At 40.7% G+C, this 143,296-nt stretch overlaps 9 protein-coding genes and 1 long non-coding RNA gene across 20 annotated transcripts in view; 5 read left to right on the top strand and 5 right to left on the bottom strand.

The window, feature by feature from the left end:
- Positions 1 to 49,393: 49,393 nt before the first annotated feature.
- On the bottom strand, positions 49,394 to 50,878 carry LOC306896038 (leucine-rich melanocyte differentiation-associated protein-like). Its single transcript, XM_079459690.1, has 3 exons — positions 50,702 to 50,878; positions 50,503 to 50,580; positions 49,394 to 50,264 (listed from the first exon to the last, which is right to left on the bottom strand). The coding sequence occupies exons 1-3, from the start codon at positions 50,794 to 50,796 to the stop codon at positions 50,120 to 50,122; spliced, it is 318 nt and encodes a 105-aa protein (XP_079315816.1). The 5' UTR covers positions 50,797 to 50,878; the 3' UTR covers positions 49,394 to 50,119.
- A 2,179-nt stretch (positions 50,879 to 53,057) lies between these two features.
- Positions 53,058 to 56,342, top strand: ppp1r15a (protein phosphatase 1, regulatory subunit 15A). 3 transcript variants are annotated; one of them, XM_079459644.1, is made up of 4 exons: positions 53,058 to 53,331; positions 53,996 to 54,854; positions 55,055 to 55,177; positions 55,957 to 56,342. In XM_079459644.1, exons 2-4 carry the CDS (start codon positions 54,012 to 54,014, stop codon positions 56,107 to 56,109), a joined length of 1,119 nt encoding a protein of 372 aa, XP_079315770.1. In that variant the 5' UTR covers positions 53,058 to 53,331; positions 53,996 to 54,011; the 3' UTR covers positions 56,110 to 56,342. The 3 variants fall into 3 exon arrangements, with proteins under 3 accessions (XP_079315770.1, XP_079315771.1, XP_079315772.1); XM_079459645.1 differs by having other exon boundaries at positions 55,055 to 55,186; positions 55,965 to 56,189; XM_079459646.1 differs by having other exon boundaries at positions 55,055 to 56,335.
- An 815-nt stretch (positions 56,343 to 57,157) lies between these two features.
- acer2 (alkaline ceramidase 2) lies at positions 57,158 to 66,719 on the bottom strand. Of its 2 annotated transcripts, none has more exons than XM_079459671.1 (7): positions 66,366 to 66,719; positions 65,661 to 65,775; positions 63,561 to 63,702; positions 63,270 to 63,407; positions 60,043 to 60,180; positions 59,011 to 59,188; positions 57,158 to 58,329 (listed from the first exon to the last, which is right to left on the bottom strand). In XM_079459671.1, exons 1-7 carry the CDS (start codon positions 66,468 to 66,470, stop codon positions 58,291 to 58,293), a joined length of 855 nt encoding a protein of 284 aa, XP_079315797.1. In that variant the 5' UTR covers positions 66,471 to 66,719; the 3' UTR covers positions 57,158 to 58,290. The 2 variants fall into 2 exon arrangements, with proteins under 2 accessions (XP_079315797.1, XP_079315796.1); XM_079459670.1 differs by having other exon boundaries at positions 57,158 to 57,306.
- A 1,650-nt stretch (positions 66,720 to 68,369) lies between these two features.
- On the bottom strand, positions 68,370 to 112,078 carry dennd4c (DENN/MADD domain containing 4C). 3 transcript variants are annotated; one of them, XM_079453021.1, is made up of 34 exons: positions 111,873 to 112,078; positions 97,010 to 97,320; positions 94,566 to 94,818; positions 93,981 to 94,050; positions 92,156 to 92,325; positions 91,460 to 91,701; positions 91,061 to 91,127; positions 90,869 to 90,927; positions 89,596 to 89,740; positions 87,794 to 87,969; positions 87,619 to 87,719; positions 87,224 to 87,442; positions 86,997 to 87,142; positions 86,655 to 86,693; positions 85,617 to 85,747; positions 84,179 to 84,311; positions 82,604 to 82,810; positions 81,594 to 81,722; positions 81,005 to 81,152; positions 80,640 to 80,780; positions 80,237 to 80,368; positions 78,830 to 78,970; positions 77,252 to 78,318; positions 76,132 to 76,327; positions 75,079 to 75,185; positions 74,789 to 74,964; positions 74,460 to 74,651; positions 73,679 to 73,859; positions 73,299 to 73,409; positions 73,063 to 73,200; positions 72,354 to 72,471; positions 71,985 to 72,138; positions 71,030 to 71,094; positions 68,370 to 70,943 (listed from the first exon to the last, which is right to left on the bottom strand). In XM_079453021.1, the coding sequence occupies exons 2-34, from the start codon at positions 97,306 to 97,308 to the stop codon at positions 70,807 to 70,809; spliced, it is 5,790 nt and encodes a 1,929-aa protein (XP_079309147.1). In that variant the 5' UTR covers positions 97,309 to 97,320; positions 111,873 to 112,078; the 3' UTR covers positions 68,370 to 70,806. The 3 variants fall into 3 exon arrangements, with proteins under 3 accessions (XP_079309147.1, XP_079309148.1, XP_079309149.1); XM_079453022.1 differs by lacking the exon at positions 111,873 to 112,078 and adding an exon at positions 111,367 to 111,497; XM_079453023.1 differs by lacking the exon at positions 111,873 to 112,078 and adding an exon at positions 110,674 to 110,702.
- A 239-nt stretch (positions 112,079 to 112,317) lies between these two features.
- LOC306896544 lies at positions 112,318 to 118,497 on the top strand. Its single transcript, XR_013786933.1, has 4 exons — positions 112,318 to 112,381; positions 116,749 to 116,913; positions 117,880 to 117,934; positions 118,216 to 118,497. It is a non-coding gene; the product is annotated as an uncharacterized lncRNA (long non-coding RNA).
- Positions 112,921 to 120,271, bottom strand: haus6 (HAUS augmin-like complex, subunit 6). Of its 2 annotated transcripts, none has more exons than XM_079460623.1 (16): positions 119,700 to 120,271; positions 119,363 to 119,458; positions 119,200 to 119,278; positions 118,492 to 118,624; positions 118,198 to 118,342; positions 117,842 to 117,904; positions 117,711 to 117,765; positions 117,419 to 117,592; positions 116,735 to 116,928; positions 115,733 to 115,862; positions 115,404 to 115,503; positions 115,232 to 115,325; positions 114,782 to 114,938; positions 114,613 to 114,711; positions 114,006 to 114,132; positions 112,921 to 113,916 (listed from the first exon to the last, which is right to left on the bottom strand). In XM_079460623.1, exons 1-16 carry the CDS (start codon positions 119,807 to 119,809, stop codon positions 113,273 to 113,275), a joined length of 2,400 nt encoding a protein of 799 aa, XP_079316749.1. In that variant the 5' UTR covers positions 119,810 to 120,271; the 3' UTR covers positions 112,921 to 113,272. The 2 variants fall into 2 exon arrangements, with proteins under 2 accessions (XP_079316749.1, XP_079316750.1); XM_079460624.1 differs by having other exon boundaries at positions 112,942 to 113,916; positions 118,796 to 119,278; positions 119,700 to 119,999.
- A 2,179-nt stretch (positions 120,272 to 122,450) lies between these two features.
- LOC306894662 (uncharacterized protein) lies at positions 122,451 to 127,697 on the top strand. 4 transcript variants are annotated; one of them, XM_079457377.1, is made up of 13 exons: positions 122,451 to 122,747; positions 123,036 to 123,311; positions 124,548 to 124,607; positions 124,723 to 124,830; positions 124,936 to 124,992; positions 125,098 to 125,154; positions 125,260 to 125,316; positions 125,422 to 125,529; positions 125,729 to 125,818; positions 126,195 to 126,272; positions 126,357 to 126,428; positions 126,505 to 126,570; positions 126,684 to 127,697. In XM_079457377.1, the coding sequence occupies exons 1-13, from the start codon at positions 122,693 to 122,695 to the stop codon at positions 126,743 to 126,745; spliced, it is 1,146 nt and encodes a 381-aa protein (XP_079313503.1). In that variant the 5' UTR covers positions 122,451 to 122,692; the 3' UTR covers positions 126,746 to 127,697. The 4 variants fall into 4 exon arrangements, 3 of the variants coding, with proteins under 3 accessions (XP_079313503.1, XP_079313504.1, XP_079313505.1); XR_013786716.1 differs by lacking the exon at positions 125,260 to 125,316 and having other exon boundaries at positions 122,473 to 122,747; positions 126,357 to 126,424; positions 126,684 to 126,752; XM_079457378.1 differs by lacking the exon at positions 125,260 to 125,316 and having other exon boundaries at positions 122,473 to 122,747; positions 126,684 to 126,874.
- Positions 127,698 to 128,137: 440 nt separating this feature from the next.
- Positions 128,138 to 129,873, top strand: LOC306902142 (uncharacterized protein). The gene is made up of 4 exons (XM_079470455.1): positions 128,138 to 128,278; positions 128,388 to 128,663; positions 128,956 to 129,063; positions 129,169 to 129,873. Exons 1-4 carry the CDS (start codon positions 128,224 to 128,226, stop codon positions 129,291 to 129,293), a joined length of 564 nt encoding a protein of 187 aa, XP_079326581.1. The 5' UTR covers positions 128,138 to 128,223; the 3' UTR covers positions 129,294 to 129,873.
- A 718-nt stretch (positions 129,874 to 130,591) lies between these two features.
- LOC306895075 (uncharacterized protein) lies at positions 130,592 to 134,380 on the bottom strand. The gene is made up of 4 exons (XM_079458000.1): positions 133,969 to 134,380; positions 132,765 to 133,040; positions 132,300 to 132,374; positions 130,592 to 131,840 (listed from the first exon to the last, which is right to left on the bottom strand). Exons 1-4 carry the CDS (start codon positions 134,027 to 134,029, stop codon positions 131,722 to 131,724), a joined length of 531 nt encoding a protein of 176 aa, XP_079314126.1. The 5' UTR covers positions 134,030 to 134,380; the 3' UTR covers positions 130,592 to 131,721.
- An 8,130-nt stretch (positions 134,381 to 142,510) lies between these two features.
- igldcp (Ig-like domain-containing protein) overlaps positions 142,511 to 143,296 on the top strand; it is a 5,794-nt gene continuing 5,008 nt past the window's right edge. The window contains exon 1 of one of the 2 annotated variants that reach the window (XM_079462628.1): positions 142,511 to 142,617. In XM_079462628.1, the coding sequence (XP_079318754.1) occupies positions 142,574 to 142,617 (44 nt within the window). In that variant the 5' untranslated portion in view covers positions 142,511 to 142,573. The remainder of the gene's footprint in view (positions 142,618 to 143,296) is intronic. The other variant, XM_079462629.1, reaches the window with a different exon arrangement.

Raw genomic sequence — 143,296 nt, 5'->3', positions numbered from 1 at the left:
CGCTGAGTTTTTTAAGAAGTTTTCTGCACAGCTTGCTCCTTTACTATTAGATGTTTTCAATGATTCATTAGAGCAGGGAGTCTTGCCGCCAACACTGAACGAGGCGCTGATATCCCTCATACTAAAAAAGGATAAGGACCCAAACCTATGTAGTAGCTACAGACCAATTAGCTTGCTAAACACTGACGTCAAGTTACTGGCAAAGGTACTGGCATGCCGACTTGAGACCTGCCTCCCTGATATTATATCAGATGACCAAACAGGTTTCATTTTGGGCCGTCAACTGTCATCCAGTGTACGTAAACTTCTAAATGTGATTCTGTCTCCCTCTGCCTCTCCAAGCCCTGAGATGGTTATTTCGCTCGACGCGGAGAAGGCATTTGACCGGGTGGAATGGCATTACTTGTTCACAACCCTCCAAAAATTCGGATTTGGCCCTAAATTTGTCTCATGGATTCGTCTTCTCTACTCTGCTCCAGTGGCAAGAGTTAAAACAAATTCCGAAACCTCGCCTCCTTTTCCTCTCTCGCGTGGCACACGCCAAGGATGCCCCCTTTCACCATTGCTTTTTGCACTCGCTATAGAGCCTCTGTCTATAGCCCTGAGAGGGTCCACATTATTTTCAGGCATAATTAGAGGAGGTATCGAACACAGAGTAGCACTATATGCTGATGATCTATTGCTATATGTTCAAGACCCAGTAAACTGTGTTGACGGAATAGTAAATCTGCTAGAGGCCTTCGGAAGATTTTCTGGTTATAAACTGAACATCACAAAGAGTGTATGTTTCCCTGTTAACCAGTCAGCAAAATTGATTCCTCCGGACGCGCTACCCTTCCATTTATCTCTTAGTGGCTTTAAATACTTGGGTGTAAACATTTCACACTCCTTTAGCTCACTTTATAAGAATAACTTTGTGGAATTGATTGAGAAGATTAAATCAGACCTCCAGAGATGGAGGGCACTACCTCTTTCACTAGTGGGTCGCATCGAAACAATTAAAATGAACATATTGTTAGGACTCTGTCCTTCCTGTCTCGAGCTTTCTAGCTCCCTGGGCAGAGTCATGACATTGCCACGTCTTTCGTGTTTCTGTTGTGTTATGTGTGGAGACATGTGGCTTTATGTTGTTACTTAATGCCACGTGTCTTCCTGTTATGTCTCTCAGCCCCACCCTCCTATCTCCTGTTAGGGTTTCATTCCCATTGTCTGTTTTGTAATTCACCTCGTTAGGGTTTCATTCCCATCAGCTGTCACCACTCTCCCCATGTAATCACTCCTCGTTAGTGTCTCCCTTTATATGGTCTCAGTTTCTCTCTGTTCAGTGTTGGTGCATTGTCTTTGTCTTATATTGGTTGTCTAATGTGGATGTCTATGTTGAGCTGTGACTGGGGATTACACGACTCCAGGCAAATAGTTTGTGGACTTATTATTTTATTATTAAGGACTTTGTTTCCTTTTGTCCCCCTCGTTGGAGGTGTTTGTTTTTTCTAGTGTTTTTGTTCATGTTTACCCCCTTGCGGGTGTTTTATTTAATAAACATTTTTTGTTATACCTTCGTCTGCCTGCATCTGGGTTCTGTCCAAAACCATTTCGTGACAGAATGCACCAACCCAGAAGAACCCAGCAGGCAGTTCTTTTCGCTGCAAGGTCTCGCCAGCCTCGTCCCCTATGCAGCATTCGCCAGGGGAACTTGGACCTGGATGTGTACCTGGACAGGTTCCTGGAGGCCGCAGGGGAGGTGCTCCTCGGGGAGGAGGAGGTGACTGCGGCGTTCAACAGCGGCCTCAGGGTTCCCCTATCGCCAGCGGAGATGAGGAGGCTGAGACCTCTGGACTTTGAGGGCGTACTCCGGTTCGCCATGAGCCGACCGGAGCCCAGGGTCTCCGTCCTACCGAGGGTCTCTTCTCCGTTGGGCCCAATCACTGAGGGTCTCGCCCTGAAGCTCGGAGTCGTGACTACCTTCTCGGACCCTGCAACCTCTCCACCAACCACCAGTCTTTGGGGCAAGCGTGGAAGGAGAGAGTCCTGGGGGTCCTCTTCGGAGGCCTCCAACGCGGAGCCAGCCCCGTCCTTCACCTCCTTCCTCCAGCCCACTACCAGGAGATTGGCTCGGCAGAAGAGGAAGAGGCAACGGAGGGGGGCACGTAACCCAGCCCAGCCGGCGCTCCTGCCGGTTCTCCAGCTGGGTTCACAGCCAGCGACTCAGCAGGCGTCAGGACCTGCCTCTCCGCAGGCGTCAGGACCTGCCTCTCCGCAGGCGTCAGGACCTGCCTCTCCGCAGGCGTCAGGACCTGCCTCTCCGCAGGCGTCAGGACCTGCCTTTCCGCAGGCGTCAGGACCTGCCCTTCCACAGGCGGCCAGACCTGCCCTTCCGCAGGCTTCAGGACCTGCCTTTCCGCAGGCTTCAGGACCTGCCTTTCCGCAGGCTTCAGGACCTGCCTTTCCGCAGGCTTCAGGACCTGCCTTTCCGCAGGCTTCAGGACCTGCCTCTCCGCAGGCGTCAGGACCTGCCTCTCCGCAGGCGTCAGGACCTGCCTCTCCGCAGGCGTCAGGACCTGCCTCTCCGCAGGCGTCAGGACCTGCCCCTCCGCAGGCGTCAGGACCTGCCCCTCCGCAGGCGTCAGGACCTGCCCTTCCGCAGGCGGCCGGACCTGCCCTTCCGCAGGCGGCCGGACCTGCCCTTCCGCAGGCGGCCGGACCTGCCCTTCCGCAGGCGGCCGGACCTGCCCTTCCGCAGGCGGCCGGACCTGCCCTTCCGCAGGCGGACTTCCAGCCGGTGCCTCAGCCAGTTCTCCGGCCGGCATCACCTCAAACTTTTTTCCCCCTTGGACACACACCTCTCCCTAGCCCCTTCAAGTCCCCGCCGGTCTCGTCCGGTTGCTTCAAGTCCCCGCCGGTCTCGTCCGGTTGCTTCAAGTCCCCGCCGGTCTCGTCCGGTTGCTTCAAGTCCCCGCCGGTCTCGTCCGGTTGCTTCAAGTCCCCGCCGGTCTCGTCCGGTTGCTTCAAGTCCCCGCCGGTCTCGTCCGGTTGCTTCAAGTCCCCGCCGGTCTCGTCCGGTTGTTTCAAGTCTCCTCAACCTGTCCCACCCTTTTCTGGTGTCCCCAAGGTTTGGCCTCCCATTCCCCCACCCCCCCTCCCATGTTTGTTGTTTTTGTTGACCCACCCGAACCCCTTCATAGCCTCCCTTATGTTCCCTTTAGTTTGTTCTGTGTTGTGCTTGTGGTGTTTGTCTTTGTGCTTTTGTGTTTTGGCCCGCTGAAGTTTCTCCCTTGAGACGCCATGGGGCGTTTCTGGGGGCGGGGGTAATGTTAGGACTCTGTCCTTCCTGTCTCGAGCTTTCTAGCTCCCTGGGCAGAGTCATGACATTGCCACGTCTTTCGTGTTTCTGTTGTGTTATGTGTGGAGACATGTGGCTTTATGTTGTTACTTAATGCCACGTGTCTTCCTGTTATGTCTCTCAGCCCCACCCTCCTATCTCCTGTTAGGGTTTCATTCCCATTGTCTGTTTTGTAATTCACCTCGTTAGGGTTTCATTCCCATCAGCTGTCACCACTCTCCCCATGTAATCACTCCTCGTTAGTGTCTCCCTTTATATGGTCTCAGTTTCTCTCTGTTCAGTGTTGGTGCATTGTCTTTGTCTTATATTGGTTGTCTAATGTGGATGTCTATGTTGAGCTGTGACTGGGGATTACACGACTCCAGGCAAATAGTTTGTGGACTTATTATTTTATTATTAAGGACTTTGTTTCCTTTTGTCCCCCTCGTTGGAGGTGTTTGTTTTTTCTAGTGTTTTTGTTCATGTTTACCCCCTTGCGGGTGTTTTATTTAATAAACATTTTTTGTTATACCTTCGTCTGCCTGCATCTGGGTTCTGTCCAAAACCATTTCGTGACACATATTACCTCGGTTTCTGTTTCTTTTTCAGACTCTCCCGATCTTTCTCCCTAAATCTTTTTTTAAATCACTTAACACCACTGTACTTTCATACATCTGGGTGGGCAAGCCCCCCAGAATTCAATTATCAATTCTCCAGAGGCCCAAACGTGATGGAGGCCTTGCACTCCCTAATATTCAGTTGTATTATTGGGCTGCTAATCTCCAAAAGCTAAAAACTTGGTATCATTCCCCTGACACTAATTGGTGCATTATAGAAGCCAGCTCTTGCACTTCATCTCTACCCGCACTGCTTTTTGCTCCACTTACAACGCGGCCTTCTCAGTATACTAATAACCCTGTTGTACTTTCTTCGCTAAAAATCTGGAAACAGTTCAGGCAACATTTTGGACTAAAATCTCCTTCTGTCCTTTCCCCTATTTGCAATAACCACCTCTTTCTACCTTCTTTGCTAGACCCAACTTTTAAATTATGGAAAAAGAGAGGTCTGGTCTCTTTTTGTGATCTCTTCCTAGACAAAATATTTGGTAGTTGGGAAAACCTTGTTACTAAATTTAGCTTATCTATTCACGGTCGATTCAGATATTTCCAACTTCGTAGTTTTGTTAAAATTAATTTTACATCTTTTCCTAACCTACCCGAGGAGACTCTTTTAGATGATATAATGTCTTCATCAGCGTCACAAAACAGTATTGGACCAATTTACAATCTTTTACTCTCTTCGCAAGTATCTTCCCTTCTATGGTTAAAGGATACATGGGAAAAAGAGCTTGGGCTGGCACTAGACGAGGACTGGTGGAGAGAGTCACTGCTTAGAATCAGTTCCACTTGCACTTGTGCTCGTTTGAGCCTCATTCAGTTTAAAGTGGTACATAGGATCCACTACACTAAGGTCAGGCTAAAGAGATTTTTCCCTGACACGGATGAATCTTGTATTAGATGTTCCCTTTCCCCTGCAGATCACACACATACGTTTTTCTCCTGCCCTAAGCTCGACTCCTTCTGGTCGTCTTTCTTCAACTCCCTCTCTGTAATTCTGGGCATCCCCCTGACCCCATGCCCTCTAATTGCTATCTTTGGTGTGCCCCCTGACCTTGTTGCGTTTTCTGCCCTCATAGCCAAGCGACGTATATTGCTGCATTGGAAGAGTCCTAATCCCCCTGGCTCAACCTCTTGGTTAAAAGATTTAATGTCTTTTCTTCATTTAGAAAAAATTAAGCATGCAGTTAGAGGATCTGTGAAACGATTTCATAGTACATGGGACCCATTTCTTTCTTATGTTAACTCCCTAACTTTGTTAGACTCTTAATTTTGTCCGAATACCTTTTCTGTTTTTGTTTTTGAATGTTTCATTACTATTGTTATTATTATTTAATATTGTTGTTGTCACTGTTTTTCTTTTCCTTTTCCCTTTTTTTTTTTTTTTTTTTTCTCATCTATGTTTTTTAAAGATTTACCCCCAGGGAAAAAAAAATGGAAAAAATGCCAGACTTCTTATTTACAGTTGACCTTTTTATTGTCTGTAACATGCTTGGAAGTTTGCACAATAAACATGTTTAAAAAAAAAAAAAAAAAATGTTTGTGAGACAACTTAAATAAATAAAGCACATTGCTTAAATGATAGAAAGTCGTCATGTGCCGTTGATTGAAAAGTTAAGGGAATTTTACTAAAAATGTTTGTGAGACAACTTAAATAAATAAAGCACATTGCTTAAATGATAGAAAGTCATCATGTGCCGTTGATTGAAAAGTTAAGGGAATTTTACTAAAAATGTTTGTGAGACAACTTAAATAAATAAAGCACATTGCTTAAATGATAGAAAGTCGTCATGTGCCGTTGATTGAAAAGTTAAGGGAATTTTACTAAAAATGTTTGTGAGACAACTTAAATAAATAAAGCACATTGCTTAAATGATAGAAAGTCATCATGTGCCGTTGATTGAAAAGTTAAGGGAATTTTACTAAAAATGTTTGTGAGACAACTTAAATAAATAAAGCACATTGCTTAAATGATAGAAAGTCGTCATGTGCCGTTGATTGAAAAGTTAAGGGAATTTTACTAAAAATGTTTGTGAGACAACTTAAATAAATAAAGCACATTGCTTAAATGATTGAAAGTCATCATGTGCCGTTGATTGAAAAGTTAAGGGAATTTTACTAAAAATGTTTGTGAGACAACTTAAATAAATAAAGCACATTGCTTAAATGATAGAAAGTCGTCATGTGCCGTTGATTGAAAAGTTAAGGGAATTTTACTAAAAATGTTTGTGAGACAACTTAAATAAATAAAGCACATTGCTTAAATGATAGAAAGTCATCATGTGCCGTTGATTGAAAAGTTAAGGGAATTTTACTAAAAATGTTTGTGAGACAACTTAAATAAATAAAGCACATTGCTTAAATGATAGAAAGTCATCATGTGCCGTTGATTGAAAAGTTAAGGGAATTTTATTAAAAATGTTTGTGAGACAACTTAAATAAATAAAGCACATTGCTTAAATGATAGAAAGTCCTCATGTGCCGTTGATTGAAAAGTTAAGGGAATTTTACTAAAAATGTTTGTGAGACAACTTAAATAAATAAAGCACATTGCTTAAATGATAGAAAGTCATCATGTGCCGTTGATTGAAAAGTTAAGGGAATTTTACTAAAAATGTTTGTGAGACAACTTAAATAAATAAAGCACATTGCTTAAATGATAGAAAGTCCTCATGTGCCGTTGATTGAAAAGTTAAGGGAATTTTATTAAAAATGTTTGTGAGACAACTTAAATAAATAAAGCACATTGCTTAAATGATAGAAAGTCGTCATGTGCCGTTGATTGAAAAGTTAAGGGAATTTTACTTTATTTATTAAGGTAAATTCCACAAAAAAAGAAATACTTAAAAAATACTTAAAATAAATAAGTGTAATAATGTTACCTAAATTTTTTTAAGTAAATAGCATGTTTTAATTTTTACAGTGTAGGAATAATTATTTGGCCAGTGCATTTAATTGCTTAAATGCTGCTTTGTGTCAGTGAAAGGATTTCTCCTCAAATATTCAATGAACTTGTGCCAATTGTAACAAAAAGTGTCCAGCCTTTTGGAAATGCACAGGGAGACAGAGTCAATCAGTTGATACAACAGTACTTGATGTCATGATGCAAAAAACCTATAAGCAAAAACTAAATAGAAGTCATTCTGTATATGAAAATATATGCAACGGTCTAATGCCTCTTACAAAATCTAATTCAAGTCAAATTAGTCTTTCCACCTATGGAGTGTTTGCTCAGGTGAATGACTTTGCTCCAGAAGTTGTTGCAAAATGTGGATTGTCTCCAGTACCAGAGAGGATACTTATTGCTGCTGAAATGGAGATGGATGAAATCATGAAAGAAAAACTTAAAATACTGAACACATCACTTGAACATCCACCAAGTTTTAGTGCGGTGGATAGATTATGTGAGGAAAACGCAGTGTCTCCTTCAGCCAGAAAGCAGAAAAAGAAGAAGAAGAAAAATCTGCAAGACATGGAGTCAAAAAAAGGGGAGCGCCAAGAACCAATGACTCCTATCGAGGAGACGAATTCAAGTGTGCAGCTCTTCAAACAACATGTTGATAATCCTCCAGCAGAAAGACGGTGGCATCCAATCAGTCGTCGCTGGAACGAACATTTTAAAAAACTTTCTAAAATTAATACTAACAAAACTTATAGAATACAAAGCTTTACTCTTGTACTTAGTGATGAATTTAAGATCGCTAAAGGAAGTGATGGAACACAAGTTTTCCTCGGTCTAAGAGATGACGGCACAGAGGTGGCTGTGAAACGAATGATTAAGTCCAACTACCAGGACCTCAAGAATGAGGAGACATTTTTGCGACTTCCAGAACTTGATGATCCGTCAATTGTGCGCTATATAGACTTTGCAGAAGATGACAACTTTGGATACCTTATTCTTCAGCTTTGTGAGTACACACTTGAGGAATACATCCAAGATCACTTACCGGTCGAAGGCTCTCAGAGGACTTGTGTTTTGAAAGAACTTGTGAGGGAAGTGCTCCGCAGTCTACAAGTCCTACACCGCCAACAAACTAAAGTGCTTCATCGGGATATCAAACCCCAGAATGTTCTAATTGGTAGGAACTACATTTGAGTTTAAGTGTAAAAACCTTTTTCAAAAACTGACTGATTTTACGGTGTTCACAGACATAAGAGGGAAAGCCAGACTGGCTGATTTTGGCATAAGTTGTAGACTGAAACAGAGTGAAACCACTTTACGAACAAGCATCGCTGGAACTAAATTCTCGAAGGCAAAAGAAGCAATCGATGAAGAAAGCAACAGTGGCTACAAAAGAAGTTCTGACATTCAGGTAAGTCAAAGATTCAATGAACTTTAAAAACAAGTTTGTCTGAAAAACCATAAAAATTCAAAATGTCCTCTAATGGTAACATTGCGGCCTGTTTTAAGGTTGCTAGGATGTTAGTGTACTACATTCTCTCGAGAGGCCATCATCCCTTCGGCAAAGGTGCCGCCTGTGGGTACAACATTCTGCAGGGAAAATATAAACTAGAACACCTGGAGGATGATGTAGCGAAGGATCTTGTGGAGTGGATGATCAATGAAGACCCAGGAAAGCTCTAAATTATTTAATTGGGTAGAAATTTTTAGGGTTTGTGAGTGGGAGGGGGGCTTTGAATATTGTTGAATATCAATTGGGAGTCAAAAAGGCTGGGAACCTCTGATAAATAGAAGTGCAGTTCTACCGTTAGAATCTGCTTTATTTAAAAATACATTTATTTTTAGAAAAAGTTTGCACAACTTCATTAAATTGACAGCTTTACAGAAAACGCATGTTTATGAGTTACCAAACAAAACCTGAGGTGATGTCAGAAAATACAGATACAAATGTATTATTTACAATTGACCATTCGCGAGCAGTTTGATTGACAGGCAAACTGAACAATCATAACGGCGATATTATGTGCCCCCTGACTGACCGCCATTGTGTCCGACAAACAAACCAGTCCGACAAACCTGGCGTAGGAGAGCTTCGGTTGATTAATATTGTTACGGTATTGTTGGAATCATTAATGTTCAAATTACAGACGGAAGCGTTCGGGAAGTGGTGTTTTAGGGCAAAACATAAAACTTAATGACATATTACTAAAATATAACATGTATGAGCAAGCTGGCAAGACATGCCCTGTGATGTGATGAGCGCACCTTCAGCCTTTAGACAGCAGCATTTGCAGTGACATTTTAAAGAAAAGACATTTCCTAAAAGCAACAGATGTACAGTGTTTTTTGTATTTAATAAGAATAAAGCTTAAGTCTGTTATTCTTTTCTGTGCAGAACTAGTATTTAAAAGTTTACTTTTGTTTTCACGAAGAAGTATCACGACCGACCAAAACTTTGCCTGAATTTGAGTTCCCTATCAAAAGCTACTCTCGATGCTGCGTTTCAACAGTGTTGCCAATTTAGCGCCTTTGTCGCTATATTTAGCGAGTATTCAGGCCCCTCTAGCGACACATTTTCAAAAAAGCGACTAGCAACAAATCTAACGACTTTTTCTGAAGTTATTGGAGACTCTCTGACGTGAAGCACATATCGTTCTTAATCTTCACAACGAGCAGCGGGTGCTACCGTGAGCCGCACGCCCGCACCAAAGCACTCACAGGCGGCTCAGTCCTCGCGAAGCAGCCTCTCCCCCGGCTGCAGTCAGAGCAGGAGATGTTCACCCCTCCGCGTCCAGACTGCAAATGATCGCGCGCATGTGCAGGAAGCCGCCGCTGGCTGGGACATAAAATGTTCTTTGTCTAAACTAATTAAATCACTTCACAAAAATACATTTCCTTTTTTTTACTCACACAACCTCAGTCACTATATTCTCGTCCACTGTGTGTGTGCATCTCTGTGACATAAGCTAAATTAGCTTGCTAGCTCATCATGTCTCAGTCTAAATTTTTTTAATCTAGATTGTGTAAGCATTTAGTTTTTAAATGTTATGGTTAAACATTTTCATGTTTTACTGTGACTTGTTGTAGGTTAAAAACCAAGCCAAAATAAAAACTACTTTCCTTACTGAGTTGGCAACACTGCTGCATCCTCCCCATATAGCGAGAAGCTGCGCAAGCCTCACAAGTTTAAGGTCCTTTCGCCCTGACTGAGTCCGAAACTTTCTTATTCGTTTTTTCAAATTCGTCACTTGGTGGCTCTCAATTCTCAAAAAACCCTCCAAATATTTGCTACGAATGCGAAAAAATGCTGAAAATCGAACGGACGGAAGTTTCAGAGGCTGCAAACGTATAAAACGTGAGGTCGTATTTAGTTTTATATATGTGTAAAAACCGAATAAACGAGTCAGAATATAAGCTACAGTTAAAGCTTTGCTTTCGTTTTCTTTGAGGACTGAGGAGGAGTCAAGTCGCAGTCGGACGCTCCTGCTTACTTCTCCGCGCTTACGCTGTCGCTTTTATACTTTTATATTTTATCTCCTTTTATCACCTAATTTTAACTTCGGCACAGTGCTCAAACGTATTACTACAAAAATCCGAATTATCTTATTTGACCAGCCTCCAACTGAAAGCTTACATTCCGGGGAAGAGAAAACACAACTGTCTACACTCATAAGGATAAGAGAAAATGCCTTCTCTGGAATCTACTTGCTGCATAAACTGCCACAAACTTTTACAAAGGATTGCAGTTCTTGAAACAAAGTTACTTGTGGGACCACCAATCCAGACGGAACACAAATCAGAGCTCCGTCATGGACGCCCTCAGCACACAGCCGGTGAGTCCCATAAATCTAGTACTCCTCGACCGGCCTTTCTGAGTGTAGAGAAACAAGCCGATCGACTTACAAATAGATGGCATAAACAGGGAGCGAGACCTAAAGGCACTCGAGATATCAGACTGTCACGAGTATCACATATTGCCGCAGCAGCATCCTCTACCCCAAATATGGCTACAAGGATTGCAAACACTGGTCTCCGAACACCGCCCATACATCTTGAGAACAGATTTGAAGTATTATTCAATGAGGAATCCCCAAATTTGATGAATGTGTCTGAACACAAACTAAATCAGCCAGCAGCTAACTCTGATTTTAACAGGCGCTCAAGGTCGAACAGACAGCGGCACTCAGCTCAAAGCGCAGCTGAGCCCAGGACTCTGATAGTGGGTGACTCCATAATCAGAAACATTAGTAGCAGGGATACAACTACATGCTGCCGTCCACAAGCAACAACTTCTGATGTAAACAGGGAACTTCAGAACATTCTGATGAAACATAAGACTGTAAATCGACTCATCATTCATGTGGGGAAAAATGATATTCATAAAGAACAGTCAGAACTTCTTAAGAAGGACTTCAATGAACTCATTGAAACACTAAAAACACTGAATGTTCAAGCATTCATCAGTGGACCACACCCAGCAAGAGGAACAAACAGGTTTTCACGTTTGCTTGGGCTTAATACATGGCTGCAAAAAACCTGCAATATAAAAGGAGTGAACTTCATTGACAACTTCAATATTTTCTGGAGTCAGAGGCAACTGTTTCAACAAAATGGCCACCAGCTAAACAAACTGGGTTCAAGAGTGCTTAAGGACAATATCTTCTTCTCCCTCAGTCATCCTTCTGCCAATCCACTCAACCAGAATTGCACACACACACCCGAACACAGTGTGAATGACCACATGTCTTCACCTCAGCACCTGGTTGGACATGCTGTTGACACGTCACACAATGATAACACCACTCAGTTCATGGACACCATCTCAGCTGAGCCCTGCCCACCGAGCTCAACACAGACAGACTGTGACATATTAGAACTGCTCCAAGATTCAGCACCCAAGGACGACTTCCTGGAAAACAGCCAGGGAAACCAGGACAGCGTATTACAGCCTCTGATAACACCAGAGATACAGCCCCTCTCACCAGACACGTTATCTCTCTCCCCAGCATCTCCACTTCTGTGCTTCTCAGAGAAAATGGAAAAACTGGTGTATGCTGGAACCAAACTTGCTGGAAGCCCCCAAATATCGACCAAAAAACGACAAGCCCCACGGCCACCAGAGCCTGCAGGCCCAGCTCGCCTTCGCCCTCCTCCTGTGAGAGCTCTTCGGCCTCTACCACAACGCCAGGGCCCACACCCTCCTCCATCTGCTCGAGGTCAACCAAAAACAACTAATACCAGCTCTAAGTGATATGTGTCGGGTCCCCGCTCTGATAGCAGTAACTTTATCAAATGTTTACAGAACAAGCGGGAATCCAGTGTGCCTGTATCTTTTTCTATTGCTGTGCTATCACACGACAGAAAGTCTAAGGCCTTCAATAGTCGTAGATCAAACCAGACTAATCTGGTGCCCATTGCACGTCAAACCAAGATTGCTATGGGGGCAAAAAGCAAGACTGTTAAGTTAGCACTTTTAAACATCTGCTCACTTAAAAACAAATCACTTCTAGTCAACGACTTAATAACCACATACAACCTGGATTTTATGTTTCTAAATGAAACCTGGCTAGAAGACAGCTGCAGTGCAACAGTCCTCAATGAAGCATCACCTCCTAACTTTACTTTTATGAGTGTCTGCAGATCAGTTAGGAGAGGTGGGGGAGTAGCTGCTCTTTTTAAAGATGTCTATCAATGTAAGCAAATATCATTTGGAAATTACACGTCTTTTGAATATCTGGGTATTGTGTTAAAAGGTGCTCCTCGCATTATACTAATCCCTATTTACAGACCTCCAAAATACTCTTCATCCTTTGCTGAGGACTTTATAGAACTGTTATCAACAATTTCCTCAGAGTTTGACTGTTTCTCTATTGCCGGAGATTTTAACATTCACATAGATAATGCAGAAACAATATGGCAAAATAAATCAAAACTGTTTTAAAAACATTTGACCTGACTCAGCATGTACATGGACCCACACACAATCGCGGACACACTCTAGATTTACTTATCAGTAAGGGTCTAAAAATTTCATCTATTGTTATTAAGGATGTAGCACTATCTGATCATTTCTGTATTTTCTTTGATATATTGATCTCTCCTGCCATTGAAGTTAGATCTGTGTCTGTCAAGAAGAGATGCTTAAATGAGAACACTAGTGTACTATTTATGAAGGCCATATCTTTAACACCAAGCATATCTGCTGACTCTGTTGATTCTCTCCTTGATTCTTTTAACTCGAAGGTTAAAAGTGTAATTGATGATATTGCCCCTGTGAAAGTCAGGAAGAGTGGTAGACAAAAAGCACCTTGGAGAAACTCAACAGCGGTGCAAAATATGAAAAGACAATGCAGAAAAGCAGAGCGCTTGTGGCGGAAGACAAAACTTGTAGTCCATTATAACATCTACAAAGACACCATCCATGCTTTCAATATGGAACTAGGCAAAGCTAGACAGACTTTCTTCTCAAATATTATAAACAGCAACTTAAACAACACCAGGACTCTTTTCGCTACTGTAGACAGACTGACAAACCCCCCAAGCCAGATTCCCAGTGAAATGCTCTCAGACAGCAAGTGCAGTGAGTTTGCATCTTTCTTCTCTGTTAAAATCAATAATATTAGAAAGGTGATCAGCACATCCTTGAGTAGCGCTGGGGTCGGGCAGATCACACCACAACCTGAGAAAGTAGTTACAATGTCTGATTTTGAAGAAATTGATGGCAAAAATTTGGAAGAAACCGTTCAACACCTTAAAACATCAACCTGCGCCCTTGACGCACTTCCCACATCTTTTTTCAAAAGTGTGTTAAACTGTTTAGAAGTAGATCTCCTTGATGTGGTAAATGCCTCACTTCTCTCTGGAAGTTTCCCAAACTCCCTGAAAACTGCTGTTGTCAAACCCCTCCTGAAAAAGAGCAATCTGGATAAGACCATATTAAACAACTATAGACCGATCTCAAATCTTCCCTTCATAGGTAAGATAATTGAAAAAGTTGTCTTCAACCAGCTGAACAAATTCTTAAGCTCAAACGGATACTTTGACAATTTTCAATCTGGGTTCCGCCCGCATCACAGCACAGAGACAGCGCTCATTAAGATAGTAAACGACAATTCGCTTAAGTACTGATTCAGGCAAATTATCCGTGCTGGTCCTACTCGACCTCAGTGCTGCATTTGACACGGTCGATCACAACATACTTATAGACAGGTTGGAAAACTGGGTGGGGCTTTCTGGGATAGTCCTAAAATGGTTCAGGTCATACCTAGAAGCAAGAGGTTATTATGTGAGTATAGGTGACCATAAGTCTGAGTGGACATCCATGACATGCAGAGTCCCTCAAGGCTCAATTCTTGTGCCTCTCCTATTCAACCTGTACATGCTCCCAATGAGCCAAATAATGAGAAATAACCAAATTGCTTACCACAGCTATGCAGACGACACACAGATATACTTAGCCCTATCGCTTAACGATCACAGCCCCATTGACTCCCTGCTCAAATGCATTGATGAAATAAATAGTTGGATGTGCCAAAACTTTCTTCAGTTAAACAAAGACAAAACTGAAGTCATTGCATTTGGAAATAAAGATGAAGTTCTCAAGGTGAACGCGTACCTTCACTCTAAAGGTCAAACAACAAAAAATCAAGTCAGGAATCTCGGTGTGTCTCTAGAGTCAGATCTTAGCTTCAGTAGTCATGTCAAAGCAATAACTAAATCAGCATACTATCATCTGAAAAATATTGCAAGAATTAGATGCTTTGTTTCCAGTCAAGACTTAGAGAAACTAGTGCATGCTTTCATCACCAGCAGGGTGGATTATTGTAATAACTCCTTACTGGCCTCCCCAAAAAGACCATAAGACAGATGCAGCTCATACAGAACGCTGCGGCAAGGATTCTGAGCAGCCAGAAAATATGATCATATCACACCAGTCCTCAGGTCTTTACACTGGCTACCAGTTACATATAGGATATATTTTAAAGTTTTATTACTGGTATATCAATCGTTCAATGGCCTAGGACCTCAATACATTGCAGATATGCTCATTGAATACAGACCCAAAAGAACACTCAGGTCATTAGGATCGTATCAGCTAGAAATACCAAGGGTTCTCTCCAAGCAAGGAGAGTCTGCATTTAGCTATTATGCGAGCCGCAGCTGGAACCTGCTTCCAGAAGAGATCAGATGTGCTCCCACAGTAGCCACATTCAAATCCAGACTCAAAACACATCTGTTTAACTTTGCATTTGATTAATGTGCCACTGTGCCTCTGACCGTCCGACTGTTTGTGCTGTACTTTATTTTATTTATTATCTGTTCTAAACTATATTTTATTTTATTTTATTCTTAACTGGTTAATTTTTATTTTTCTTATTTGTTCTAAACTTTGTAATTGTATTTTTTATTCTTAACTGGTTACTTTTATTTTTCTTATTTCTTAACTGTTTTATCAAATGGATATTTTTAATTTCTTCTATGTAAAGCACTTTGAATTGCCATTGTGTATGAAATGTGCTATACAAATAAACTTGCCTTGCCTTGCCTTGCCTTGAAATGATCACACGCAGCCACGCACACACAAACCTGTTTAAATACATTTATATGTTGTTTATAAATAAATAACAATAAATTGTTGTAACAGCAATATCTCCAAGTTTGTTTTTTCACTGTAAAAATGTCATGATTTGCCAATGCAAAGAGAGTACCGCCACCGTTCCCCTCACTTCAAGCACTGATTATAACACAAACAAATCTTCCTCCTGACGACTTTTTTTTTCTCAAAAGCGAAAAAATGTTTTAACTGCTAGGCAGTAGCTACACTTAGCTGGAACTACCCACGCGACTGAGACACACACTGACGAGGACTACAATCGTGAAGTATTAAAATAAAATCTGAATTGTCTGCAAAATTATTATTTTGTTTGTTTAATTAAAGATCGTCCCCGAACTGATTAGCCCCGGATACGTCTCTCAACATAGCCACACACACAGTTACATATTGCCTAAACTTAACATAACAAAAATGGAGACATTTCTTGTGAGGACCAACAAGCCAACCGGCACACCACCGGCTGCAAAAAAGGTTCAAAGGCACGATGAAGCATACCTGCAGTTTGGGTTTACAGTCATGGCTGATCTGAGACCTCAGTGTGTTGTGTGTGCCGAGGTGCCGGCAAACCACAGTATGAAGCCCTGCAAATTAAAAAGGCACCTCGAAACAAAGCATGATGGCATGAAAAATAAACCGGCTGAATATTTTAAAAGAAAGCTTGATGGCCTCCATCAGCAACAGGCAACCATTTCTAAACAGTGTCTAAACAGTGTTTGGAGGCATCGTATGCGAAAAGAATCAGTAAATGGGTAAACCGCGTACAATCGCCGAGACTCTCATTTTGCATGCAGCGCAAGACATTTGCAGAATAATGATAGGCGATAGTGCAGCAGCCAAACTCGGTGGTGACAGCATATGATGTAGTTTAGATATATTTTTAAGATGGAAAAACGCAATTTTACAGGTGTTGGCGACCTGGTTCTCAAATGACAGAGTACTATCGGCGCAAGTCAAAAGACCCTGCAGACCTCTCTCTCTACCAATCCCTTCTCTCTTCTTTCTCTGTAGATGTCACCTCTGCAAAAACAGATTACTACCACTCGAGGATCTGCAACTCTCGGGACTCTCGAACGCTCTTCAAAACCTTCTCTGCTCTCCTCTGTCCGCCTGCTCCCGCAACTTCATCGGAGTTAACAGCTGCTGATTTTGCATCGTTCTTCGTAAAGAAAACTACTGCCATCAGCAGCCCGTTCTCTACGCCACCATCTGTCGAACCCGCCCACATCCCTGACACGTGTGTGCCTTTTCTACTCTGTCTGAAGCTGATGTCTCAAAGGTCATTGGCTCCAACCACCCTACCACCTGCCCACTGGATCCCATTCCCACCCATCTCCTCCAGGCCATCTCTCCAACGGTTGTGCCTGCTCTGACCCACATCATCAACTCTTCGTTCACCACTGGGACATTTCCCACAGCGTTCAAAGAGGCACGCATCACACCGCTTCTAAAGAAACCACCCTGGACCCTACACTGCTAGAAAACTACAGGCCTGTCTCCCTTCTTCCCTTCATCGCCAAAGCCCTGGAGCGAGTTGTGTTCAATCAGATCTCCTCCTTTCTCATGCAAAACAACCTCCTGGACAGCAATCAGTCTGGGTTCAAGACCGGTCATTCCACAGAGACTGCACTGCTCTCAGTCATCGAAGCCCTGAGACTGGTAAAAGCATCATCCATGTCATCTGTGCTCATCCTACTGGATCTGTCTGCTGCCTTTGACACTGTCAATCATCACATCCTCCTGGCTTCTCTCAATGCTATGGGTGTCTCTGGAATGGCGTTGCAATGGTTTGAGTCCTACCTCTCGGGTAGGTCATTCAGAGTATCCTGGAGAGATGAGGTCTCCGCGTCCCAACAGCTCAACACGGGGGTGCCACAGGGCTCAGTGCTTGGACCGCTACTCTTCTCCATTTACATGACATCCCTCGGCTCGGTCAATCAGAAGCATGGCTTCTCCTATCACTGCTATGCCGACGACACACAACTCTACTTGTCATTTCAACCGGACGATCCGACGGTCGCTGCTCGCATCGCGGCATGCCTGAGTGACATCTCGCTTTGGATGAAGGATCATCACCTGCAGCTAAACCTTGCAAAAACGGAACTGCTTGTGATCCCGGCCAACCCAAAGATTCACCACAACCTTGCCATTCAACTAGGCTCATCAACGATTACACCGTCCAGCACAGCCAGAAACCTGGGAGTGGTAATCGATGATCGGCTTAACCTCACAAGTCATGTTGCCAGCACCACCCGGTCCTGTAGATTCATCCTCTACAACATTAGGAAAATTAGACCTTTCCTATCGGAGCACTCTACGCAAGTCCTAGTCCAGGCTCTTGTCCTGTCCAAACTGGATTATTGCAATGCGCTTCTGGCTGGACTTCCTGCTTGCACAATCAAACCTCTCCAGATGATCCAGAATGCGGCGGCAAGAGTGGTCTTCAATGAACCGAAGAGAGCGCATGTAACTCCGCTCTTCATCAGGTTACACTGGCTCCCTGTTGCCGCCCGCATAAAGTTCAAAGCTTTGCTCCTGGCCTACAAGACCAACACCGGATCTGCACCATCGTATCTCCACTCGCTAATGCAGATCTATGTTCCTGCCAGATCACTGCGGTCTGCAAAGGAACAACGACTAGTGGTACCATCCCAAAAAGGAAAAAAGTCACTCTCCCGTACCTTCTCTGGATCTGTTCCACATTGGTGGAATGATCTACCAGCTGCTACAAGATCAGCAGACTCGGTTGCCATCTTTTAAAAACGCCTAAAAACGCTTCTCTTCCGTCAACACGTCGCTGATTGATTTTTCCTAATTCTCTTCCCTTTCCTTCTTTATAAAAAAAAAATAATAATTACTAACCTCACTATTCTTAGCTTTTTATACTGTGCTAGGCTTTAATGGACTAGTTTGATGCACTTATGTATTTTGTTGCCTATGTTTGTTATAATTGCTTCCAATGTTTCCTCATCTGTAAGTTGCTTTGGATAAAAGCGTCTGCTAAATGACTAAATGTAAATGTAAATGAATATAAAGCCAAGATTCTTAGCTGAAGGTGAGTGTTTTATGGAACATCCATCAATAGTTAAGCAGTATTCTTAGGTGTTATGTAGGGCGTTTTTCGGTCCGATAAGTAACACTTCAGTTTTGTCCGAGTTCAGTAATAAAAAATTGCTACTCATCCACTTTTTTATATCGACGATGCATTCCACTATTCGATGGAATTGCTGTGTTTCATGAGGCTTCGAGGAAATATAAAGTTGCGTATCATCAGCATAACAGTGAAAGCTTACTCCGTGTCGCTTTATTATATCTCCTAGAGGTAGCATGTGTAATGCGCAGAGAATAGGCCCTAAGACTGAGCCCTGTGGTACACCGTACTGGACTTGCGATTTGCGTGATACCCTATTGTTTATTGCTTCATATTGAAAACGGTCGCATAAATAAGATCTAAGCCATTTCAAAGCTATTTCCTTTAATACCGACATAATTTTCGAGTCTATGTAGGAGTGTGCTGTGGTCAATGGTGTCGAATGCAGCACTAAGATCAAGCAGCACCAATAAGGAGATACAACCTCGGTCAGACGCCATAAGCAGATCATTTGTAACTCTAATCAGAGCAGTCTCTGTACTGTGATGTGCTCTAAATCCAGACTGGAAATCTTCATTAATCTCATTCCTTTGGAGGAAGGAACATATTTGAGTTGAGACTACTTTTTCCAGAACTTTAGATAAGAAAGGTAGATTCGAAATAGGTCTGTACTTAACTAGTTCTACAGGGTCGACAAGGGGCCTTATAACAGCCACCTTATATGCTTTAGTCACATGTCCAAATGTCAGAGATGAGTTAATAATGCTAAGTAGAGGATCTATCATTTCTGGGAGCATCTCTTTCAGTAGATTTGTAGGTATAGGGTCTAGCATGCATGCAGTTGATTTAGATGATCTAATGATTTTAGATAGTTCTTTGTGATCTATAGTAGAAAATAAATGTAATTTCATTTTTCGTGCCGCTTTCTTTAGAGCCTGAGTGTGTTCATTATTCCACGGTGTCGGGTCGGTCATTTTTAATCTTCTTTAAGTGCAGAGGAGCAACTATGTCTAGCATTTCTGAGATGGTGGCAGCCCCGGATTGGCTAATCGTGAGCACCGGGAGAATTCCCGGTGGGCCGGTCAGTTTTTTTGGCCGCGAGGGCCGGTATTGTCATGGCACGGTTGAAATGTGGCTTTCCCTAGGCTGCCTTCACTCACAGCAGCCCTAATCTTTTTATTTATTATTTTATCGCAGCCCCACTCTTTTTTATTTCATATTTATTCCCAGCCCAACTCAGAGCGCAGCCTGCAGGTTAATGATGACGTGATTATCTTTTGACTCCCTGGCCCCGCCCCCGACAGCGCCACTGCAAGTTGCTCAAAATAAAAAACCGTCAGAAAAAAAAATGGATGACAGAAAGCGCAAAGGCGGCGCTGAAAAGGCCAGAATAAAAAGCAAGAAAGCTCTGGAAACTGACGCGGCCAAATGTTCTAAGCCGACCACATTTTTTCTCAAAACAAATTTAGACGACGAGACGGCCGGTAAGCTAACGTTAAGGTATTTAGGAATAGGAGCAGTGCAAGACGCTAGCGGCCGTGCAAAACAAAGTTGTCTGCAAACAATTCACATGTCTCAATAGGTGCAAGGTAGCTCATTGTTAGAGCACCCGTCCCCCATTCGGACCGACGTCGGTTCGAAGACCGCGTTAATTAACGTTTTAGGGTTGTCCATGTTTCCTTGAAGCTACACTTATGCAAAGGAAAAAGAGATGAAACAATCATTCGAAATCATTGTGAAAAAAAGTCAGATAACAGTCAAATAGTTTTATTATTTAATTAATGTTCTCATATTTGAAAAAATATTTGAAGTTGTAAAGCAGACGTTTCATTAAAATAAATTATAGTGTCATTAGACAGTGCAATACATTTTATTTTAATCTTTTGTAATTTATATTTTTTCCTTATTTCAATGTTTGGATATTTATGAACACTAATTCTTAAAGAAAATAGATTCTGATACTGTCCGGCTATTTACTGTTCTAATAAATCTTCACTGTGAAGCAAAACTTAGGCTACTGTATTTTCACTGAATGACAATGAATTCAAGGCTGTAGAGAACAGTGCGCTATTGCAGACTTAGGTTTTAATTATCATTATTTTAATATAGTCAGTCGTAAACTAAAGTGGGCCGGTCTAAGGCATGAAACTCCAGGGCTGAAAATGAGTCCCCAATCCGGCCCTGGATGGTGGCATTAATATTTTCAATGGTAAAGTCAAGATCTTCAACGTTATTACTCATGCTAGAGATTTGAGACAATTCATGCATATTATCAAGAAACGCACCTTTTGTAGTCGAAGTTATTGTTCTACAATATTTGTAACTTGGAGTTTGATTTGCCACCATTCGGTAGTGAAGCAAGCATGATACCAGATAATGATCCGAAATGTTTTTTAACGTTGTCCACATTTATACCGTAAAACAGTATTAAATCTAACGTATAATTACGAAGGTGAGTGGGTCCTGAAACATGTTGTCTAACGCCCATTGAGTTAAGAATGTCTTTAAAAGCCATTCCTAAAGCATCTGTATCATTATCTTCATGAATGTTAAAGTCACCAACAACAAGGACTCTGTCTGCAGCCAGTACTAGTTCTGATAAGAACCCACCAAATTCTTTAATAAAATCTGTGTGGTGCCCTGGAGGCCTATATACAACAGCCAGAATACATTTTAAAGATGTGATGACATCATTTGGCGACTTAGGACAGCCAATAGCTACTTTCCTTACTGAGGAGTTGGCAACACTGCATTTCAAACGCTATGGGAGAACGTCTTTGTTCGACCGGTTGTGAAGCACGTGTGTCAAACACGGCAAAAATTATTTTGGCTTTAAATAACCTTGGCAGGTCATTTAGTTAATTACACCAACACCTGCAGGTTATAAATACGCTTTATATATATATACGAACGCTTCTTCAGGTTCTTTTGTCTTCAAGGACCGCTTTGTGTGCATGTGTGTTTTTTATAGCGAAAGCGTTTAGACATATCGTAATGCAAAGTAAATTCTGTTTTGAGTGTCACGGACGGCGGCCTAGTTCTCTTAACAGCGAGAAGCCGCCCGGCACCGTAAGGCCACTGGGAAGCGTCATTCCCCCCTGAGGGAACGCGCTACGGAGACCACTTCCTACCGCAGGGAGGAGCTTTAGTGGAGACTCACACACGGTCTCACCGGATAGGGGAGAGCACGTGGGAGACATGCAGACACGAGATGGTGTCGCGAGCAGGTGAAGTACACCTGGGAGAGGTCATGGGCCATCGATTGAGAGCCATTCATGAGAAGACAACAGACGGAACCGCCCTGTGGGGGGGTTACTACGTGTGGAGCACTAGGCCTTGTTTGAGTCACTGCTAGAGCTCAGAAACAGGCCAAGGGAGGCAGGGCTGCTCCGCCGAGCCCGCCGCCGAGGAGTGCTTAGTGAGGGATGGAATGCCTACTCTTCGCCCACGTGGGGAGAAGAGGGGAGGCTGGATAGCACCACGTCTCACCTATGGAGGAGTGCTACCGCAGGCGTACGCCCACCGGCTGCCGGACTTACCTGGCGGTGTCTCGTAAGACTCTGGCAGATACCGGTTCCACGCTGAGGCTGTAGAACCCCGCGAAGGTGCTGGGCGTAGTCCAACCCGCAGCTTTACATACATCTGCCAGAGGGGCGCTCTGAGCCAGTGCCCACGAGGAGGCCACACCCCTGGTGGAGTGTGCCCTCACTGCAAGCGGGCACGGGAGATCCTGTGATCGGTAAGCCATTGATGGCGTCCACGATCCAGTGCGCCAACCTCTGTTTGGAGACAGCCCTCCCCTTGTGCTGATCTCCCAAAACAGACAAAAAAGCTGCTCAGAGCTCCAGAAGCTCTGCGTGCGGTCCAGGCAGAGGCGCAGCGCGCGCACTGGACACAACACGGAAGGGGTTGGGTCTTCCTCCCCAGAAGGGAGCGCCTGCAGGTTCACCACCTGGTCCCGAAAGGGAGTGGTGGGAACTTTGGGCACGTAGCCAGGCCGGGGTCTCAGGATAACGTGAGATTGACCAGGCCCGAACTCTAGGCAATCCGTGGCCACGAAAAATGCATGTAGGTCCCCTACCCTCTTGGCGAGCGCCACTAGGAGAGCCGTCTTCATCGAGAGATGAGAAAGAGCGGCATTTCCGAGGGGCTCGACGGGGGGCCTCTGGAGGCCCGCCAGGACCACATTGAGGTCCCAAGAGGGAACGGAGCGCGGACGGGCTGAATTCAGCCTCCTCGCGCCCCTCAGGAACCTAATGACCAGGTCGTGCTGTCCCAGAGACTTCCCACTAACTGGTCCGTGATGAGCGGCAATAGCGGCTACATACACCTTCAGCGTGGAAGGGGAGAGATTGCTCTCGAGTCTCGACTGCAGGAAGGACAGCACGCTCCCGATCGAGCATATCCGTGGGTCTTCTCCACGAGAAGAACACCAGGACGAGAAGAGGCGCCACTTCAATGCGTATAACCGCCTCGTGGCCAGGGCCCTAGCCTGAGTAATGGTTTCCACCACCGCTGGGGGTAGACCACTCAGGATCTCCTCGTCCCGTCCAGGAGCCAGACATGGAGGTTCCAGAGGTCTGGTCTCGGATGCCACAACGTGCCCTTCCCCTGAGAAAGAAGGTCCTTCGTCAGGGGAATCTGCCAGGGGGGAGTTGTCGTCAGGAGCATTAGCTCCGAGAACCAAGTCCGGTTGGGCCAGTAAGGCGCAACTAGTAGCACTTGATGCTCCTCTTCCCTGACCTTGCACAGGACGTGTGCAATGAGGCTCACTGGGGGGAACTCGTACTTCCGCTTGTCCCGCGGCCAGCTGTGCGCCAAAGCATCCGTGCCGAGGGGGGCCTCGGTCAGGGAGTACCAAAGCGGGCAAGGGGTGGTGTCCAGGGAGGCGAACAGGTCCACCTGTGCCTGCCCGAACCGGACTTCGTCACCTGCTGGCTCCACAGGAGGAGGCGTCGGGCGAGTTGCGATAGCTGCCGTGACCGAATACCACCCTGTCGGTTGATATACGCCACAGCAGTCGTGCTGTCCGACCGGACCAGCACGTGCTTGTCCTGCACGAGGGGAAGGAACCTCCTCAGTGCAAGCAGCACCGCCAACAACTCTAGGCGATTGATATGCCAGCGCAGGCGGGGGCCCGTCCAGAGACCCGACACTGCGTGCCCGTTGCACACAGCACCCCAACCCTGCAGGGAGGCGTCGGTCGTCACCACGACGCACCTCGAAACCTGCCCAAGAGGGACCCCTGTCCGCAAAAAGGTCATTGAAGACCATGGGGTTAGGGTGCGCCGGCAGAAGGGCGTGATCGGGACGCGCCTGCTGCCGGTGTGCCACGCACTCCAAGAAACTCTGCTCTGTAGCCAGTGCTGTAGCGGTCTCATGTGCATCAACCCGAGGGGTCCCAGGAGCCTCTGAAAACGTTTCAGGGGGACCGCTGGCTGCTGCCTGAAGCTCCTCTGGCAGGTCAGCACCGACTGGGCACGCTCGGAAGAAAGACGTGCCATCATGGAGACAGAGTCGAGTTCCATACCGAGGAAAAGGATGCTCTGCACAGGGGAGAGCTTGCTCTTCTCTCGGTTGACCTGTAACCCCAAATGGTCTAGGTGCCGGTGCACCAGGTCCCTGTGTGTACACAACAGATCTCGCGAGTGCGCCAAGATGAGCCAGTCGTCGAGGAAGTACAAATAGGGGGTTCGTGGAAAAAGGTCCATTCATTTAGCGGGCCATTTGACGCATAGTGTGGGGATGGATCGTAGTGTGAAAAAACCTGACACAAGCCTGTTATCTAAAGGGGGAGTGGGTGATTTCAGATTACCCTGTGGTAATGCCAGTTCCTTTTTTGCTGTCCCCGGATAGGGGCTGTGGGGACACCTGTAGGGGCACCCTCGCGCCATGGCACCCCTCGAAGAGACCCCAGCCCCCTGACCACGAACATCATACGCGTACCTCACAGGTTTATCCCATGTACTTGTGCTTCCCCGCTTGTCCTCCGACATCATACGAGTACCACGGCTCATTTGTTTGCATGGGAGGCGGGTGCCGGGGTACCGCCCACCTGTGCCAGGGTCCACGAAACAACTATTCGTCCCCTGATCAACTATGGGTGCCGATTTGAACTTCGACCCTGCAGACCCTTCCGAGGCCACGCCCCCTACCACCAAACCGCTATTCGTCCGCTTCCCAACTACTTTTACCAGAACCCGCGTTCTGACACCCGGGACTGACATATGTTTCTCCGAGGGGGCTTGACAATCGAGCTGTGTGGTTTTTAAAACAAAAAAATCATATTTACACGTTTAAAACGGCCAAAATGTGCGACGTCCACCAACCATTTACTCCTGGCCCATTCGATAAACTGCAGGTGGACAGCATGGCGTTCGACCTAGCAGATACCACATGTTAGGTCAAAATCATCGTTTTACGAATACGTAAGCCTGTGGCATCGTTAAAAAGCAACAATATCAACGCAAACACACTAGAAAATGATGTGATCCATTTTGTAGTCTGTTCTAACTAGAAAATGCAATCGCTGTCCACGTGCAGTTTATATGAGTGGACCACGTGTAGTATGTTGGTGGACAGCATGCTTTTTAACAATATTTAAAGTGTATATGTCGATTTTCAGGTGTCAGAAACGACACTGTTCATTGTGAACACACACACACACACACACACAGGTTAGGAAACAACTCATAAAATGTTCGGTGTGGACTAAAATGGGATGAGTACATAGCTAAAACAGTGTCTGCCATTGAAATCAATGGGGGTTGTTCTTTTACATTAAAAAAGTTATAAAATACTTCTGGTGGACCAGGACTTTTGCCTTTTCGGTATGTCTCTCGGGGGACCGTGACGCAAGTGCCTGTGATGTTTCGGGCCCGTCGGACCCTCCGGAGGCCCTGCGGGAAAGTTCCTCGAGCAATTTATATGTATGAGCCACGTGTAGTCAGTTGGTGGACGACCCACTTATTAGCAAAAATGTGCCTTTATATTCATTTAAATGCATCAACGACCACATTATTCGGTCGGTTCACTTCATTAGACACACGTGTGTTAGCAGCAACTCGTAGAACGCTCGGTTTGTCCTCGAAGGTCTAATCAGGCTGTCTAAGCAATGACGCGTGTGCTGCATGCGTCGTGCGTAGAGCAGACCGTAACGCATGCGCCGCTGCATGCGTCACGCGTAGAGCAGGCCGTGACGCGTGCGTGCGCCGTATGCGTCACTGCGTAGACCAGAGCGTAAAGCGTGCACGCGCTGCATGCCTCACTGAATGCATCGTGCATATTAGAGAGCGTGACGCATGCACGCGTTTAAATAACCACACGCGCATGCGTCACGCATCCACCGATCGCCCAGAGAAGCCGGGCGACTTTGGTACTTTGTTTGGGGGTCAAAAGGTCAAAATAGGGAGAGTCGTCCACGAAAACGCATTGGCATAGATTGTAGGTGGACGCCCTCCCGTTGGGAAACGATAGGCCGAAGTGTCTGGACGTTTTGGATTACTTTTGTCTAGAAGCCCCCCATTTATCCCCCGAATGTCCAAAGTTCTTAGACCTTCGTGAAAAATCCACCTCCCCCGACACTAAACCTTCAAAAGGCTGTTCAGGCCTATATGAGAGACAAGGCTGTTTGCTTAATCTTGTGATTGGGTGCAAAAACATTCCCTAATCCTGTAGGGCGATGCGCTCTGGGTATGTTGTCGGGGGCCGCCCGACGGGCGAGAATCTAGAATACGGGACCCCTCGGACCTCCCTGGAAATTTCCTCGTATAGCTTATTTGAATGGCTTTTGCATATGTGTTTCGTGGACGTAGCCCCGACAGGGTCAGCCGAGCGGCATTCGTCACTGAATGCGTCATGCACAGAGTGCAGACCGCAACGCATGCACGCGCCGCATGCGTCACTGCATGCGTCACGCGTAGAGCAGGCCGTGGCGAGTGCATGCGCCGCTGCGTGCATCGTGCGTAGAGCAGGCCGTGACGAGTGCATGCGCCGCATGCGTCACTGCATGCGTCACGCGCAGAGCAGGCCTCTACGCATATGCGTCATGCTATAAGAGTCTATAAGAGACCGTGACGCATGCACGCGCTTAAATAACCACACGTGCATGCGTCACGCATCCACCGATCGTCCAGAGAAGCGGGGCGGCTTTGGTACTTTGTTTGGGGGTCAAAAGGTCAAAATAGGGAGAGTCGTCCACGAAAATTCAATGGCATAGATTGCAGGTGGACGCCCTCCCATTGGGAAACGATAGGCCGAAGGGTCTGGACATTTTAGATTATTTTTGTCTAGAAGCCCCCCATTTAACCCCCAAAGGTCCAAAGTTCTTAGACCTTCGTGAAAAATCCACCTCTCCCCAGACACTAAGCCTTCACAATGCTGTTCAGGCATATATGAGAGACAAGGCTGTGAGCTTAATCTTGTGATTGGGTGCAAAAAATATTCCCTGATCCTCTAGGGCGATGCGCTCTCGGTATGTTGTCGGGGGCCGCCCGACGGGCGAGAATCTAGAATACGGGACCCCTCGGACCTTCCTGGAAATTTCCTCGTATAGCTTATTTGAATGGCTCTTGCATATGTGTTTCGTGGACGCAGCCCCGACAGGGTCAACCGACCCGAAACCGGGTCACCAGCAACCGCCCGTCATCCACCGGTCGTGCGGAAAAGCCGGGCGACTCTGTGACTTTGTTTGGGTGTCGAAAGGTCAAAATAGGGAGAGTCGTCCACGAAGCAGCTAATGAAAACGCATTGGCATAGATGGTAGGTGGGAGCCCTCCCGTTGGGAAACGATAGGCCGAAGGGTCTGGACATTTTAGATTATATATGTCTAGAAGCCCCCCGTTTATCCCCCAAACGTCCAAAGTTCTTAGACCTTGGTGAAAAATCCACCTCCCCCAACACTAAGCCTTCATAATGCTGTTCAGTGTTATATGAGAGACAAGGCTGTGAGCTTAATATTGTGATTGGGTGCAAAAACGTTCCCTGATCCTCCAGGGCGATGTGCTCTCGGTATGTTGTCGGGGGCCGCCCGACGGGCCAGAATCTAGAATACGGGACCCCTCGGACCTTCCTGGAAATTTCCTCGTATAGCTTATTTGAATGGCTTTGCATATGTGTTTCGTGGACGCAGCCCCGACAGGGTCAACCGACCCGAAACCGGGTCACGAGCGACCGCCCGTCATCCACCGGCCGTGCGGAAAAGCCGGGCGACTCTGTGACTTTGTTTGGGTGTCGAAAGGTCAAAATAGGGAGAGCGTACGCGTCACCGAATGCATGTATGCGTCACCGAATGCACCGTGCATAGAGCAGACCGCGTCGCATGCATGCGCTGTTACCACATCAAACCGTGACGCATGCACGCGTCACCGAATGCATCGTGCATAGAGCAGACCGTGACGCATACAAGCGCTGCTATAACAGCAGACTGTGACGCATGCACGCATGCGCTGTATGCGTCACCGTATGCATCGTGCATAGAGCGGGCCTAGGAGCATGCACGCAATGTAATAACGGCGCGTGTACGCTTCGGTTCATGCATTGAGCAATGTATACAAGGACATTTACCGCAAAGGCCCCGGGGGTCCCGAGAGACCCCAAACATCACAGTCACTTGCGTCACAGTCCCACAAGCGACATAGTGAAAGGCCAAATGCGTGGGTGCCCGAAAAGTATTTTAAATCATTTTTTATGTATTACTCTGCAACCCATTCATTTCAATGGACGAGGCTTGAAAAGGAAGCCTTGAACGTAAAAGAGGACATCTTAATAGTCAAAATGAGCATTTTATGATTCCATACCAACATATATGTGTACAATAAAGTGTACTCGTTGAATAATGTGGTTTTTGAAACATATAAATTTATATTTTTAAGTTAAACATTGCTAATAAGTATTATGTCCACCAACTTGATACACGTGGCCCGTTCAAATAAGCTGCAGGTGGACGTTTCTCTGCTTTTCGCCAAGTCATGCAGGAAGCGACCGCCATCCGTTTATTTGAATTGACCACGTGTATTAAGTTGGTGGACGACCCGTTTTAAGGCAAAATACAGCCTTCTACGAGTCGATAATAACATATGTACGTTGTATAAAGTGTACTAAGGTAATAAGGTGGTTCTTTAGTCGTATATATAAATACGTCGGGAGAAAAGTAAACAAGAAAAGCCTGGCGAAACTAAGTAACGAGAAAAACTACAAAGGACTACAAATATGGCAACCAGGAAGTGACCACCCGCAGCCGTTTCTAAGCATAAATAAGTATTATGTGAGTTCTTGCGAACATATGTGTGTCTAATAAAGTTTAATATGTGAATCGCGTCTCTGTTTATTCATATAATTGATTATAAACGTCTGGGGAATCGAATAAAGAAGAAAACTACGCAGGACTACAAACATGGCACGAAACCGGAAGCTGGTTCCGGTCGTGTGCCATAGTTGTAGTCCGTTGTAGTTTTTTGGTAATTCTACCACCTTACGCTTATATGAACGGCACACGCGTATTAGGTTTGTGGACAACCACTTTAAGGGCATAATTCCGTCATCTGTGAGTTGCTGCTTACATATGTATGTCTATTTAAGTGTACCAACAGATTTACATGGTCGTCAATGCATATAGATTACTATAAAGTGTGTCCACGAACTTAATACGCGTCGCCCATTACTATAAACTGCAGGTGGACAGGACCACGGGCAGTTTATGAATGCACCAGGCGTAGTGAGTTGGTGGAAACTCGTTTTTAAGCATAAATAAGCATTATGTGAGTTGATGTTTAAATATGTATGTCTAATAAAGTGTACCAACAGAATAACAGGGTCGTCAATGCATATAGATTATTCTAAAGTGTGTCCACGAACTTAATACGCGTCGCCCATTAATATAAACTGCAGGTGGACAGGACCACGGGCAGTTTAAATGAATGCACCACGTGTAGTGAGTTGGTGGAAACTCATTTTAAGGCCATTATCGTGTCTTTTGTGAGTTGCTGCTAACATATGTGTGTCTAATAAAGTTGAATATGTGAATCGCGTCGTTGTTTATTCATATAATTGATTATAAACGCCTGGGGAATCGAATAAAGAAAAGAACTACGCAGGACTACAAACATGGCAGAAAACCGGAAGCTGGTTCCGGTCGTGTGCCATATTTGTAGTCCGTTGTAGTTTTTTTGTAATTCTACCACTTTACGCTTATATGAACGGCACACGCGTATTATGTTTGTGGACAACCACTTTAAGGGCATAATTCCGTCATCTGTGAGTTGCTGCTTACATATGTATGTCTATTTAAGTGTACCAACAGATTTACATGGTCGTCAATGCATATTGATTATTCTAAAGTGTGTCCGCGAACTTAATACGCGTCGCTCATTAAAATAAACTGGAGGTGGACATTTCTCTGTTTTTCACTAAGTCAAACAGGAAGTGTCCACCTGCAGTTTATATGAATGGACAACGCGTAGTGAGTTGGTGGAAGCTCGTTTTTAAGCATAAATAAGCATTATGTGAGTTGCTGCTAACATATGTATGTCTATTTAAGTGTACCAACGGACTAACAGGGTCGTCAATGCATATAGATTACTATAAAGTGTGTCCACGAACTTAATACGTGTCTCTCATTAAAATAAACTGTAGGTGGACGGGACCAGGGGCAGTTTATATGAATGGACTATGCGTAATAGGTTTGTGGACAACCACCTTTTGGGGGTTTGTCCACGAACCTAATACGCTTGGCCCATTACTATAAACTGCAGGTGGACAGGACCACGGGCAGTTTATGAATGCACCACGCGTAGTGAGTTGGTGGAAGCTCGTTTTTAAGCATAAATAAGCATTATGTGAGTTGCTGCTAACATATGTATGTCTATTTAAGTGTACCAACGGACTAACAGGGTCGTCAATGCATATAGATGACTATAAAGTGTGTCCACGAACTTAATACGTGTCTCTCATTAAAATAAACTGTAAGTGGACGGGACCAGGGGCAGTCTATATGAATGGACTATGCGTAATAGGTTTGTGGACAACCACCTTTTGGGGGTTTGTCCACGAACCTAATACGCTTGGCCCATTACTATAAACTGCAGGTGGACAGGACCACGGGCAGTTTATGAATGCACCACGCGTAGTGAGTTGGTGGAAGCTCGTTTTTAAGCATAAATAAGCATTATGTGAGTTGCTGCTAACATATGTATGTCTATTTAAGTGTACCAACGGACTAACAGGGTCGTCAATGCATATAGATGACTATAAAGTGTGTCCACGAACTTAATACGTGTCTCTCATTAAAATAAACTGTAAGTGGACGGGACCAGGGGCAGTCTATATGAATGGACTATGCGTAATAGGTTTGTGGACAACCACCTTTTGGGGGTTTGTCCACGAACTTAATACGCGTCGCCCATTAATATAAACTGCAGGTGGACGGGACCACGGGCAGTTTAAATGAATGCACCACGTGTAGTGAGTTGGTGGAAACTCGTTTTTAAGGCCATTATCGTGTCTTTTGTGAGTTGCTGCTAACATATGTGTGTCTAATAAAGTTGAATATGTGAATCAAGTCGTTGTTTATTCATATAATTGATTATAAACGCCTGGGGAATCGAATAAAGAAAAGAACTATGCAGGACTACAAACATGGCAGAAAACCGGAAGCTGGTTCCGGTCGTGTGCCATATTTGTAGTCCGTTGTAGTTTTTTTGGTAATCGTCCACCTTACGCTTATATGAACGGCACACGCGTATTTAATTGGTGGACAACCACTTTAAGGGCATAATTCCGTCATCTGTGAGTTGCTGCTTACATATGTATGTCTATTTAAGTGTACCAACAGACTAACAGGGTCGTTAATGCATATAGATGACTATAAAGTGTGTCCACGAACTTGATACGCGTCGCCCATTCAAATAAACTGCAGGTGGGCATGACCACGGGCAGTTTATATGAATGGACTATGCGTAATAGGTTTGTGGAAATGACCACGTGCAGCTTATATGAATGGACCACGCGTAATAGGTTTGTGGAAATGACCACGGGCAGCTTATATGAATGCACTTCGCGTAGTGAGTTGGTGGAAACTCATTTTTAAGCATAAATAAGCATTCTGTGAGTTGCTGCTTACATATGTATGTCTAATAAAGTGTACCAACAGACTAACGGGGTCGTTAATGCATATAGATGACTATAAAGTGTGTCCACGAACTTGATACGCGTCGCCCATTCAAATAAACTGCAGGTGGGCATGACCACGGGCAGTTTATATGAATGGACTATGCGTAATAGGTTTGTGGAAATGACCACGTGTAGCTTATATGAATGGACCACGCGTAATAGGTTTGTGGAAATGACCACGGGCAGCTTATATGAATGCACTTCACGTAGTGAGTTGGTGGAAAATCATTTTTTAAGCATATATAAGCATTATGTGAGTTGCTGCTAACATATGTATGTCTATTAAAGTGTATCAACAGACTAACAGGGTCGTTAATGCATATAGATGACTATAAAGTGTGTCCACGAACTTAATACGCGTCGCCCATTCAAATAAACTGCAGGTGGGCATGACCACAGGCAGTTTATATGGATGGACTATGCGTAATAGGTTTGTGGAAATGACCATGTGCAGCTTATATGAATGGACCACGCGTAGTGAGTTGGTGGAAATTCATTTTTTAAGCATAAATAAGCATTCTGTGAGTTGATGTTTACATATGTATGTCTATTTAAGTGTACTAACAGACTAACAGGGTCGTCAATGCATATAGATTATTCTAAAGTGTGTCCACCAACTTCATATGTGCGGACTACTACTGTAATCTACAGGTGGACAGGACCACATGCAGTTTATATGAATGAAATTTGCGTATTAGGTTTGTGGACAGGACCACATGCAATTTATATGAATCGACAGGGTCAACCGATCCGAAACCGGGTCACGACCAACCGTCCATCATCCACCCGTCGTGCGGAAAAGCCGGCCGACTCTGTGACTTTGTTTGGGTGTCAAAAGGTCAAAATAGGGAGAGCGTATGCGTCACTGAATGCATGCATGCGTCACTGAATGCATCGTGCATAGAGCAGACCGTGTCGCATGCGTGCGCTGTTATGAAATCAACCGTGACGCATGCACGCGCTGCTTGCGCCACCGAATGCATCGTGCATAGAGCAGACCGTGACGCATACAAGCGCTGCTATAACAGCAGACTGTGACGCACGCATGCGCTGTATGCGTCACCGACTGCATCATGCATAGAGCAGACCGTGACGCATACAAGCTCTGCTATAACAGCAGACTGTGACGCACGCATGCGCTGTATGCGTCACCGAATGCATCGTGCATAGAGCAGGCCGCGACGCATACAAGCGCTGCTATAACAGCAGACTGTGACGCACGCATGCGCTGTACACGTCACCGAATGCATCGTGCATAGAGCAGGCCTAGGAGCATGCACGCAATGTTATAACGGCGCGCGTACGCTTCAGTTCATGCACTGAGCAATGTATACAAGGGCAATTACCGCAAAGGCCCCGGGGGTCCCGAGAGACCCCAAACATCACAGTCACTTGCGTCACAGTCCCACAAGCGACATAGTCAAAGGCCAAACGCTTGGGTGCCCGAAAAGTATTTTTAATCATTTTTTATGTATTACTCTGCAACCCATTCATTTCAATGGACGAGGCTTGAAAATGAAGCCTTGAACATAAAAGAGGACATCTTAATAGTCAAAATGAGCATTTTACGATTCGATACCAACATATATGCGTACAATAGAGTGTACTCTTTGAATAATGTGGTTTTTGAAACATATAAATGTATATTTTTTAGTTAAACATTGCTAATAAGTATTATGTCCACCAACTTAATACACGTGGCCCGTTCAAATAAACGGCAGGTGGACGTTTCTCTGTTTTTCGCCAAGTCATGCAGGAAGCGACCACCAGCAATTTATTTGAATGGAGCACGTGTATTAAGTTGGTGGACGACCCATTTTAAGGCAAAATACAGCCTTCGACGAGTTGATAATAACATATGTGTGTCTAATAAAGTTTAATATGTGAATCGCGTCGTTGTTTATTCATATAATTGATTATAAACGCCTGGGGAATCGAATAAAGAAAAGAACTACAACGGACTACAAACATGGCACGAAACCGGAAGCTGGTTCCGGTCGTGTGCCATATTTGTAGTCCGTTGTAGTTTTTTTGGTAATTCGACCACTTTACGCTTATATGAATGGCACACGTGTATTAAGTTGGTGGACAACCACTTTAAGGGCATAATTCCGTCTTCTGTGAGTTGCTGTTTACATATGTATGTATATTTAAGTGTACCAACAGACTAACGGGGTCGTTAATGCATATAGATTAATATAAAGTGTGTCCGCGAACCTAATACGCGTCGCCCATTAAAATAAACTGCAGGTGGACATTTCTCCGTTTTTCACCAAGTCATACAGGAAGTGTCCACCCGCAGTTTATGAATGGACCACGCGTAGTGAGTTGGTGGAAATGCATTTTTTAAGCATATATAAGCATTATGTGAGTTGCTGTTTACATATGTATGTCTAATAAAGTGTACCAACACACTAACAGGGTCGTCAATGCATATAGATTATTCTAAAGTGTGTCCACGAACTTAATACGCGTCGCCCATTAAAATAATCCACAGGTGGACAGGACCACGCGTAGTTTATATGAATGGACTTCGCGCAGTGAGTTGGTGGAAATGCATTTTTTAAGCATATATAAGCATTATGTGAGTTGCTGCTAACATATGTATGTCTATTAAAGTGTATCAACAGACTAACAGGGTCGTCAATGCATATAGATTATTCTAAAGTGTGTCCACGAATTTAATACGCGTCGCCCATTAAAATAATCCACAGGTGGACAGGACCACGCGTAGTTTATATGAATGGACTTCGCGCAGTGAGTTGGTGGAAATGCATTTTTTAAGCATATATAAGCATTATGTGAGTTGCTGCTAACATATGTATGTCTATTAAAGTGTACCAACAGACTAACAGGGTCGTTAATGCATATAGATGACTATAAAGTGTGTCCGCGAACTTAATACGCGTCGCCCATTAATATAAACTGCAGGTGGACTTTTGTCCAGTTTTTCACTAAGTCATACAGGAAGTGACCACGCGCAGTTTATATGAATGGACAACGCGTAGTGAGTTGGTGGAAACTCGTTTTTAAGCATAAATAAGCATTATGTGAGTTGCTGCTAACATATGTGTGTCTATTTAAGTGTATCAACAGACTAACAGGGTCGTCAATGCATATAGATTACTATAAAGTGTGTCCGCGAACTTAATACGCGTCGCCCATTCAAATAAACTGCAGGTGGACAGGACCACGCGTAGCTTATATGAATGGACTTCGCGCAGTGAGTTGGTGGAAATGCATTTTTTAAGCATATATAAGCATTATGTGAGTTGATGTTTACATATGTATGTCTAATAAAGTGTACCAACACACTAACAGGGTCGTCAATGCATATAGATTATTCTAAAGTGTGTCCACGAACTTAATACGCGTCGCCCATTAAAATAATCTACAGGTGGACAGGACCACGCGTAGCTTATATGAATGGACTTCGCGCAGTGAGTTGGTGGAAATGCATTTTTTAAGCATATATAAGCATTATGTGAGTTGATGTTTACATATGTATGTCTAATAAAGTGTACCAACACACTAACAGGGTCGTCAATGCATATAGATTATTCTAAAGTGTGTCCACGAACTTAATACGCGTCGCCCATTAAAATAATCCACAGGTGGACAGGACCACGCGTAGTTTATATGAATGGACTTCGCGCAGTGAGTTGGTGGAAATGCATTTTTTAAGCATATATAAGCATTATGTGAGTTGCTGCTAACATATGTATGTCTATTAAAGTGTATCAACAGACTAACAGGGTCGTCAATGCATATAGATTATTCTAAAGTGTGTCCACGAATTTAATACGCGTCGCCCATTAAAATAATCCACAGGTGGACAGGACCACGCGTAGTTTATATGAATGGACTTCGCGCAGTGAGTTGGTGGAAATGCATTTTTTAAGCATATATAAGCATTATGTGAGTTGCTGCTAACATATGTATGTCTATTAAAGTGTACCAACAGACTAACAGGGTCGTTAATGCATATAGATGACTATAAAGTGTGTCCGCGAACTTAATACGCGTCGCCCATTAATATAAACTGCAGGTGGACTTTTGTCCAGTTTTTCACTAAGTCATACAGGAAGTGACCACGCGCAGTTTATATGAATGCACCACGCGTAGTGAGTTGGTGGAAACTCGTTTTTAAGCATAAATAAGCATTATGTGAGTTGCTGCTAACATATGTGTGTCTATTTAAGTGTATCAACAGACTAACAGGGTCGTCAATGCATATAGATTACTATAAAGTGTGTCCGCGAACTTAATACGCGTCGCCCATTACTATAAACTGCCGGTGGGCGGGACCACGGGCAGTTTAAATGAACGCACCACGCGTAGTGAGTTGGTGGAAACTCGTTTTTAAGCATAAATAAGCATTTTGCCAGTTGCTGCTTACACGTGTACGTCTATTTAAGTGCACGAACAGACAAACAGGGTCGTTAATGCACGTAGACTTTTCCCCCGTTTTTCACTAAGTCATAAAGGAAGTGACCACCTGCAGTCTATATGAATGCACCACGTGTAGTGAGTTGGTGGAAACTCATTTTTTAAGCATAAATAAGCATTCTGTGAGCTGCTGCTTACATATGCGTGTCTATTTAAGTGCACCAACAGACTAACAGGGTCGTTAATGCGTATAGGTTATTCTAAAGCGTGTCCACCAACCTATTACGTGCGGGCCATTCAAATAAACCGCAGGTGGACATCTCTCCTTTTCAACAGTAGCTGGTAGGTGGTCAAATAGGGCCTCCGTGGTACGCGGGGGGGGGGGGGCGGGGGTCGACCCCGGTGGTCACCTGACCGTTTTGGCAAAAATAGTCGGGAAGTGGACGAATAGTGCTTTGGTGGTACGGGGGGGGCGGGGGTCGACCCTGGTGGGCACCCGACCGCTTTGGCAACAATAGTTGGTCAGTGGACAAATAGTGCTTTGGTGGTACGGGGGGCGTGGCCGGGGGCGTGGCCCGGCAACCGAGGGACCAATCAGCGAGAGGATTTGGGGTCCCTAGCCCACCGGCCGAAGATAGATGGTCAGCGGGACGAATATCACGTTCGTGGTCTCCCGGGGTAAGCGAGAGAAGCCCACCCCTGGACTACGGCAATGGGATCGGGCCCAATGGCTTTAAATGGGCCGCGGACGGGCTTGGCGCCACCATGTGGATGTGTGCCGAAGCGCGGCTGGGGAGCTCTTCGCTTGGCGCGCCCCCCGTACGGACCCCCTTGGGCGAGGGGGCGCGCTTCCGCCCCAGGTCGGCTCGGGGCGGTCCCCTCCGACGTGGTGCCGGGCGTCGGACCCCCGAAAAATCAGGGGGCTTCCCCGCGCAGCGTCCCCGAAGCCGTTTCCACGTGCCTGTTGGTCCAATGACGATGTGGACTGTGAAAAAAAGTTTGGGACTACCTAGAGATAGTTGAGTATGCGCACCCCCTGCTCCCTGAGGGGAGTGAGCGCGGCCTCCACGACCTTCGTAAAGACTCGAGGAGACAGGGACAGACCAAATGGGAGGACGCGGTACTGATATGCCTGTCCCTCGAAAGCGAACCGTAGGAATGGCCGGTGACAAGGGAGGATGGACACATGGAAGTACGCGTCCTTCAGGTCGATCGCCATGAACCAATCCTGACGCCTGACGGACGTCAGAATGCGCTTCTGCGTTAGCATCCTGAACGGCAGCTTGTGTAGGTGCTTGTTCAGGGTACGCAGGTCCAAGATGGGGCGCAACCCGCCACTTTTCTTGGGGACAATGAAATACGGGCTGTAAAATCCGGAGTACATCTCGGCCAGAGGGACGAGCTTGATCGCCCCCTTCGCCAGAAGGGTAGCGACCTCGGCCCGAAGCACGGGAGCATCTACTCCCACTGATGTGAAGAGGATGCCCCGAAACTTGGGCGGGCGCTTGGCGAACTGAATCGCATAGCCGAGACGGATCGTTCGCTCTAGCCACCGTGCTGGTCTGGGAAGAGCCAACCAGGCTCCCAGGTGCCGAGACAGGGGAACCAGAGGTTTGATCTGAGTCATTGCCCCCGTGGGGGGTGGTTCGATGGCTGGCAGTACGGCTCCCTCGACGCGGGGGGGACCCCGGGGAGGAGAGCGGCTCTGCCGAGGTGCCTGTCGGGCGATATCGCGGCATACCGCACCGTCTGACTGAGGGTGCTGGTGGCCACTGAGAGTATACCCAACCGTGTGTCTCGCCGAAACACAACGTGGGGTTGCCGAGCACCGTCCTGCGGAGGGTGCGAGCGGCTGTGAAAAAGACCCAGGGAGAGAGACAGCTCTTTTCGTGAGAATGTGGGCACCAGGCCCTGAAAAGGGCCCGGCTGGTGTTGCTGGGACGGGGCAGGTACCGTCCCAATCCGACACTCCAGCGATGTAGTTGCTTGGGTCGGGCCCGGTGAACTCGATCTCCCTGGGTTCACCCCGTCAGGAACGCTTCTGCTTCCTCGGAGGTTGGTGACGGGATGGTGCTCTCCTCTTCGACGTCCTTCTCCGGGAGGCCGCCTGTGCAGGGGGCGCTGGGGCCGGAGTCTGAGTCGAAGAGGGGCGGGGCTGCTGGGAAGCAGACGCCGCGCGGGACCTCGACGGACGATAGCCGGCCGGGTCGCGGCGGGGCAGGATATGTTTTATCGCCTCCGTCTGCTTCTTTACAGTCGAGAACTGCTGGGAGAAGTCCTCGACCGTATCACCAAACAGCCCACCCTGCGCGATGGGGGCGTCGAGAAAGCGAACCTTCTCAGCGTCCCGCATCTGCGCAAGGTTCAACCATAGGTGTCTCTCATGGACCACTAATGTGGACATCGTACGACCCAGGGCTCGCGCCGTCACCTTCGTCGCCCGAAGAGCGAGGTCAGTGGCAGTGCGGAGTTCCTGCATAATCCCTGGGTCGGACTTTCCCTCGTGCAACTCCTTCAACGCCTTGGCCTGATGGACCTGCAGGATGGCCATAGCGTGAAGAGCCGAGGCAGCTTGACCCGCAGCGTTGTAAGCCTTCGACACCAGCGATGCCGAAAACTTACAAGCCTTGGAAGGGAGCCTTGGTCGATCTCTCCAGGTGGCAGCTGTCTGCGGGCACAGGTGCACCGCGACTGCACGTTCCACCTGAGGGATGTCGACATAGCCCTTAGCTGCCCCGTCATTGAGGGAAGTCAGGGCGACCGAGCTAGTCTGACGTGCACGCGCCGAGAAGGGGGCGTTCCAGGTCCGACTGAGCTCCTCATGCACTTCCGGGAAGAATGGTACCGGCGCCGACCGTGGCTTAGAGTCACGGCCGGTCCCCAGATACCACGTGTCCAACCGCGAGCGTTGGGGAAGAGGCGGTGCAGTGCACTGCAGCCCAATACTCGCGGCGGCCCGGGAAAGCATAGTTGACATCTCGACGTCCGCTTCATCCTGAGCTCGACCCCCCGGAGGGGGAAGCTCTAAGGAATCGTCGGGGTCGGATGCCAAGAGGTCGCCCTCCGATGCTGCGAGCGACATCTCATCGTCGCCACGCCCCGTGTCCGAGTGCGTGACGGAGGAACAAGGCGGCGTACCGCCTCTTCCGGGACGGCCAGACGAGCGAGGCGGGGCGTGAACGGTCCGCGAGCCGATGGCTGACGGATTGAGGCTTACGGTAATTCCCCGATCACCCTCGGTGCTCGCCGAAACGGACGGCAGGGCTGATGCCACTGCTGCCGCAGAACGGGAAGCACTCGAGGTGGCGGCTGATTCTCGGAAGAACGCAGCTACCCGTGAACGCAACGTCTGAATTACCATCCGCCCGCAGTGCGGGCAAGATGTATCCACAAACGCTGCCTCAGCGTGCTGGAGTCCCAGACACACGAGGCAGACATCGTGTCCGTCCCCTTCCTCGATGAGTGCGCCGCACCCACGAGCACAGCGGGACATGCCGCGCTGAAGAAATATTGAGCCCTGAAAAGGGCTCGCTCTTTAGAGAGATGCCTTGGAAGTTGCCGAGACGCCCAGGGGAAGTCACAGGAAAAGGGACAGTCCGCTGCACCACGTCGTAAGACCAGCAACACGTAAATAGTATCTGCAGAGTCGTCAGCATCAGGATGCGAAGGCTCCGAAGAACAAAAGGTGAATGAATGAGGCACGCCGGCTCCCTTTTATACCCGGATATCCGGGGGCGGAGTCCGGCATGCAAATTTCATTCGCCAATTTTCATTGGCCTGTTCAAGTCAGTCAGAGAAGGTAGGTTCTCAAGTCAAACCCCATTCTGTCGACACAACGTCGAGAGACCGACAGAAAGGGAACTCAAAACAATATAGCACAGTAACTCAAATCCATGTGGCACAGTAACTCAAAAAAATATAGCACAGTAACTCAAATCCATGTAGCACAGTAACTAAAACAATATAGCACAGTAACTCAAATCCATGTAGCACAGTAACTAAAACAATATAGCACAGTAACTCAAAACCATCTAGCACAGTAACTAAAACAATATAGCACAGTAACTCAAAACCATCTAGCACAGTAACTAAAACAATATAGCACAGTAACTCAAAACCATCTAGCACAGTAACTAAAACAATATAGCACAGTAACTCAAAACCATCTAGCACAGTAACTAAAACAATATAGCACAGTAACTAAAACAATATAGCACAGTAACTCAAAACCATCTAGCACAGTAACTAAAACAATATAGCACAGTAACTCAAAACCATCTAGCACAGTAACTAAAACAATATAGCACAGTAACTCAAAACCATCTAGCACAGTAACTAAAACAATATAGCACAGTAACTCAAAACCATCTAGCACAGTAACTAAAACAATATAGCACAGTAACTCAAAACCATCTAGCACAGTAACTAAAACAATATAGCACAGTAACTAAAACAATATAGCACAGTAACTCAAAACCATCTAGCACAGTAACTAAAACAATATAGCACAGTAACTCAAAACCATCTAGCACAGTAACTAAAACAATATAGCACAGTAACTCAAAACCATCTAGCACAGTAACTAAAACAATATAGCACAGTAACTCAAAACCATCTAGCACAGTAACTAAAACAAAAGAGCACAGTAACTCAAAACCATCTAGCACAGTAACTAAAACAATATAGCACAGTAACTCAAAACCATCTAGCACAGTAACTAAAACAATATAGCACAGTAACTCAAAACCATCTAGCACAGTAACTAAAACAAAAGAGCACAGTAACTCAAAACCATCTAGCACAGTAACTCAAAACCATCTAGCACAGTAACTAAAACAATATAGCACAGTAACTCAAAACCATCTAGCACAGTAACTAAAACAATATAGCACAGTAACTAAAACAATATAGCACAGTAACTCAAAACCATCTAGCACAGTAACTAAAACAATATAGCACAGTAACTCAAAACCATCTAGCACAGTAACTAAAACAATATAGCACAGTAACTCAAAACCATCTAGCACAGTAACTAAAACAATATAGCACAGTAACTAAAACAATATAGCAAAGTAACTCAAAACCATCTAGCACAGTAACTAAAACAATATAGCACAGTAACTCAAAACCATCTAGCACAGTAACTAAAACAATATAGCACAGTAACTCAAAACCATGTAGCAGTGTAAAGCCATACATGCTTGAAAATCTCACCCAGATGGATCCGCTTATCTGGATTCCTCTGAAGACAGGCTTGAATAAAATTGCAGCATTCTGTGCAAAAAGAAGAAATTGTGAATCAATTTGAATGTAACTTCGCACCTGCTCTGCTTCATTGTATTTGTCCAAAACTGAATAACAGTCTGAATGATGCTGATCTCACCTGCAGTCAAGCCGTCTTTGCTCCATGTCCTATCATTGATCTGTTGAATGTCAAGAGAGCTGGGAAATTGTCCGCACACCATAGCAAACAACAGTATGCCCAGCGAATACACTGTTGCTGGCTTGCCATGGTACTCGCCCCTTTCACTGTATTCAGGGCAAGTGTAGATCTGTGTGCCTAGAAAAAAGCATGCAAAAAAAGTGAGCAGAGGCACTATCTGAAAATATAATCTTAGTATTTTTGTAAAGTGATAAAACATACCCATATATGTGTTGTAAGGCGAGCTTTTTAGAAGATCGCCGCACCCGAAGTCGATCATTTTGACCTCCAGGGTGCTGGTGTTGATTAGGAGGTTTTCCAGTTTTATGTCCCTATGGAGAACCCCCTGTTTGCAGCAAACTTGAGCCGCTTCGACCGCTTGCCTAAAGATAATCCGCGCCATGAACTCGGTGATGGTGCCCGCATTGTGATACAGGAACGCACCCATATCCTCGCAGGGAGAAGGGCGCTCCAGGACCATGACGTACTGCTCTGGATAATCCTGCCAGTCCAGAAGCTGGACGATTACAGGAACATTATCTCCCTTTCTGGCAAGCAAGTGAAGACCAATCTCTCGAGGAAAGCGTCTAGGAAAACCCGGCTAGAAGAAAGACAATTTTTTATTATGATTAGACGATTAACAAAGAAGGATTTGTATACTTTAAAAAATTATAAAGATGTTTCCAATTGAATAATAACACAAACTACTTACAATGTAGATATAATCCTCGATAATATTCCTGGTCTTATCGACATATTTCAATGCCACCTGATCAACAAAACAAAAATGGATTTGTGTTAGCATTCATCCTGAACCAAACTGTACTATTAATACATTTACAACAGTAAAGCATTTACTCCAGTTTGGTCTGGTCTCAATAGATCAAGCAATGAAGTTGTGGGCACTGGATACATTAAGGTTTGAAAAGGACAGGGTGAGATATCATAAAGCAAGACAGGAAAAAAAGAGAAAGAATCGAACCTTTAAGCCATCCTGTACACGGGTCCCTTCAAAGACGGCTCCAAAACTGCCTTTACCCAGCTTTTTGCCGATGTCATAGTGACAGCCATTGATATCTATTAAAAGAGAAATGCAGCAGACATGACTCACCAAACATTAGCAATTCTTAAACCAAAACTATTTAACAATAACTGTTGCTGAATGCGTTGAAACAGAATGTTTACATTGCTAAGAGTGTGTTAGTGATGTACTTAATCATGGTGTAAATGAAACACAGCTATTGGCCAATCAGAATCAAGAACTCAGACTAAATCTGTTTTAGAAGTTATGTTATGTTGGAATTATGGAAGTAAACTCACCCAGAGCGATCATGCTGGACGAATCATCATCCTCCGACTTCTCTTCAGACAGACTGTCTGAAGTGTATGACTGATTGTCTGAATTTTGTGGGATTAAAATGTCCACATGACCATCGAAGTTAGATCCAGGATCATCTGGAAACTGAATGACGTCATGGCTTCCAGGGTTGTCTTGTTTCTAAAATGAACAGTAGAATAAGTTGTGTATGGTCTAAATATATGATACTGACACATACAGACTTGCAAACTTCCAGATTTTTGAATAAACCAATAACAAAAACCAAAACCCTGTTTTGCAGGGTGTCAGGTGTATAAACATCTTAGTACCGGAAACCAGCTGTGGTAACGGATCATCCCCAGATCAATACGTTTCTCTGGGTTCTCCTGCAGACATTCTACAATGAACCGGCAGCATTCTGTTCAGAAAGATGGAAGAGACGATTATAACCTTAAACTGTGAGTTTATCTGAATGTCACTTTAAACTTCACACCTGCTCTCGTGTATCATCTGATTCAATTCTTTCATCATACAACTTGCTATTTTTTATCATTCAGAACGCCACTTGGTCTGATGAAGAGCTCACCTTCACTCAAGCCCTCTTTGTTCCATAACATCTCATTGATCAAGAACCGGTCACGGAGGCCAGGGAATCTCCCGCACAACATGACGAACAGCAGCACTCCGAGCGAGTACACCGTCGCCGGCTTTCCATGATATTCGCTGTTTTTTAGCCATTCAGGGCTAGCGTAGGTCCATGTGCCTAAACAAAAGCATGAAAAATGTAATGTCTCAAAAGTGAGCAGAGCCCCATCTGTAAATATCATCTTAGTATTTATGTAAACACCCTTCAGAAAGAATAGTGATAAAACATACCCATAAACTGCTTGTAAGGTGAGCTTTTGAGATGATCGCCGCACCCGAAGTCGATTATTTTGACCTCCATGGTGTTCGGGTTAATCAGGAGGTTTTCCATTTTTATGTCCCTATGGAGAACCCCCCGTTTGCAGCAGATCTCAGCGGCTTCGGCCGCTTGCAACAAGATATGCCGCGCTATGTTCTCGGTGACAGTGCCTCCATTTTTCTTCACGAAAGCCTTCACGTCCATGCAGGGAGAAGGCCGCTCTAGGACCATGACGTAGTAGTCCAGAGAGTCCTTCCAGTCCAAAAACTGGACGATCACAGGAACATATTCTCCCATACAGGCAAGTATCTGAAGCCCGACCTCTCGAGGAAGGGAATTAGGATAACCCGGCTAGAAGAAAGAATTATTATCATGATTAGATGACTGACAAACAAGAATTTTGCGCAGTCTCAAATAAACTTAGGTTTGTGTACGTATAAAAAAATTATGAACATCTTTGCAATTGAATAATAACACAAGCTACTTACAATGAAGACATAATCATTGGTTACAAACTCGTTCTTCAGGACCAATTTCACTGCCACCTGATCAACATGAGAAAAATGGATTTGTGTTGGCATTCATTCTGAACACAACTGTACTACAATACATTTACAACAGTAAAGAGCATGTTTTTTGTCTGGTTGCAATAGATCAAGCACTGAAGTCGTGAACACTGGATACATTAAGCTTTAAAATAATAAAACGAGTAGAGTAAAATGAGCACAAGACAGAATAAAAAAAGAAAAAACTCACACCTGTAAGTCATCCCGCACACGGGTCCCTTCAAAGACGGTGCCAAAACCTCCTTGACCCAGCTTTCTGCCGATCTCATACCGGCAGCCATTGATTTCTGTTAAAAGAGAAATGCAGCAGACATGATTCACCAAACATTAGAAACACTTAAAGTCCCCGTGAACCGAACCAGAATATTGTTGCTGAATATGTCATTATATATACACATGTATTTTACTTTAAAATATACAGTATGTGTGTGTGCAAAAACATAAATAATAGCAATAAATAACATATAATAGCAACAATTGCTAAGAGTGTGTTAGTGATACACTAAGTCGTAGTGTGAATGAAACACAGCTATTGGCCAATCAAAATAAAGGACTCGGACTTAATCTGTTTTATGTTATATTGGAATTATGGAAGTAAACTCACCCCCAATCAACAACCGCATCTCTTCATCAGGCAGAACATGGCTGCCAAAGTTGAAAGAAGAATCAAGGTCGTCTGCAGGCTCTTGGCCCTGAAATGAACATTATATGAGGGGTGAATTGTCTACATATGACATTGACACAAATTGACTTGCCAACTTCACGATTTTAGAATAAACCAACAACAAATAACACATGCAGAAACAAACACTTTTTCAACAACTGAAACCTCTACACAGAACATGTAGTCAGTTCTTTACTGTATGTGGCTGATGCTGAAAAAGCTAAGTGGTCATTAACACTAAAACCCTTTTCTGCTGGGTGTCAGGTGTATAAACATCTTAGTACCTGAAACCAATCGTGATAACAGATCTTTTCCAGCTCAATACGTTTCTCTGGATCCTCCTGCAGACAGTCTCGAACCAGACGGCAGCATTCTGTTCAGAAAGATAATAACCTTAAACTGTGAGTTTATATTAATGTCACATTAAACTTCACGCCTGCTCTGATTCATCAATTCTGTAAGTCAAACTAGTATAATTCAACACTCCAGTTGGTCTGATGAAGAGCTCACCGTCAGTAAAGAAGCCTTTGTTCCAGGTCCCCTCATTGATGGAGAACAGGTCATTACTGCTCGGATATTTCCCGCACAACATGGCGAACAGCAGCACTCCGAGTGAGTACACCGTCGCCGGCAATGCATAGTACTTCCCGGTTTTATTAAACTCAGGGCAGACATATTCTCTTGTGCCTGAAGAAAAAAGATTTCATGTAATTTTACTGTGTACAAAAACACTAAAAGCAAGCCTAGCACTGAATCTGAACGCTGATCTTATTTCTACAAAGTATTCATTTAAACGTGTCTGACATACCTCTGAACGTATAGTAGGGCGACTCTTTAAGTAGATCGCCACACCCAAAGTCAATCAGTTTGACGTTCATGGTGTCTGTTGTTATAAGAAGGTTATCCAGCGTAATATTACGGTGGAAAACCCCCTTAATACAGCATAGGCAGGCAGCTAAAGTTGCCTTAAACATGATGTGTTTCGCTAACTCCTCCTGGAGCATCCCCCCTTGGCTCGCAATAAACATATTCAAACACTGGCAGGGAGACGGGTGCTCCAAGATCATGACGTAGCGGTCCGTATATTCCTTCCAGTCCAAGAGCTGGACAATCTCAGGAATCTCGAACCTCTCACAGGCAAGCATCTGTAGAGCCACCTCACGTGGAAGGGGTACAGGATGACCAGGCTAGACGAAAGACAATACCATCATTACATTGAGTTCTCAGTTACATCTCGACTTTGGAAAAAGCTGAAGACAGTAGAATTGTGTGTATGTAAGATAAAACATCGTACATAAGAAAAATAATAGGTACGACTTACGATGCTGATATAATCCAGATGCCTGTTTGTGTAAATGCATTTCAGTGCCACCTGACCAACAAAGAAAAAAATGATCAAACTGGACAAAAGAGACATTGAGAAGGTTTGTAAAGGACAGAGTGAGATGTTAAATAGATGAACACAAAACAGAAGAAAAACTGTGTGCTGGTTAGTTACTGCAAGTAAAAAATCAAACCTTTAAGCCGTCCTGCACACGTGTCCCTCTGTAGACGGCTCCAAAAGCACATTCTGACAGCATTTCACCGATAGCATACATGCAGGAGTTAATCTCTATTAAAAGATAAATTACATAAAACACCAAGCATCAGCAATACTTCATCCGAACAATATTTTTCCTTATATTATACAAAATTGTGTAGATGTATGTTGTGTTGTGTTGGTTAAACTAACCCTGCATGTACAGACTGGGCTCCTCAATTTCGTCCATCTTCTCTTCAGACGGACTGACTGAAGATTCCCGGTTGTCCTCATCCCCGACCGACTCGATATGAGCTTGAGCCGGCTGGAGTTCTTCATCCCGGACCGACTTACTACAGACTGGATTCTGATCAGCATCGCTGTCTAAATCCAACTCGAAAAGCAAGCGGTCAAGGGAATCAGAATGGTCTGGATTCTCAATGACTGGAGTGGCGAGGATCTCCATGTCACTGAGACTGAGACCCTGTGCAGAAATCCATTCTGTAGAGAGGAACCAGATCACACACAAGATCAATTGAACACTTTTAATGAACACTTACATTAATAATCAATTTTATTTTAAAGTGACAGGAGAGTTCTGCAGGACACATTTCACTCAGATTCTCAACAAATTCATCTGTTCATAATTCATCAGCACATGTTTAACATCCTCATTTTAACCAGTGAGTTACAAGAGGACTATCTGATATATATATATATATATATATATACAGTAAAACCTCAAACTTAACAATAAATGAAAACACACAAACTATAAAACTGAGGTGATTTCATGCAGTTAAAGCCTGCTCGACAGGTGTCCTGTTAACATTATATGACAATAACAAAGATGTTTACAATAACAGATCATTAGTTAGAATACATTGTAAAGGTAACGTACAGTTCATACAAAACGTACTGTTAACGTTAATAAACTATTGATTTGTTGTGATAATCCCAATAACATTTTCATTTAGGATCACAGCAACTGCAAAACAACTGCACGACGGAAACAGATTTATAAGTGAGTTGACCCTGAACATTAGTACATAAAGCAACGATGTTATTTTCTGTCATCCTGACCTGCTCTCCGTCTGTGTTTGTCCCGGATTTCTTCCAAACGCACAGATGAATGATGGTCGATGGTCGATGGTGCCGCTGTACATTGTCCGTACGGGCCGCTCCGATCACCAACTCCGGTCATCCGTTTGCCAAATTTCTGACCCATCAGTAAACACAACAGATACAAAACCGCAAACGAGCGAAGCGCAAAATGAGCAGCAAACAGGTTTCAGTCAGTATTTATAGCTGCGCTCAGACCACTGTGACGTCACGTTTAGAACGTTTGTAGCGCGAGGAGCGCGCGTCGTTCAAACTGAACTCTGACCGGATGTTTTTGAGCAGCGCGGCTCAACGTCAACTTCATTTTATTTGACGTGAATTTGGATTCGATTATTCAATGTTTTGTTATTAATCTGTGGATTACAAGAGCGCTGCATTTGTGTGCCCGACAGAGTACGAATCTCCTAATGTTAGTGGAGAATGGAGGATCATTGTGAGTGTAACGTTATTTGTTATGTTTATGCTGCGACTATAAATGTCAATAAATAGTCATTTTAAGGCATTTCATGTTGTGTATGAATTATTTATTGCATTTAATACACTGTATCAGTTATTTAATAAAGTGTGTTTAGGAGTCTGTTTGTAGTAACGTACATACGTTGTCCGCCATTTTGCCCGCAATGCTCAGGCCTACAGAGTGAGGCCTAAAACATGTTCAGTCTGACATTAAAACCCTTCTCTTGTCTTTCCGGTTTTCATTGACTTATCAAGTGTACTTCATTTCTTTAATAAAAATGTCCATTATTGTCCATTATTAGTAAGGTCATTAATAGACTTCAATTGTGAGGCACGTAGTCTACACATACACACAAACACACTTGTATATGTGGTTTGCGAGGACTCTCCATAGACGTAATGGGTTTCATACTGTAATACTGTATATTCTGTTCACTTACTTTACCCCTAAGCCTCACTATCGCAGAAATCTTGTTTACTTAAAAAAATAAACATTTATTTAGTGATTTAGTTTACGAGGACACAGTTAACCATGCTTTCATTGTTATACACATGTCATTACACAGATTTGTATACATAAACCAGGTATACGAGCACCACACACACACACACATTTTTTTCATTATTTCCAAAAAAAATCACGCTTGAGGCATGCCTTTGTTTTTAATCCTTTACTGTGAATGCTTTGCCTTTTAAGTTGTTGTGTAAAAACCATTTCACACGAATGACTGTGCTGTTGCTGTGTATACAATACCATAACAGACTCAAGTGATATTATATATAAGAGTTTGACTGCACTGTGGCCTAATGGTTAGAGCGTTGGGCTTGTGATCAGAAGGTTGCTGGTTCAAATCTCAGTGCCAGCAGGTCATGACTGAAGGGCCCTTGAGCAAGACACCTTACCCCTGATTGCTCTTCAGTAATGTGCCACTGTATAAAAACTACTTGTAAGTCGTTGTGGATAAAAGCATCTGCCAAATGAATAAATGTAAATGTAAAACACTAAAGAAAATGTAATGGATTCAGTGCTTACAATATATTGTTTGTATGGAAACTATATTGGTGTCTATACTGGTATGAGCTGTTGTGGGGTGTTAAAATACTCCAGTTGGTCCACAGCAGCTCCATTTTCTTTTTGCATTTAAAAAAAAGTATCGCAACATATTGAAATATGTATCGTATCGTGACCCATCTACCGTCATATGTCTACACTGTCTACACAGCCTGGTAGACAGAATGATCTAGAGAATGATCTATGGTCATTGGTTGATGAACAGACATGTTAACAACTCATGCCACAGCATAAAATACAACAGTTGGTCATTTAGCATCTGTTGGAAAATAATATTAGTTTATTTTCTTCAAAACCACAAACAACTTTACACAGTTTATACAATTACATGGAATATGAACCAGACCAGTTTCTATATTCTTTGCAGAAACAAAGTTCTTTAAATACTTTTGACTGTTTTACACAGATAGACCAATATTTGTTTTATCTGTGCACAATAGAGTCCCGCATGAATTATGTAGACAAACTAGCTTTACAGGATTTGACAACAGATTGGATACAGATGTTTTTCTGTTTCTCTTGTGCTGTTCTAAAAAACACCACACAGAGGTTTTCAGCCTCTATAAGGCACATTTCCTTAAGATATTAATATAAAGAAAGCAATGTTCAGATTTGTTATCAACTATATAAAGAATAAGCAACTCTTAAGTAATATAGTTCTTTAGCTTTACTGTAAACTTTTGTTTGCACAATTCACTTTATGCGAAAATAAGAATAGATTGAAAAAATAAGGCAACATTATATTGTTCATTCAATTATTGCATTTTAGCATAAAGTGCCTTCAGATGTTCTGAAATGTCGAACATAATATTGATTTTATGTCTCAATCACAGTGCAAACGTGTTTTGGTTCATAACTTATTTTGCAGGCTTTGAAGCATGTGAAGTCTGGTATGAGTGCTCAGATTGTTGTGGTATCGTAAATAGTTTAGCACACAGCCTGGGGAAAGCTTATGATGTGAGATTATTAACGGTTTGCTGTTAGCGATGAAGCTCCTTCCTCTTTCTGCTGCCTTCTCGGATCCTCTGCATCCTATAGGTTTTCCGGGCCAGCTCTCGTTCTTTTTCCTGCACCTCCGTGTCGTCAAGCACCTCCAGACTGGGAATTTGACTGATCACATACTCCCTGTTATCAACACATTGAATGAATGATTCAAATGAACTGGATATATTACATATTCAAATCACACATTATATTTAGACTACACTGTGATGTTTGGTGTGCCATATTAATTCATTTGCAGTATATTCAGTAAGATTTCAATGTCAACTTAAGCAAAACATGTCCACTACGGTCGAATATATTTTGTAGGCTTTGGTTTATCATTGAAACAAACCAAAATGTTTCATGGATTTTGTCTCACCTGTAATCAACATACTGGGTAAGACTCCCTCCATTAAAATAACTGGGTGCTGCTTCATTGTTCATCATACTAAGAAATCTGTAATGAAGTAATAAACAAACAATCAGCATATACTGACCAATGTATGCATTCCCTATGGACAGACGCTGGGTAAAAGAGATTTGTGGATAGATTCATTTCCCCAAAAATGGGAATTCACCTGATATTTGGAAATTTGGAGCAGATCTCCTCTACAATAATGGGAAGATTGCTGATTTTGTTCTTGTTGAGCCATAAGGCGGTGAGACTGGGCATATAGGGAAATTTGACATGTGAATTATAGTTGTTGCAGTCCAGGATGAGTGTGCTGAGCTTTTCCAGACCCCCCAAAAGAGCCGGGTTCCGTTAACAGCAGTCCGGTTAAGGGCAAGAACTTTGGACTTGAAATGCAGAAGACCCGTGTCTATGTACTCTATACTCGTAAACTATTTTCATTCAAACTCTCCTCATGTGATTTACCCTTTGGAATTAAAAAAATAACTAAACATTTTCAATATCTTACCGATTAGTACATGTAATTATTTCAGTAACAACGTCTCTTAAGATGTCCAACACACATCAGCAAAATGTACACAAACATATGATCAAGGATACTCTTCCAGCAAATTGTAACTGAGGTCCAGAACCTCTAGGGTGTCCTGTTGTTGGAGGATAGTGTCGTAGGGAATCTCAGAGAGGTTCTGGTAGGCTAAAGAGAGTCTCTGGAGACCCCCAGGTGCCAGAGATCCCGTGTCCATCATGCTGCTCTCACACTCCTCAATATGGTCAGCACCCCACCACCACAGCATCAGTACACATGATCTGATCAATATATTACTGATCTGTTAAAAAGCAAGTAAAAAGTTAAAATGGTACATCACTGGCGATCTAGATATTTTAGAGGTAGATTTATTCTATATACATGCATTGGCAACTATCTTTTAAGAATAGGAAAGTAAGCCACTTGAAATATGGCATATATGACAGATATCACATTTCTCTAAACTATAGAATATGATGCTTCAGGTATGGCTCAGTATAATATATTTAAGGTCAGCTTTAAAAAAAATAAACAACAGCTTTACAGATGCAAAACCTACTGTTGTTATTTATTTCTCTTTCTCTTACAGAATATTTTTATGAATATTTCTGCCCAGATAATGTCTGTTTTTTGCAGTGTAGATGCAAAATAAAACGTTATAGATACAAATATATCATACTGTAAAAGATTCTTAAAATAAATAAACAACGTTAAGCGTGTCCCATTTACACAGGAGAATCAAGAGAGTCCATGCTTCACAACATTGAATCATTAAAGCAATATCATTTTAAATTTTAAAATTCAAAAGAGATTCTTTAACATGAAATTCTCGTTTTCCAATGAGAGCTTTTCTGTATGGATTAATCATCCGAACTCCCCCAAACTAAATTCCTTTCTTTTCAGAAGATATAACTACAGTAACCAAAAAGCGACAGCTTATTTCAGTGGATATGAAAACTGGTTAAAACTTCATCATAAAATAATTCACACCTACACAATTGACTCATTAACAGAAGAAATGTAATGAACAACTTGTATCTCTTCAACAGTTTCAAGTGCTGTTGGAATTACCCAAATATAATAATATATCATATCATTAATATATAATACTCATATAATACTATAATACTATAATAATACTCACCAGGAGCTTTCCAGCAGGATCTGTACCGAGTATGCGTTCATATATGACCCACTTTGCAAATATAACACACTTTCTTTCATGGATGGATAGGGGATCACAAGATGGGATAATCACATTTTCTGTTAACCCTTTACAAGACTTGTGGTTGTAGTGTCAGAAACAGGCTACAAAATAGGTCAACAGCTTTCGTGAATTAGCTGTTTAATGTTGAAGGGTTGAGCAGTTTTTGAACACAAGTCGTTTTTTATTTATTTCCCGTCATTTTTTTAATTCGTCTTTAGTTGTTGACATTCAACTTACTCGCTGAACATTTTACTAGGCTACGTTGTGAGACTTCATTTATCCTATTCCCATAATATTCGACACACAATCTGAGCCAAGAAAGTGAAGCTTTAACTCTAAAATCATTGGGTATTTGACAGATAACATGGAGAATTTTATTTAAAATATCAAGCTACTGTATGAATTCCCATACAAATACAGTTCGAACAAACCACGCCTCTATTTAATATTAAATGATTGACTAATTACTCCTTTTCAACAAGGACCGATCGATGAACCATTTAACCAAGAATGACTTTGTTGTCTCGAAACCAAACAACGACACCATTGCAACAAGCATGAGTTAAATGCTTTCATAATACACATCTACACAAAAGCACCCTTGATTTCGCTTTGCATGCTGTTGTTTACATTCTCTGGCTGAATGTTTTGTTCTGGACATTCCCATGATGCAATCCAGCCTGAACCAAATGTTCCTGTTTCTGCCCCTCCCACCACCACGAGCGTTTCTCGAAACGTAACGAATGTGCGGCTACGTGATTTCACATTCGTCCGCAAGGCGAAAGTACCGCCTCCAAATGCAACGTCATCACAGTGTATATAAGCGCTTTCCGTCAGTCGAAACAGTATTTCTATTACGGCACGATAAAGAATGAGATATACGAAATGCACACCGAGCGAGAGACGTTTATGAACAAAGAGAAAATGGAGTTTATTTTCGGAAGCGAGCGTAAATCGTCATATTTCGCAAATAGTGTTGTTGACGACGTGGGCCAATTTAACACTGGAGAACAAAACCTTCACTGGAGCGATTGCCAAGCGACAGGCTGAACAAACGCGAAAAGTAAGACGTGTTATTGTCTATACTTCGGTGTTTTGAGTGAATTATTATTTGTATTATTAAAACCACACGACGGTTTACCTGTTTAAACACACGGTTACCGTGATACTATGTCGTTGCGTTGACGAATGACCAAAAATACCACGTCACGTACGTAACGTTGTGTCATAGTAACCCGTAGAAACAACACAAACAACATCTCCGCTAATAATGCTTCAATTCAAGTTATTTATATATTATTATAAACATTTACATATAAATAGATAAGTGTGTATTGTTTATACGATAAATATGTACACATGCATTTGTTTATGTACATACACTAGTATTTACTGTAGTAAACTATTAAAAGTCTCACATACTGAATGCTAAATATTATAGTGTAGTACAGAATTGACAAAATATTCAATTAACTTTAGTTGATACGATTGTATACTAGATTATTTTAATTTGGGAGTAATAATGGATTACTAATGTAACGTTTCTTAATATATTTTTATTACACGATTGAATCTTATTATTTTAATTGAATTATTGCATTTAAATTCTAATTGTAGTTTGCGATGAAAGTCTAATGTTTAAGTTAAACCGTTTTTTTTTGTGATTTATAGATTCTAAGCATTGTTCTACATTTATAACTAAATATTCCCGTTGTTTGACTTTTCAGAGTAAGAGCGACTACCATGGCACCGTTCACCATTTCTCCACATCATTCGCTGTCTTATCAGTGTCATCTACCTCAGACGGCTCCATACCAGCAATCCAAGATGAGTTTAGAGTTGAATCCGTCAGGAACACCTAAAGATCTTCTTCTCAATGCTTATCGGAGAATGTCCGTCTTCTCCATGCTGCTGAAGATCAGACTGCGCCTGTGGCAGGTCATTCAGAACTGCTTAATGAGTCTGACAGAGCTTTTCAGCTCCAACATGTTTTTATCCATTTGTGTGGGAAAAAACACAGCCATGACGGGCGAGTTGAAAAAGATTGTGGTTGTGGGGGGCCAGGAGAGGCCTGGTGAGGAGTTCATGAGTGGGATGCTGAGATCGGTCGAGTTGGATAAGGAGATAAACGATTCAGAGATGGAGCTAGATGATGAAGAGTCGAGCGCGCCTGCTGAATGGTCAATTGATGATTCTGAGGAAGAGGAGGATGAAGGCCAGCTCTCAGAATGGGAGTCTGAAGATGATGAAGAAGAAGATGATGATGATGATGAAGTGGAGGAGGAAGATGATGAGGATAATGAAGAACAACCTCCACATGAGGAAACAGAATGTGATGTCGATTCAGAATGGTCAGATGACGATGATGATGATGATGAAGATTCTGAAGCATCAACAGAGAGCCTTGAGCTTTGGGAATCCTTCTTTAAGAGCAGTGACCCCTTCAACCCTCTGAGCGTCTCCTCCTGCACTGCATCTAGCACAAACAAGAACCAGCTGACACGGAGCTCAGAAATCAAACAAACCAAGCCAGCTACAAATGAAGAGGAGCATTATCTAAAACCGAGCACAAAGAAGGGGAAGAAGGTAAATATTTAATGGAAAACTTGACCTTTAAAAGACAAAAAGAAGCGCAAAAGAGATTAAAAACACTGAACATTGATCTTTCATGTCAACTGGTGGCCATAAAACGTCCCAGGTTGATTTGTTGCAGATGTGACTCATGCAAATGAGGTTTTGAATATAAACGATTCTAGTTAAGTAACCCAACCCTTTCTTTGTTTTAGGTGTGTTTCAATGAGAAGGTAACCGTATGCCCCCTAGTGGCTTGGAGTTTTGCTAGCAGAGCAGCTCGGGATGGTTCTTGTTGGATGCGGATGGCCAGAGACCGAGAGCGGTTTAGGAGAAGAGTGGAGAGTAGGGATGAGCGAGTACAGCATTATCTGTATCTGTATCTGTATCTGTTAACCATATGAATTATCCGTATCTGTATCTGTACTCGGACTGGGCGGGGCCTAACATGGAATTGGGCGGGGTTTAACCAGGAAGTGGTCGGGTTGTCTTGAAAGGGGCGGGGCTTTAACCAGTATGTTATTTTTAATCATGCAATTGCTATGGGTTGATCAGAACCCGTTGATCAGAATACGCATTTATACCACTAACTTACTTACTTTATTTTTTTGCTTGAAGTCAAAAAACTGGTTAGAGTCAGCAGACGGTTAAAAAAAGAAAAAAAATCTCAGACAGGCAGAGACGCAACGCTAGTCGCGTTCTACCAAGCACCACGTCTGAACAAACGTTTACGTTTACCAGAACTCTGTTAATAAGTACTGCAAAAAAAAACGAAATAAAAAACAAACCTGAAGCTGAAGAAACCCTAAACGTTAACGGAAAAGACCCGCGAACCTGAGTGACTGAGGGAGAGACAGAGAGAGAAAGAGAGCTGTTCTCTTCTCAGCATTCTGTGTGTGAGTGAGCAGAGCGGGACACAGCAAATCTGTATGTGTAAGGGAGGGGCGCTGTGACTAGCCTATCACAGAACGCAGACACAGTCAGCTACCCAATGAGGATTTTTATTCCATCCGAGCACAGATATTGACTCGTATTACTCGTATAATACTTGTACTCGGCAAATATGCTTTATCCGTACCGGATACTCGTTTCAGCCGAGTATCCGGCTCAACTCTAGTGGAGAGTGTTAAGGACATCATCACACCCTGCCTTACATCTGCACACAGAGCCGGCGTATGGGAGAGACTTCAGAGAAAAACATTGTCATAAACCTCACGCTTTATTTATCATTCCAGCAAAAATATTGTCTTGCAGTTCACTGTATGTTTGACTCAGTATGGCGTAATTGATGGTGCTTTAAATCTTAGAACAGTTTTTTCTCTGTAGTTTTTACTGTTAAAGTTATGTGGTGCACTTTATTTGAATATTTTTGTAAGTGGTTTCATTTAATATTTATTGCTCTTGTTATTGTTTATTGTGTTGTACTAGAAATCAGTGTAAAAGTCTTTTCTACACTACATTTGTTATGTAGCAGTGGACACATTAAAACTTTTCCACCATTTAATGCTTTGTGAATTTAAGCTACTTTATAAGAGTTAAACTTCCAGTACAAAGGAGGACTTTATAAACTGTGTCATTTTAAGCTTTTGCTTGAAGAAAAAAAGGAAGATGAAATGTAATGCATGGCATTAAGTAGTGTTGTAGTCGAGAACGAATAACAAAGGGGAAAAAGACAAGACCAGAGGGCTGTTCCATTAAACAAGATTACGAAAAAAGCCAGGCTTTGAAAATACAGGTTTTTTAACCTTAAATCGTGTATACACATTGCATTACATCTAAACAAATGATAATATTCGTTTTAGATGTGTCATATGACCCTTTAACACACAAATCAGACCAACAATTCAGTAATACGCACAGATGTGGTTTTGACCGGCATTGAATTCAAATACAGAGACCACGAAGTATGAGAACTAGAAATAAAGAAACTCCATATTTAAAAAGTGTATATACTATTCAGCAATTGTTAGGAAAATATACAGTTTCCTTAAATTACTCCAGAGTTAAAGGGACAGTTCACCCAAACATTTTAATTGTGTTATTTAGTCACCCTGTCCCTTTAGATAGACACCCTTCTTAAACTATAAAAATATTTCAAGAGGTGGAAAATGTCAAAACTGAGCTTTGATAGAAATGTTATTTACCTGTATAACATACTTGTCTAACGTATGTGTTATAATACAACAACAAAAAAGTAAAAATGTAAAGTAGGTAAGTATTATGTTAAAAAAGCACATAAATCTTTAGATAGATCTTATAGGCCTTTCCACAAGAAGTGCTTCAGAACACATGCAGAAAAACATGCAGAAACTTGTTAATCAGGAGCACACTTTTATTAAATAAAGTGTAAAAAATACAACTCATCTGATTACAAACAGTTATTAATCAACGGTTAAAAATATTAATTGGTTACAAGTCACAAAAATAAATAGTCTTTGTATACTTGGTCCCTGTGTTGCATCCGAGTCTGTGTGGCAGAGACCAAAGAACACATCACACATGTTACAGCCATCGGCTTACAGTACATATTATGCATTGCTTGAGCAGAAAGTATCTAAAAACTAAAACTCTCTCTCTCTCAACAGGCTGCATCAGTTTCTCTGGAAAACACAGATGCAATTTGTGGCATGAGAGGAAAGCAGCAGAATGCGTAGAAATAGTAATGTTTGTAAAAAAATTTTGACACTGATTTGTATTTATTTAGCACATTTCAGGTGTTTTTGGTGTTCAGTCTTTCAAAAAATCTAATTTGTGATCGATGAGTTATGTCCATTGACAGCTGAAGACAGACACAGAAAAAGGCCTTTGGAAAGATTTGAAACAATTTGTAGAGCCAGTTTAGTAGAATTAAATAACAGTCTATAAGCAAAACTATTCATGATTTCATTAGGATACAGAATTGAGATAAAAACATTTCGGAAGACATTCAAAGTTAGAGACGCTTACATTTGGCAAACGTTTTTCAATCATTCTCAATGGAACATTCATCTTACTTAACGATTTTCATGCAGTCTTTCAATTATACGTCGTCGTTTCACAGAAGTGCAACATGGCTCAGAATATCAAGAATAAAACATCCAGTTTACATCGCATTTATATGCTTTCATTTATATACGTTCAACTTCAATCTCCTACCACAGGTGGGGCGCACTGGACAGATTATCCTCAACGTTATTGGAGAAAACTACTTACAATTCATCAGCGAGCAATATGATGAAAAGTTAAGGTTAAAGGTTAGTAAGCTAGTTTGGCATAACTGGTTAGTTGTCCGTGAGTTCACATACAAAATGTCTTTTGTCAGTCACCAAACATGAATGAAAACAATGACGAAAGATTTAATCGTCATCATTTACATTTAGTCATTTAGCAGACGCTTTTATCCAAAGTGACTTACAAAGAGTTCAGGGAGCAATAAGCGATATGTCATAAAAGAGCAATAGTACGATAGGTGCTAATACAAAGCTAGTTTCAACAAAAGCCAGACCACTACCTGTTGAGAGAAGAAGGTTAGTGTAGGTTTTTATTATTATTATATATAATATAATATTATGATTTTATCATAATATTTTGTTAAAATGTTGATATTTACAAAAATATATGCTTACATCATCAAAATAATTGATTCTGATTGGTCAGTTGCAACATTGAGCAGTCAACTGTATGAATTGTATACAACTCTGCAGTCTCTATTTTTCCACATATGAAAATAATTGTATTTCATCATGTCCCTTTAGTTATTTATTTTGGCAATAAGCTGTGTAATAAATCATACATGTACAGTAAATCCCTTCAGGGTGACCTATGTCATTCACCGAGACCATCATTCCTTACTTATGACCTTGAGAAAAGTGAAGATACAATGAGATTTTAAACTGTTAATGTACAACCAAAAATGGCATTTTCACACTTAAAGGTTTCATTGCTGGTGTAGAAAAATTTGACATCCTTTACTCCAACAGAAACTCGCCTATTGTGTTACTGTGCAACTTTGTGCGCTTGCAAACCTCACCACAACCAATAAATGTAACACTGCTGAAGTCAATTGTGCATTTCATCTCAATTCCCACATAATTAATACTAATTATTAAACACTTTCCACGCGAAGCAAACAAATCCTCCTGGAAAAGCACGGCACTGAAGTGTAGTCAGAACACAGCACAGGTTATGTCACCTTAAGGGAAGGCTTCCGGTGCACACAGAGAAGAGTAACGTATGGCACCCCGATGAAGGCCCATTTCTCACTGGGCCAGAATTTAAGAACGGGTCCCTGTTCTGGGGCTTCAGTTGCCGCATCGAAATAGGCGAAACACACACATCCCAGATAGGAAGCCAAGCAGATCAGAATATGCCTGTAAAATGAAGGGCTTAAATGTTAAAAAGCAAGTAATAAATGACATCTATGATCTAATGATTATACTGATTTCACAATTATTCATGAGATTGTTCTTAGGTAGTAACTAGTATCTGACACACCCAGATAGCAAAGATAATTCAATTAATGTTGAATCAATGTTTCGAATAACCCATTAAACATCGATTAAACATTAAATTAATTATCATTGGGATCTGGTGTGAAAATGGTGAATTATGAGAAAGGAAAATAACACGAGGCATCATGTTAAGACAATGAGAAAGTACTAAAGAAAGAAATATAGACAGGGTTTTATGGGCATTAAAGTCCAAAGGATAAAAGTTACAATTACATCACCTACTGTACTTTTAAACAAATGAATGTTCTGTTACTTTTGTACTATTTGTGTTTGGGTTGGCTATGGACTTGAGAGGTTTAGTAAAAAATAAATAAGAAAATGTAAACAAAATGTAAATAAAAAATTAATTGTGATTACAAAGAAAGAATCTAGGCTTCATAAACTTATTCTGAAATGTATAATTTCTCCTCTGCAGTGTATAATAAGAGATAGATAAAGCTTACATTTAATATTTAGTACCAACACATTTATTTAAGTGTAAGTGATCTTAAAATAATGAGAATATTTCCATTGCAGAAATGTAAAACTCTTTCATTTTCATTCAGAAATTGAAATGAATCAATTAAATGAAAACATTTAAATACAAATGTATTGTAGTAGCTTGAAGTAACTCATTGAAGAACTAGTAAATTTGATATGTGTTTGCTGTACACGGAGCACGCTCACTAGGGGCCGACTGAATGAGATGACCAGATGTAGGGAGGTGCTCTTACCAGACGCAGTGTAGATAAGGAAAGTTGACAGATGACCACATGTCACAGAAAATGCGATCGCTAATCCAGCACATCAGTGCCAGAGTCCACCACACCCCTGAGAGAAGACCCAGCTTAAACACACGCGGGTTATCACACCTACAGTACAGCAAAACACGCATTACAAACATCATACACTGTATTTTATTTCGTGTTACTGTATTGTTTTGAGCAAACATTAAACTACCGTGAATATATCCACTGCGCTAGGGACATAAATGATACCTCAACATGTGATCTCGAGATCTGATTTTGCTTATGGACAATAATATGGATTCTACGTATTGTATAGATTGTTGCTTTTAATAAAATGTCTATCCGTCTTTGCATTTACTTTGTATGCAAATGACTCACGCAAAACGCTTTATTCGCGTTCGGTGTGAACCCTGTGTTAAACCATGCGCTTAGATGGTTAATATAGGACCAGTGGTCGGTTGATCTTTCATATGGAACGCATCATTTATCATTCTGTTTTCTATTCAGCTAATAACGGTCATAATGTTTGACTTTTAGACAGGGTTATTCCACACGTAGCCCACACGCAGAGCCGGTCGAATCTGTCTGGCTGCGACAGGAAACAAACACAGCGGTTGTCAGATGAATGTTTCATGCATAGCCGTAATCGCTGTCATTACCAGTCAATGACAAAAACACTTTTTAAAAGCGAAAGATGTAAAGAGAAGTGATTCACATGATGAAACCGTTGGGTTGAGAATGAGAAAAAGAGAGCTGGCACGGCAGGAGTGAGAAATTGTGAAATAAAGCGAGACGGAAGAGAGACAGAGAGATAGAGGAAGTTAGCCACGATATGTAGAGGAAACTGTACCCAAAAAGCAATAAATAATGCCTTGCTCGGCTATGAAGACCTTTGTGACATGTGATCTCCGCTACACTATCTGTGTTAGATTTAATTTCTGCGTCATTGTGCAACGATGCATTTCAAAGCTTATACTGTATATAATATACTGTTTATGAACTGTGAAAACAAATGTCAATGTAATGTGATATATACAGTAATACGAAAACTAATCATTTTCTATTTTAAGTAAACAGAAAATGGATCTAATGGTGATAAATAGTACAAACTACGTGTTTTGAAACCAAAGATTTCTGATACAGGTCAAATCAAACCCTGCAGTGTTATTGTCAGCACGCAGCATCTGGCGAACTCCAGAATTAGAAATGAGGGGGTGTTTGTGTCGAACAACATCTCTTCATGTCTGATCTTCATTTATCCGGCTCACTGACGCTTTCACTTTCCTCTCATGAAAGCACTGCGGCTAATTTCACATGCGAAGACAATCTTAACATCGATGTCGAAGGCACGGCAGACTACTTTCAGGAATAAAACGAATTTACAGGATTTCGAACAGATAACATTCGTAATATTAATAGTGTTCTACAAGTTTCCTACGCCCTATGACAATTTGCACGATAGATGGGAGAAACTTACGGTTGAATGTAAACATACGCCGTATTTCAGGTCACTTGTTTATTGCAGGATGTGAATGTGCACACTGACAGCATTTGAACTATGAGCACATTCAGTCCAAGTGATGTTTAATGTTTGTTAATGTCTATTTGCTTGTGATAAGCGGTCCGGATTTTAAAGTTTGTCTTTTAAAATTGTACAGTCCCACTTCGTCTTGACTGCTTACATTCACAAAAAGCAACATTACACACTGCACGAAATGTCATTTTAAGAACATAGTAATAGTAATTTAATACAATTAATATGCAATAAATATGAATATAAATTAAATATGATATAAAATAAATTGTTGTATTATAACCAAACACAGACTGCAAGTTAACTTTAGGCCAGGCGCAAGCATCCGTCTACACCTTTAATAGTAAAACACGTTCAAGGTCAAACCGGTGCACATCGTTTTGCTACGGTTTCCTGGAAACGGTGTGCAACGGGTTTGAGAGAAGTTTTCTTGTTTGGTGGGCGTGTCAAAAATGTCAGACCAATCGGCAGCAACACGTATAAAAAAACATGCAGTATTAAAGAGACAGCTCGAATTGAAGATAATATTATGGCTTTATCGTACTGGTCTGAGTGTACAGTCAGGTGCTATCAGATAAACAACAGCAGCTGCTCATCTCTTCAGGAAGATATGTGTAACTTCATCTGTTGAGTGATGGACAGCTTTGGGAAAGACTTACAGAATAGTAAGTGTGTGCAAAAGTCACATTGCTTTTGTTGAGCAAATTAAAGTCTTTTTGTTGATCATACAGTTTTTTTTACTATTGCCACACACCACGACTCTGAACACAGACAGTGACCGTGACCTATTTCAGAGAAATGTTTACGCACAAGAAAATAGGGTAACAGTCACCGTCTATGCCGACAGTCTGAAAATATGTTGCTAAATATTTACTGACCTATATGAACTTTTGTGACAATGTGACTAGTGTAAGAGCTAAACTCTTTGTACATTTCAACACATGAATAACACGTTTTTTTGTTATGTGTAATTCGTTTATTCCACATAGCATTCAGACCTGCAGCCACGGAAAAAACAGAGAGACCATCTCAAAATGTCAGTTTTTCCTGTACTATGTACTATTTATAGGTATGCGTTTAAGTCATTTTTGTTTCATCTGTGAACTACCAGCAATATTTCTCCCAAACTATAAATACAAATTCTTTCTATTGGCATTTATTTGCAGAAAATTTAAATAACAGAAAAGGTGCTCTGTATTTTTTGAGACGTCAAATACTGCCGAGAAAAGTTCAGATTCACTCCAGAGGTTTGATTGTGTCGAAATTCAACAGATTCAACTCGAACGACCACAATTCATCCAGAAGTGCTGAATAAATAGGAATTTGGAATGATCTCTTCCTTTTTTTTCGTGTCTGTAGGCCTTATGATCAAAAGGTTTATAAGATCAAAAAACACATTTCGGTTAAGTGATCATAAACATTCGAAAGGTTATGTACTAGTTTGAATAAAAATGGATTGATAATATAATGTTCCTTCTATCCCTATTTGGAAAACAAGCAGCATTACTGTAACACGGCATCAAATCTTTTTCTCTTCTGATACAAAGTAACAGTTTTAAAGTATCAGACCAGTATAAAACCTTCCTCAAGCCATGTCAAAGAAGTCAACGTAAATTGAAATGAATGCGCAACGCAATAAATATCTAATGCTGATCTTTCAGTGTCCACGAGTACTGACCTCTTCAATTCAGTAATGAGAAGTGCAGTGCACGGGACTCCCAGCGCCATAAGAGAGATGGAATTAATGGCCGGCTTGATGAACGCCAAGCAGGTTGTGATTCCTGAGAGAACGCCAATGACGACTTTAAACCTTGACCTAGTGTTAGAGACAGGAAGGAAAAGAGTAGTCAGGATAAGGGAGACACAATAGGACAAGTATGCATGAGATAACACGGAAGTACACATTTCTTAAGTTGAACAAAATAAGAGCGGGCATGTTCAACATTTTCCAGCGGATATGGGAACCCACCTGTCTCTACGGAATATCTTGGGAAGGTATCGTTTGGGATACCACATGCCAATGGCACACATTAGCACCCACAATATGGCCAGCTCATCCAACATCTGACCCAAAAAACTGAGAGTGGCATGAAAGTAAGTTGAGCCAATACCTAAACAACATCAACAGGATATGTTAAAGAAATCGCTTTGTCTTACATACAGCAATTTACATGTGTTACTGTCTTGAGCAAGTACATTTATTAATTGAGCAAATGCATAAAAGAAATCAGTGTCCTTATCTTTCAATTCACTTTATTTCACAAGGTTTAAGCTAATAATATTTATTACGGCAATAATATTAATAATAACACTATTAATACTGATACTAATTCATAATGTCAATTAATACCAATATTAATAATTTTAATAATACTATTATTATATTAAGTCTTTCAAAAGTTCCTAAAAATGCAAGAAATAAACTCCTTTGACTAAACTCAATGTATTATTTGACTGCAAATCGCGGCGGGAGGAATTATGTCAGCAGCTTCCTCCAGAACAGAAAAACTTAAGGCATTTGTACAGAGCAGCGTTTGTGCTGAGCTGGCTACATTCCCATGCTCTTCCACACTGAGCTTTTAATACACCGTGCTTTTCGCTCCAAAAGTCGACCTTTTGTACACATCTTAATACCAATTTCCCATGTGACGTCCTCACCTAGGCTTTTAGAAGAGAACTGATAACAAAACAAGGAATTTCTGCTAAGGAATCCAAACATGCTCGATAACACCGAAGCTTTGGTTCTCAGAAAGCTCACACAACAGCGAGAGGAAGATTTGGGAAAGCTAATGCTTGGAGGACGACAGCTTTTATCGTTTAAACAGAGGATTCTTAAAAGGCCGAAGACATCAGTGTGAATGTACTCGGGTCATGTGAATTTTACAGATGACTCGTGGTTTGCGGGGCCTTCCGTAAACAAACGAAAAATCCACCGACAAGAGAACAGGGAGCGCACTACAACACTACAGCTTACGGAGGATCTTTTTTCAGCCTTAGTTAACATTACTTTGAACCCTTTTGTTTGAAGGGAGACTAGAAACGTTTTTAACTAAAGAGAACTGCATAGCACGAAGGGGGGAGAGGAATAGATCACTAAAAATACAACTTCTGTCATAATGTTTTTTACCCTTATGTCATTTAAATCATGTTCTACAGAAACTCATATTTCAGGATTTCTTTGCCGTAAATCATCAAAATTAGACGCCCTTATGCTCGTCTCCTTTTTTTCATACAATGGAAGCCAATAGGGACCGATGTTGCTTGCTTACCAACAAAATATCTTCTTCAGTGTTCTGCGGAAGAGGGAAAGTCATACAGGTTTGAAATGACATGACTCATGAGGATGAGTAAGCTATGAAAGAATTTACACTTTTTGGTCCCTTGAAGCTAGGCATGGGCCGGTATGAGATTTTGACGGCATGATAAACTTTAGCAAAACAGAATCACAAAACTAAAAAAAATGTTTTTTTTTTGCATTACATGACTTCATTATTTGTTTTAGTGTATGCTTTAGAAAAAGTATCTTTGTGGTTTTGAAACCTTGACCATTTCATACCTCGATATACCTTGAAAACCGGTATTCGGCCCATGCCTGCTTGAAGCTAGTGACGAATTACAATACAAGCCAGGCTTGTTCTAGATTGTCGCGCAGCATCCATGACGACTTATTGGTTAAACCCTATTCACAGATGCATTTGGTACGTTTTTATAGACACATTTAACGAAGTTCACATGACCAAACCTTAGCTGCTGTACACCGGTGTAGGCTAATGCCAAGCTTTGGTAGGTTATGGGTCGGCCTACTATTTTACAAATATGTATGTGTACTTCACATAACTCCTATTAAGGAGTTTTGCCCAGCAAACACAAATATGCGAGATAAAGTATTTCCTTCAGTAGTCCCTCCCGTCACTCAGCTACTTCCTGAAGACCACTAATATTCCAGAAGAGAAGGAAGAGTGGAGTTCACCAACATGACCTCTGTGTGAGAAGCTACTGTTGGTCAATGTGAGTGAGTGAGAGAGAGAGAGAGAGAGAGAGAGAGAGAGAGAGAGAGAGGAACATTTACCAACAACCACCAGCAGAGCCCATATGAGATAGATGCCGCTGTTGAAATGCGTGGCATACTGTCTGAACAGGCACATGAGAATGGGAGGCAAGACGAAAAACAGCACATTGCTTATCTGAAAAGAGACAAAGAAACAACCAGTGAATGTCAACAAGCCTGAACGGCACGTCAAACCAACATGTCTTTACACGTCACCCAAAGAAAAACATGATATCACAAGATACAAAAATAGTTCTGGCTTGACATTAAGCCTGGTCTTGATGTAGTGTGAATCCAGGCCAAGGACATTAGATGGCGGTCAAAGTGTCCCAAAATCACCACACCCTATGGAAACTCTTGTGTTTATCAAGTTCAACACACAAACAAATTGTTGTGGACTGTAAACAGGAAAAAGAAACCAATAGTTTCACTAAATAAAGTGTGAAGTGATGACCTCGACTAAACTTAGGCTACTGTAGTAAAATTATTTTGAACGCCACGGTTAATTTACATGATATTAAAATACATTCGTCACATGGTTTGATCGTCTTTTACTTTTTGGGACCGTGTCGAAAAATAAATAAATAAATAAATAAAAGGAAGTAGTAGAAAAAGAAGAGAAACGAGTCAAAAACCTCAGTCGGGCACGTTACGTTTGCGTCAAAGTGTCAGTCGATCGTGAAGTAACGCGCAATGTGACACATCAAACTCAACAGACACACGTACCGTGTTATAAAACTCCGCTATTCCCGGATAGATGAGATAATTCCCTTCACACCAATCCACATCCGAGCTGCCAGCCTGGAGATGAGCCCACAAATGCACGTCCATCTCCAATTCAAGACCCGTGCGGATGAACTTATTCAGTTACACAAATGTCTCCACGCGAGTTGCGTCGGCCCCTTTAACGCGCGTGCCAAAACGGCGACTGTCGTCGTTCCCGGTGGTTGTTTTAATCGGTGCCGCCGAGCATGTCATGGTGAAATCCGGTTCGAGTTTTGAGCCGCTCGCCCGCGTCGCGTCTCATCCGCACGCACTGTGGTGGAAGACTGGAAATAACAACAGATCAACATGTGATCCGCGCATGCGCAGAGCGGCCCGGACGAACCGCGCTCGGAAGACATCGTCGTTCACGCGTTTCGGGATGGACGTCTTTTGTTGCTTTTGGAACGATATTGTTTACAGAGACAAAAAAGGATTATTTGGAATAGGGGGCAAATGACGGGTCGGAAGCCAGTCGCAAACTGACACCGTGTATACACCGGACGCGACCGGCGCGGCGCGACGCGACGCTTGTTCTAGATTTTCGCGCAGCATCGTTTGTGGACAAAACGACAATTTTAATAGGTTTATGCGGTGTTAACTTTGACCCTAAACTAGTAATAAAATCTGAACTAGTTCCGGACCATCATTGTTGACATATAATGACGAGTTATTGGTTAAACGCTATTCACATATTAATTTGGTACGTTTTTAGACACATTTAATGAAGTTCACATGACCAAACTTTAGCTGCTGTACACCGGTGTAGGCTAATGCAAAGCTTTGGTAGGTTATGAGTCGGCCTACTGTTTTACAAAACTTTTTGTCTGAACCATATGTGTATTTTAGTTGTAGTTTTGTAATCGGTTTTCAATGAACATGTTGCTTTTACATCTACACTGTAAAACTTTGCTGTAATTTGGCAGCAGGTTTGCCAGTACACTTTTGTTTTAAGCATAAACTTAGCTAGTTTATATCATTTTCTTACATAAAACAGGACTAAATCTTTTGGGTCACTTTTCGTATTATGTAAATGTATCATAATTTTAAGAAGTTTTAAATATTTTGACAGAAAACACGAGAAAAATGCTTAGGTAGTGTTGCTGTGCTAATGCTAGTCTCTTGCTCATTTTGAATCTCAAAAATCAAAGTGTTTTAATTTTGATTAAAGCAACTGAAAACAGTACTGTATGGAAAGTATATTAAGTAGTAATACTTGTACGGTAAGTTACTGGCAAACCTGCTGCAAAAACTCCAGCAACGTTTTACAGTGCACCTTTAAAATAAGCTGCATTTGGTCGTTACGTTCTTGGACAAATGTATGGCACTCATACACTGTAAGTGTGGGTTAAATTTACTTTTTGGGGCCTTTGTACTGTTCTGTACTTACAAATAAACACATTTTTGGGAGGGTTTTACCTGTGGAAAAGTATTTGCATAATAATGTAACGACAATAGAAAGGATTTCCAGGAAAAGCCGTTGCTTGACACCGAGCTTGGCATTTTTCACCCAAAATGAAAATTTGTCATCATTTACTTGCCTTCATGTCAGTTCATACGGTACACATTTATGAATGAACACAGAGAAAGATATTTGGAAGAACGTTAGCGATTTTCAGTTCTGGGACATCATACACTACCATAGTAGGAAATAAACGTCGTATTATTTTGTTCCGTTGAACACAAAATTTGATATTTTGAAGAATTTAGTCATTGTGGACCATTTAATGGTTTCTACTAAATTACTAACATTCTTCCATAAACCTTTCTCTGTGTTCTTCAGAACCATTTATACAGGTATAAAATGACATGAGAGTGATTTTGGGTGAACTATCCCTTTAAGACACATGACACTAAAGTCAGACAAAAACAATATTGTTTTAGAGACGGAACATCATGGTTAGGTAGTCAAATACTTTCTGCCACGGCAATATTGGGAGTTTCCAAGACACTTTAGCCACAATTAAATCAGGACAAAATGTATTTATTGCAGCGACTGAATTCCGTTCTGACATATGCACATCCACTCCACAGAAAAGGAAGAACAGCATCATTTCAACATCTTCATAATCTGTGGTGTCATTCATGTTCTACATATACAGGTGTATATTGTATTTGCGTACAAAGCTGTCCTCACTCGTGGTTTTGGTGAGCCAACAATACTACAATTTTACGTGGCCACGGATAACCATGAGCGGATGTTAAGATCAGTTTTCAAATGTACACAGTTCACAATCATCACAACAGTTATTTGCTTTTGTTAGTATTTTCCCACGTTGAAGCTAATTCTACATATTCATGGTCCGTTCATATAAACAGTATTATTGTACATATTATCCAAGGTTGGAATGCTACAATAGCATAAGAATGAAGGTCATCACTTGGCCATTATTGAAATGTTTCGTCTGTAACCTGCACGTAAAAATGATAAGACAACAGTTACTGTAATATGACATCAGCTGTTTATGGGTCAGACCTTCATCTCTCCGAAGCAGCAGAATTCATCCGACAATTCTCAGTTTGGATATGACGACATGTTTTACTTTCATAGGTTGAGATGCAATGCAAGCGTTCACACTAACAAGAGATCGTGATATGACTATGTGCGGTTTTATGCAATTTGTCATCACATAGATACAGACTTGCCGTCGTTCTGGGTTGAACACATATTATGTTGTGACATATTTATCCAAGAATAAAATGACACATTGCAATAGGGCAGTGATGAAGAAACAGCCATCACGCATCACAACATTTGCTGACATAAAAGCATATATTAATGTTCTCCATATGGTATCTGATTCCAGGGAGAAAATAGTTACTAAAGCTATCAAAGACATTTTCCACAAAACAAAAATGTAAGCCTACGAATTCAAATAAATAAATTAAGGCAGACCAATTGCACTCTATCATGTTAATTTATTAGTCGTAAATAAATCTTAATTTTATAAATCCTACCTTGAGACTTGATAACAAGGCACAATAACTCTCTTGATTTATTTACCGATTCATTTACTAATGACAGTCACTGGAAGGTTTATACATCCTTTGGATCTGCTTGTACAACAGGAGTTTAAGAGTTCTCGGCTCAGACAATTAATGGACACTAGTACTAAGACTCAAGTCATCTACCCGATTAAAAAGCAAGTTTAAAAAGTTTAGACATATACTTGATCCTGTGAGGTTCTATGGACGTTTTCCTTTTTGACGTTCAAGAGTCTGTGTGTTTAAATCATTTCACACGCATGTGTATTTAAGATGAAGAGTGAGTATGAACAGATTCTTAAGGTCATAATTACATTTACATTTAGAGCTCAATAATTCACACCTCAATTGTATTTTATGCATTTTTTGTCTAATACCAACATTTAGATCTGAAAGGTTGTATATTAATACTCAACTGTTCACCACTATATCATCGTTCGTACTTATTTAACCCTCTTTTTAAGACATTAGAGATGCGTTCTGGAATGTTCTGGAAATAATCTGATTGTCTCCTGTCACAGTGTTTCATTTTAAGGTGATCTAGCTAATACGCAACATACACGCACATTCTCACGCCTCACACTGTGACGTTCAAGACCCACGTTAAAGGGACCGTTCACCGCAAAAGAAAAATTCAGTCAGCTTTTATTCGCGCTCATGTCTCAAAATGTGTATGACTCTTTCTTCTGTAGAACACAAAAGAAGATATTTTGAGAAATGTCTTAGTGGTTTATGTCCATACAATGGAAGTTAATTGGGTGGGGGGGGGGGGTGATGGGGTCCAATGTTGTTTGGTACACGACGTTCTTCAAAATATCTTCTTTTGTGTGCTGCATAAGAAAGATAGTCATAGAGGTTTGGAATGACGTGAGGAATAAACAATAAAATAATTTTAGTTTTTAGATGAACTTCTCTCTTTAACCTCAACAGGTCTGATGTTTAAGACTCCACAGACATCTAAACAAAGATCCCTCAATTTGAGAAAGGCAACAGAGTTCAAATATCCCAATATAGAAAAATATATATATAAAAACACAACGCAACATTGAAGAATGATAAAGCAACCATTTCCGAAAGTGCACGTCGCGCAAGACCGCAGTCTCTCCATATCTACAACACTCCTTCCACAGGTGTGCCAGTAAGAAACGTCGAGAAACCTTCCAAGTCTTACAGCGAGAAAATTCAACCGCCCTCCATAGAGTTCATCCGCTGCGTTCTCGAAAGGGCTCGCAAACAACGGACAGTGTTTGACATCTGAAGAAAAGGTCGCATCGACTCGCAGTACAGCTGGCGCCATGACACTCTCAGAGTAAAGGAGCCAATGCATTTTATTCGACTAGATGACCAAAAGTACCATTTTTGGGTGACGGTGCAAACGAAAGGAATAACTGTTCTCTAACTCGTCCTCCTTGAGATGAGATCAGATAAAGGGAGTTCCGAAGAACCGCAGACACCACTTCATGTTGTCGTTGGGTGGTCTGTCGATGGCGGACAGAGCTTTGAGTTGCTCTGAGCTCAGCTGATCGTATGCAAGACGGTACTCACGATCAAAGGCCTCTGTTGGAGGAACAGCAAAGTAGAAAAACGTTAAATGAACGAGCACGAATGTAATAAGAGTTTGTTGATTAGCAGAATTGACATACCATTGTCAATGTTCTCCTTTCCCAAGGCAACAAGCGCCAGGAACAAAATTTCCCTGTAGATACTCCTGGAGATGTATAGAAGAGGTGGTCAGAGCTAAAGATAAACTCATATCAAACATTACTGACTGTATGAAGATATTTACTGGTAAAGCTCCATGTGTCATTTTTAGGAGGATCTATTGACAGAAATGTAATATAGTATACATAACTATGTGTTAAGAGGTGTATAAAGACCTCACATCATAAAGCGTTGTGTTTTATTATCTCAGAATGAGCTATTTCTATCTACATACAGCGCAGGTCCCCTTGCATGGAATTCGCCATGTTGTTTCTACAGTAGCCCTTAATGGACAAACTAGTCTACGAGCGCATTTCGTAAATACGTTATCTCCTTGGATATATTTGTCCCGTGTCAGCCGCCGTAGTGCTTCAATAGGAAGGGGTGAGCGGTGGAGAGATTTGTTGATTGCAAGTAAAAACTTCACCACTAGATGCCGCTAAATTTCCTACACCGGCCCTTTAAAATGTATTGTGATTTTATGATTTTGACATTTTGGTTTTGCATATTGCATCTTTTCAGACTTGTTTCTATTTTTTGATAATGCTATCCATGAACTATATAAAGGGTTTGGTTCCAAAATGACATGATACCGTTTTTAATTAATATAATTAATAAATGTTTTTTATTGTGTTTTATTGTGTTAGTTAGCTGTATTTTTGTAGTTATTACGGCTTAAATCAAAACAAACCAACTGCGGTTTGATTGATATTAATTGGACTGCACAATAAAAAACATGGAACCATTTTGGAACCAAACTCCTCATATAATTGTATTGTATACTGTGCGAGAAGGATTGAGCCGTAGATACACTGTGTATGTTTATGTACTTGACAAATAAAATCTATTTCTTCAAAATAGGAATAAAGATCTAGCATGTTGTTATGCATGTCCAACCTATGTCTTTTAGCATCTGGCCGTTTCTTGATCTCCCTGAGGAGTAGGTTGATGGGGCCGTAAACGTCGTTCGTCTGGATGTTACGAACAATGCTATTCAGCAGATTTCGTGTCTCCTGGTGGTCAGTAGGGGCTAAAGTTCCCCTTCTTCGCACTTCAAAAGAACATACAAGATGTTTAAAGTCAATGAATAATGGTACAAAAAGTAAAATACAAATTTCATTGGAAGATGAACAAAAGTCTGTGTAGTGTTAAAGATCTGAAACAGGAAGTTCTTCTGGACCAGCAATAAACCAAAAGATCTGATGCTAGCATTCAACTAAAAGATATAATATAAAATTACTATATGTTCGCCTCTGCTGTACTTACAGAAGGTCCTCCAGAGCTGATAGAGAGGCTCCGTGGGCTCCTGGTGTAAGTTCACATTGTCCCACAGCACCTGAACATACACCTGCTTACTGTCCTGAGACAGAGATGTCTGCGGCAGCTACACAAGCACAACAGAGAAGACAGATTAGTCTTCACTTCAGCCAACACTGCAGTTACAATGGTATTTTATATTTTTTCTTAAATATATACATGTGTCAGTGTTTACAAATAGAAAACTATTATGCACAGCACACATAAACTGAGTAATCGTAATGAATCAGTACTCAGAAACTGACTAATCGTAACGAATCAGTATACCGAAACCGATTAATCATAATGAATCAGATCCAGAAACAGATTAATAGTAACGATTCAGTACACAGAAACTGATTAATCACAACGAATCAGTCCCCAGAAACCGACTAATCGTAATGAATCAGTTCCAGAAGCCGATTAATCGTAACGAATCAGTACTCGGAAACGGATTAATCTAATCTAAACGAATCAGTACTCAGAAACGGACTAATCGCAACGAACCAGCACACAGAAACAGATTAATCATAATGAATCCGTACACAGAAACCGATTAATCGCAATGAAGCAGTCAACAGAAACAGATTAATCGTAATGAATCAGTACACAGAAAGCGATTAATCGTTTGGCAGCAGCTAACACTTTCATAGAACAGAAATGTAGTGAAGGCTAAGACCTGAACTCCATTGTTGCAGTGCTCAGAGGTCAGGATGATTCCCGGCAGTATGCTGGGTAGATCCAAACGACGGAAATACCACACCAGATTCCAGAAAATGATGGGATGCTGACTGAGGAACGTCTGGGTATAGATTACCTGAAAGAGAACTGAAATGAATCAGAGAAGATCTCTTACAAAAGCATCTTACCTCCCCCCATGTTTAATAAAAGCCTGTGAATGTGAAATTTACACACCTGATCGCCCTCGTTCTCTAACAGGGACTCCAGCTCTTTACGTAGGACCAGCGGACTGAGATACGGCACAGAAACTGGTTTCGGGTTGGGTCGCTCCTGACCCAGTGTGTCCTGGAACATGACAATTACGAGAATTAATAAAGGAGAATGAATCGACCAATGACATTTAGCTTTGAGAGTTAGGATCAGATAAAACTGTAGTTTTTGGTCATATGGTTTGTGTGTGAAGCATGTTGGGAGTAACTGAATGTGATGTTATTCTTATCACTATGATCACAGTGTATTCTGAGCGGTTGCCATGACTGTGCAATGTGATTGATTGCTAAAGTGTTTTTCTAGCATGGTTGACATTAAATATAAAGCTCTCCATGGCCACTCACCGCCACCTCCAGCAGACTGTTGGGCAGGCTGGTAGTTGATATGCCGTGATTGGGCCGTTGAGTTGAGTCCAGACTCTGCAGTGGGCCGCCCACACTGTTACTCCGGGTTAAAGAGGTGTTACGCTTGTCTTGTTTTTCCATTAGACCCAGCGGATCCGAATGTACCGGCTCCGGCACGAGGCTGTAAAGTCAGATGTCACAATAAAATCGAAGACGGATGACACATTCATCAAACCAAACATGATCAGCTCTGTTAGACTTAAATTTGACATTTTATTAAATGTGTGCTGCTGAATTAATATATTTGATTCAATAGTACATTTTAAGATTATGACAGCATTTACATTTTTGGGTGCACTTCTTATCACTTTAACTTAAACTTATTTCTCTGTAATACCAGAGCGACATTTCTAATTTCATTTCTAATTTTGTTTTCAGGGAAGTATTAGGCCTCTATTTTAATTCATATTTTTTTATTGTTTTAATAGTTTTAGTTTACAATAAAACCCTGAAACACATATTATTTGTGTTTTACATATATCTGCATAAATGTTTGTATCCGATTTGTTGTTGGCCATACTCAAAATACCAGTGCAATTATTTAAAAAAATGAAGATGCCTGTTTGGTTATAGACCGTTGTTGTCATTTTTCTCTCTAAGCCAATCTGTGTGTAAATGTAATTGTATTAAGCATGTCTGACCATAGTAATGCACTGCTGTTCATCTCGAAAAACAGCATCAGTTATTTATTCTGATATATCAAGCATTCGTGTTTACATACATCTTTGGAGTTCCAGTTTGAGAGACGACCATCTCCGGTGGGCCCTCCCTGTCCTCAGGGGATTCTGGGAAACTTGTGAGATCAGAAGGGTCACTAGGACTGCTGACTTTGACCTCTGAGGAGCCAGAAGTGATCGGCTGTGTGCTGGAGCTGTGAATGCTGTCTCCTGATGTGCTGATCTTCAGGTAGAAGCTGGACCCCAAACGTACAAAGTGTCATAGTTATATATAAATATTATTATTAATACCCTCAAAAATAAAACAAAAATCTGTAAAGAAAAGATATAACCAACGCAGTTAAATGCTACTGTAATCTTTACTGTTACTCACCCAGGTGTGACACGCAGGTCGTGGAACTCCACGTGGAGCAGAGGAAGAAAAGAGATTTGACAGAACGGACATGTGGAGTTCAGATTGGAGTCGTCTGCCGTCCAGCCTGACATGATCTCTTCATCATACACCAGAGCTTCACAGGAGCGACACTGAGAGCAGCTGGACATCAGAACCTGTGGGCGAAACCACAAAACTAAGCCGAAAAAAAATCCCAACAAGCATTGGATGGCATACAGTTTTGCAAGCTGCAGTGCTATTTTGGTATCCGCAGGGGGCGCTGTTCTCACCTCTAAAGCACAGTTTTGGTAAATGCTGGAGGTGCTGGCGTGATGAGATGAACTATGCTCAGACCTCTCCGAGTCTCCGCTTCTCATTGATCGACCTGGAGTCAAAACTGTAGAAAGAGAGCGAAAAGATGAGCAACAAAACAATTGGAAATCATCTTTATTCACATACAATACGTCTTTAATAGTGTTCAAAGATAAAATGAGTATGTCCCAGAGAAATGAGTTTCAGGCGTGCACACGCAAATACATTTTACCCACAATTCACAGCAAGAGAGGAACGAGTTTAGCAATCTTACACTGAAATGTTAAATTATATAGTCAAAGTTCTATTCGAAGTTATTGTTAACAAAAATAATATGCGTCTAGGCAACGTACGTCACTAACACGATGTGTTTGTTTCGCATCAGAAAAAAAGGAGCACACAATTAGTACACAGCGATTAAAACATAAAATTATGCGATGGATGTCAAGAATGTCAAGTTCTGTGTTGATAGACAGGTAAAATACACCCCTTAAGCAGCGGGTATACTTGACTTTACGCATCCCCACAGCTTCTTGAGCATACTAATCACGGTTTAAGCGCGGACGTCCGAGTTCGACACATGTGCAGAGTGTTTCTGTGTGTTTATTGACCCCTAGAACACTAGTGTACTTTTCTCATGCATGCGCTGTTGTACGCGGGTCTGAAGAAATGGGCTGCAGGCGGAAGGGGTGTGCGGAAGACCCTCCTGATGACGAAAATGACTTAATCCTTTAGTAATACGAACCATAGTTTTATTATAGTACAAGTGTACTATAACCATGTTCTTTGGGTGGATTGATTAACGCTTCAACAATCATGTATTGTGAAAAAAAGTTTAACCAAATTGGCTGTGCAGCTCACTATTGTAAATTGTAAAAAGTTGCGATAGCCTATTAAACGATTTAACTTCAATTTAATGGTTAAGGTAACGTAACAAAATACGTTGATGTGACATATTGGTCACATCGTTTCAATAGAAACATCACAGTTGAACTACGGTTATTATAGAAAAACTATTCTGTGTGGCTCACATGGCTGCTGCTGAAGACGGCCGGCGTCACTGCTCCCGCTGCTGCTGCCTAGGCTTGTGTTACTGCGTGTGAGTCCGTTTGACGCCAGACTGGGCATCAGACCTCTGGGCAAAGAACTGTCTGACATCGCCTCTCCAGAAAACAGCTGCTCTTCTAGTCGAGCTGGGAAACTGTCTCTGGGCTGGGAGTTATCGTCCTGGAACACACACACGTTAAAACTTACATTTATTTACATTTTACATTTAGTCATTAAGCAGACGCTTTTATCCAAAGCGACTTTCAAAGAGTTCGGGGAGCGATAAGAGAAATATTTATTAAATACTTATAGCATTAGTTGGTTTATTTTGCACGAAAGGAAGTCAATTTACTTGATGAGACCTTTTCCATTCTCTATGACATTAAGAATGCCTGCTTCTATCTGTATTTCTGAATACTAAGCAGGCATTGAAATCATGTAAGTGTGTTAAAATGTATTCATACGTTTCTACAAGTGCACTTCTTGGACTTTGACGGATATTTTGTATTTTCTACATTTTCTAAAATATTACAAATATGCAAATGTCAAGAGAGGTTCGAGTCCAGACAAGACTGATCATTAGGTCGATTCTGGGGATGCAGATTTCTTAAAAGCAAAAAACACACACTTAGCTAGTTTACGACTGCATTATTAAATCTTTTCACAGAACTAACAATACAATTATTTTCATTGATCAATTTATGACACACTGTACACATATAAAAAAGTTGTGTTTCGCTTTAATTCTCGTTTCTGTTTCTTTATGAAGTTTAACATGCTGAATACCATCGACAGAACTCACAAATTTATACTTCGTTTATATTTATATTTCAGTATTATTACTCGTACGCAGAATGACTTGTTGAAAATACAACAAACACAGCCTTCAAAGGTTATTCTGCTATCAAATATTTCTTAACATACTTTATTTTGAAAGTGTTTTATTTTTTTACCCAGAAGAAAGAAAAATATGCACAAGACAATATACACAGAGTCTTAAGTTTGGTGCATCCCTAGTAGACTCGTATTAAACAGTCATCTCCAATTATAAAGATGCTTAAAAACTAACAAATCATTTTCTATTCTAGTATCTTGAACTCTCACCTCATCATCCGAGTACGAGTACGCAGAGGCCACGGCGTCCCACATCTTACTGGCCACATTTGCCGCCTGCTTCATGCCTGACTTCAGCAGGTCCACTTTAGGACCCGCCAGTAAGTTGTCCATCTTCATACTTGATATGCTGTTGATCATAGAACCCAACGAGGCGCTCGGTGTAGACTTGACAAGAGCGGTCAATGATGCTGACTTTTGACCTGCAGAGCCCAGAGTCTTGGCTGACTTGAAAGCAAAGGTCTTCGAGCGCGTGACGGCGGGGCTACGTTTCGGAGTCTCCATGACGCTGGGTGCTTTGACTTGACCGGCCGGAAGGCTCGATCGCCTTTCCAATGATTTCACCTCTAGAGAATCCGGATTGGTCGGATCGGGGTTTGCCTCTGGTTTCAACTCCATGCTGGGGGATCTGGCTCCCAGCGGGCTTTTGAGACTCATGTACATCTCGATCTCATTGGCGAGGTTCCTCGACACCACGGTTGGAAAGGCCCGCGTGGACTCCTGGCTGTTTATAGATGCCGCATCCTCGGATTCCGAGGCGAAGAGAGAGAGAGGGTCCGCCCCCACCTCGACATCTGCCCTCTCGATGACTTTAGAGGAGGCGGAGCCAGTACTTAAGCTCCGCCCAACTCCCTCAGTCGTCCCCTCATTTTTCTCCTCAAGTTTCTCTGAACTCAGTGTTTCGGGAACGCTCTCCAGTTTATTTCTGTGTTCTTCCTCCTGGAGAGAAGGGCACAGTTTAGGGTCCATCTTAAACTCTTTAAACGTAGGCGTCGTGGCAGAAGGCGGAGGGGTCAGACTTCCAGGGAACGCGGCGGCGAGGATTTTTGCATCAGCACCCATATTATCTACGCTCAGCTCAAGACTGCCTTTCTTTTGCAGCATGCCGGCTTTATTCTCGGCGCTGAAACTGCAGCTGCGCTCGGCGAAGGCTTTTACTCTCTGCTGCTGTTGGGTCTGCGTCACAGGGTCCAGGTTTCCAGAATCAGACTCCACAGGCAGGGCCACGTCTTCACTCTTTACACGCGGCATGAAGAGCTTACTTGTGCAAACACCAGCTGGAGATAAAGAAAGATTTATTTTTATAACATATTTAACTATATATGAAGAGTTTGGCTCCACAATGAGATGACGTTTTTAAATAAGAATACGTTTCATTTAATCATCATTTCTAGATGTATTGTGGTCATTCTAGTCCAGTGTCTGTTGAATTTCAACAAAATCAAACTTCAGGAGTGACAAAGTCATCCAACAGCAAAAAAAAGTGAAAGACATGAAAACTGTGATAAAACTTATAGGTTATCACGAACATTTGTCACCGTTTCTCCCTTTAATGCAAATAGAAACATTATTTTTATTTGAAATATGTGAGAAATATTGCCAGTGCTGTAGTTCACCGAACGAAACAAAAGTGATCATTTTACCTTTACGCATACTTATAAATAGTTTATTCAGGAACATCCAAGACTCTAACCATACATAAAACAGCACAATTTAACAAATAAAACCAGAGGAACATAAATCTAAATGTTTAAAGCATCATATCTCTGTTCGTTTCTAGTGACTGACCAGTTTCTCCTCTGCCCGTGTTGCTGTCCAAGCTTCCAGTGGACAGTTTAACAATGCTGGCAACAGGGGGCGCTATCTCAGCAGGGCTGGGGGGCTCGGTCACAGCCACAACACTATCCACAGAACTGGCCATATCGTCCCCTAAAAGACAAATGGAGAAAAATATAGTACTGTATTAGAATAGAAAACGCTGCACGATTTATTTCAAAACGAAGTTAAATGTAGGGTTGGGTATCGATTGATTTTCATCAATTCTGATTCTGCTTATTGATTCCCAGTTTTGATTCAAACGTCATGAAAATTTGGTAAAACATTTAGATGTCACCCTGAATGATTATTTTGCCGGCTTATTGACTGGTTTGCAAATATATCTAAATATTTATAAGCACCGTTTTGTGTATACAATTTGTATTACCATATTTGTCTACAAATGTCCTGATGGTTAAACTGTAGCTGATGAAATGACTATGGAAAATAGCTTTGCAACAAAACACCATAGTTTAACTATGTTTACTGTAGTGAAATGATAGAGTTTTCATAAGAGGGCAATTTCTGCGTTATGGTTGTGACACGAAAACGCTCAGAGAATGTATTTATTACCAATATACTGAGCCATTTGTTTATATGGTCACACTTTATTTTTCGGTATAAATAAACCATAAACCTATTGTCTTTTGTCTTAATAAACTCCTAATGTGTTGCTTAATAATAGTTAGTAAGGTAGTTGTTGGGTTTAGGTATTGTGTAGGATTAGGGAAGTAGAATGTGGACATGTAGAATATGTGCCTTATAAGTACTAATAAACAGCCAATATATTAATAATAGGCATGCGAATAAGCAATTAGTTAAGGGTGAGAATTGGTCCCTATACTAAAGTGTTAATGTTTATATTTTACTAAACCCTTTTTAATAGATTTGAAACATAAAAATATCGGTCTATGTCTCATTTTAAAGATGGGAAATAAACATGCGTTATGGATGTGACAATCCTGAAAATGGCACTTACTGTACCTGTCAATGAAAAACCACGCACTAAAAATGAAACAAATGTTTTTAAAACTTTGAGACCTGACATGGGTATCTGAATCACCAAATGTTCATTTCTGTGATGTTAGTATAGTAAAAACCTTTGGTAAAAACAAATTTCGTGGTAAAGTTGACATTTTCACGGAATTGCCCAAGAGCTTTTTATCAAGTTATCAGCCGACCACAAGTTAACACATGCACCGAAAATGTCCGAAAATGTGAACGTAGGAATTGCTAAGAGGATTTGACATTTTAATTTAATATTACACGATTCCATACCTTGCGATTCCGGTTCCAGAATTGGAATTGATTTTCGACTCCCAACCCTAGTTAAATGTCAATAAAACATCTCAAAAGGAGCTAAATTAAGTTAAACAGTACCATCCTGTTGGGCCTTCGCAGCTTTGTTGCTGTTAGTGAGGTCACCAGACATGACCGGAGCGATTATAGATGAATCTGTGGGGTCCTGGGGCAGGTCGTCCTTAGATCCATAACCCTGATCAGACTGACCTCCTTAAAAGACACGAAACACAATTAGTGTATCATATTTATTGAAGAAAATACATTTCATAGACATAAATATATTCGGATTATTAGATTTACATTTAGTCATTTAGCAGACGCTTTTATCCAAAGCTACTTCGGGGAGCAATAAGCGATATGTCATACAAAGAGCAATAGTACAATAGGTGCTAATACAAAGTTACTAAAGGTATATAAAAGGTTCGTGCATTATGGAATAAATAGAAATATGGATATGTGCACAAAATATATTATCAAGTACCTTTATTGTAGTGAAAGTCAGAGATAATTTCAGCGATAAGACTGCGAGAGAAGAGCGCGTGTTCAGTCTCATTCGAGCTGTCGGCACTGCAGTGACTGAGTCGGTCTCCATCAGCACCTGCTGTTGTACCCGCTGACGCATCTGTAGAAACACACAACAGTCATGTCACACTGCTCATGTCCTTAAACACATTATCAGTGATGTCGCCCGGGGTCTTGGGGTCTTTCAGACATTATACATCCTCGCTCGTGTGACCCTGCATGTTGTCCGGAGCACGCAAGAGTTATGCATTTACTCAGCCATGTCATGTTGAAAAGAAAGATTGAAATAAGAACAAGCCAGTTTAAGACGTTAGGAATTCCAACCTGGGGTTAACAAAGGAGGTCCTTTATGAAGGGCTGTCCCATGCAGTGCCTGTTTAAACTGCACCACCCCTCGCACCAGATTACGCATTTTGGTCCACATGAACTGTCCGCTGCGGTTACGACTCGGCCAAGGACTTTCCAGAACAGCCTGGATAAAGCACAGCCAATTAGAGGTTACGGTAACCATGACAACATGGGTTCTTCGGGGCAACAGACAGAAGTTTGCAATCTTCCTGTTCATTGGAGCAACAAGGACCAAAAACATCAAGATAAGGTGGGAAATGTTCCAATAAATATTGATAGAAAGTGAAATCACATTTTCATTCTTGGTTCTTTGACCAACATTAATCTTTGAACAACTAAAGGACCGCAAACTATAAGTGCTTGACAAATACAAATAAGCAGTTTAATTAATTCAAAATACAGAGAAAGCAATTCCTGGGTAAGAGTAACAGGTCCACATGTACTGCAATATGATACAAATTCATTTAATATTATTCCTTTCTTTGCCATATAACGTACTATCAGTGTGAAAGTACTACAGTCCTAAAGTAATGCAATGCTCGTTCTATAGTGTGATGAAATGTACCTTGTTGTAGTATCCATAAGTTATAGCGTTGGGTTGAACTCCAGCCTTCTTCATCTCCATTAAGACGCGCACGGCCATGACGGGCATTTCCCACTGACCGCACAACTGCATCACCACGCGATAACACACCTGTTAAACACATCAGATGTGATTAAAGGTCACAGTTAGCTCCACAGAATAAAAAAAACTTTTAGACAGAAGAATATATCATTTATTTCCTTATTAAAGTGCACAAGAAAGCAAGTACAAAAGGTTTATGAGCGATACAAAAAATGTGGTTAGTTAACACGTTCACTAAAAGGTCTCTAGTATCGTGAGCTCTGGATCATCATACACAATTGTCTGATTTACATATATAGTCATGTTTAAGATCACGTTATCATTGCACAGAAACACACATTAGTTTTGCGAATTTTAAGCATCAGAATTTATGCTAACGTACAACTTTATTTGATGATATCACCCCCCAAAGAAACATGCTTAATCTGTAAAGCTGCTTTGACAAGCATTTGCAAATAAATTGTGGATTTAATTAATTAAAAGAGGATTTGCAAATGAATGTGAATGTAAATAAATGACAAAAAATCTATTCACTAAAATAGATGTTATTTTGAAACAAACTTTGGAGAAAGTTTGTTTCTAGGTGTATGAGTGTTTTCTAACCTCTTACACCTAGAAAAAAAGCAAGCGTTAGAGGCCAATAACTGTGTTTAACACTGATACTAAAATCTGGGTAAAGTACATACATTGACATTAGTCCAAATTTAGAGATTTAAAACTTTTACATTTAAAACCTTATTAAAGTAGCTTTGTTTGACTTAAAAACTAAAACAATAAAGAGAGTCATTACAATTGATTTCAAGAAAATGTTAACCAAGAAAGCAAGTGTCAGAGGCCAAAGGCTCCGTTTATAACTGATTTGAAAACCTTGGTTAACCTAATACATTCACCGAGAGGTCTTTTACATAAACTTTAACTGAAGAAAACACTTCGTAGACTCATGCACCGACCTCATCGAGAACCTCCACCTCAGAGCTCCTCATCTTGAGCAGGACGTTGAAGGCCTGTTGCATGGCGCGGGGTTTGGACTGGGCCGCGCGCATGCCAGCAGGAAGACAGATGAACCACAGACTGTAGCAGTGACTGAACAGACACTTTGCCCACTGGGCTGGATTGGAGTAGAAACGCTTTGCCAACTTGTAGGCCATTTTGATTTCCTGTGTGAAACAAACATTAATATTTGAGGAGCATAAAATGCTTTTGAAGGATGTTGTCTTCCAAAACAGCTTTTAGGTCAAGAAAAAAAATATCAATGCATATTGTTAGAACAACATGACTCATCAAACCCATTCATCCGGCAGTTTCCTAAAATAGCTTGCAAACAGACAGTCCATCCATTCTGTCAACGTCTACCTTTATTGGTTTTTCTTGTACATTTTGAAGCAGGACGACCTAAAATAAAATATGTTCGGGGACAAACCGTACTGTGGCTTTCATCTCGAATACACCAGTATCTCGCAACTCCACCCTGTCATGAATGTGTGTCTGTGTGTACCAAAAGAGGTCAAGCCATAGCTAAAAGCGTGACAAAAAGCGTGTTCTTCCTTGAATAAGCATCCAGTGCATTACATTCACATGTATGCACTTGGCAGACGCTTTTATCCAAAGTGACTCACATTGCATTGTGCAAAACATTTGTTTCTGACGATGTGCAATCCCCTGAGATCGAACCCATGACCTTGGCGTTGCTAGCGTCATGCTCTAACCACCGAGCCACAGGAAATATGTTTCTGTTCTCTCCCAATAACAAAGTACAAAGGAGTCTATAAACAGCGGGGAAGTCGAACGGAAAATAAAGAAAGAAAATAATTGTATTTTTCATGTCAATGGCTGGTCAAAGTTCGTACCCTTTGAAGTAACACCACTGGACTGTGAAGTCTGACGGCGTGTGCATGACTGGTGTTGTTCTCATGTTGTACAACATGTACAGAACATCTTGCTTAAACACTGCTGGTGTATCTCCGAAGAAACAGCAACAGCAGTGTTTGAGCAAGTTATTGTGTGACTATTCTTGGTTAAGCTTTATTTTAACTACGGCACAGCAAGCAGCGTAAGTAGCTCGAAAGTGCTTCAATGAATCAGCAGTTTTGAATTTGTCAGGACTAATTTAATACATCATGTACAATTGAGAATCCCTAAGTCACGGAGATTGCTTTCTCGAGAAGAGTGAATCAATTGCCAGTAGGTGTCCAATGACTGAAGGGATGACTCAGGGTTTCATTTCAACTGAATGACCAGCGCAACCTCCGGCCACCAAGTTAGAAAAACTGAGCTTCCCAATTCATGTGCTTTCTGAGAAAGATATTGATACAGATTTGGAACAATTCGAAGGCGAGTATATGATGACATAATAAATATTTTTGGGTGAAGTATCCCTTTAATGTTTTGCTTCATCACCAGAATAGTGCATTAGTGTAGTGTAAGAATTGGGATTCATGCTCAGTTTGGTCAAGAACGAATGACACTGCCAGCATTTCTAGTAGTAAGACATCATCCTATCAGTGTGATTTATTGGGATCCTTAACCTGTTTGGTTCTCTTGGCCAGTAGGGCGGGGCTACTAGACACACTAGCTCCTGCGGTGCTGGCGCTCAACGCTGGCTTCAGCTCTCGAGGACGGTCAAACAGCTCCAACCGTAAACGAGGGAAGGTCTTATAACTGTGAAAGAAAAAAAGATGACTTTTAGAGGAGTGCACGATAAAAACATTGTACAGACATCAAAACTATGATACAGGAAGGAATATGACGGTCTAGTCGGTATAGTATAGAGAACCAAAATTGAACTTGCATATTAATAGACAGATAAATATATAAAGGTTAATGTGCAGAATAAAATCTCTATGCAAACTGAAGCTTAAACGGGAGAATTTATATGTTAAGATGTTATCAAATAAAATCGACATGCGTGTTTATACTATTTCTACATTACTTTGGGTGTTCTCAATTGCTACTAGGGATAGTTCATCCAAAGCAATAAATACTGCCGTCATTTATTCAACAACATTGAAAACATGGAACACAAAGAAAAATATTGGCTTTGTGTCCATACAAAGGAAGTCAATGGGGACCAGTGTTGTTTGGTTACCAACATTCTTCAAAATATCTCCTTTTGTGTTCTGCTGAAGAAAGAAAGTCATACAGGCTTGGAATTACACGAGGAAAAATAAACGTTGGAAAGGAAAAGTGCCAGTGAAGAGCAAAGTGCTTGGCATCTCCTGTGGCCCTGAGCGCAGGTTTCGGTCTCAAGATTGGAAGGTAAGTGACTTAAAGGCGCTTATGAGAAGCATGGAAATAGATTGCGCTGGCCTTGTGTTAATGCAAAAAGACGCTTTAGATGCGATTCGGACAGAGGGAGGTGTAGGGCATGCGAGAATGACTGCCAGATAAAGGGTGTGTGTACAGACACCATCAACAAACACGCTGGCTTGAAAGAAAGAAACCATCCAGTAGCAAATTGAGGGTATAATCATGGTTAACCATAGTCTTTGCTTCAAATCGTTTACCTTCTGTTTGTAAATAATAGATCTGTAATAACTCGTTTCACTTGCGCAAATAAACACATTGCACTGTTCCATCATCCGGACATAACGATTAACAGTACGTGTCAATAACGTCTTAGCATAAATTTCTCACTCGAGTTAAACATGTTCAACTTGTGCGAAAGATGCAATCATGGCAAATAGCGCATGTGCGTGGCGCCCAATTTGCATCATTCACTGTGCCCGGCACAATTTGACATCTGTCTTTGCGTTGACTGTGTATGATATCTACTCGCGCAAATAATTTAATTGGCTTTTGGTACGCACATTTAATCGTTTAAGTATTTGGCCTTTATAGCTTTCATATGGGGTGAGACATGAATCTGAAAAGGACCACGAGCACATTTAAAACAGCCTAAGAGACTTAGTATTATGAAATTTCTCTGTGCAATCTACAAAAACTTTCACACTCATGTGTGGTTACCTGTATTTTGGAGGAGGGTCGGGCCCGTCTTCCGGAGGGGGTTCGGGTGGCATGACGAAGACCGTATGCTCGCTCTTCTGTGACTCATCCAGTTCCATCAACCTTGTGTCCTCAGCAGACTCACCTTCCACCTGTACAATGCATTTACACTCGTTTACTTAGCGGCCGTAATGGCAAAAATGCAATACCCCACTAATGTTTTCAAACTTTAAAGGGATACTTCACCTCAAAAGTTAAAACAGAAAGACAGATTTTGACCAACATAGTAGGAAAAAATACAATGGTAGAAAAAAGTGCCCCAGAACAGTTTGCTGTCCTACATTTTTCAAAATGACTTATTTTGTGTTCAACAGACTATGGGAGTCAACGGGGGGCACAATCTGTCCGGCTACAAGCATTCCTCCAAATATCTTTCTCTGAATTTAATCAGAACAAAGACATTTATACAGATTTGGAAGGTGTGTTAATGATGACAGAATTTTCATTTTTGGGTGAATTATCCCTTTAATGTGTTTGATAAAATAGGAAGTGGAAATACAAGCATGTCACAGTCTGATGGTCATACACCCTCAACACAATTAAAAGAACGCTTTTCGCTTTTCTTTGTAGTAAACAACGCACTCAGTCCCGTGTTACCCGTAAGCCTGCAGATATTTCCAGGAACTTTCCATTCCCCCTCTTTTCTGCATTATTCCCATGCTCGGAGTGTTTAGATTCATGATGTGCCAATGGCAGATGGCGGAGTTAATTATTTACTCCTTCAAACCGACCGCTCCTCGTATGAAGACCATCTGTTCTCCCGTAACTACAGATCTAAAAGCAATGTCCTTTATCACAATCTTTACAATTACCAGCTCAAAACAGCTCCGAGGTCAGTAATACAGTGGCCACGTTTATCGTCAGCTCCATCTGGGTTTATTGTCTAAACATGCGCCGCGCACTTTTGTTTTGCGTTGGGTGTGACACTAATGTGGTGTGGAACACGACACGGTACGGTCATGCTGAGCGGTAAGGAGCTGAAATGAAAATAAGGCTCACCTTTGTGCCCTTGTCCGCTCCTTTGTCGGAAGGGAAAAGCTGCAAGAGATGGGGGAAACAAATTGAATCATAGGAAACTCTGGATCCTCTGTTCTTCCCATAGGGAAGTGAGCAATTGGTGCTTCGGAAAGGAAAATATTTTAACAAGGTTATAACAGTTTTTTATAAGTAGATTACAGTCATCGCAATGCTAAGTAGGATCAATTGCAAGAAGGTTACACTTATTCTGGTTTCTAGATACGGTTCAACACAAGTCTAAGGAAATATTTCACTAGTTCAATGATTTCATACTGAAATGAGAAATATTCACATATTTGTTTTTACATGCATGTGCATGCTCACCTTTTCAATACAGTCATCGAAGAAGGCTAGACCGGTGTCTTTGTCGCTGACAAAGGTACATTCCTCGATGAAGCGGATGAAGATCTGAGTCTTTGTGAGTTGAGAGTAGAACTTCTGGTGAGCGCGGTCTCTACTCTTCAGGAATCCTGATGGGAGAGACATCAGCATCGGTCAGGTTCGAGATTGGAAGAACGTATGGAATGAGACGGGGTCATGACATCGGTTACCTTGCAGGTCGTAGAGCGAGTCTGCAGCGGTTGCTTTCTCAGAAGGTGCCTGCGTGATGGGTTTGAGGTAGCTTCGGTAGCCCTTCAGTATGGTGGCCATGAAGCGCAGGAACGCCTCCTGGATCTCCATCTCTAGTTCGGTTTTTTTCTTATGCCAGGTGAAGTCCGCCTCGATGGGGGTCATCTCCACCGCCGAGACTTCCAGCGTCGCCCGTCGTACTGTGGGAAAACAGACGGATAGTCTTATGCATACACATGTAACCATAATCTACAAAAACCTTGACAAAATGAAGAAATACAGGTTTGGAACAATGCGTGAGTGCAGTAATTTTTATACTCGTATAAGTTATTTTATACACTTCCACGGGGAATAAAACAGTCAGAGAGGTTCGTACCAATTGTAAGTTGTTGGTGGAGGTTCCCCAGAGAGCTGATGAGACTCTTGCAGGGCTTCTTTGGAAGATTCTTCCAGTTACCGTGTCGTTTCTCATCGGACCTGAAACACAAACCGGTATGTAAAAATGTGGTTGCCATTTTTTTCTGTATAACCTAATATTTTGAGAGACTCACAAGTATATAGTGTTGGTGTCCAAGTCCACGCAGACGACGTCGGGTGGGGGATCATAGAGGTCAAAGTATCTGGAGTCCACACCCACAACAAAGGGACACGGTGCGTTCAGGACCCCCGCCAGAGAGAGAGGACACAGGGGGATATATGGACACTGCCACTGGAACGGAAAGATCATCTGGAGGAACAAGATCTATATATGAGTTATGCTGGGTTTACACCGAATGCGAACAATCGTGTTCCACGCTCGATTACTCGCGGGAGTGACAAATATTTTCAACTTGCGTGGAAGAGGAGATTGGCGTGTGTTCTCGGCAATGGTGCCGCCCACTTCGCTTGCATCGCCGAGTTTGCATCTACTCCTGCTTTTGCATTAACGTTGTATGTTATTTACTCGCACAACTCGCTTGATTCGCGTTTGGTGTGAACTCGCCGTTACAGATGCAGCAGTGAAGATGTTCATGACAAAACTTTTTTTTTAAGTCATGTATTTGGGAAAAAATATGTTTACCATAACTGATGTGATTTAATGTGCTGTCAGACACTCTTATGACCAATTTGGAATGTCTTTTGCAGAAGCGTGGTGGCCATATAACATTGTGAAAAGTACGAAAATATAGTATGTAAAACAGTGCACAGATCTATAAAATAAGATAAGAATAAACAGTTTAGGGTTCAATTGGGTTCCCCTAGTGAAAAATACATTTACGCATTTGGCAGACGCTTTTATCCAAAGAGACTTACATTGCATTACCCAATAGTTGAGCAATCCCCTGCGATTGAACCCACGACCTTGACGTTGATAACGCCAAGCTCTTCCACTGAGCAACAGGAAAACTATATTAACTAAATATACTGCATAAAATATACTGCAAACCATTTACATATTTATGTTCTTAATACAAATGTCCTGCAATTGTACTTGGCATTCTGAATTAGTATATTTAAAGTCTGCTAATTTTGTACTTAATACACTTTTAATTGTGCAGAAGGTCCAATTAAAGATATACTAGTATATTTGATTATGCTAAAGTGGTACTATTGCAAGTACACTTCAAATATCTTGAATTAAAAAAACGACATTATTCAAAGTTCAGTCAATCCTTATCAAAAGTGACATTAAACAAATTGTAGGCTTAATATGAACTTATACTGTGTACAAGTAGTAGTCCAAATAAAGTTTACTAAATGACAAGTCAGATTCCATTGTTTTTCCAAGGCGAGAACATTTTCGTCTATATTATATCAGATTTCTGTCATTTATTTTTCAAAAGACACTTTAAAACTGTATTTGATGTAAGGTTTAAAATGTATTTAGAATTTTATACAGGAAAAAACAATAGTATAAACGCCGCCTTATATTTAAAAACGCATACTTCATGCTACCTTTACGCCTATCGTTTACACTACTCCAGAGTTTTCGACCCCCTAAAACTGAGACTTTTATAAAAGCTGTAGCTCCGGTTTTAGTTTGAAAAGTCCGGGGTTGCGTTTCCGTGTAAACGGACAGAGACATATACTTTAGAATACGCAGGCCTGGCTGTCTACATCCGGTCACTGATTGGGTCGTCTGTATCATTGCGTATGCTTCCCTGATTCGTCAACTTGCAGTCCTAATGCTTCATCTTATAACTTATGCCAACTCCCTACTATTTATAAACAATAATTTTTGATTCTCTTGAAGGAACACCTAGCAAGTCATGTGTGCATTATAGATTCATCAGACTATCCTGGTTCAAAAAATAAGGCAATCATTTGGGTACATTCAGACTGAGTTTTGGCCTTTTTTCGGTCTGATACTCACCGCCACAACGGCCTCAGCCACTCCGGTCAGTACGGCTGGTCTGAGCGAGTGTAGCAGAATCTTGTTCTCCAGAAGCACAAAGTGCAGCAGTGTGGCACAGTTCTCCGGGCCTAGATTCATGAGCAAAGTGCTGTAATCCGCACCGCTGGAGCACAGAGAAGAGGAAGAGAGAAAAGAGAAGTCCACGTCAGCAACGGGTCAAATGCTAAATTTACAGAAGCCGTTTTACTCTCTGGTATCTGTGTTTATTTTCCAAAAGGCAGAGCACTAGATACATCTACATCTACATCAAACATAAACCATTACAGACTCTAGAAAGTCTAAATTGTTACTGTTCTAAAAGAAAAACATTACAGGAACTCAAAACCTCACGGCAACAGCAATGACTTGTGTAAAGATAAAACTTGAACATGTAAACTTATGTTAAAGCTCAGCATCCAGATGAGACACAATCATTTCTGTAGCCCTTTTGGACAATATATAAAGATGTGTTTTGTGATTGTGTGTGTTTTTCTTTTCAATCGAATCCTGCTAAAACAAAGCATGCGTGTAATCTAGATTTACAAATACCACTGAAGCGAAAAGAACATTCAACTTTAAAACTTTTGTTTTGATTTTGTTCTGGTACTGATTCTGAGATAGTTTCATGTTCTGCGAGCAAAAGCTTTTATCTCATAAAAGCTCTTGGCTTGTGCATCACATCAGATTAAAAAGATGGATCTCCGATGAAGGCAGGAAATCCAGAGATCCTTGTGTTTTGAGATCAAAGCATTTTCCTCGGAAAAGAGATGTTACCATGATGATTCACAATTCTAAACATGCAATTTTAATCTTATTTCATGTGCTTGGCAGAATAAGAAAAAACATGTAACCCCAGGTATAGGTTATCACATTAAACATGAGCTCACTTATGCTTGACAACCAGAGAGAGGCTAAATAAAGCCCAAAGTATAGTCCGGCCGCCTGCGCAGCCCAGTTTTTAGGACTGTGCGGGACGAATGCGTAAACGGCGCATGGACAAATTGTTTTTTAACTGGCCGAGTCCACTAGATCATATACTGCGCAAGTGTTGAACGGTTGAGTATGCTCAAGAAGCTGTGCGGACAGGTGCATGAGACGGACACGGAAAGTTTACTACATCCGGGCCTTAAAAGTGAATTCACTTGAAATATTCAGTACAACACTTTTATAAGGCTACGCACATCTAAACGTAAGCAGTCAGATGTTTTTGTGCACGTATTGTCTATATCAACATCTCACACAGACCACTTACCTTAGTGGCAAAGGTGTACAGACAGGCTGGGACAGGATTAGGGTGTCGTGTGCTGACAGCTTTACAGGAATAGGGAAAAACAAATTTGAACTTATACTCTTTAAACAAAAATGTGCAGTTGCAGTTATAAACTCAGTATACAGTGTTGTAAACGACTCAAGCTAAAGAGAAAAGACGAGAAAAAGTTATTACCTGCACCAGTATTCTGGGTCTCTGAGGGGACGGGAAGGAGACGTTGTGCATGAAGTGAGAAATGTGTCTAAAAAATAAATAAAACAATGGGAGCGTTTTGACATTTTGACAAACATATTGATATCAGATAGAAGAGTCATAACATCTGAAGAATAAATGATGAATATAGATGATGGTTGAACTATATATTTAACAATTGATGGCAGATGGGCGCCGGTTCCCACCCGATGTGGCACAGTTACCATAAATTCATTTTAAGAAATACACTTTATTTACGCCAAACAACAAGAAACCAGAACAGATTTTATGTGATGTTGTATTTTTAAAATGAAGATATGTGGTAGGCGCAGGGCTCCATCGCACACTGAAGGTGGAGTTGTAAATAAGACCAGTTTGTACTTCTCAATAGGCAGTGGGTTGACTCCATTGGCAGACAGCTTGTACAGGAACATGAGGAACTTTCTGAAGGACTCGAAGAAAGGCCAACGGGACAGCAGGCAGATGCACTTGTTGGTGTTGACTGTGAGGTTGGGTATGATCTTCTTGTCCACAGCGGTGAGCAGACCCAGCTGGATCTTCTGTCTCTCACTGAGACCCTCCACAGGATAGGGCTCATAGAACTGTATCCCAGCCCCATAAACCTGTCGAGAATGCAAAAAAACCCCGGCAAAGATTGTATATAACTGCAAAGCAAAGGTGTATAATTTCTGTGCTATTGATGAAGATGCAAACAATATTTAATTGGTCGGACAAACAGATACAACTATGCCAACGTTACCGTGTAGGAATGCTCGCAAATGTCTCAAATAACAGTGTTTTCACTTTTAAGCAAATCATTAAACTAATGGCTTCTGCATACTAAGCTAAAACAGAAGAAAGTGTTGCAACATCGAATAAGAACACCACGTTCGTTAGAAATGTGCCATCAGTTTTCCCCTTCGAAAGTAATAAAATGTATTTTAGACCACGCTGAAAAGAGGCTCATTCATCTAGTCAATACACAACAAGAACAGACTGGATCCAAATGCACAAAAGATGTGTCAAAACCTGAATGCCAGTGGAATCACACAGACATCTAATGGATGTGTACTCTACCTTCTCTCCATTGGAGGTGGTCAGAACAAACGTGGAGAAGACAGGTAAAGGGTAGCGTGTGTTAGGGGCCCAGCACTCAATTTTGGCCCCCATAGGAAGACAGAAGAGGGGCACGGACTCCGAGAGGGAAAATGACTCATAGTCTTCTTCTGGATAGCGAAAGATCAAACCTTTAATGGAAAAAAAAGTTATAAATGTGAGTATTTGAATGTGTGCATCGTTTCTCCGGATACCTAGGATGACTTGCCTCCACGAAATGTCATTGCATTACATAATAAATATCTACACAGATCTTTTAAGAGAGTTTACAATAGCAGTATCTTGAAACATTCTGGATGTCAAACAAAAACATGTCCGGAGTTAATGTGATGAATTACATCTGTGGTTAAGACCCAAATGTTCAAACTTAACCAAGGCTGCAACGAATGATTGTTTTGATAGTCGACTAGCTGGGCGATTATTTTTCGATTAATCAGATAAAAAGTTTAATTTGCTTTGCTTATAATAACTAAATCAGATATGGGAAAAGTATACACAACTGAACTCATTAGCCTGTCTCCCGAATCAATATACCTGGTGCGTTGATTCAGGTGTGTCTTATTAGAAGCAGCTGACAATAGTCTCTCCCAAACTAGCGAGGGTACTCGGGTAAAAATATTTATCCAAAGCGACTCACATAGCATTATCCTATACATTTTACATAGGTATCTGCAATGCCCTGGGATCAAAGCCACAACATTGCGTTGTTAACACAATGCTCTTACCACTGAGATTCAGGAAAGCTGTGCTTCAAATGTAGCGAAGTACAGTAAAAAATATATTAGAAAAATAATACTTGAGAACTCAAGTACACTTTGTGTGTATTCATACTTAAGTAAATGTACTTCGTTACTTCCCACCTCTGAACTAAAATGGGTTTTAATAAGATAATCTTTAATTTAGTCATTAAAACACCTCTCCCCTTTAAACTTTAAAACTGCGCAGCTTGAAGAGATGCTTGCAAAACACATCTGACTTTAAAACTGCGCAACTTGTGCCGCACAGAGAGACGCATGCACGGAGACAGATCTGACTTTAAAACGCACTGCATGGAGAGACATCTTACTTTACAAACTGCACAGCTCATGCGGCACGGAGAGACACATCTAAAACGTTAATTTTAAATGGAAGACGGGCTTGCTTAACTGCGCAGCTTGCAAGTGATGTCACAGACCAACTAATCGATAATGAAATTCCTTGACAACTATTTTCATTATCGATTAGTTGTTGCAGCCCTAAACTAAATTTATTACTTAATTTATTTGTACCTCTATAAAAATGACACTAAGACTGTCTGAATTACAGCAATTGAAAAAAAGAAAGATAAAAAAGTGTCACATTTGGATCATTTCTTTGCAGATGCCTCTTAGTTTGATAGTTATCTAATGCAATAAAATATATAAGCTACATCAGGAGCCTAAGTGCCTGTGGACACTGTCTGTAAATGACATTATAGTTTAAGGGCAAATAGTATATTTTGAAACACAAAAGTTAACGCGAGACTAAAAGCGACAAGACCAGAAGTTTTCCTCTTTCGATGATTAACACAGTCATGTGACAGGAAATGGTGCAACATGGCGATAAAGAACCTACAGTACTGTAACCGTTTTCATAGAAAGTGATGTGCGATAAGTGTGAAAGGTCATGAGCAGCGCGCACAACCATGAATGCAGAACAGAAAGAGAGCTTCTGACGGTTCAAATCAATCACCTGAGATCAGAGTTAAGAATCCAAAACAAACCGAGGGTGGAGAGATACTGAGAGAGAGACAGAGATGAGGACTCACCAGCCTTATAGGCGATGGAGTTAGAGGCGGACACGGACTTCTTGTAGCACAGAAACACACTTGATCCCCACTGAGAATGAAAAGAAAATAACAGTATATACAGGCTTCATGGGGCAAAATTTTATACTTTTTAATAGCTTTTTATTGCCACTTCAAGATTTAACCGGTTACATTGGCGACACTTTAACTTACATTTACTTTATACTGATTGTTAAAAAGCACAACTAAACAGTCTTATGGGTCACACTTGACTTTTCCCTCCATTCACTACTATTCATAAAAGCGAATGCGACAGATGGAAACGCAAGCCCGTCCAAAGATCAAGCAAAGTTCAAGTTTGGTGAACTCTGATCTGCGAATTCCAGTCACATGAGTGCGCGAGACCAACAGAAGATCAAAACGTCACAGCGTGACCTCTCGGTCAAATTAGTGTTAGTATGACTTCTTGTATCAACGATACTTGTATAGTGACAATCCCATTTTGTTACAGCCCTACATTATACTCCTCATTCTTGGTGTGAACTGGCCTTTATAACTAGTAGTCACTGTGCCTTCCCCTTATTTTGACGTCCACTCTATACTCACCATGCCACCGTTGAGGTTCTTGTCCACCTTGCAGAAGGTGTGAGGCGGAGTCTCGCCCTTGTTTGTGATGATGACGCAAATGTCCGTGACAGCCAGAGAGTTCTGAGGCTGGACGGGCGGCGCACGGCGGAACGTGATGAATATCCGGTGGGATGTGGCCGAGCTGTTGTTCACGTTTGCGCAGCGGCCGAACGGTGTGGCCTGGATGACCTCGCAACCCTGAATGAGACGCTCTTTACCCTCGTACAGCACCCTGTGACAATCACAAAAGATAAGAAATTCAATACACATTTAAAAAAGGAAATGAAAACCAACCCATTTACGTTGACTCTCGAGCCATCCTCAAACACAACGCTTAACATCACAGAAATCACGGACCAAAGCTTTTGTCCGATTCGATTCATGTGTTCTTATCAGAGCTGAATAATACATCGCCATTAAACAGTAAACACACACAACAATGTACAACAAATCATGGACGTCAATGACAAGGCAACACTCTTTCTTTTGTCCTTGAGGTCATTTTATGAGCAACCCAGGAACAAAGAAAACAGAGCAGGGAATTGTTAAAGCTTAGAAAGATCATTGGGAACACATCTGATCAGCGTACGACATGAAAACCCCAACAGAGATTTTAACTCCAAAGTAATGTGTTGAATAGAGCCAAGGTTGATGCATGTTCGCATGCGAGGTGTCAGAAGTGATGAAGACGCTAATAAAAGACAGACTATGACGATATCACAGATGGGCAGGATGACTAGGACCAGGTTCTGCAGACGCAGATTATAAAATAAATAGGCTGAAGTTTACAGACATGAATAGACCAGAGCAAGATAACAGTCCGGTATAAATCGCTGTAGGGAAGTGATTCATTTCAAATCATGCAAAGCTATATAATAGTCTATGAAGAGTAATAGCGCTGTGTATCGCCAACAACTTCACGATGTGCAACGTGATACACTCTTAAACTTTCACTTTATGACGGTAAAACTTTGCAGTAAATCGTCGGTATCGATATTTTGAACCCAGCTCTAAAGGGAAATACTTTTTAAGCTTTTGAAACAAAGGTTTTATAAGTGATAATAACGATCCCAAGATGATAAAGAAAAGGAGCCCCACCCCCTCATAGGTGACCTAATAAAACCCACAACCTTGGGTAAGCTGAGCAAATGCTTTACCGATGACTACATCTTCATCTTGATATTTAATATCCTAAAGAGAGAAGCGCACCAATAATGCACTCGCAGTTTACCGCCGATGACCTCAAATAGATTTTTAGAATGCATGTGTAGAATGCATGCATGAAGTTCATAATGTGAATATGAGAGCATTAATGAACAAAAATTTGAGACCAAACACACGAAAGAGACATTTGAGGGCCGTGTAATCGTTAAAATGTTTATAAAAAAAGAAATGAAACCAAATCAAAAAGATAGATGCACCACTAGTTAATTTCTCCATCAATACAGATTATTCCGAGTGATGTCTACCGATATCAGATCAAAAGAGTAAAATAATATAATGAATATAATGACTATAAATATTGAAAATCAAACTGATGATGTTTCTTTGCATTTTCTATACACGGAAGCACAAATTCATTGCATTTATCTGTACTCTTTTGATTGACAGAAAAAATGTTCATCGGCTGTTTATTAATTATAGGCTGAAAAATAAATCAAAATATTGAGAAAATCACCTTTAAAGTCGTCCAAATGAAGTCTTAGTCCTATTACTCACACCAAAGTTTTGAAATATTTACGGTAGGAAATGTACAATATATCTTCATGGAACATTATCTTTACTTAATATCCAAATTATTTTTGGGCATAGAAGAAAAATCTCATTTTGACCCATACAATGTATTTTTGGCTATTACTAAAAATGCAAAAAATGGGAACGTGGCGTGGAATATGCAGACTTTTAGCTGTGTAATAAGAGAAAGTTTTTCGCATGGATGTGAATCCTCTCTACTCCACTTCGGCTACTGTTCCATTTCACCTACCAAAGGGGGCCAAGCCTGTGATGGTAAACGGGCAATGGATCAAGCCAGAGATCCACCTCGTGAACGTGCTCAGTTTCCCATCGTCGGGAGTTTCAAAGGAGAAATAACTGAAATACAGGAGTTTCACTGGAAAAATAACTTACATCGGCATGATCACCGTCTACATTTTCGCCCGCTTCTGCAAACTTAATAGCACTCACATTAACAACATTCCCTCGTTTTCCATCCTTTTAAAAAACTCTATCCTCAACATTGCCGCAACGTTTCAAAGAGACAGCAAGTAAACGAGACACCTGACGTTTGTCTGATGAGCAATATTGTAATGCATTGTTAAAAAAACTTCGTAAAAGCATAGAAGTAGCCTCAAACCCTCAAGACATGACGCAGAACATGCATTTCAAAGGTTGGTTCATAAGCGACCGCACAGCCAAACACTCACCCGATGTCAATTAACGGGGGCTTCCCGCGACACCTCTTGTAACACAGGAAGAGTTCAGGGCTCTTAAGGCTGCCATGGTTGAGATTGGCTGGCTGGCCGGTGGGGGTGCTCTCGATACAGGTGAAGCCCTCGGGTATGGTCTCTCCCACTGACTTGTTGATGATGGCTAGGTCTGTGATGGGTGCCTTGGGCCCACTGGACTTGGCTTCGGTCAGATCCTGCTCCAGAGGGGTGGATTTGTCCGTCAGGCCAGCCACAACGAAGTAGTCCGTCACACGGTGACTCTTGTCCTCAATCATGGCGGGGCGGCCCTGTTTGGAAAGAAGCGAACGTTAATGTGTTCTTTATTGGTTTAATATTTTGATGAAGCTATATTTATTCCTAGTCCCTAAGTCACATAGTTACTAAACAAGCCCAGTTTCATGCAGAGGCATAACACACACTATTTACAATGTTAATGTGTTTCATAAATAATGCAATGAGCGGCTTGTCAGCAGCTGACAGCGCACCAATATGGACTTGCTTTGCTCTCATGCATCACATTCAACAATGCAACAGTTGAAGCATTTTGGAAACAAGAATACTACTATACAACAACAACAAGCTTAGTGATGCAATATACGAGTTGGGTATGAAATGGTATATCTAACGTAGTTAGTTCACAGAAATATTTTCGACTTATTCCTATACATGTATTTTATTGCAAGGCCATGCCCACAGCTGTGACCAATTCTGTAGGTAACCATAGCAAGGACCCAATGGCAAAAATGAATTGCTGAATGAATGAAATGACTTATTTCAAAGACATTTCTTAACAAAAAAAGCTCTCTGTAGAGACTAGTGGATTTTACGATGCATCACGATGCAGATGTGATCAATTACTGATTATTAAAACATGCAACTAAACATCACATGTGTTATTGTAAATAGAAAGTGTTGTTATCTTATGTGAAAACATTGCTTTTGACAAAAACGCATATACATCTTTTAGACTGTAGTTTGCGTCTCTCTCTCTCTCTCTCTCTCTCTCCCTCCCTCTCGCTCTTCTTTCTAGCTCGTTCCGATAAATGTGTGCGCTGCGTGTACTTTAAATAAATCGCATTTTTATATATTTTTTAACTTGGACCGCAGTTTAAAGTGGTTTAAGATGTAAAGCGCTTGTTCAACATGACAGGCTTCCTTGTGCAGTCATATTTAAAATTGATGAAACAACACATCGTGATATCGAATTGAATTGTGTTATTGTTAAAGTTGTGGTGTGGACTTCTCTGATTTACATGTAAACCTTATTTTAACAGTTTTGTTACCAATTATCTTCCTCTGTGTGAATGGGCCTTTAATATGCACCTTGTTCTTTTATCACAATATAATAACTTGCTTAGCCTCTGAAACAAGTTTTCCGCTAATGTCATCCACGCCTCGCAGGCTATTGAACAGTGCTTACTAACAACAGCCAAATAGCCATTTAGGCATTTTCAAATTAAAAGTACTTTATTGGCATGATTTTGTTTACTAACAATATTGCCAAAGCATGTCCCCAAATACAAGTAATGACAAAAAAACGAGCTTGCATTGCTCCGTTCTGCCTCCTATCTAGTGTGGAATGATCACTTGTTTCATTATCTGACTGAAGTACTGAAGTCTTGCCATATATTTGGTCACTGCATGGAAAACACAGGAATATACGGCCATTTATATACTAATATAATATATACTGGAGATGCACGGATATATCGATAGTTTAAAAACAGCCGATGATCAAGGCCAATATATCTTGTCAATCAAAAGACAAAACATTGGACAGAAAATTGCAATAAATTTGTGCTCTGTATGTAAAAAAATGTAAACTGGCCCTTATTTACAATATAAAATGTGCCGTCTTTTCATGCTTGACAAGGTCAAATTGTCAAAAAACAGAGTCAGACGTATTACGTTGTATTTCTGTGCTCGATACACTCCCCCAGCTTCCGGAAAGTTTTTTTTAACATGAAAAATCATTACATAACAACTTTTCTTAATTCCTTATTGGACGATTCTCCCGGAGAAGCAGGCGGTGCGCCCACGCATCTAGCAAGGGTGCGGGAGAAGTCACTCTCACTATGTTCGCGAAGTTCCGCTGTGTTTGTCTGTTCACTTCATTTGGCTGATGAATGTTATATATATATACGGTGGATATAACGCTGGATTTGGAGATCGTTTGAAACTGATAGATGGAGCGGCGTTCCCAGCCCTAAACGATGCCGGACATGAACCTCTCTGTGTTTTGTTGGTAATGTGTGCACACACGCTTTAGTACCGTCCCCCTCCTCCAACATGTTTTCAGAAATAATCGTAAAGCTGTATCGGTCTTTTATAAATGTGATCAAACTGATATTTGAAGGGTGCGATACTATTCTGTAAGTACTCAAGATTAACATGATATGCAGAAACTGTCTGCGTTATGGCCGCTTTAAGGAACATCACAAGTTTAATGTTCAATATTATTAGTCATTATATGAATTTATGTTTTAAATATTAATTGAATCTTCAGAATTGGTATAGCAGATAATGGAAGACGAATTTAGTATCGGTGCATCTTTATGCAATACACAAAATTGTAGACAGAACTGTAGACAGAAACTGTGCCAAGCATAGCAAAAAGATTGAACTGAAGTTTAAGAAAATCAAGTAAAAACTTCAAAGGACCTTGTCAAGAATTGCCATCGTTGTTTAACATAGTCAGTAAAACGTCCAAGATCTCCTCTTTGAAAGACCAGTAAAACGTCCGTGTACAAACATGAAGGACGTATTACCTCTCAAAACAAGGGTAGAACCTCAGGATCAAATATGGCTGGCAGGGAAGAAAGTGAAACTACAAAAATCAACATTCCTTCCAACTTCAAAGCATCTCAGGAAGACAGACGGGAAGTCAAAGTTTCCAGTCATCATTTGCCCGGTCCAGATTTAAAATAGACTTCTCATGCTTTTACAGCTTCGTGTAAGTCCCTTCAGAAATCTTTCTGTAAAGCTTTAGGCAGAATTTATAATAGCAGCAGTGCACAAGTATACTGTTAGATTTGATCCATCGCTCATGTTCTTGCATAAGTACAGTGCACTTTTAAGTGCTGATTCATTCCCTGTAAGGAGAATGAATTGAAAATCATTAAACTCTGATATAAAAGTTCCCACCCTGCATTAATGTTTAAACACAATCCATTCAGCGGGTCCAAAAGTAGAAAATAAAAGTAGGTGTATATAAATAGCTAGAGAGAGATGCAGTGTCACTCGCTGACCTCTGTGAATTAAAATGCACAAATCTGAAGCAATTATACAATAAATGGAGAAGGGATGCCGATTTATAGAACATAAAATAGTTACTGTATTATAATTTTCATATGTCCATTTATGAGGATTATGTACAGTGTACCGTATGTTGATATCTGTGCTGATAGTACAAACTTGATTTTTTCATGGTGAGGTTGACATTTTCAGGGTATTGTGCAAATAGGGCATGCCAAATCATACAACATAAAATGTAGGAATCCATAAACACTGAATCGGCAAACGTTGCATAAAACCTTTTGCAAAATGTAACCCATTGTGACCGTGTTTTTCAACTTTATGAAAGGAGCCATATCTATCTGCCTAGTTGCCATTGGCATTGACTTCTTTTACATAATGACACAGTTGAAAAGGCCCATACTGTGGGAGCCAGGAAAATGATTCAATGAGTTCTCACAAAAAAGGAAAACCAATAAAGGTTGAACAATAAGACCCCACATCTCCCTCGGCTAGTCCCTGTCGTGGACAAAAAAGTGCCAAACAGGAATGTGGCCTTCGCAAAACAGTCTAAAACACTAGAAATTATCGTGAAGGGATAGTTCGCCCAAAAAAAAAGAAAATTCTGTCATAATTTACTCACTCTCTTAAGTTAAAACTGTATAAAAGTCTTTATTCTGTGGAACACAAAAGAAGATATTTTGAAGAATGTGGGAAACTAAACAGATCTGGGGCACCATTGACTACAATGGTAGTTTCTTCCCCGACTATTGAAGTTATTGGTGCCCCAGATCTGTTTGGTCGTAAACGTCCTTCCAAATATCTTTCTTTGTGTTCTCAATGCGAGGGTGTGTAAATGACGACAGAATTGTCATTTTTTTGGGTGAACTATCCCTTTAAGGGCAGATCATTTTCTCCATCACAAACAAAAAGCATCATTAGTTGTACTTGCAAACATCAATTTTACTATTCATGATAATGGTTTCTTTAGTTTTTCTCTTGTCAGAAGGGAAAGCAAAGCAACACATTAAACCCTCTGTATCATAACCGTGTCTTGACCCAACAACCGACCCTCTAATCTACATCAGAAAATGATGTCAAAATCTACTTCTGTACAATTTCCAGTGCACACGCTAGCCTACAGAGCGCGTCTGAGCATTCATTGTTGATTTTCCTTTCACCAAGTTGAGATTTACAGCAGCGTGGTTGAAGTGAACAGCCAGACACCTAGCCCTCTATTTCATTCTGGGTTTTCTTCTAAATAAGTAACCACACTGTAAAAACAGCTTAGAAAGAAGCCGTAATAGAAAACGCAGATCGAATTCTGGTCATTTTGATTCGGTGCCCGGCTGAATGTTTCTGAAGCGTGGGCAGTGAAAAGTCTGCATTTTAACAGCTGCAAAGAACCAGTTAGGTCTTTCCAGACCAAAGATGGAAAAGAGACTAGAAAGTAAAAACGGGACGGATTCACACAAAGACTGATTGTGAGCTAAACTAAATAAACGAAATACGAAATAAAACGAAAACGTTTCAATGTTGAAATACATTGAAATACGGTTTGGTTGATGCACTCAAATAATTAACTATAAATAAGTAAACCTAGACTAAAAGTACATTTTTGTAATGTACATAGACATTTTAAATAAATGTTTTGATTACAATTTATAAAAAAATATTTAAAAAAAATTATTAGTATAAATACAATTTATTATAAAATATATTTTTTATTAAATATTTGTTAAATGGATGTTGTGCAAAGCGCTACGACCAACCCGAGTTCAAATTGCATCATTTCCTGTCTCTCTACACTGTAGTGCATGGCACAGCTAAACTACATTATGATTTTGGAGAAGGGATCAGTATCGGAAAGACTGAGTCACGGGAGCAGTGCATGGTGGTGTGGGCACTGCCATCTGCCAGACATAAGTTCAGTTCCTCCATTAGTCAACAAGCATAAACAAAGCGAGAACAGAGCCAGGCTGCATTCCTACTAAGTAAAGTAAAAACGATGTGACAACATACCAGTGAAGCTTTATCCCTGCGGTTCCCGAACTGCAGTGCACGTGCAAAATATGCACAAGAAAATGCGAGACCCGATTGTAGGGATGGGTATCGATTCTGATGTTTCAATACGCTTCGATTAGTTTCCGTTTCACAAGCTCTCGATTCGATTCGAGTTAATATTATAGCTTTAATACAAATCCTATAGATATTTCTAAGATAGATAATACAAAATTGCACAAAATTTGCTGTAAAGAGGAGCTGCAATCATATATGAGACGCTGCCTTATGTGAAGGTGATGTTAGATTTGATGACCCAGCCGCATAAGCCACGTTACTTAAGCAATGAATGAAAGATATGCTCCTTGTTGTAAAATCCATCCGTTGAAAAAAAAAAGTGAAATCAAGTGGACAGTAGTAGCAATAACATTCACGTTAATGAATATTCAGTTCTTTCGGAAATATGAAAGACATTTTTTTTTTATTCACAACCTTTGAGAATCGATATTGAATCAACGGCATTTAAAAAAACGATTAATCGATTTTTCCCTAGTCCTACCCGATTGGTCTCGCGAGGACACAATATCCTCACGCAATTGGCACAATGGAGTGCTGGACTTGAAATGGCGACCATATTAGTCGCATATGTACCCTAAATTTAACCTGTGCAACCTCAAAATATATTTGGGAGCATTTGTAGTGTTTACGGCGGTTGTAACACAAGTAGAGAATAGCAATTGCAAGTTCACATTACGTTATTTTAAATAAATTCACATGCAAATGTCTCTTACATATGTGCAATGTTAGCATAAAACATGATGCGTTTATGTAGTTCCAACTGCTTCTCTGAAGGCATTGAGGGTTCGGTCAGTGGAGGAAGGAGGATTGACGGTGTGATATGATCGCCACCTCTGCTAACACGAGCACTATGCAAAAGCATATAGAGAAAACAACCACAGCTCTTTACTATACGTTTAATTTGTTTCATAAAATAACAGTTGATTTGATAATGCCTACATTTTTTGCATTTTGTGTTGAATAAGAGACGATTTCCGCCTATATATTTCTTTTTTAAATCTTCTTTAAAATGTCTATTTTATCTCGTTCTCGTGAACCCGGTCTAGAATAAGTGTCTCGTCACACCCCTAGTAACGGTGGACTGGATGATGGTGATGCTTTGCTTTATAAAACAATCTGATATGATCGATGCAGTGGTGCAACACGACTGAACTCAAATTCATAATCTTGAGCAAACAAAGAGAAGCATTTTGGGAGCGTCGGGTGGGGATGTTTATGCATTAAGGTGAAAAAGGGACATCCGATAAGTTCAGGAAGCACTGCTCTAGGGGTTTAACTAAGCCTATCAGATGCTGTTAATGACAAACTTGAGTCACCTCACTAATGAGATGTTACTTGGTTACATGCCATTTAGCAGCAGCTTACAGTGCCGTTAATTGCAGGTACAACCTCACCCCAGCATCCTGAGGTTAAATACCTCGGCACCGCTGTTTTAAAACAAGCATTATTTTGTGAGACCTATATAATACTATTGTGCCATTTTTCTACAATATTCACTCACCATATAACAGTACAAAAGGGCATTTTAAGTCAATCATCTGCAGTATTTCCTCTCTTAATCACTATCAAATCTGGTTAAAAAATAGCGCCATGTACCGGAAACCGGTATAAATCTGGAAAATACCATTATATTAATTTATGGCCATACCGCCCAGCACTAAAACAAACTGTTAATAATATATTATTTTATATTATTATTTATATTTATAATATAAAGTCGTGTGAGAGAGATTTATCTTCATTGCTATAGGACACATTACATATTTATTTCTCAACTACCATCAAACATTCTGGCTCATCAAATTTTGGAAATGCTGTATACAAATTATCTATTTCTTAAAAAATATTCTTGGAAAAAGACAAACATAACAGTGATGAAAGTCAGAATAGGACAAACAAGGGATGAGTGTTTATAGAGTAATGCACTATTTTGTAAGCGTGAGACAAAATGTCAATTTCAACAAATTCCAGGAGGTGAAAATTACTGAAAAGATGGCAAGAGTTGTTGTTTGCACAGACAATTGTAAAATATTTTGCATTACATACTTGTTGACAGATCAAAAAAAGAACAAAAAGCATGTTTTGGTCTTCTTTTCCCCAAGTTTGCATGCCTGTATCTTACGATGTATTAGTAGACTAGATTATATTCCTTTATATACGTATATGTAGATATGAATAACAAGTTTAAATCTCTACGTGGTACAATATAAAGAAAATAGTAAAATGATATCAAAAATGAACAAAAAGCATGTTTTGCTCTTCTTTTCCCCAAGTTTGCATGCCTGTATCTCAGGATGTATTAGTAGACTAGATTATATTCCTTAATATACGTATATGTAGATATGAATAACAAGTTTAAATGCTCTATGTGGTACAATACAAAAAAACGGGAAACTTATCTATGGCTGAATGTGTACGCGCAACTTTTCAGAACACTAAAGCACAGCATGCAAAAAATACACAAAAGAATAAATTCTAGATAAACAAATCAACCTCACTAACTGGTTAAGACCTGGCTTTAATCTATTATAAATAAAAGCGAAAAAACAAAACCCTGAGCACCCGGCATCCTGATCACTATGCAGTCTCAACACAGTAGTTTAGCTCTGTACTGTTACCATAGCAACCGCTTCAACCTGACTGCACAGGAGGAAAGTATCCACCATCCTCGAACATGCAACCCCCTAAACTCCAGGCACTCCGTCTTATAAAAGCACACAGAACAGTGAAGGTGATTTAAAGATGCTGGACGGGACGCGTGAGAAAGTGTTCAGATGAGATCTCGCTCGCAGGATGGGAGAGAGGTGACTGCCAAACATCTAATCCAGCGTGCTAAGAGCCGCATTAATTACTGCAGTTCACATTCCAGCGAGGAGAGAGATGCATGGGTACTCCCGCTAGGTGAAACACATGCATCATCTCCAAGCCCATTACAGAACAAGACTAACAGCCGACTCGCGTCTATCAAAGCGTTTATCAAAGGTACGCCGTGTGTACATAACAGTGGTGTATTTAAATCACTTTTTAATGTCCACGTAGATTCAAAAGAGCAGTGCACATTATATATTTGCTCTCTCAGATTTGAAGAAACCCGGACGTACATTTCCTACCAGTCGGTCAACAAATAGGGCAAATGCGTTTTCCTAGCCGGAGCACATTTGAAAAAGATTGCAGTGCAAACATCTAAATCGTACGCGAATGTTCAACAAGAGACAAAGTCCTCCGTTTCACACAAAGAACGAGTCAACACTGCTGATGTCATAGCAGCAATCACTAAAAAGCCATGAAGTGCAAAAGTGACAACTTTTTGGTGATGACAATTGTATTTCAATGTGCAACTGAATCCGAGAGTCACAAAAACTAGAATGCCAACAGCACAAGTTTGCTATTTTTATCTAATAATTTAACTGATAATTTAATTGATCTAATAAGTGATCAGCAAGATCAAATGTGTCGTGTTATTTTTCATGTCCGGTGTGTTTAAAATGAAAACGTTTGCATATACATATGACATTTTCAGGAGTGAAATTGGGATAAGGAACGGAAAAGTGACCACTGCATTTATCTACGGTGTGTAAATGTGGCCAAAATGATCAAAAACCACATGCACAAAACACACTTTGAAACTCACAAATGGAGAGCCACATAAACGCTGCCAACCAGAGACGCCGTGCAGATGGTTTATCCCAGCAGTACGAACAATCTCTTGCCCAGCATAAACGCAATGAATAATTTATGTGATGTTACCGTTAAGCTATTGCTATTTTGCATAAAACAAAGTAGCACGGATGATTTCGTTAAAACTTTGTCAAAAAAACTAAAACATGCGCCACTTAATATCATGGGGTTAAAGGAAGATGTGGCTCAGTGGCTGCTTTCGATCCTTCAGAGATTTTAAAATATCCTTGGGGCCTAATACTAAATTCAAGCGATGAAACAAACGGGAAGTCATAGTTTATCCACTGCTTTGTAAACATATATTAGGCAAAACAAGGATGCATCCACTCCAAACTTTTGTCTCTTTTGTAAAAAACTAAAAAGTAAGTCAATGCCGTGTGACTAGAAATGGACCCTCCTAATTTCAAAACAGGTTTCTCTGACTTCCAGAGCAGTCGATCGGGTGTCTACGCCTTTGTTACGTGGATTGTTTATGAATGCAGCCTTGTCTCAAGAGTAAAAGCCCTTCGGTCCATACAAATCCATCTATACGTCCATGCAGACTCAATACGTCTAATGCAAAGAAATATGAAGAAGGTTTTCCTCAGTATTTTTGACTGAATGACATAATTATAAAAATAAACCTTTTCATGTATAGAGAGGCTATTTATAACTGCATGTCACAATGAACGATCACAAAAGAAAACAAGTCTTTAGTATGCAAATCAAAAAGCTTAAGAAAATTATTTTAATAATCACAGTGTTGCCTTATTTTACGCTGCTGACTAAATAACCGGAAATTCATTCTGTATATTCTATATATTTCATCCGCCATAAAATACACACTTTGTCGCAAACGCTCAGTAAAAACCAATCTGATGGGCAAAGATAGCAAAATGTAATCTGGAAAAAAAACGAAATCAAATAACACTTTTCTTATAGCTTTTATCCGCTGGATTTTTGTGTCCGTCTGTGACGCAGGTGGGAAACCAAGCTATTTCACCCTTAATTGTTCCACATTGCCTCATCTTTCCACAGAGTCTTCCTTTCTTTCAAACAAGTGGACAGCCAGGCCTCCATTGTGACTGAAAAACTGAGGTCACATTTCTTGGCGCCGGTACTGGCCACAACTTTATTCAAGAACTCCAATGACCGAGTTTAAGAACAACCCATTCAAATCAGGGTTTTGACTAAATCAAATGATATTCGCTACTTTAAAACGGTTTATAATGTCCGACACATGGCAAACAGAACGCCTCACCCTGTTACAGGTCCCTCCAGTCATCCCCCATCACAGTACAAGAACCCCAGCGCTCTTGTGCCTGAGGGATGCTTCACTGGCCGCGGGGCAAAAGGGGGGTAGGGGCGGACAGACGGCCGGTAGCCTTGTGTCCTGCACTGCCTGTCTCAATTCACTTGGCTGAGAATCCGGGAGGCCCTGCGATAAAGCGGCTCGATTCAGGACGGCTGGGCCTGAGGGGAATTGCAATGAGTGACGCACACCCACAAACACACGAAAAACAACAACAGCAACACAATGCAGTCGCCATTCAACCATTAGCAGTAATGAGGATGTGTCACAGACCGATGCGTACAGGCCTGTCTCAGAACAAAAAGACACTTAATAATTAATTATATTAAAACCATGAAATGCAGGAAAAAAAAAACGCTCAATAAAAAAAAGATTCGCAATATAAACACATGGTATTCTTAATTTATAAAACAAATATAAAAATACTTTAAAGCTGCAATCGCTTACTTTTTTAGTAAAGAATAAACAGAAATCAGTATATAGTATGTAATGTAAATCCATTACATTAATTTTAACATAAAATAAAGAAACACAGAAGTACATCTGTACGATTTGGCGGAAAACGTCATTTTGATTAGAACTTAACCCACATAAAGGCAAGTATGTAAAGTAACCTAAAGCAAACTTATTTGCCATCAAAGGCAGATTAAGTGGTTTCCTTAGTAAAGCCTCAAAGGTCTGTGTTGACTAGACCTCCTTCCACTTAAAAAAAGACACATGGAAAAGCACATCACCAGCTGGAAATATGGCCGAATAGCCGTCTCAGACACCTTCCAATGACAGCGTGGTGCTGTTTAGGGCTGAACGATTAATTGCATTTGCGATTAAATCACAATGTGATCATCTAACCGCAAAGACTGCGATTAATTATGGGTTAATTACATCAGTTGTGTGCGACTATTTGTGTGGATGATGCTGCGCAGTGTCAAGTATTGTGTGTGCCAACATTAATGCTCACTCAAGGGGCAAGACTACTAAAGTCATGCAGCACTTACACAATATTAAAAGACAATAAGATAATACATATATTGATAGTTTTATACCCTATAACAACCGCAAACCCGACTCAGCCGAGTACAGTAAGCCGCGTTAATGTCAGAAAATCCCATAAAGTAAAAGCAGAAGTGGATTTCCGAGGCCGGGTGAAATGAGGTTACACATGACATACATTAAGATGCTACAGCACATGCTGTGTCTGCTTCAATACACTTCTTAACTTATTGAAGAATCTAACAAAACACAACCTTTGCAACCCGACAGGAAAAACATGTTTTTGTCCATTCTATCCATCGGCAAGGCGATTAGCAGACAAAGCCAAGTTTACGTGGAAAACTGTCAAATGAAACTGTAAGCAAACTTCCTTGCTTGCATATTCCGCAATGGAGGTTTTATAGGGAAATGCCTCTGTCTGCAGTTTTAAGTAACTTGACTGGGTATACATGACTTCTGCTAGCGATCGAAGGCAGACAAAAAAGGGCTTTTCCATGAGATCCACCCACACACTCCTGTTCAGACAGGAAAAATAAGTCATATTGTAAAGAACGGCACCGTCTGGCTAACGGACACGTGTTTACCATACACACGTAAATAATCTGTGCGTGTAAACTCAATACCTTACATGATAGGGACGACCTTGCCATCTCTTCTCTATATGTAACGAATAAATTCCTTTTCTAAAGTAGAAATAGTAAGGCTTAGCTAAGGGAGATATATTAGGTATGTAATGATATACCGTATCACAATACAAAGAAAATAATAATATGTGGTTTTATACGATATTGGGTGAACTGCGAAAAGGTGACAAACACGTTTTTCTTCTACTTTTTTTAAAAGTTTTATTTTAGGGTTTAGCTTTCTTAATTCCATTCAGGTTTTTATCAACAGACCGTTTTTTTGAGTTAGAGGAAGAAGATATTTAGAAAAAAGTTGGTAACTGGACAGCACTGGACCCCATTGCAAGTAAACAGTTTTCAAAATATCTTCTTTTGTGTTCTGCAGGAGGAAGAAAGTAATACAGGTAAGAAATGACAGGAGGGTGAGAAAATAATGATAGAATTTAAATGTTTTCTATCACTTTAAGGCCAACGCTTCTTGAAAATGCATAATCTTTACTTGGTTGAAGACAGAAAGCACCAGGAATTTCCAGCGGCACTAAATTGGCAGGTACGTCTGAAATAATTGCCCTGCGAAATCAAAAGAAAATGATCCAGCCAGGCTGTGGCATCAGTGTAGCTCGACCCATCACGCAGGCTTTCTGAAAGATTCACGCCATGCATATTAATGCGCCCTTTTTAACCTGGTGGAACAGCTTTTAGAGAAAGAGCAGGCGAATTCAATTTACACTCCCACTGATGGACAACTCGTGCTGCGCAGAATAAAGGCGATCCGCTCATCTGAGGGCTGAAGGTGTCAGTCAGACAATAAGATCATTGGAAAGATACAGAGGTATATTGAAAAAAAACATCAAACGTTACATAAAACATAATATTATATGTCAGTGCTTTAACAGAACTAGAGTTTAAGCGATTTCTCCCTCTGGTTAAAAATGCAAATACCATCTGAACCGTCCTAGATTGTGTTGACATCATCGATTAGCAGAGAATGGAGATTTTCCTTATGTTTTACATTTTAGAAAGGAGTAAAACAACAGTACAATTCAACTTGTACAAAATGTTTAAAGTACTTATATCTAATTATGAGTCATGACCCTGTCCGTGCATCTGAAATTCCACTCATTTTATCGTTCGCCAGTCGAAAGCATTCTTCAATCTTAAAGGAGCAATGTGGAGATTTCAGCGCCATCTTGCAGTGAGGTTGCGAACTGTGACCATCAGCTCACTCCACCCCCCCTCTCGAAGCCCTACGGTGGCTGACACAGGACAAAGATGTTGTCACGTTTTCTTTGCTGAAAAAGATAACGTATTTTCAAAACATGCAATTTGTCCGTTTAGGGCTACTGTAGAAAGTTGCTTTTTTGCAACACTAGTTTGTTAACCACGGGGGTAATCCTTTAATTTGACTGACAAATACTAGACCCGTGCATTAAGAATAAGGGGAAGAGAGGTGTGCTCAAATCGCATAAAAATAAATGTTTTAGTCTATTTAAAGATCTGTGAAAATCTAAGTTAAGGTTCCAACCTTTCAAGCCCACCAACAGGACCAGAACAGCCTCGAACGCAAATCATAACAATAACTCTTCATAACTCCATAAACAATAACTCCCATTATCGACTCCAACATTACATAAACATTTCCAATAAAGATGGAGCGAGAGCTCGCCAACACCATTTTATCATGTGGTTTCCCTTTCACGTGAACACCCCTGCCCTCCAGCCACACGGTCTCCCTTTGGTCTTACCCACAATGCTTTGCTTTTACCACCGACAGCCACCGCTTTTTGATTCACAGTCACCTGACACAACCTTGAAGCGCACCAGAGCGAATGTAATGAGGTGCAAGGTCAACACACATGCACACAAACATGGAGGAGACGCATGCGCACAACCTTCAGCCTGCCGATCATAAACCAATATAACGCACACAAGGTAAACTGAGACGATGTCAAAATGAGTCTGATCAATTGCCTACGACTGATGCAAGCGGTGGCGTCTGCACTTTACAAGCACAACCAAGAGCAGCATTTAGAAAACTATTTTTGGAGAAAGCATCCGGTTGACAAAAAGTACATGAAAAAGCATGCGAGATGGACAGATTTACACCTCTCCCTTGCTTTCGATGACGTACTTATATCAACAATTTACATATGATATAAAATAATCTGGGATAATTCATTGAAAATATTGACTAGTGTAGAAAACCGTAGTACTAACTATACGACACCACTGTATAAATAATGCAGCATACTGCAACTCTACTATATTGATAAACTGTAGATAACATTGAAGTTTATTTGAATATAGTAAGGAAATACTATAGTATACATTACCCAAGCAACCCTATATACTACCCATCATCCCTTACTGCAGAAGACTTATAAACATAAGACTCCTTTAAAAGCACTTTCTAGATATATAGTAAAATATTTACTCACTAAGCACAACAGCTGAATTCAGGCAAGAGGAAATAAGTAAACTACGTTCATGGCAACAATACAAAAGCCCCGAAGGAGTGATCCGGTAACTTCCTGGGTTCAAACCGAGGCGGATGCGCCTTCTATCGCCGATCGGTTTACCTGCACGCCGACACGCCCTACAGCACCTGCGCCCTTAATCTCAACCGAACACCCTTAAACTGCGTGAAATATCTAACCAGACAGCATTATTACTCAGTGCGACTGTCTAGACAGCACACTAGAATTTGCGACACGGCCAACATCGTCTCACGAGGCCCGCGAACGAGCTACAACTGTTGCATCCTCACTAAGTAGGGCAACTTCACACAAGTCGGCCAGCTTGACTTTGCATCTCCACACGATCCCAACGCGCGTTAACGCAAATATCGCCCTGCTCGCGGAAATAAACGCGAGTTGCGAAGCCCAACGCGACGTAGCCGGTGCGTTTCTGTGCGTTAAACAACTTTAGACCCCGCCATACGTACCAGTTGTTCCGACCTCTATAGGAAACGCGTTGACATGTAGGCAAGTTGCAGCCTTCGGCTCGCGTCGAGCGAGAATTGAACGCGCGCCCGATGCCGCGCACCGCGTTTGACTCTGGAAACTTTGTTGCCGTCCAGCGCTAGTGTGTAAGGTAGCGAGCAGGCGCCATGTTTGTGTTGTTACTCGGTCTGGTGCGCTCGGGTTTCTCGCTCCGACTGCCGGAGGCGGACGGACCCGCCCATGACCGATTCTTCGCTGCGCATACTTTGCTCGCGAGGCGCGTTCGCATTCGTGCGCTGCGCAGGTTGAGTGGCGTGTGACGTCGAAGCAACGCGATGCCGATTTGAAAGCGCGGGGAGCGGTACGCTCTCGCGGTACTTTGATTTCATACAGCGGTCGGTGTGCGTATCGCCGCATGAATGCGAACACATAATGCTCACCGTTTACAGACAAGTGCGCCACAGGATGAAACAGGTGGCTTAGTACGCAGTTTAGCGTAGACGACGAGGACGTAAGTACGCAGGAGAAGTGCGAAAGTTTACTTTGTCATTTGGAAGACGCTTTTAATCAAAAGTTGACGTTAATTATATAAAAAATTTAAGATAAATATCATTTTGTATGATGTGTATTTTGATACTTTGCAAGATATAAAACATAGTATGTTTACAAATAGTTACACTATAAGCTACTATTAATATTTGTTAATAATAAGCTCCTTGACACCAAAACAAGTGCATTTTCACAAACTCTGTGCAAAGAATTATTCTTTAAAATAGTTAATGACTAGTTATATTTGAAGAGTTTGGGTCCAAAGTGTTAACTTGATTTCAATCATGTTATTATTGCGTTTTATTTTCAGTTATGGCTTATAAAACCAAACCTACTTAAGTTTGATTGATAAAAATTGGAATGCGCAATAAAAACATGATTTTTGATCATTTAGCAACCAAACTCTTCATACGTAGTCTTTCAGTTTTGATGGGTTTACCATTTTTCTAAAATAAGTCCCTCTAAAGCCTTGTACACCTGTAGTGTAGTTTTAATAATGCTGATGTAGGCGTTCACGATTTAAACAAAATGTGATGCATGAAAAAGAGGGTCTGCAAAAATATCCTTTATTACAAGATGTACCACGCCAACATTTTTCATTTACCTTTTACAATGTATGCGGGAACAATTAAATTCATTTGTGCATACTAAACATTTAGTTAAGACTTGTTAATCATGAAAATAAGCATGTGGTATGAAGGAATGACCACCAGCGTTAGTTTACAGATAGTGCCATTACAAGTGTTTAACAGCAAAGTCACTGATCAGTCAGCGCAAGTGAAGTACATTAAATCATTAAGCAGTTACTCCACATAATATTGATATGTATTATTAGTGTCATTTAATGAAGATGTTAGTATTCATCTAAAGTTAAGTTAACTAAATTAGGCAGTGAGAGTTTCTCTGCTGGAGGAGGGGAGACGTTCTCGAGCTTGTCCAAATCCAGAGAAAATAAAGTTTCATCACCAGCCCAAAGGTTCAACTCCGAAGTCTTCTTTGAAAGTACTGGAGATATAAAATCAGACTTTATGCACGAGTCTTTATTTAAAGTGGCATCCAACGACAAGAGCAGACAACTTTCTCCATCAGGAGATTGTGACAAAGGCAGCAGGAGCAGTTCTTCAATTTCCTTGCTACCCTGGATCTCCATTGACCCTTCACTGTTAAATGACATCTCATCCTCAAGTTCTGGAAGCTCCTCGTGAGCAATGCTGAATTTAATAACATCACTCGAGCTTAGGTTGTTGAGATCTTCTAGCTGTGAGGAGTCCCATGACACGGTTGAGTGCGTTGATGCCCCCTGCTGGACCGGATGGGAAATGCGAGGACCTGGCGTGTCAAATAAAAGCGATGGTTCTGGACTTGATCGGTTCAACTCGGCAACGGCAAGAGGAGTCTTAAGCCAAGACAGGCTGTCTTGATGATTCCAAGAAGCTTGCTTTTTCTCAGTCATGCCTTCCTCCACAGCTTTTCGCCATGAACTTCTTACATCCTTAACTGGAGCGATGTATAAAAAAAAACATTACATCCTACAAGTGATAACGCCCATAAGTTCAGCACTTATCTAGCATTGAATTAAAACTTACTTAGACTTTCAGGTGTGCGACACAGCTGTTTCCTAGAGGAAAACGGGTCCGATATTGCGTTGAGTAACTGCCCCAGGTCCACGTCATTCCTTCCATTGACTGGACTCATGATGACAGCATCTGCAAACTAAAACAAAACCAAACTTAACTTAAACCGCTTTACACACTCAACTCCTTACCGTTTTGTGATCACATACACCAAACTAACGGTCACAATACCATTCCTGTTGTGAGCGAACAAATATATTATCTCCTACTTGTAAGCGCCTTTGGATAAAAGCATCTGCCAATTGAATAAACCTAAAAATCTTCCGTTGCACTTTATCTGAAGGTTGTCTGCTCCGTATCTGTCCGTGGCGATTTCTCTCAGTTCGCACCGGTCATCAGAGAGCAGGTTTGATATAGGGAGAGCTTGTGATGGGCGGGTCACTGCTCAGGACCGCTCATGTATCAGTCTCCCAGAGCAAAAACCTTCAGCTTAGTCTTATATGTGGTTTAGAATCTGGAGTATAAAACTCATCAACTGCATAGTGGTCTCTTTAGGTACATCAGTGGATCCTCCTAGATTTGACAGTGTACTAAAAATCAAAAGTGCATGAATACATACTTGATTGGCCAAGTTGTCACATTCTAAATCTAGAATCTGAGCCTTGTTCTTTATGATCGAGGACTTTTTCTTTGAGAGCAGAGATTTCCTGTGGCTGGCCTGCGAGACAGAAAAATGTAAGTTATTAACCCAGCTTTTGTGATAAAACAGTATTGACATGGAAATCTACCTGTACTGGACTGGGCGTCTGGACCACATGTTGAACTTTGACTGGGCAGGTCAAAGGAGTGTCACATGGAGGAACCTTACAAGGAACTTCTGTTCTTGGGGAAAACAAACCATCAGAGGAATGCAGCAGCCTTTTATCTTCAATTGGCAATGAGATGCTGTTGAGAAATTCAGAGGAAGGGTTGAAGCTTAACTTCATACTTGGGTAAACATCACAAGAAGTTTACGACTTCAGACACAGCTAACCTTAAAACAGGAGTTTTAGTAAATAAACGCCTTCGAAGAATACATTACTGGTGTGCATCTCGATACAAAACAATGGCACAGATACATTTTACGATATTTCTGGTCAAAGTTATATTTAGTTAAGACAGGTCACACGTTCATTTTAGCCTGGGACTATTCTTAAGCCTCATCTCTGAAAACAGGTCTAAATCTACCGGTTACATACTTTTTGAATTCCCGCTCCAAGTGGACTTTTGGTTGCGAATAGACTTGTGTTTCCTCCACCTTAGGTCTTCTGTTAGACATCTCGTCTAACGGCTCTAAATTTAGGAAAGACGAAATTAAGTTTGCACTAGCAATGAAAGTAATATAGTTGAATGAGGAAGCCATTAACTTACTAGGTAGCGTGTGAGTTTGTGAGATGATACTAGCTTTAAAGCTAGCCTCAGAAGCTGGCTCAAATGACAAAGGAGCCATTGGAGAAACGAAGTCAAGAACCTGTAAAAAAAGATCATGGGTTAGAAAGCAGAACAGATAATTTCCCAAAAATAGATTAGATTTACAAAGTAAAATACATAATGTGACAACTTGAAGCACGCTGTACGTGTCCCGCTGATAACAGTTGAGTGTTAAAGGAAGGAGACCGCATCGACAACAAACCAATCTGAACGAGAACAGCGACTATCAGTGTGGATTCACAACCAAAATACTATAAAGTCAAACTCACAGGCTCTTCTTTCAAAAAAGAAACCAGAGGTGTGTTTTTTAAACACTCGGCCCACTTTTTCTCCCAGTCCTCCTCCAGCCTCCCAATGGAGCTTTTGATATCTGCTGCATCCTCACTCACAAGTTTCCTCCTGGGGAAAGAATAAAAACATAACCTGTATTTAAAACTACTTCATTACCAAAAAATACAACTTAAATAGGCTAATTGTGTTCAGAAGCTGAAGAGAACGCAAAACCTCCAAGCACATTCTAACAACTGACTGATTCCAATGCATTTATACTACAGGTGTGAAATCAAGAGGGTGTGGCCACAGATTGCCAACACATGAATCTAATCAGAGACTTGAAAACCAAGGCGTTAATCGCATACGCACACAAGGAATTAGTTCTGGTTAAAGCAGCTTGTTTGTCTTAAACACACAGTATATAAATAACAGAGGATATAGAAAATAATATGAGACAAATATGAGACTAAAAGGATAAATAACATAAAAAGGTGCAGTTTAGTTATTTGCAAGTATGCCTAGTAAGTACTGTATATTACACTGGTGTCCTATGATTTTATAATCATAAAAAATGATATGTATTTGTATAAAGTATGAGATATTGCACTGAGATATACTGCACTTAAGATATATTGTTAGTTAATAAGCAAGTTTACTTTATTGTCTGTTACTTGAACAGAAATTAATCTTTGACACGGTCACAACACACAATACATCCACATATCACATAATAAAAACACATAACACACATGTTCCTAAACACTTAACTGACCTTTACAACACAGTTTGAACACTTTAAAACAATTGGTTTAAAATGGTTACAGCTTGTGGGATAAATGATCTTTCATATGCCTTCCTTTTAGCAATGGGCATTTGCAGTCTACGCCCCAAAGGAAGAACTCCAAAGGCGTACTTCATTTATTGCACTAGAGACTTCCATCCTAAATAATAACGGAAAACAATTGTGATTGTAAATGGGTTTACTATTAAATTTATACCTTATGATCTTTAGGTTTTCTTTGGAACGGCTGAAGAGCAAAGCCTGTTCCTGGAGATCTTTGTGATGAAGATGTGTAGTAGCTCCAGCGATCTTCTCTCTCTCCTCGTGAAGGAGACATAAGCCCTCATTCAGAACCTCCAGCAGACGCATGAGAACAGGCTGTCCTGCCTCATACAGGTTACCAACACCGGACTGGAAAAACACAAACCCTTAATAACTAAATCAGAAATATTGACATATTTAACTTTTAGAACAGATATAACATGTTAAATAAGGACGCAAAAATGTATCTTACATCTTCACACAGCAAAACAACACATCTACCCAGATCTTAAAGATTGTCCGTTTTATTTTCACTATTTGATTGATGTTAAAAGCACATTGGTGAGCTGCTGCTCATGTATTCATGATCCTATATGAATAAACTCTAACAAACCAGGCATTTAAACTCTGCTAGTGTCAAAGTCCGGTTACATTCAAAAGCAGACAAATACATGATCACTTAGTTATTCATTTGGGAATCAGACTATTAATAAAACAGACAAAAGACCCACAAATTTCTGTGTTATCAGTTTGAATAATTCTCATGAATTATGACTGCCTTAAGGAACTGAAAGTCAGTATAACGTTTAATCTCACGGTAAAGAACAATAAGGTATTTTTGCTCTTCTATAACTCTAACCTGATGTGATAGCCGCTCCAGTCTTTCACGCAGAACCGTAGGTATCTTGACACAGAGATCCTGCCCATCTAAAGTGTACTGGTCCACCTGTCCACGGATCACACTCTCCACCGCTTTTCCATCTCCCTCGAGGGTGGATAAAACTCGGTCCGTCTCCACCCAAAGCCCTCGCACCTGAAAACGTACACCAAATACAAAATATTGCTAGAATAAGGGTCAATAAGAAAATCTGTAAAAACTTACAGGTTGGTAAGAAATAAATGGTTTATTGACAATAAAAAAAATAACAAACCTTTTGAATTTTCGCAACAATTTGTCCCTCTAAATCTGTGTCACTAACTTGTTCCCTAAAAGCAAAAAACATACCGTTTACCCAGTTCATAAGACCTTTTGAAAATGTACAGACATTTTTAAGCAACTTACGCAAGTAAAAGTTCATATTTGGCATCTTCTGCATCTAGGTCCCTCAAAGATTTCTCCAAACCTCTGGAAGAAAAGCAAATTCAAAGTTTAACAGTATGTATCATATTCTCTATTTGCTTAGACACAACCCTATATATTTGGAATACGTTTCATTCGTGGGTGAAAGAGTGATGGAGAATTGGCTGCTTGTGTGTCAATAACTCATTCAGTCCAGCCCAAATAATACCCTTTGACATCTCATGTTATTCTTAAAAACACATATTGCTCAAATATGTTTAGCTTCCGTGTAAAACAAAAAAGCTCATAGTCACCATATACAAAGCATTCATATTCTAACGTTGTAACGGGTCACTCACTTTGCCCTTTTCTGATAGTCTTGGATGAGACGGTCCTGCTCGACAGTCACTCTCTGAAACTGTCTCTTCACCACCTGAAATCTTTTCATCTCCAGCTCGTGTGAACTTGAGGAAATCGCCGCAGCTTCTGGGATCCACATGCCATCTAAAAGTTTATTGACAAAGGCAGAATATGATCATATCATCAACATTTGATTCAAGAATAACAGAAAAGCTTCGAATGACACTTTATATCTATATCATGAACGATGTAGCAGTTTTATCATTGGTTAAATTATATTAATAAAAGCATACCTATAGCAAATGTCTTCAGTGTTTTTAACATGACATGTTTGGCTAAGTGAAGCATCAAGTTGATAAATCTTGGTCCAGAAGGGGAAAGCAAATGGGACGCGGCCACCTTGGGAAAAGTGCTACCTTCTTCATTCTAGACATAGAAAGACATTTCACAAGTTAATACAGAACAACAGTGTGTTAGTTTAAAAACATAATTTATTTTTTGTTTTAACACAAAGCATTCTATAAACTAAACATTCAGTATAATTTAAGCGTAAACAGAAATGCTTAAATGCAATAAATGTATATTATATATACTAACTTTTGACAGCACATGGTTTAGCTTTTTCAGACTATTTCGTGTTTTGTTGATCTGGTTGGTTGGGCATTGTGTCAGCGGTGTAAAGGTTGTGTGATCGATACCCAAGGAAACATACTTACTGATAGGAAAATACAGCTTTAATGCACTTTGTTGCTTGGATCAAGCACATCGGCCAAATACATAACCAAATGTAAGCTAACATCAAATGATTTCGTAGCATTCAAGACATTAACTAATGTATTTGGCAGACGTTTTAATCCAAAGCGACCTTGCCTTTACGGTTTTATCAGTACATGTGTTCCTTCGGAATCGAACCCACGATCACTGGTGCCGATCCAATCCTCTCCCAAGTGCACTGCAGGAAGAAGACCACCATACTACCACAAAACAATCAACACACATACCGCTATTTCTTGAAGCCATCCAAAGGTCACCCTGCGGAACTCGGCATCACATTTATGATCCCATATAGGCCAGCAATGTCTATGAAAACAACATCACTACTGAATACTAGTAAGACAGCACATGTGGAAGCAAAACAAAGCATGTGTCATTGCAAAGCCCTACCTGAAAACGTCCTGCACACGAGTGGGATTCAGTTTCTCAAACAAAAAGTGGATGACAATATATGAAGCTTCTTTGTTTGGCTTATCAAACATGTGCCTGTGAAGAGAGGGACAGTCAACTTAATACAAATATAGTGCACTCATCACCAGGCAACCGTTTTCTTTTACTTATGCTTTTATTTAACGTTACATTTGTATGGAAAAGTAAATGTGCTGTTATCTTTAGACACTAAAGTCGTGGTAAGAAGAATCTATACTTATATTGAAACAAGTGTATACTAGGCCCTGGTACAAAATAAGGAAAGCTAGCTAGACAAGATAGATAGTTATTAACTTACACTCCCAGATTGAGATGTTTAATGTTTTTTGCAGAGACATCCGGTTTGAATTCGAGACTCTGCAGACACCACCATAGATATTTGCCGTTTGTCTTGTGGAGTTTAGACATCTTGCTTTCTTTCGAGCTAGCGGAATCGTACGACAATAAAACAACGCGACAACTAGCGATTCAAATCCATTTACACCAACGCAAACATTACCAAGTGCGACTCGTTTATTTCTCACACTGAACAAAGTGTTTACGTTTATTAAAAAGCGAAACAACTTCCTTCTAACCGCCAATTTATTTGAGCGTGTGTGCGGCGCGCCGGCTGCGTCTCAATACGTGTCGCCAAAGTCTCGTTCCCTCGTTTGAACGTGATGTCTAGATTACATTAAGCGGTTGAAGTAAAACGGCACGCACGTCGTGTACTCGATAGTCGTTCAGATATGCGCGGGGCGTTACGGTTTATTTCAAGTTTAGCTTTTAGGGAGGCGAGAAGCCGACATCGCGCATGGAGCTCATCGTGTATTGAAACACGACCATTGACGTTGGGCGGGGCCTTTGCGACGTTGAGGATGGTGTTACGGCAAGCGAAAGGGATCAAGATTCAAGATTCAAAGAAGCTTTGTTGTCGTGATACAATACATTTTACATGGCCAGATCACGGGAAGATTTAACATAAAAACGCACAGAAACAGATTTAGGTAAACATCAAATACAAGTATAGAAGTTTCTAAACACACTTCTCGATATAAACAGAAAAAGAGCAATCAACCGTCTCAACCAAGGCAACGGTCGAAATACCGCGAGAGCAGAGTACACCCCGCTTGTTATAATCGCTCTCGCGTTATTCTGATGTCAAAAACCGATCGGTATGCGCAGGTCCTTATGAAGTTGAACGCATCTGAATGTGCCTACCGCAAGAACGTGCCATTGCTAACTTTTATTGATGATATATGATTTATCTAACCTTACCAAAAAGAGAACGTTTATTAGCCACGGTGACATTTTAAAAGCTGCAATAAAAAAATAAACTGTGATAAAAAAATAAAAATAAAAAAAAGTGTTAGTTATTGGTGTGAATAAGTGTTTAAAACTGTTAAAATACCTATTATTAAAGATTATAATCATAATATATAAATTGAGCTGTGCGGTTGATTTCGTTTATAAATCATTAATCGAAGTTGAAAACATAACATGCAATTTAAACAGAGATGGGGATATAAAGGCAAAAGTGGAAGCAACACCTACGTCTGTGTACTGTTTGATCTGTACTAGATTATTCTGGGAAAATGTCATTTTTTAATAAAAAGAAGTGGTCAGGAATGATAAGGCTTTAGTTCAGTAAGATATGTTGTTTTCTGAGCTGCTAGATGTCAATAAGACTTAACAGAATCAGTGTAAAATTGTGTATATACATGATCTCTAAAGCTATGTGTTTTATTCAGGTTCCTCATATTGTTCTAACCACAGTTAACCCTTTTCTTTTCTGATTAAATGTGTGGTATCTAAAAATAATGACAGCTAGGGCAGGGGTGGCAACCTCGATTCATTTTCACAGTATAAGGGAAGCTCCAATGATCTATTATTGTCTTTATGAAATGAAACTAAGTTTTTTGCTAAATGCTAAAATGAATTTGAAAAAACATTTGTTAGTTTAATCTATAATGTGCACTCTAAAAACTAAAACGTCGCACTAAAATACACACAGATCTTCTTTATCACTTTAGAATATGAAAGCACAGATTATGAAGGGACAGATTAATATTTTCACCTCAAAATCTTCACCCATCGTCATCTGACAAAAACGAATGCACATGGGCACACGCACCCAAGATTGCGCATGAGAGACAAAAAGGTCTAAAATACATGGATTTGTCTTTTACTTGTATATTTGATCCGGCCTACACACACACACAACCAGAAGTTCACTTTATAGTTCATCAACCTTGTATAGACACTTACTGCACTTTTAAATGAAGTTTATTTAACAAAGTTCAAGAGGATGCATTTTCAGTGATGGGAAAGATGGGCGTATATATCCACCCCTCACCTCTGTCTAGTAACAGTTATGCTACATCCCTCCGCCACCGCACTGTCCTCCCTTCAGACAGCGGGAAAAATACGCAATCATTATCACGTCTGATCATGCATCACACATGTTTTTGCAAACTCGTAAATCTACATGAAACCAGTTCCTTTCCTGTACGGTACTTCCTCACTGCTGTATCATATCATTCAATAAAGATGCACTCTGTGATGCTGTTAGCACCACTGTTTATTGGTACTGTGATGCAATAAAAAATGTTCATCATTTCGTGTTGTATTTACATGTTATTAACAAAACGTAAGATTATAACAAAGGGAACAAATAGCATATTAAAGAGCACATGTTGTGTTGTAGAATGCAGCCAGAATGAGATGCGTGAAACATGTTTTTTTGACCACATTCATTAAACAAATGCGGGTGGGGATGAATGTGTTGGGGTGTGTTGGTTTGAGCCAGTATTGATGGGCTACTTCTTTTGGGTACACCTTGCATTCTGTATTCTACACACAGTTCATCTTTAGATTAGATTAGATTCAACTTTATTATCATTACACATATACATGTACAGTGTAACGAAATGTAGTTTAGGTCTAACCAGAAGTGCCATTAGCAAGTGCAGGATATACAGTTAGAATAAATACAGAATACAATATGAGAGAATATAATACAGTGGGCATGGACTATAAAAAGGCGTGTACTTTTATGTAACCAGACTTAAGTAAAAAAATTATTAAACCACACAGACGCACATGCACACTCAGACACGCATACACCAGATATTAGTAACCACTTCACTTCCTGTTTCATCTCAACTCAGAAACTGTGAGGTTCATGTAAAACAATCTTAAAAGTTGTCAGCGCAGATTCCACGCGCTTTATCGAAACAGAAAAATAGGGACTGTGGGATAGTTTAAAACTAAAAGAGGACGAACACGTGATTCTCACACTGACAGCAGGAAATGAAGCATTTGGTATTAATGTGTCTTCTGCTCCACATTCACACATCTCAGAGCGGTGAGTATCATTATCTTCATTATCCAGTCTAGAGATTCTTCATTGAGTGTGAATGAAACTGTGTAAAAACACAACCTGTTGCAGTGATTTAGCAACAACATTTCTAATAAGTAGTGAAAAAAGAACAAAAGCACATTTCAGAAAAGATGCGAGACATCAGAAACTGGAGTGTTTTGATCTTTTTTCCATTCTTTTGAATGTTATGTAAGACTGCAGGAAAATAATGAAGTCAGAACAGTCGTGTATTTACAGCACATTGGATTTGTTCATTTGTGTTTGTTTTGACAGAAATACACCATCGGGGGATCACTGAGGGAGCTGGTGTCAGTATCTACTGTAAACATGAAGGGAAAGTGATATGGAGTAAAGACAGAGATGGAAATAGACTGATGATCCTCACTGCAGAAAGCAAGGACGAGATACAAAAAATCATTGCAGATCCTCATAACCGTTATAGTGTTTCAGCTGATTTATCACTACACATCAAGAATGTTTCTGTCTCAGATTCTGGAATTTACAACTGTAATGGAAATCCAGCTGTGCATCTGACAGTAACAGAATCAGGTGAGTGTTTACATGCTTCACATCATACATACATACATACTGTACACTGACAGTCTCAATAAAAGCATAAAGCATAAGAAGTACAAAAGTGGATTACTTTATCGGGAAAAATAAATCACCGGTTAGCTGGACAAAGTTAAGCACACAAATGTGCATCAGATTGGATCATGGTCAATAGTGACACTTGTGTCTTACATTACATGTATTTATATCAAACACATGAAGTTCAATCAAATGATGGGAACATATTATTCACATCCTCATCTGATTCGTTACCCTGTATATTGTTTTGAGAATATGACCCCATGTAAATGTGTGCAATGGATCTCTTTCTGAAGCCTAAAGTTATAATAATGTAAATGGATAATAAGCAGCTAAATAAAACCCACATTTCAGCTACTTTGAAGAAATAAAGGCCTTCCCAACTCATTGTTTTCATAAAATTCATAAAGTAGGCCTATACGTTAAATACTTTACCAAACAAATCGATAAATTTCCCTACAAACTTTGTCTGTGTGTGTTTGTATGTTCACTGTATTTGCAGTTAAAATATCTATGTCCAGCAACAATCAAACAAAACCCACCACACCATCACCAGATTAGATCTGCATAGCATCTCTTTGCATAGCATCTATACAGTGAACTTTTTTGTCATTGAACCGTCTCGACAGAACGCATTCAAATAATGTTTCAGCATTTGTATTTCTATAAAACATTCAGTTATAGAGTTTTTGTCCCTTTGGCCAATTTCAGTGATCTCTAGTACGCACAGATCAAGCCAACATATGGGGGTCAGCTGTGGCCTAGTGGTTAGAGCGTTGGGCTTGTGATCAGAAGGTTACTGATCCGAATCTCAGTGCCAGCAGGTCATGACTGAAGTGCCCTTGAGCAAGACACCTTACCCCTGATTGCTCTGCAGTAATGTGCCACTGTAAAAATACTACTTATAAGTCGCTTTGGATAAAATCGTCTGCCAAATGAATAAATGTAAAGTTTAACATGTTAGTTTTTGTACACTCATGACTAAGTTGATAACATTTTATTAATTGAATCATGTTGTACTGCTAAATGTAATTTTTTGCGATAGGTGGCATGTATTTTAAACTTGTGTTACACTTTCCTGTACACTTCACTGCCTTAATGGATGACTTTAACTTATTGCCTTGGCGTATATGGCTTTATACAAAGATTGTGTAGTGATAAAACAACTCAAGTTCTTTTGGCTTGCGTTTCCAGATTTGAGCACAACAAGCCCAAGATCAAGCACGAAAACTGAGACAATCACCATAACGAATGGTTTGTAGAAAACCACTTTTTGTACTAGATAAAAACATTCCTAACCAAGGACACCTGGATGTTCATCAAACACATTTCCAGTATTAATGTTTGCATGTGTTTGCTGTATTATTAGACAACTTGACCACCTCCAGTGAAAGTCCATCAGGAAAACCCGCACCATCATCAAACGTTACCACCTCCAGTAAAAGTCCACCAGGAGCCACCACACCGTCATCAACAGGTTCATTCAAATATAAAAAAATGTATAAAATGCTTCACCTGGATGTTTGAAACATCAAACAAATGTCCAGTATTTATGTTTGCATGTGTTTGTTGTATTATTTAGACAAGCTGAACACCTCCAGAAAAAGTCCACCGGGAGCCACCACACTGTCATCAACAGGTTCATTCAAATATAAAAAAATGTATAAAATGCTTCACCTGGATGTTTGAAACATCAAACAAATGTCCAGTATTTATGTTTGCATGTGTTTGTTGTATTATTTAGACAAGCTGAACACCTCCAGTAAAAGTCCACCGGGAGCCACCACACTGTCATCAACAGGTTCATTCAAATATAAAAAAATGTATAAAATGCTTCACCTGGATGTTTGAAACATCAAACAAATGTCCAGTATTTATGTTTGCATGTGTTTGTTGTATTATTTAGACAAGCTGAACACCTCCAGTAAAAGTCCACCGGGAGCCACCACACTGTCATCAACAGGTTCATTCAAATATTAAAAAATGTATAAAATGCTTCACCTGGATGTTTGAAACATCAAAGAAATGTCCAGTATTTATGTTTGCATGTGTTTGCTGTATTATTTAGACAAGCTGAACACCTCCAGTAAAAGTCCACCAGGAAAACCCGCACCATCATCAAACGTTACCATCTCCACTAAAAGTCCACCGGGAGCCACCACACCGTCATCAACAGGTTCATTCAAATATTAAGCAATATATTTTCCATACATATGTTTCAGAAATGCTATTTAGAAAAATGTGTGTGTTCACTCCTATAATAGTGTAATGTTAATATTTAAACTGCTATAAAAGTGTAATGTACATTTTTAGGCTTAATTTAATGCTCAAATTAAGAAATAAATGGACCACAGGAATGATGTTTTCTTTTCTAGAGTCTAAGATTGCTGCAGGCGTGTCAGGAGCTGTTGTGTTTGTGTTTGTGGTGCTCGTGGTCTTGCTATGGGCATGTATCAAAAGAAAAGGTGAAAATCAACTTATTTATGGCACAATCTTGTTCATCTTTGGGTGCCACTAAAAAAACGAATTTCATTCAATTGAGTTTGGAAAAACATGAGGATGTATAAATTGCAACCAACGGCTCATTCCACTCCTCTATTTCGAAATACTATGGCGGATGACACAGGACTAAGATGTCATCATGTTTAAATGACCGAAACGTATTTACAAAACAGATCCTCCAAAAGATGATACATTGGACCTTTAAGAGACTTAAAGAGACTTTATATTTATTAAAATGCTGGATAAAGATATTAACCTCTCTAGTGGTGACTCGTCTCTGAGCCTGCCAGCACACGGACAGCTTTTAACCATATGGTAATACATGTTATTTTCTTTTAGATATTTCACCCACACTTTCTAACAAGAAGGAGAATATATACGAGTCTGTAGATGACAGCGATTTGACTGCACAACCTGGTAAATGTTTAAATTGTTGTTTCCAAAAAAGTGTGATATATTGATCTTTAAGCATCTTTTAAGAACTGTATCGCTTTTCTGCAGTTCCCCCACAAAATCCAAATCCAAATGACCCCATATATTACTTGGCTGGAGATCCTGACATAGTTAGAGTTGGTAAAGGAGCACATTTTTACATTTTTGTTGTGTTTTCTATCAGTTGTTGATCTATTTTCCTTTAAATGAATCTCAGGCCAAATGAAAGAGACGGACGATCACACATACAGTTTGACATCACAGTCAAAGGAGAACATGACTGGTAAAAATATACAGTATTTTGCATATTAATACAGTGGGAATTATTTCAGTATTTTGAGAAATCTATATGATCTGTATAAATATACTGATGGTTTACATTTTTCTGTTTTCCAGAGCGAGAAGAAGACGTACCTTTGTATTCTACTATCAATGTGCATACCATAAACCAACCATGAATTTTGGGGAATACATTCAAACAGAGAATATGAATCAATAAATAATAATTCATTTCAGTGAAAAAAGTGTTTATACTAATATTGTTGAATTTGAAATGGTGTGTGTCGTAGATTTATGAAAATATAGCGTTGCTGTTTTCAGCTTCAGTTTTTTATATATTATTTATATTTTTAAATGTGCAACTCTGTAAGCTTAATGCAATAGCAGTTCCTTCTATGGATTGTATTATTTTTATCTCAATCTTAAAACTTTTATTATCTTGCACTATTTATTAACTGTTTCTGAAATGTAGACAGACCTGAATTTACAGAACACCTGAAGCTTTTAAAAATGTGTTAGCAGATGTAATAAAAACACAAAGATAAAAGCATTTAAGGCAAAAGATAAAAGGCGAAAATAACTGCCCTCTTTTGTTACATGCAACCACACCATTTTTAGACTTCCTTCTTCAGAAAGGACATTGGTCAAAACAGGAAATCTAGCATGCATGTGCAGTTTCAATACATATTTGTGATTGAATTTCCATGTTGATCCGAGCTGGTTTATGATGATAAAAGGTCTTTCTGATGAAGCTGGTTCGCCAAGAAAAAACTTGCTTGTTATGATCTATAGAAGGTTTGCGACACAAGCATGCTGGTTTTCAGCAATGCTGGTGTCTGTAACAGGTTTGTCTCCACAAGAAATTATTTTCACATATGTGGTCATGACACCGTGCAAAATAATGGGCCAAGTTTAAACTGAATCTATTGCTGCTCTTGCTGCCCGTGTGACTTCTTGTGCACGCTAAAATATCTTTGAAAGATTACGTAAAAGATAAAACAATCAGCAATAAGTCTGTGTTAACAGAATCCCATATGCTCAAAAATCGTGTCTCAGGTGTACTCTTATTTTTATAACCATAGACACTCCAAATAAAGAAAGTGCATATAATAAAGGTAAAGCATTACTTTCAATTTGTTATTGTGTTCATGTTTGTTTTTTATTTTAATATACGTTTTATAAATAAATACATTTACATTTAGTCATTTAGCAGACGCTTTTATCCAAAGCGACTTATAGATGAGGAAACATTGGAAGGAATTATAACAACATAGCCAACAAAATACATAAGTGCATCAAACTAGTCCATTAAAGCCCAGCACGGTATACAAAGCTATATAAATAAAAAATAATATTTTAGCATGCGGCTTTGGACCCGGAATTTATTGAAAGAATTATACTTCCCATCCACCGCCCAACACTCTCAAAACTACAAACTGTGTCTGTATTTTCATTTAGAAATGTGAATTTCATGGCTTTGTAGACTACACTCATTGTTGGCACTTCAGAGAAAATGTTTAATGTTCTTTCATTTATAAAATAAATGTAAGCAATAGTTAAGCCCTCCCATCACTCACACAGACACACACAAACACACACACACAACATTTTTAACTAAGAGCAGACGTTCATTTGATTCTCACACTGAAAGCTGAAAATGAAACATTTCGTCTTAATGTGTCTCCTGTTCAACATACACACATCTCAGTGTGGTGAGCATCATTAGTCTTTACTACTTTACTGAATGTCACCAGACTGTAAATAAAAAAACAACCTGTTTTTTTAGTATGTAAAATTCTTCATTTGTGTTTGTTTTGACAGAAAAACACCATGGGGGGATCACTGAGGGAGCTGATGTCAGTATCTACTGTAAACATGAAGGGAAAGTGACGTGGAGTAAAGACAGAGATGGAAATAGACTGATGATCCTCACTGCAGAAAGCAAGGACGAGATACAAAAACACATTGCAGATCCTCATAACCGTTATAGTGTTGGAGATAATTTATCACTACACATCAAGAATGTTTCTGTCTCAGATTCTGGAATTTACTACTGTAATGGAAATCCAGCTGTGCATCTGACAGTAACCGAATCAGGTGAGTGCTTCACAGTATACAAATAATCTGTAAATCTTGCAAATCTTTAAAAAGAATACAGATATCACAAATATGCGGGTATGTTATATTTTTGTAGGATGTTACAGGCATTTTTAAGACAATCCACAAGGTCTCAGTCATTAATTCTCAATATTATCTATTAATTTATTATCTAGCTTTTGTTGAAAACCACTTTTTGTACTAGACAAAAACATTCCTAACCAAGGACACCTGGATGTTCATCAAACACATTTCCAGTATTAATGTTTGCATGTGTTTGCTGTATTATTAGACAACTTGACCACCTCCAGTGAAAGTCCATCAGGAAAACCCGCACCATCATCAAACGTTACAACCTCCAGTAAAAGTCCACCAGGAGCCACCACACCGTCATCAACAGGTTCATTCAAATATAAAAAAATTTATAAAATGCTTCACCTGGATGTTTGAAACATCAAACAAATGTCCAGTATTTATGTTTGCATGTGTTTGCTGTATTATTTAGACAAGCCGAAGACCTCCAGTAAAAGTCCACCAGGAACCACCACACCGCTCTCAGAAGACAGCACACCAGCCCCAGACTCATCTGCTACAACTGCTTTCACATATTATTGTATGGATGAAAACTAGATGAGAGTGATTCTGCTATTATTATGATTCAGATAAGAAAATATTAAGAAATGTAATGAAACTATGAGCCAGTTGTTTGTAGTGCAATATTGTCAAGAACCTTTCAAACATTCAATATCAATAAATAATTGTGTGTGCTTTTTTCTGTCAGGTCATCAAGTGTTTAAATTCGGGTTTAAAGCATATCACAAAATTGAACATGATATTTTATTACTAGCAGTCTGCCTTTTTAATTGTATTACGTGTTTCTTCATCCAATGCTAAAATGTTTTATTTTATTAAACTTTTCTGTTTCTAATATATTTGATCTTTATCTTCGCATAAATCCATGGCATGTACTCATTTCACCCATGTACAGACTATATGGTAAGGTTATGGTTATAAGTGTTATATTCAGAGTGTGGACTCTGTATAGCCTAAATGGTCTTTCTGATGAAGCTGGCTGACCAGAGGTTAAAGTTTACACTGTTTAATGTTTAAATCTGCATATATACATTTTTTTAATGCTGCACATGTGAGTGTTTGTGCATGCTGCAAGATTTGTGTACATTCGCATGTAAAAGATAAAGTCAGTAATGAGAACAGGCTATGTTTGGTTCTTTAAAACGGAAACTTTGTGGCCCTTTGTGGTTGGTTGGATGGATAAACAATCGTGTTTCAGTTGACTACTGACACTTGTTCAGACCTCAAAACAAAGGGCTAAAAAACGTTAAAGGCTTTAAAAGAACTTTAAAGTCAATACGATACTTAATGTGTAGCCAGTGAAGGGTTGATAACATTGGGGTTATGTGATGGTATTTTCTGGACCTGGTTAGAACTCTGACAGCTGCGTTCTGAACTAACTGTAGTTTGATAATTGATGATGCAGGACAGACACTATGTAGCGCACTACAGTAGTCAAGTCTTGAGGTCATAAATGCATGAATAAGCTTCTCCACGTCAGCAACACACAGAATATTTCGTAATTTGGCAACATTTCTAAGGTGGAAAAAGGCTGTTTTTGTGACATTTGAGATGTGATTTCAAAATGACAGGTTGCTGTATAATATAACGCCTTGATCTTTTACTGTATTTGTTGGAGTAACAGTGTAGCCTTCAATTTGCAGTTTATAATCTAAAATATTCTTCTTATGTGTCGGGTGTCCGATAATTAAATATATTAAGTAATTTTTTTCTACTATGGTATCAATGGTGGGCAAAAATATGTAATTCTTCCAAATATGTAATGCAAAAGCTGCGTATGTCATTGTTAGCTTTAGAAAGATGTTTGTCATGAACGGTTTTCTTTTTTTATTTTTACTCCATTATTAGATAAACCATAAGTCCCAGTCACTCAGAAGACAGCACATCAACAGACGAGTCATTACTGTAAGAATCTCCAACCCATATGCTTGCATCTATATTTTCAAGAGCTGTGGTTGGCATCCCAGGTAAGGCTGATGTTTAGTGGCTCAATGCCCTTAATAGTGTATTTCTGATGTACTGATTACAGATCTTTAACATCTACTCTCTAAAACTAAAAGTTTGAGAATCAAAACTGCCACACAACATACAGTACATGACAATATAACAGTTTTTACACAACCGGCTAATTATATATTTTATATAGCTGTCCTTTGGTTAGAGCATGGTGCCAGCAACGCCAATGTCATGGGTTCGATCCCAGGTGATTGCACATAGTTTGATATACAAAAGTATAGTACAATTTAACCAAGTCGCTTTGGATAAAACCCAAATGCGTAAATGTAAATATAAATATATACATTATATTTTTACATTTATTGACCAACATTACATCAGTTGTTAATGAACAAAACTAACAGAAACTACATTTGGCAAAACCCACAAATGCTTTGATGTCATCAACGATGTCATAAATATTTTCCTTAACTGCTGAGACAGAAAAAGGCAGTCTGGTTACACAACAGCAGTTTTAAATAGGAACATTATCGTTCATCTATTTTAGAAGTAGCAAAATCTTTTTGTCTTGTACAAAAGACGATGTCAGGACTTAATGATCTGATCTGATGTACAGCATATACGTTATACTCCAGGGACCACACATTGTTCTCATGCTTTTATAATTAAGCATCCTAACCACACACTCCGTACATATCTGATATATTGCAAACATGCAATGGAGTATGCTGGTAATTTAATAGGCTAATATGTTTGAATAAAAATGTTAAAACAAGCTAAGAACTAAACCAATAAGGACACACTGCTAGAAATGCAAGTTCATACTAAATACTACTGTAAACAAAGCACACAAAGTATTTGCGATGATGATTTAATGATTGTTTGTCCTGTAAATGTTTGAATGTTGTAGACAAAATGGCTGCAAACAGATCACGATGAAACTCAATGTTTAGAAACATCTTATAAACAGAGAAACCACTATCACAGTGTTTGCATGTCTACTAAATGGTTACTTGTTTTCTTTTATACAGTAAGATGTGTAAGCAGTTCTAGTAGATGAGTCTGGGGTTGTGGTGGTGTGTTCTGGCGGACTGTAGATGGGACCCATAGTTGTTTCGATTTCATCATCTAAACATATGGAGTAAAAATAATGATACAAAAGTCAGTTATTTTGGTTTTGTTGCTTTCAGCGTTGTACTATGTCAGCAAAAAGGTTAAAAATTTTAACTTTTCTGTCACAGGGTGGTACCTTAAAGTTCAAAGTTACCTTGTACCTTCAAAGTTACAGTTAAATGTTCATCCCGTACACCACAGGTGCTTAAGTTAGACAAGAGGTCCTAAGGGGATAAACGTAGACCAAAAGCACTATATTTAATGTGTTATATACATGTAAAGGTACAAAGAGGAACCTTTAAGGGTACCACCCCAGTGACAGAAAAGGTAAATTTATTGACAGGGTACACCACAAGTGCTACTCTGTTTGGTAAATGGCATATAAACCATTTTAAACAGCTTTCTTGTTCTAACAAATTTAAATTTTAAGATGTAGTGTACATTTGAGGCTGATAGCGTCATTTCAATTGTTACCTGTTTTCTGGGGGTTGGAGTCTGGGGTTGTGGTTGTGTCTGGGTGTCTGAGGCTTATAGTTGCTCTGTTTTCATCTAATGGAGTAAAAAAGCTAAGTTAGTTTGGTTTTTGTTTCTGTTAGTTTTGCATTTCACAACTGATAAATTGTGTCTTGAAACCTTTTAGAAGCTTTTTTCATGTCTATCCTCCTGAATTCTTAAATTCACATATAGCATCTTATTTCTTCTTAAGATAAGATCTGAATATAAGAGTTATATGTCTTCTGGAAATTGTAACAATTGATGCTACTGATTTAACCAATTGTGGTTAAAATGTTATAAAACATTTTGTTGTGCATTCGCAGGAATCAAAATCAAGCCTGCAGGTGAAATCAGTGACAATTGTATTTTAGAATAACTGAGTTTTTAGTTTTAGTCTTCATACAGAACAGCATGTATATATTCATTTGAATCATAAACACTCACCTGATTCTGTTACTGTCAGATTCACAGCTGGATTTCCATTACAGTAGTAAATTCCAGAATCTGAGACAGAAACATTCTTGATGTGTAGGTCTAAATCATCTCCAACACTATAACGGTTATGAGGATCTGCAATGTATTTTTGTATCTCGTCCTTGCTTTCTGGAGTGAGGATCATCAGTCTATTTCCATCTCTGTCTTTACTCCACGTCACTTTCCCTTCATGTTTACAGTAGATACTGACATCAGCTCCCTCAGTGATCCCCCGATGGTGTATTTCTGTCAAACAAACACAAAACAAATCTAAAATGCGGCAGATACTCAAATGTTGTTCTGAATTCTTCAAGCTTTAAAACTATTTCCCATTGTTTATTTGTTATCATCACAAATGCAGAGGAATAAAATGAAAGTTGAAAAATATATTTCATATACACTTATAGGTGACGTCATCAAATGCCGCACTTTCTCTCCCCTCTGAGCTGTCAAGTGCACGGGTTAGTTTTGCTACGGGTTTATCGCGAAAGTAGTAGCAAATGTCGCATGGTTTTGTTGTCCAGGTCACATATTACTTATCGGACCAAAGACACTTAAACAGAATATTTTGGATTATAACCTGAAAATCGAAGGCTGCACTGTTACTCCAACAAATACAGTAAAAGATCTAGGCTTTATATTATACAGCAACCTGTCATTTCACATCTCAAATGTCACAAAAACAGCCTTTTCCCACCTTAGAAATGTTGCCAAATAACGAAATATTCTATGTGTTGCTGACGCAGAGAAGCTTATTCATGCATTTGTGACCTCAAGACTTGACTACTGTAGTGCACTGCATAGTGTCTGTATCATCAATAAACAAACTACAGTTAGTTCAGAACGCAGCTGCCAGAGTTATAACCAGGTCCAGAAAATACCATCACATAACCCCAATGTTATCAACCCTTCACTGGCTTCACATTAAGTATCGTATTGACTTTAAAGTTCTTTTAATCACTTATAAAGCCTTAAAGGGTTTAGCCCCGACCTATCTAACAGAGCTTCTATCACACTACAACCCATCACGCTCTCTAAGATATTTTGATAACACCTAGAATAACTAAATCCACCAAAGGGCGTCGAGCTTTCTCATACGTAACACCTAAACTGGAATAGCCTTCCCGACACTATTCCAGGGTCAGAACCGAACAGCAAAGATGATAACACTCACCGCTCTGTGTTGGGTGTGTGTTCCTGAAGATCACAAGACACATTAAGACCAAATGCTTCATTTTCTGATGTCAGAATCAGATGAACATCCACTTGTAGTAAAGATTGTCAAGTGGTATATGCACACTGTTGTGTAGGTGTGTTTTTGGGTGAGTGTGCGTGTGATGGCGTGTGGTCAGGGATGGGTTTAGCGATTGCCTAGTTTGACATATGAAACAATCTACATTACAAAAAAAAATTTAATAAACTTAATGGAGAATATCCTAATGAAATAACACATAAGATTTGATTAAAGTTTTTTTAGAAATCTGTTTTTTTGGTGAAATCTCAAATGGGAAGAGGATGAGTCAGTGTACATTAAGTTCCCTTTCGAGGGAACTCTACACTGCGTCAATGTTGACACTTTGGGGAACGCCAGCAGCGTGACGCATCTGAATACGTTGTGTGAAACTAATCTCGCGACTTATCGTCGCGCCGCGATGACGTCACTATGACGTCACGAGTGACGCGCGGCACCGGAAGGTATAAATAGGAAGCGGACGCAATGCAAATCAGCTTCTGCCATTTCAGCAAAGCGCTCTGTGTGTGTGTGTGTGTGTGTGTGTGTGTGTGTGCGTGCGTGCGTGCGTGCGTGCGTGCGTGCGTGCGTGCGTGCGTGCGTGCGTGCGTGCGTTCGTGCGTGCGTGCGTGCGTGCGTGTGAAGTTTATTGTCTGTTTGTTTACGACGTTGTCTAGATTGTTTATTGAAAACTTTATTAGAAATGAGTAGACAAAAGATCTTTAAGCCATGTGTTTCCCCTTGTCCTCGTTTTATTACGGGTGGGGATACACATGAACTCTGTGTTGAGTGTTTGGGATTTGAGCATGCTAAGGCAGCTCTTAAGGGGGATCCCTGTGAACATTGTTTGTGGCTATCACTAAAAACACTCAACTCTCGTGCTGCTTTGTTTGATGAGTCAGGCAAAATTCGCCAGCCTCACGGATCGGGACCCGCTACTGCCGAGGCAGCGCGGCGTCTCCGTTCGTGGGGCTCGCAGATGGATGTTTATGAGGGTGTTGAGACGGCTTCGGCCTTTTCTCAACCCCCCAGTTCCATTGCCTCTGGAAGGGATACGGGAGCCCGCATGGCGGCTTCTCCCGTCCCATCCAGAAGCCCAACGCACTGCTCTAGCTCTGAGGAGTTAGAGAGTGTTGGTTTTCATGCACGGGACCTAGATGAGCCCAATGAAATTCCCCTTTCCCCTGGGTATGAGGAGCTGTTAGAGGTTGTTGGCCGGGCGGTAGCCAGACTTGGCATTGACTGGCCCACAGAGCAACAAGAAGTTTTGTCTGTCAGTAAATTGGATGAAAGATTCTTGGAAAAGCGGGTACAACCTCAGCGTCGGGGGTTGCCTTTTTTCCCCGATTTACACTCAGAGGTGTCCAAATCGTGGAAAAAACCATACTCTTCTCGCATTTCTTCCACATCCACGAATTTTTCGAATGTGTTAGGGGCTAGAGATAAGGGGTATGGCATGATGCCAAGGGTAGAAGATACGTTGGCCGTGTATCTTTCACCAGATTCGGCATCATCTTTGAAGTCCCCGACATTGCCCTCCAAACCATGTAGAGTGACATCTAATTTGGTAGGCAAGGCATATATGGCTTCAGGTCGGGCTGGATCATGCCTACACACCATGGGTCTATTGCAGGCATACCAGGCCGACTTGCTGGGGGATATTAAAGAGGGCGAGGTAATAGATCCAAGTCTGCTCAACGAGTTGAGAACAGCAGCAGATCTTACTCTTCGGGCCACTAAGGAGACAGCCCAAGCTGTTGGGCGCTCCATGTCAGCACTGGTAGCCACAGAGAGACACCTGTGGGTAAATCTGTCAGGCATTAAGGAGAGAGATAAAACTGTGCTGCTTGATGCACCTCTCTCCTCGGAAGGCCTCTTTGGTGGTGCGGTCGAGACAGTTGTTGACTGTTTCCAGGAGACAAAACGCCAGGCTGCTGCGTTTCATAAGTATTTACCTCTCCGCTCTTATCCCCAGGGGTCTGCAGTCCAAGGACAGCCCCAGCCATCTACAAGCTCCTCATATAGGCAGCAGCAGAAACAGAGTGTAGCTACTCGAACCCCCCCTCAGAGAGCTTGGGGGTCGAGGCAGCAACCTCCTAAACCTGCTAGGCAGGCGAAGCCGGATCTGAGGACAGTCATCGTCTCAAACCAGAAGGCTGCTGCAAAGAGGTCCTGATGGGTTTTCAGGACATCCGAGGGCGGCTCCTCTTGGAGGACTGAAAAGTTCGATCCTTCCAAGAAGTCCTCAGAAAATCTTTACGTTAACCCTGCCGTCCAAGAGGTTTCGGGGCACGTTAGTTTCTATTACATGGAATCATCAGAGTCTACCCGAAGATGATGTAGACCTAGTGAATCTGCAAATAAAATCAACAGTCCGACCATTCCCTGCCGGTCAGCCGCTTCAGGGCATCGGGCTTCACACAACCGACATCAATGTCGAGAGGTTGACCCCTTAGCATACCTTTCTCCACGAGTGGAGAAAGCTTTACAAATTCTAATGGGGTAGTAGAAGGGTAAGAGTTGTCTCTCTTGGTGAAAGGGGCCATAGAATATGTTCCCCCCCATGAGAGTCAGATCGGCTTTAAACAGCCGGTACTTCACAGTCGGAAGAAGGATGGAGGGCTGAGGCCCATTTTTATATCTGAGAAATCTCAACAAATCTGAAGAGATACAAGCTCAAGATACTCACTGTCCCTATTATTGTGGCCGGAATCAGATCAGAAGACTGGTTAACCACAATAGTGCTGAAATTTGCATACTTCCACACTCTTATCCTTCCTCAATATCGGAAGTTTCTCAGGTTTGCTTTCGGGGGCAAAGCTTACCTATATCGAGTTCTTCCATACGGCCTTGTTCTTTCCTCACGCACCTTTACAAAATGCATGGATTCAGCCCTTGCTCCTTTGAGACTTCAAGGGATCCATATACTAAATTACATAGACAACTGGTTAATATTAGTTCAGTTTCACAATATGGCGATTCGACATTGAGATCTCGTTCTCGACCATATGAAGCGTGGGGGGTTACGGCTCAATGCCAGAAAGAGCAACTAAACTCCTCAATAGAGGTAGTATAGGATTCGGTCACGATGCAGGCACGATTGTCCCCTGCACGTGTTGAATAGATCCTGACAGCGGTGTCCAGGATCAAGTAAGGTCATGCTTACACTGTCAAGCATTTCTGTGAATTTTTTGGTCTAATGGCGGCAGCGTCCAACGTGATTCCTTTGGCCTCCTGCACATGAGATCTTTACAGTGGTGGCTAAAAGGCAAAAGGTTTTCCTCGAGAGGTAACCCGTTCTGTATGATCAGGTTAACGCGCAGATGCCTTCGTTTCCTGGTTATATGGAAGAATCCTTGGTTTCTCAATCAAGGGTTGAAATTGGAGTGCAGCATCACCAACTGCACAAATATTGCCTGGAGATTAGCTGTACTACAAGTACTGAGGTACTTCCTTCCAGTCCTTAGAGGCCATCATGTTCTTATCAACAGAATACGACAGTTCTCTTACATAAATCTTCAAGGGGGCCTGAGACTACGCCCTCTCTACAGACTGGCGCACTAGGTTCTCCTATGGGCCCAGGAGAAGTTTACATCGCTCAGGGCAGTGTACATCCCTGGAGTCCAGAATGTGGGAGCAGACAAGCTGTCAAGGCAGGGGCTGAGGCCCGGGGGAGAGGAGACTCCATCGACCTGTTTGCGTCCCAAGAGACGTTTCATTGTCCTCTGTGGTCTTCATTTACACGCCCAGCTCCGTTGGGACTGGACGCCCTGGTACAGACATTGCCACAACGGCATCTGTAAGCTTTCCCTCCGATCGCTCTGCTCCCAGGACTTCTAGAAAGAGTCCGACATACATTAAAGTGTATGTGGCAGCTATCTCGGCCTGTCACCCCCTATACCCGAGGGTTCTCTGGGGAGACATCCTGTTAGCTGTTCGGTTCCTGCATGGAACCATGAGGATGAGGCCTTCATCTCAGGTGAAAGTTCCTGCTCTAGACTGTGATTCTAGAAGGGCTTTCCCAGATGCTTTTTAAGGCCATTGACTCTAGCTGGGACATTCATTTATCCCTCAAGCTAGCCTGTCTGGTAGTCATTACCTCTCTTTGGAGGGTAGGCGACCTTCAAGCTTTATCAGCTTCTCAATCTGGTTTGGAGTTAGCTCCAGGCTTTTCATCCTCCACCTCACGAGATAGCGGATACCGAAGGTAATAATTGTCATGCCCTGTCTGGGCGTTAGAAGAATATGTGCGCAGGTCTTCTTTATGACAAAATTCTCACAGACTGTTGGTCTGTTTTGGACCTCGTAACAGAGGTCAACCAACCTCTAAGCAGCCCATTTGTAAATGGATGGTAGAGGCAATTTCTTTAGCTTACGAGGTGCGTGGAATACCTTCACCTCTGCTAGTAAGGGCACATTCAACTCGGAGTATGGCTTCCTCGCGGGCCCTTCTGTCGGGCGTCTATGCAGGATGTTTATATGGTACTACAAACTGGACCTCTTTTCTTTACCTGGAACCCAGGCACTTTTGTCCTGAGATGTGCGTGGACACCTTCACACTTGGACAGACACAATGCATTATGGCGTAGTGGGCATTTCGTTCCCCAAAGTGTCAACATTGACGCAGTGTAGAGTTCCCTCGAAAGGGAACGTCTCAGGTTACGACTGTAACCGTAGTTCCCTGAGACAGGGAACGAGACACTGCGTCGTTGTGCCATAACTCCCTGTGCCTGGAGCATTTGCTTCAATAATTTTTGCAGAAGCTGATTTGCATTGCGTCCGCTTCCTATTTATACCTTCCGGTGCCGCGCGTCACTCGTGACGTCATAGTGACGTCATCGCGGCGCGACGATAAATCGCGGCGCGACGATAAGTCGCGAGATTAGTTTCACACAACGTATTCAGATGCGTCACGCTGCTGGCGTTCCCCAAAGTGTCAACATTGACGCAGTGTCTCGTTCCCTGTCTCAGGGAACTACGGTTACAGTCGTAACCTGAGACGATCTCATATATGATGACAACATCGAAAATGTCTGTGTGCATGTATGAATGATTCAAAGAAAGACTCAGTTAGTCATGAGTCTGCCTTCATGTCATGTCTATTCTTGGTCTTGAGGCAGATTCATGACGAAGTCTTATGTTTTATGTGACATTTAGTCATTTAGCTAAAACTAAATGTGAGAGAGAGATGTTGGCCCAATCTGCTTTCTATGCTCTCTCTCCGGTCCGTGTCTTTGTTCCCGCCATCTCGTTTCCTTGTTAACCTTCCCTGAGTGTTTCATTACCTGCCCATGACACTTGTTAATTATCCTTTGTCTGTCTCCCTTTAAAACATCCTCGTGTTCATTGTCCTGTGCTTGTTCGCTGTGCGCGTTTTCCTGCCCATACGTAAGAGTTCCTAGTTCCCTTTGTCTTTGTGTTGATAATCTCTGTGTTAAGTTAGTAGTTTGTTTTTGCCCCCCATGTGGGAAGTATTTGTTTTCAATTTTGTATTTTAGTTTTGGTTAGTGTTTCCCCCATTGTGGGTGTTTGTTTTGTGTTTTTTTTTAATTAAAAATCCTTGTTAACCCCTTCATTCCCGTTTTGCTGCCTGCACTTGGGTTCTTCATATTCCCGTTCCTGACACAGTTACACTCTTATAAGATTATATGAAATGTGTCAATGTGTAAAAAAAATTTTTTTTATAAATTGCCTAAGTTGAAAGGTGTAAACCACTTGCACTAAAATTGTTCCCATCCATCATAAAGGCTTTTCAAAGTAAAAAAACATAAACTTATCAACCAATAAAAATGACTTTCCCAATTTCAGCATGTAGAGGACAATATTGCAATATATTTATTATTCATCATAACAAAAATAGAATGAAAATGATTTAAACATTAACTTAAAATCAATTTAAAGGAAGTATTGTAACTTCGTTTTGTATCTACTTCCTTTGTTTTTTAGGTCTGAACAAGTGTCAGTAGTCAACTGAAATACAATTGTTTTCCATCCAACCACACATGGCCACAACGTTTCTGTTTCAAAGAACCAGACATAGCCTGTTCTCATTACTGACTTTATCTTTTACATGCAAATGTACTAAAAGCTTGCAGCATGCACAAACACTCACATGTGCAGCATTAACAAAAATGTATATATGCAGATTTAAACATTAAACTGTACACAGTGTAAACTTTAACCTCTGGTCAGCCAGCTTCATCAAGACCATTTAAGCCAGAGACCACATGCTGAATATAACACTTATAACAGCCTCACCAAATACATAAGTACGAATGTCTCACAGGTTTATAGGCGTCGTGGAAAGTTTTGATAAACATTTCCTTTAAGTTGAAAGTAAAAGCCCCAATGAACTGGAAAGATCTAAAAATAAGACATAAAAGGAACAGTTCACCCAAAATTTAAAATGTTGTCATGAATTGCATCAAGTTGTTTAAAACCTGTATAAATATATTCGTTAAGTTGAACACAAAGAAAGATATTTGGAAAGAATGTTAGCTACTGTCATTTCTGCCATTAAAATGGTTGTCAAAGGTGTATATATATATATATATATATATGCCTGTATATATGTTGGTTCCAAAATAAGATAACTCCATTTTTTATTATGTTTTATTGTTTTGGTTAGCTGTATTTTGTAATTATTATGGCTTAAAGCAAAGCAAACCAACTAAGGATTGATATTAATTGGAATGCACAATAAAACGTTTCTCATCTGGAACCAAACTCTTCATATATTCACGTCCACTTGTGTATTACGTATTGTTTGGCTCCTCTGTTTATCTCTGCTGTTTTATCAGTCCACCCTATACTGAGCCACCGGGCGGCTGTCCATGTGGAAAGCTGTGGCACTGCATGGCTTTTGTTGTTTCTGCGTTTATTCACTCATTGTTCCATTAGTTTGAGAACCATGAGTACTCTCCAATGTCGGCCTTTGGTATTAAACTCCTTTGTGAAGCATCTGGGAAAAGGAATTAGGTAAGAGATTATTTTGTACTGAGTTCTAGATCTAGATGTCTAGATGTCGGTGGTGGGACTGGTAGTTGTCCAGCAGCTCTCCCACCATCAAACGGAGTGATCGGCGCAGTGTGCGGTATAACGTTTTAATGATTTAAACCCTATACGGCGCCTCATAGGAAAGCCTGACGGAGACACGGAAGGCGGGGCAAATGACATAGACACCGAACACGTGTGGAGCTGTCAAACCGGCTCCCCACGAGTTCGACAAAAAAACAGAGGAAACAAAACCAAGACAGGACTTGGATCACGACAGTGTGTGTGTGTGTGTAATTGTTAACTCAAACTTATTACTCAATGGTGCCCTACTATTACTCAGTATTTATCATTCTTTCAAACATATTTCTTTGTGTTCGTCAGATCAAAGGAATCTGTAAAGGTTTGGAAACACTTGAGGGTGAGCACACTACACAAATGACAAACAAGCCCTACAAACCATCACAGAAAAACACATACTCTAGCATCGTGCATTATCCATCATTTGTATTCGTATGGGTACGAAGAACAAACAACCTTAGGCAAAGACATTGTGCAAGTGTTTTGTTTTACAATCTGTCAGTTATTTCATCTCGAAGATTAGATTGTAAACACCCAAAACATGACAGAAACATGACAGAAACACGCCCAACAACCTTGTGACAGCTATACCACACAGGAGACATGGCATGGGACTCACCCAGCCATTTGTAAATGTCATTTTTTTAATTTGTCACGTGTTATGACATACCTGTTAGTCATTCATGATAATTCACCATACCAGCATGCCTATGCAATGGAGAGAATGAATGCTTGACATCCTTTATACTGGTTTTCACACATTTCCCTCCTATACTGAGCCAGTCGTGTACCACACTTTGGAAAATAGAAGAGAGAGAGCAATGCTGAGTTTCAGTTTCCTAGCGCCTAAAGATGAGCCCCGCCTGGGCGAGCTAAAACGAAATGAAACTGTAGTTAATCATTCTGCTTTCATTTCCATAAAACTAAGGAATTCACCATCACACAAGCACAAAATGTAATGCCTTGTAGTTCTGTAAATATGTAAATTCAACAACACACAACCCTGTAGGCCTACATCTATCTTGTCGTTATTCCCATTTTCTGTACATTATTCTTATTTATATATGCAATTGTTTAAATCTTTATTATAATTCATCTTGCATTGTGTTAATTCATACATGAATGAATCAACATGTATGGAAGTAAGCCGTTATTCACACGTGAATTCATGGGATGTTGTAGTTGAGGTTCATTCTAGTACATGTCTTAAATCATCATTAGTTCATTATAAAGTAACTCTGAGCTTGAACATTAGTACATGATCATTTACTGTTATTGTAAAGTGTTATTAAACATCGTAAAATGCACGTGTTCACGCATGGGATTTATTTCAGCAAACGTATGTAAATTCTCACGCATCTATAGACTAGTGGCAGAAACGGGTAAGTAAGTTTCGCTTTCAAGGAAACAGAGAGTTAGATGAGAAGATAAAGAGCCGCTCAGCTGCCTGCTGTCTCACATACAACCCGTCAAAATGAAACAAGGAGCCGAAACAAGCGACATGGACAGATATTACTGGTGAGAATGATTTTAATGCAAATTATATTATATAGATAATCGTGTTATATTTAGACATATCTAATGTTGGATATACGCCTTCGATTTCGGTATTTTACGCCTGCTAGAAAACTAAATGGCCACAAAAATATCACCACGACTTACATATAAGTAAAAGAAAAAGAAAAGATACACACTTAAAACTATTTTTGCAGGTTTTGGTAGTTGTAGCAAATATTACAAAAATAAACAGCTAAAGTAAATCACTAAAACCTTTTATAAACCCATTTATAATAAGCATTTAATTATATTTATAATAAATGTAATATTTTTAAGAAATATTTGAGTTCCTCAGATTTACTTATTTTATTATATATTATTTATTTTACTTATTTTAATTAGATTTACTCAATTTAATGCTATTTTATTTATTTAACAGCTTTAAAATGTACTTATTTTTTCATGTAAAATCTTTAAGTGTAAAGTTTGAATATAGCTCAGTAGGCCTACTACTTTTACTTACTTTATTATTGACATTATGGTTAATAATATTCGATAACTAAAAGTGGTACGTACAATGGAAACATGTTGATGGCAAATAAACTGAGACATCAGAACTATATACTTTAAATACCATAACCATAAAACATGCATTTTAGTCTTGAACAAAAGAGATACACTATCTGTGAAAGTGATCATG

This window comes from Barbatula barbatula (genome assembly GCF_947034865.1).
Source record: "Barbatula barbatula genome assembly, chromosome: 1".
Classification (NCBI taxonomy): domain Eukaryota; kingdom Metazoa; phylum Chordata; class Actinopteri; order Cypriniformes; family Nemacheilidae; genus Barbatula; species Barbatula barbatula.
The sequence above is the reverse complement of the archived record's forward strand: the minus strand, read 5'-3'. Positions and strand labels throughout refer to the sequence as shown.

Excerpts from the sequence above, each read along its gene's own strand:
- LOC306896038 (XM_079459690.1), bottom strand. The coding sequence starts at position 50,796 with ATGCCCAGTCTCACCGCCTTATGGCTCAACAAGAACAAAATCAGCAAT. Across the intron at positions 50,581-50,701 it reads TCCAAATTTCCAAATATCAG|ATTTCTTAGTATGATGAACA; the intron begins GTGAATTCCCAT and ends ACTTCATTACAG. Across the intron at positions 50,265-50,502 it reads ACCCAGTATGTTGATTACAG|GGAGTATGTGATCAGTCAAA; the intron begins GTGAGACAAAAT and ends TGTTGATAACAG.
- ppp1r15a (XM_079459644.1), top strand. The coding sequence starts at position 54,012 with ATGGCACCGTTCACCATTTCTCCACATCATTCGCTGTCTTATCAGTGT. Across the intron at positions 54,855-55,054 it reads GCACAAAGAAGGGGAAGAAG|GTGTGTTTCAATGAGAAGGT; the intron begins GTAAATATTTAA and ends TCTTTGTTTTAG. Across the intron at positions 55,178-55,956 it reads GAGAGCGGTTTAGGAGAAGA|TGGAGAGTGTTAAGGACATC; the intron begins GTGGAGAGTAGG and ends GCTCAACTCTAG.
- acer2 (XM_079459670.1), bottom strand. The coding sequence starts at position 66,470 with ATGGACGTGCATTTGTGGGCTCATCTCCAGGCTGGCAGCTCGGATGTG. Across the intron at positions 65,776-66,365 it reads TAGCGGAGTTTTATAACACG|ATAAGCAATGTGCTGTTTTT; the intron begins GTACGTGTGTCT and ends GTCTCTTTTCAG. Across the intron at positions 63,703-65,660 it reads GGCTCTGCTGGTGGTTGTTG|GTATTGGCTCAACTTACTTT; the intron begins GTAAATGTTCCT and ends GATGTTGTTTAG.
- dennd4c (XM_079453021.1), bottom strand. The coding sequence starts at position 97,308 with ATGATTGAGGACAAGAGTCACCGTGTGACGGACTACTTCGTTGTGGCT. Across the intron at positions 94,051-94,565 it reads AGAACCTCAACGGTGGCATG|TGGGGATCAAGTGTGTTTCT; the intron begins GTGAGTATAGAG and ends TTTCATTCTCAG. Across the intron at positions 78,319-78,829 it reads CACGGGCAGAGGAGAAACTG|CTGGTGTTTGCACAAGTAAG; the intron begins GTCAGTCACTAG and ends CTTTATCTCCAG.
- haus6 (XM_079460623.1), bottom strand. The coding sequence starts at position 119,809 with ATGTCTAAACTCCACAAGACAAACGGCAAATATCTATGGTGGTGTCTG. Across the intron at positions 118,625-119,199 it reads GATGGCTTCAAGAAATAGCG|AATGAAGAAGGTAGCACTTT; the intron begins GTATGTGTGTTG and ends TTCTATGTCTAG. Across the intron at positions 117,593-117,710 it reads TTGTTGCGAAAATTCAAAAG|GTGCGAGGGCTTTGGGTGGA; the intron begins GTTTGTTATTTT and ends GTACGTTTTCAG.
- LOC306894662 (XM_079457377.1), top strand. The coding sequence starts at position 122,693 with ATGAAGCATTTGGTATTAATGTGTCTTCTGCTCCACATTCACACATCT. Across the intron at positions 125,155-125,259 it reads CACCACACTGTCATCAACAG|ACAAGCTGAACACCTCCAGT; the intron begins GTTCATTCAAAT and ends TGTATTATTTAG. Across the intron at positions 126,273-126,356 it reads CGATTTGACTGCACAACCTG|TTCCCCCACAAAATCCAAAT; the intron begins GTAAATGTTTAA and ends GCTTTTCTGCAG.
- LOC306902142 (XM_079470455.1), top strand. The coding sequence starts at position 128,224 with ATGAAACATTTCGTCTTAATGTGTCTCCTGTTCAACATACACACATCT. Across the intron at positions 128,664-128,955 it reads TCTGACAGTAACCGAATCAG|ACAACTTGACCACCTCCAGT; the intron begins GTGAGTGCTTCA and ends CTGTATTATTAG. Across the intron at positions 129,064-129,168 it reads CACCACACCGTCATCAACAG|ACAAGCCGAAGACCTCCAGT; the intron begins GTTCATTCAAAT and ends TGTATTATTTAG.
- LOC306895075 (XM_079458000.1), bottom strand. The coding sequence starts at position 134,029 with ATGAAGCATTTGGTCTTAATGTGTCTTGTGATCTTCAGGAACACACAC. Across the intron at positions 133,041-133,968 it reads CACACACCCAACACAGAGCG|AAATACACCATCGGGGGATC; the intron begins GTGAGTGTTATC and ends TTTGTTTGACAG. Across the intron at positions 131,841-132,299 it reads CTCCAACCCCCAGAAAACAG|ATGATGAAATCGAAACAACT; the intron begins GTAACAATTGAA and ends CCATATGTTTAG.